General features: G+C 38.4%; 7 protein-coding genes across 15 annotated transcripts; 1 reads left to right on the top strand and 6 right to left on the bottom strand.

The window, feature by feature from the left end:
* Positions 1 to 9840: 9840 nt before the first annotated feature.
* On the top strand, positions 9841 to 42891 carry pcsk5a (proprotein convertase subtilisin/kexin type 5a). The gene is made up of 37 exons (XM_055052519.1): positions 9841 to 10053; positions 11076 to 11180; positions 12035 to 12115; positions 12304 to 12444; positions 12720 to 12796; positions 13038 to 13126; positions 13239 to 13411; positions 13503 to 13709; positions 15365 to 15465; positions 15580 to 15683; positions 16014 to 16134; positions 16409 to 16597; positions 18535 to 18671; positions 18804 to 18926; positions 19111 to 19213; positions 20776 to 20966; positions 21173 to 21257; positions 21668 to 21771; positions 21889 to 22027; positions 22212 to 22327; positions 22645 to 22747; positions 24443 to 24579; positions 25358 to 25558; positions 25719 to 25787; positions 25964 to 26006; positions 26177 to 26319; positions 28964 to 29164; positions 29769 to 29852; positions 29938 to 30136; positions 31756 to 31970; positions 32281 to 32523; positions 34084 to 34320; positions 34393 to 34564; positions 35047 to 35264; positions 39329 to 39429; positions 39852 to 40050; positions 40625 to 42891. Exons 1-37 carry the CDS (start codon positions 9904 to 9906, stop codon positions 41089 to 41091), a joined length of 5568 nt encoding a protein of 1855 aa, XP_054908494.1. The 5' UTR covers positions 9841 to 9903; the 3' UTR covers positions 41092 to 42891.
* prune2 (prune homolog 2 with BCH domain) lies at positions 42292 to 55626 on the bottom strand. 3 transcript variants are annotated; one of them, XM_055052520.1, is made up of 11 exons: positions 55571 to 55626; positions 51396 to 51465; positions 51110 to 51310; positions 50648 to 50824; positions 47751 to 47853; positions 45150 to 45281; positions 44909 to 44995; positions 44003 to 44101; positions 43858 to 43896; positions 43367 to 43417; positions 42292 to 43238 (listed from the first exon to the last, which is right to left on the bottom strand). In XM_055052520.1, the coding sequence occupies exons 1-11, from the start codon at positions 55583 to 55585 to the stop codon at positions 43205 to 43207; spliced, it is 1008 nt and encodes a 335-aa protein (XP_054908495.1). In that variant the 5' UTR covers positions 55586 to 55626; the 3' UTR covers positions 42292 to 43204. The 3 variants fall into 3 exon arrangements, with proteins under 3 accessions (XP_054908495.1, XP_054908496.1, XP_054908497.1); XM_055052521.1 differs by having other exon boundaries at positions 42292 to 43235; XM_055052522.1 differs by lacking the exon at positions 55571 to 55626 and adding an exon at positions 54996 to 55155.
* A 1819-nt stretch (positions 55627 to 57445) lies between these two features.
* Positions 57446 to 62552, bottom strand: LOC129374250 (guanine nucleotide-binding protein subunit alpha-11-like). The gene is made up of 7 exons (XM_055052566.1): positions 62367 to 62552; positions 61296 to 61480; positions 60804 to 60952; positions 60567 to 60695; positions 60242 to 60371; positions 59994 to 60147; positions 57446 to 59136 (listed from the first exon to the last, which is right to left on the bottom strand). The coding sequence occupies exons 1-7, from the start codon at positions 62485 to 62487 to the stop codon at positions 58946 to 58948; spliced, it is 1059 nt and encodes a 352-aa protein (XP_054908541.1). The 5' UTR covers positions 62488 to 62552; the 3' UTR covers positions 57446 to 58945.
* Positions 62553 to 62888: 336 nt separating this feature from the next.
* LOC129374287 (guanine nucleotide-binding protein subunit alpha-11-like) lies at positions 62889 to 70449 on the bottom strand. Of its 2 annotated transcripts, none has more exons than XM_055052630.1 (7): positions 70296 to 70449; positions 66967 to 67151; positions 65616 to 65770; positions 64619 to 64747; positions 64293 to 64422; positions 64044 to 64197; positions 62889 to 63670 (listed from the first exon to the last, which is right to left on the bottom strand). In XM_055052630.1, the coding sequence occupies exons 1-7, from the start codon at positions 70414 to 70416 to the stop codon at positions 63480 to 63482; spliced, it is 1065 nt and encodes a 354-aa protein (XP_054908605.1). In that variant the 5' UTR covers positions 70417 to 70449; the 3' UTR covers positions 62889 to 63479. The 2 variants fall into 2 exon arrangements, with proteins under 2 accessions (XP_054908605.1, XP_054908606.1); XM_055052631.1 differs by lacking the exon at positions 70296 to 70449 and adding an exon at positions 68860 to 69012.
* A 900-nt stretch (positions 70450 to 71349) lies between these two features.
* Positions 71350 to 77160, bottom strand: LOC129374345 (guanine nucleotide-binding protein subunit alpha-11-like). The gene is made up of 7 exons (XM_055052731.1): positions 77009 to 77160; positions 75867 to 76051; positions 74779 to 74933; positions 74088 to 74216; positions 73868 to 73997; positions 73612 to 73765; positions 71350 to 72403 (listed from the first exon to the last, which is right to left on the bottom strand). Exons 1-7 carry the CDS (start codon positions 77118 to 77120, stop codon positions 72213 to 72215), a joined length of 1056 nt encoding a protein of 351 aa, XP_054908706.1. The 5' UTR covers positions 77121 to 77160; the 3' UTR covers positions 71350 to 72212.
* Positions 77161 to 81068: 3908 nt separating this feature from the next.
* Positions 81069 to 93633, bottom strand: LOC129374344 (guanine nucleotide-binding protein subunit alpha-11-like). Of its 2 annotated transcripts, XM_055052730.1 has the most exons (9): positions 93579 to 93625; positions 93317 to 93384; positions 93052 to 93208; positions 90752 to 90936; positions 86664 to 86818; positions 86320 to 86448; positions 83682 to 83811; positions 83026 to 83179; positions 81069 to 82312 (listed from the first exon to the last, which is right to left on the bottom strand). In XM_055052730.1, the coding sequence occupies exons 3-9, from the start codon at positions 93185 to 93187 to the stop codon at positions 82122 to 82124; spliced, it is 1080 nt and encodes a 359-aa protein (XP_054908705.1). In that variant the 5' UTR covers positions 93188 to 93208; positions 93317 to 93384; positions 93579 to 93625; the 3' UTR covers positions 81069 to 82121. The 2 variants fall into 2 exon arrangements, with proteins under 2 accessions (XP_054908705.1, XP_054908704.1); XM_055052729.1 differs by having other exon boundaries at positions 93317 to 93633.
* Positions 93634 to 93875: 242 nt separating this feature from the next.
* Positions 93876 to 108449, bottom strand: hnrpkl (heterogeneous nuclear ribonucleoprotein K, like). Of its 5 annotated transcripts, none has more exons than XM_055052727.1 (15): positions 107091 to 108355; positions 106415 to 106512; positions 106246 to 106302; positions 103064 to 103107; positions 101746 to 101818; positions 101346 to 101459; positions 100959 to 101087; positions 100505 to 100812; positions 100208 to 100261; positions 99371 to 99404; positions 98385 to 98400; positions 97018 to 97050; positions 96816 to 96883; positions 96555 to 96724; positions 93876 to 95974 (listed from the first exon to the last, which is right to left on the bottom strand). In XM_055052727.1, exons 1-15 carry the CDS (start codon positions 107155 to 107157, stop codon positions 95944 to 95946), a joined length of 1296 nt encoding a protein of 431 aa, XP_054908702.1. In that variant the 5' UTR covers positions 107158 to 108355; the 3' UTR covers positions 93876 to 95943. The 5 variants fall into 5 exon arrangements, with proteins under 5 accessions (XP_054908702.1, XP_054908703.1, XP_054908699.1 ...); XM_055052724.1 differs by lacking the exon at positions 93876 to 95974 and adding an exon at positions 108363 to 108449 and having other exon boundaries at positions 96497 to 96724; positions 107091 to 107161; XM_055052725.1 differs by lacking the exon at positions 93876 to 95974 and having other exon boundaries at positions 96497 to 96724; positions 107091 to 107161; positions 107818 to 108355.
* Positions 108450 to 109729: the final 1280 nt, after the last annotated feature.

The following is a 109729-nucleotide window of genomic DNA, read 5'->3' as shown; positions in this document are numbered from 1 at the left end:
AAGATTCTGATAACAACACAAAGTCCCAAATGTCATGATAGGAACAGCGGCACGCTGTGTTGTTATCATGCTGTGTTGTTCTGATAAAAACAAGTAACATGTTATTTAAAGCCAAATATGACCTCTTGCTGCATTGCAGCTTACACTAGCAAAGGCTCAGATTATTGTTTTCTAAAACACTTGAATGGTTTGGGAGACAGTAGTCTCTCCTTTTTAGTCTTCATTTAAGTACAACCCATTGAAATATAAATGTATGATTGATCATAATTCACCATTTTAAGCTTAATTATGATTTCCAGGAAGATTTCTTGACAGAATTTAAGCGAAAGAGGCTTTTCATTCCTCAGATAGCAGCTCAGCCAGCCCACTTTCATGGACACTCCAGGGCAAATCTCAGGAAATTAAGCCTCAGCTGTTTGATGGCAGTGAGCAGCCCCAAATATTGCTACTTAGTAATTCATGACACCCATAAGCTGCTTCTCAAAGACTCTGAGGTGGTATGAAATCCTAATTCAATTCAAAACTTTGCAAAGCGCTCGCTTTTGGTTTGTTTGCCTGCTTGCACTGCTGTCACTTTTCCTCCCTGACTTAAACAAACAAATAAAAAGCAAACTGTTCTGTCTTGGCAGAAAAAAAATGTTATTGGACAAGAAAAAGGTTTCAGGCGTCCATTTAAGGCAGAAGTTTGTGATCCCGGGACTTATAAGTTTCTTGTTTGTCATTTTTCAGGGCTCACAAGGCTCGAGTACACATCCCTGTGTGATTACACGCACACACACACGCACGCATGCATGCATCAATCCAAGCTTGTCTCAACAGAGGCCTGGTTCACCGACTTAACTCTAACCTGCTGTGCTGCACTGAGGTGTGGAGGTTGGAAAGCTCTAGCTGCACGTACGGCGGCTTCCAAATAAGCAACACAAAAGTGCACACAGATGCACAAACCCACACAACACTGCGTAGAATCTCACTGCTAACATATTGTTCCTAGACCAACACAATGCATTATCTCCCCCGCAGTTGTTCCTCTCTCCATCGCAACCAGGCACAGGCTGCCGTCCTGGTAACTCCGTGTGTGCCTTGCAATGCTGAGAGGAGTGTAGAGATGTCAGTCATTAATCTGCTACAGCACAGCCTGTAATCCTGATGACAGAGCGGAGCAGGCTTACAGAGAGCAGAGAGGATGTGAGCCTAGCCTAGAGTCGGGAACAAAGGAGCTAGAGAAGACTGGCTTGGAATCCACAAAAAGAAAGGAAACGTGTGTGTGCGTGTGTCGAGGTGTACTGGGGTGAGACAGGTAACTATTTTGTCAGCAATGCTGCAATACTGCTCCAGAATGCTTGCACACACACAAAAGGTATAGAAAAGCTTGAAGTTTAACTGCCGAGGCACGACTCTGGTGGATCAGATCAAGCCGATTTGGTCCAGGCTGGTCATTACAACGCACTTGGAAAAAAAAATATACACACAGGAAAAAAGTACAGAAGACTGGAGAAAAAGCTTTTTATTCTTTTTTTTTTTGTGGGCTCTTTTTAAAAAAATATCAAGGGTCAACGTTGGCTCACGCAATTCCGTGCAACATGATGAGGCAAAGAGCGGCCGAAAAGAAAGGAGGAAAAAAAAACAACACGTCTCGCAGCATCAACACGCATGCATAATGGAAGCGTAAAAACAGCTGCAACTGGCCGTGCATGCTGAGAAGACGCTGCACAGCAAATACTGTGTGAGTCATTGATCTTAGGCTCCTTCAAAGGTATTATGTTTCACTTTACCACATTACGACCAAATAGGTTGTTACACAGTCAATCAGAAGGGGAATGCAGAGGCTCCTCAGCCTGTCCTCCAGCCAGGTGGCAAAACAGTGTTATTTGAATGCTAATTCAAAAATGGTTGAAACATAAGTCCTTTTCTGAGTGACTTAATAATGCCACTGTTGTATACTCAATAACATAATAAGACCTGCAAAGGAGCAGTGGTTCTTAAGCTGTGCTAAAGGTACCAGTGTTAACACCTGGGTTTCATTTAGTGGTATATCAAACAGATTTTGTCTGTAAACACTCACAAGACTTTTATAAAGTGAAATAATAGCCAAAACCATTAGATGAAGTTGTTCTTTGTTTCAAACAGAAACCCCTAAAAGTGAATTATTTGTCCTACAAACAAGAGCTAGTTTCTTCTTATTTACTCATAAATGAAAAAGAAAAAAAAGAAAAACTTGAACTTTTCCACCTTAGCTTTTTATTGAATGTTGCTGTCACTGGTTCGTTAATAAATAGGAGATTGATTTTGATCAAGAATAAAAACTACATTTAGGAAAATCCTAGCTTTGCCCTTTGCTTAAAACAAAGCAATTTCAAAATTACCTGCCAATTTTTTGAGTCAACTGCAAGTGCCACTTTAATAAACACTTAACTAGATCGGGCCTGTGCTCTCCCTTGTCACCGATGCAGGAAAGAGCAATCACTCATTTACTATTGTAAACTGTGGTACTTTTGAAGTATTGATCATACTTAGGATAGTTTGAAATTATTGCTCAGTGCTAGAGCTGGCGCACCATATGCGGTCTAAAGTTTTCCTGTCCCTGGGTCTGTTAATGCTTCCTGTCCAGCAACTAATAAATAAAAGCCGCTAGTGTCACAAAAATAAACAAAAGCTGCCAAAATACCAAATAAATCAATTATAATGTTACTATCACAGCATGAGGTGTCAGTGCACAGCAAAAAAATGCCATCTGATTTATATACTGTATATATACTGTATATATATATATATATATATATACATATATATATATATATATATATATATATATATATATATATATGTATGTATGTATTCTATGTATATTTTAGACCAAGTGTTAAAAATTGTTTAATACCTGGAAAGTCTCATGTATGTTTCTGTCGACAGTTGAAATCCAGAAATCCACATCATTTTTGTCCACTAAAAGATTGTTCCTGATTTATTCACTTGAACAAAATGACAAACCAACAAAAAATATTTGTTTCCTATCACAGATGAGAGCTTCTTTTTCTTTTTTTTTATTTTAAATATGAATTTCTCAACTCAACAAGCCTAAAAAAAACCTTGTAATTCCAAACAAGAGCCTAAAGGGGGGTAGAACATTTTGAACAAAGAATAACAACAGTTCAAATCTATCCTGCCTTCAGGGCAGTCAGGTTGCTCACGAACAATTTTGACAATTATTTCCAGGGGAATATGTCACTGTTCAAGAGGAGCTTTCTGAACATCAAAGTCGGTCTCTCTGAAGAAATGTTAGATAACTTCAAAGTCTTGTGGCTGCTTCGCCAAGAGGTGCTTTGCCTTTGTTTTGTTCTGCTGGCTTGTTTTGCTCTCCATTGTGGAGAAGATGATAGTGACTGCGACTGCATGTTGCATCATGAAACACTCCAACGTAATTTCCTATTCAAGGACACAATGGATGTTTGGCACATCTTTTAACAGCAGATATTGTGACAAGTTGCGGCGTGCACCGAGAGGCAGGATTATTGCTTTTTCTTTCTAAATCAGTCATTGAAATGCGCTGATGAAAAAGGTATATAATCGTAGAATTTTCATTTGCACGTCTTTCGATTGTCTGCTGATGAAAAGCTACATTACTTCCAACTCATTTTCTTTAAAGTCATTTTAAGTAAAAAAAATATATATATATAAATAAAAATAACAAAAAAGGGAGCATCTAAGAATTTCTCATAGCATATTTATACTTTGAAAACATTGAGAAAGCTCTCAAAAGATAATGTACATATATGCTATTTCATCCTGAACTCATCTCAAATCTGCATTTTTGCCTTATTATGGAATTATCTGATAAATATTCAAATTTGATCTTGAACTTGCTTAAGTTGTGGGCAGAATAGATATGACACACTGTTCTGATGTTTAATTAGAAATCCTTACCCCAAAGGATTTCAACCTTGCAGAACTTTTAGGTGTTCTGTCAGATAAAATGCCAGTGAAATACAATATATTGAAGTTTATGCTGGTGACGTGATAATACATGAAGAAACTCTGTATATCCAGTCATCAGCTGATGCCCACTGACTGCTAGTACATTTGAATATTTAATATTAATACCAACCTGAATATGTGGGAGGAAAACAAGGTTTGACAGAAAAGATAATCTGCTATCTTTTCAAAAATAAGTAGCCATAGTGCTGCCTGCATTTAGCAAAGCAAGCTGGAAAATTAAATGCTTCTGTATTGGTAAAGGAAAAATGGCTTTCATACACAATTTTGTGCAGCTGCTGCATTCACGCTGGTTCTCTGGTCACAATTATTTTTGAGATGCTGCAGCATTAGTTGGATTTTCTTTAACCCGGGATCAACGTTTGTGCAGAGAGCATTCTGTGACACGAACTCCCAAGTCTATTCAGACAAGAGTCACAGAGTGCAGTATGACCAACAAAAAGGAAGACCATTATTTGCAATAGTCAAATGTCTTCAATCAGATTCTTTCCAGATTTCTTTTACGTTTTAATGATTTTGCATTATTGTGGTTTCAAAAATAATAATATAAGGTGTAATAAAAACATAAGAATATGTAGGGAAAACCCACTTTTTCTTAAAACAAATGGATAACAAAACAGAGGAAATACAAGCCCAACAATCTACCATCTTCTAAGAATAATATTTTATGCAAGCAGATGAAGCCATACTTATCTGGGATTTTGGGGCGTGTTGCATCAAAGATTTTGGTAATCCTTCTCCAATTCCTATCAACTGTCACCATTTGCAGTTTTTCACATGTTACTGTGGAGCAAAATAAAACAAGCAATAACATGCTCCTTGGCTTGGGATGAGAAGGTTTGTTTTCTGCGTTTTATTAGCTGCGATATAAGAAGACAAAAGGAAGCCATTCTATGGTGACACATTCCTGCCAAAATCCCAGGATAATAGTAAGACATGACAACAATGCATACAAACTGAGAGATCACCTAGAAATGCAGCCATGTTTTGCAGGCCCTCGAATGCAACATGTTGACCAGTAAACACATCTGTACACTCTCACCAGAAAATTGCATTTGCTCTCTGGGTTTAGTGGGCGTATTGGTTAGTTGAGGGCGGTGACTCTTCTGATTAGTCTGATTGGCCAGATAATCAGGTAACAGCCACCATGAGACTTGGCATCAAAGCAGAAAAAGGACAATGAAGGATAAGAAGGGAGAACAAAAAAAAAGAAAAATTAACAAACATTCCTTTTCCTTACCGTCTTATACTTGTAATCTTCCTCCTCCTGCACTTCCTCTTTGTCTTCTTCTTCTATGCTTTGAATCCACATTACATTCTTCTCCTGAAGTCCTAATTAAAAATGACAAGCCAATATATGCTCTGCTTGTTTTGATGGATGACAAAAAAAAGTTGTTGTTTTTTTTGTTTCAAAATACATACGCAAAGAGAAAGTTGGAGTCAGAATGGTTCATTGGAGATGTGTCGCAGAACAACACCGATTCAGCTGGCAGCTGCTTCATTTGTGGATTGAAGTTGCCAGAGAGAGAGAGCTGAAATGCACTGTAATTACAAACGAGTCTCCATGGACCACTGAGCAAAGTTTCAGTATTTTCATATAAAAGCAATCAATTTTGTAAATTAGAGGAGCTGTTGTGTGAATTCAATCAATATAGAGTATAGTTTATATGGAAAACAAGACACTAGGAAAGAATAAAACAGATATCAGGCAACAGAACAATGTAAATTATGCTCAACAGCAAATAATGTACATTGTTAAACTACTTTTCAGACCAATTACGTTAAATGAACGAGACCTTGTTAACGAGGAACTAATATAAAACCACTTAAACATAGTGGCATGTTTTTTTTGTTTTTTTTAATTATCATGCAGTTTTACGCAAAGTGTACCACTTTTAGAAAAACTATAAATAGTCATAATGAACACCACAACTCCATATACAAGCCACTTGTAGTCTAACTAAATTGGAAATGTATTTGCTACTTTGTAAAGCATCATCCATCTCAAATGTATTTCATGATATTGGATCCACAATTATGTCTATAAACACTTTGTGTGGCTTCTCTCCTTTTTCTATGTAGGCTGGTTACTTTAGGGTTAAATACCATTAACACCAGAGTCTGATGATGGTTGCATTTAATTATAATGTAAACAGCCCAGCAAAAAAAAAAAAACACAACTCAGCAAAAAAACAGTTACAGGGTTCCACTTTATTACTCGACGCTACATACAGCCTGAGAAAAGCAAATTTACTTTGGCACTTTTTCAGATATCTCATTAAAAAGACTTTAACCCATTTTGTGTTTGTGAGAAAATAAAGCCTTGATATACTTTGATACTATTGATTAGTCCAAAACTTAATTGCATTTTATAATTAATAGATACAAAAATAGTTTAAGGCTGCATAAGACATTGTGTTGAACAGGTGGAGATAACTTTGGAAGCTACTTTAAAATAACCAATATTGCAATGTAAGGTCTTTATTTGATGAGCCAGGTGTTTTCTTCAGAATCTGTGCAGATTCTTTTAAATTATGTCAAAGAAAATAAATTAAAATAAAACATAAAACATTACTGGCTTCCTACACCTGAATAATGGTCTAATGGTGAAAATTAGGCAAAATTAATCACTCGCCATGGCCACCAAGAGCTAAACGCTCAAAGATTTGTTAATGTAAGCTTTACACAAATATAAACAATGATCCATGGTTTCATGGAGTATCACATTTATCAGCACACCATAGAGAAAAGGTCTTGAATATTAGCCACATTTTCCCCCTTCCACTGACAAATGAAAATAACATAACAGGGACAATATATGCCACGATGAAAATATCATCCCAGCAGGGAAAGTAACCTCATGTTAGAGGGGCTGCTTTGTGGCTTTAGGCCAGGACAGCTTGCTGTCAGTGATGGGGAAAATTAATTTCCACTTTAAACTCATCTAATGGTTGAGGAGTAATATTTGAACAGAAGATTTTAAAAAATGAGCTTTTATCTCGACCAAAAACAACAACAAAAATTTTATGTTGCAAGCAGAAAAATGTAAATGGTGAAAGTTACAGTGAGCAGCCAGTTAATTGAGTGCAAAGAGCAAATAAATAAAATCAAACAACATTATAATGAATGCTTTAAATCACATTTGTTGAATACATAAAAAGATTTCTTTAAAAAAAAAAAACACACACATTTTTGGTTTAATTAAATAATTAATCTTACATAAGTTTATGGCTTAATATGCAAACCATAACTTCATCCACTTAATCAATGTTCTGTATAATCTTTATCCTGTTAGCTGTTGAATATCCTGTTTCAAAAGTTGTATAAAAAAAGAGGCAAATACATCCCAGACAAGTCAAAGTACATTCATTAAGCAAACTCTACACAAACAGGTTCCAGTTTTGGCTATATCAGTCTAATGCTAACTAGACGCTGTTAAGAATTAAAAAGATGAAGAACTTGATTTAGCTCTTTAATTAATTATTTGTCCCGAATTCCTGTGTCTGTGTACGTGCAGAGAGAAAAGAGCAATCATACGACGTCAGACTCCAGATATTCAGAGTTTTATCCAGAGAAAATCAATGCAAGAAGAATGTTACAATAATCATCTCACCTAGAATATCAAAAGTCCAAGACATTACAAAACAGAGACAAAGAACTGAGTAAAAAAGACAGAAGATGCATCCTCCGGGAAACTCTCACTCAGCACAAAGAGATTCCAACTTCTGCTGTGAAACAAACCATTTTTTTTAGACTGCATATTCTCCTCATTTAAATATATGCATTAGGAGGTGTGTTCTTTTCCTTTGTGTGGGCTGTCTCAATGTTAATTTTATTACCTCCTGCTAAAGAGCCCCAAAGCAGATATACGGCAAACCCTTCTCGTATCAGCCGCTGTCCAGTTTGATATATGATTGCAGCTGCAGCGCTATCTGTGCCTCAAAATGTTTCCACAAGAAAGTAGTTTGTATTTTTAACCAAGCTTGCACAAAATGTAATGCTAAATAATGACTATAAGTTTGGATCTAATAAGTAACTAATTAAAAACATGCTTAAAGAAATATAGTTAATTCTAATATAGATAAAATTATTTATAAAAAGTTTTAAGATCCTAGTGAACTTTTGAACCATGCTCAGGAATTTGTTAATTGCCTGGCAGACAGACTCTGTCTAAAGAGATTCTAGGCCTGTCTTTTCTGTAGAATCCTCCCTAAGAATTTATATAAGTTCAGAGATTCAGCAGTTGTTTTAGTTTGGATCTTTATCTAAATTTATGTGAATGTAGAGTGTACTTTAACTTTCTATGGTATATTTCATATGTATCAAAACTATCCTGTGCAGTATTGTGCTAATTTAAAATATTATTTCAACAACGCCTAATGCTGTGCAGTTTTTGTCAGGTGGCTTAAGGCAAAGACTTCCTCAACACTTCGATTCTCGGTCACAGGACAGACAAAGTCAGCTGTCAGTATTTACTGTGTCTAAAAGTAATCATGACGTGGCCTGTTGGGCATCAACAGCAGTCCTGCCTCATTCAGACACAAACAGACAGCTTTAAGTACAGCAAAATGCAGCTTTCAAATTAAATACATGTTTTCTGCCTTTAGATGCAAATAAATTTGAACCTCCATGCTGCTTCCTGAAGTACAGAAGTCTTGTTTCTCTAATGTGCTGTGCATTCTCTTTGCCACATTCAGAAATGGTTTCCAGAACCTCAAACCATTGAGACTTTATATGTGAACTTGTGGATAAACAATGAAATGGTTTGCAATTTCACCAAGCTGCTTGTAAATGCAAAAATGCAGTTGGTTAAATTATAAAACAAACCAAAAAACACTTTTCTGTGAACAAAAGTGGTGCATATAAGCTGTTGCACACTGACTTTGAAGGAGGGAAACATAAACAAAAAGTAATCATAAACTGAGCTCTGGTAGCACAGTACCTTTTATTAATGGGACTCACTGAAGGCTGTATCTAAAATAAACTCTTATCTTCAGTGTAGTTTCACAGATCTCTCTCTAAACATTTCAGGTTATCTGAATGCAGTGTCTGATTATAACAGCACTTCCCCCCATTTTTAAAAATATACATATCTTTAAACAATGTATTAACTCTACTGTTTCTTCTTTTGCAGCACGGAGGGCTTTCCTGTGATTGCTTCAGACTGACCTAGTTTAAATGACAAATTTCCAAAAGCGGGGATATAAATTCACAGCCTACCACGCTGCAAAGACTAAATGTGTTGAGCCAAAAAAAGGAAGAAAATAATGACGACAATAAACATAGAAATGTGATGAAAATAAAAGGAAGTTTGAAAACCCTATGCACAGAGTTCAGGCTTTCCACGGTGAACATGGCAGATTATGAATTTGTTTCTTTAACTATGTGAACAAAAATCACTCAAATATAAAAATGCATCAACTACAGCTGGAATAATTTTAAAAGTAGAGCAAGTGAAATAAAGAAAAGAAGCAGATTATTTGAAGGTTTTATTTTTGAGTGGCCGATGCTGTCATTACTACAGTAATACTAAGTCTCTGTGGTTCATCAGAAATTTGGCTGAAAATGCAGAAAGTCTGTTAAAACTGAACCAGAACAGGAAAACAAAATTTCACACTGTGAAGAGCAACATACAGAAAGGGTCATTCAAAGGGGCTGACATGATTAGGTAATCCGAAGGCCCCATGTTCAAGTAATCTGATAGGTGATCTCTGCCAGTGAACCAGAGTCGAGATGTGACAGCTTCAGCCGGCCACCATCCCTGTATTCCTTCAGGGCTTTGAGAGAAGGCTTGTATTTGTGGGTTTTTTTTCTTTTTCTCAGCAATGAGAAGCAGATTTAGCCAAACCGGTCACAGGAACAACGCATGAATCTTCGACAGAAAGGCAACTGCAGCAATTGATCAGAGCAGTAATGGGACATTTGTTCGCCCTGTGGATGGGAACTCTCCTGCAGCTTTGTCACGCCACCATTTATACCAATGACTGGGCGATAAAAGTTAGAGGGGACCCTGAGTCTGTGAAGAGGATAGCAGAGAAATATGGCTTTACAAGCCTGGGTCAGGTGAGTGTGCTGAAATACCAAGCAAATTTTCTTGCTTAACTCAGTCACCGTGAAAGAAGCAGCTTTAACATCACCGACACATTTTTATTAAGACAGAACCTTCCAATAATACTCCAGCATTATGTAAAAGAATGTAAAATTTAAATGTTTTATCACATTTATCTAAAGAAGCAAAACATTTCTCTTTTTGTGAATGTTTGGATAGAAACTGAATGTGTTATTTAAGCTCTATGAAGTACTAAAATATTGAAGATTTTATCAATAATCCTAATAATGTCTTTGTTCAAACAATAGAGACGTTTGTGGAGCTGAAGGAAAAAGCAGTGCTACTATTAATAATCAAAATTTGTTCCCCATCTAGTGTTCACACCATCAAAGATTAATTGTTGCTTAGCATAAAAACCTCATGGGAATAAAATCCTGAACTTTATCACTGTTTTATTCAAGGTTCCGAGACCAACAGCACGACCATGTAAATAATGTATTAAAGCAAATAAATAAAGTATGTCTATAAAACTCAACTACTCCCTCGAGTTGGCTTCTGTAATGAAAGTTTCAGGTTTGGATCTGCTGAAAGTAAAATGCACCTCAACACTCAATTAAAGCTAAATACACTACTTTATAGAGCTAGGCAGGAAAAAAAAATCTGAGTAAATTTACCAACAGAGCCACAGGGGAATAAATTAAGGCAATTATGTCATTTCTCTTGTGAAAAATGGCAAGCCAATGATTTTTTTTTTTAATAAAGCATAAAAGAGTTTGAAAAAAACAAAATCTGCTGACATCATTTTGTCTGAGTGTGCATGTTTCAGGCAAACTCATACAGCAGTGTGGCTCGAGTCCCGTGGCTCATGTTGCAGTTACCTGAAAAACTATCACAGGTGTTAGGTAGCCACCGAATGAAAGACACCAACAACTGTTTTAATTATTCAGTGGCTGTTTAGAGCACAGCCTGGAGAAGAGCACGATGTTTATTTGGAAAAAGAGAGGTCTTATTAAGTGGATTTTGTTTGTTTCACCAGATTGGAGACTTGACGGGTTACTACAGCGTCCGTCACCAGCAGACAGCAAATCGTTCCACTGAATTCAACAAAGAAGTGACAAATCACCTTGCAAAGGAGCCAAAGGTAAAGTAAATTGATACAATGCAGATGGAAGACTCTTTTGAAATATTAATGCCAGCAATTTTTTTTTTTTTTTTTTTTTTTTTTGTGGGGATGCACAAAGGTGTACCTGAATTAGATCACATGATTGTGGGGGTGAAGCATGTTTATCTTCATTGTAAGCCCTTGTAATGTTGTTGACCTTCAGTGCTGCAATAAGTTGTACAACACTTTTAGTTAAAAAAAAAAAAGAAACATTGAAAGTGGACTTGACTGCAATAATGCCAAACGAAAGAAATAAAGAGTAACCCTGACAAATGGTACTTTTTTCTCTTTTCTTGTACAAAAAGTGGAACAGAAGGAAAACTTGCCTCAGGCCTTCAGCATCGGCCTTAATCCTTTGAAAAGCATTTTGAGGTTGTTGTCTGTCTGGGTCAGTGTGTGGGAGAATGGAAATAAAACAAAGAACGTTTTTGTTCCTCCTCAAAAGCATTTATTTATTCTGTATTTTTTTGTAGCTGCTAAGACAAGTGTTGAAAAGGTAAAGCATGGTCATGATGTCGCATAAAATGATTATAGTCATGCTGACTCAACTCTCCCACCCAACATTTAGCTGGCTGAGCCTCTTGTTGTTTACACCTTTCATTTCTGTTTGCCTTGTTCACAAGTTTAAATTTATAAAAACAAGGCAAGTAGACAAGGCAAGAGATGACGTCATTTAATATTCTTTTGAGAGAAAAGTTCACGCATCTTTTTATGACTGTGGGAGGGTTCAACAGGGAAGACAGCCGGAAGACAGAGAGGAAGGAGAGATATTCTCTGTAAAATAGATCGAACAATCGTCTGCATCTGTCCTAATTACCAGTGTTGCTTTTCAGGTGGAATGGCTCCAGCAGCAGGTGGTCTTGAAGAGAGTAAAGAGAACCTCCAGAAGAAGTCGCCTCTGTGGTCATGACCTGGTGAGAAGGCGTCTTCATCCACCAATTCATCAGTCTGCCTTCAAACACAACACGCATTTTAAATGGCCTTTGGGGAATGACTTGTGGTACACAGTATGTCGCTTTTTTCCCCCTCTTTGTTTTTGGAACAAAACCAACTAAAACCAGAAAAATAATCCAAGTCGAATATGCTAATGTGTGCCTGACAGAGCTGCAGTGAGGCCAGTGACTGCCAGACTGGTATGAACATCGTAGCGGCCTGGAGGAGAGGCTACACCGGGAAGGGTGTGGTGGTGTCTGTCCTAGATGATGGCATTGAGAAAGAGCATCCAGATCTGAAGCCAAATTATGTAAGTGCCCTGGGATGGGAGGCTCTTTTCAGGAAGGGGACATTAATCATAAGCAATTTGGCTGAGCTTTAAGTGAAAGAGCAAGGAGCCGAGACAGATATTGCAGTCAGGAGCTCGCGGGCCAAAGGTTTAGAAAGGCCGGTTAAGAGTATTGGAATGGACATTAAATGTCTGATCCACTTAGCTGTGCGGTGGACTGGTGAATAATGCTCTTTGTGATTTAGATAGCTGCTGGCCGCTGCTATGTGCTCTTTCTTACTATCCACTTGATTTAGGACCCACTTGCCAGCTGTGATGTAAACGAACAAGATCAAGACCCGACTCCGAAATATTCCAAGAATCCAGCCGACTTGTGAGTACACCTCACCTCTAACTTTCAGGTTTGCCTCTGCTTTGCAGCGTCTCCATCACAACCCCAGCTCTAATTAAAGCAAGTCTTTTTTTCTCTCTCTCTCTGTAATTACATGCATGTATAGATATGGAAATCGAAAGTTTTGCTTTGTCCCTGCACTAATGTCACAGAAATACTCTGTCTTCTTTTCATGCATATGCATCTAACTTCATGTTCTGATGTGCTCCTCCTTTCTTTGAAGCCATGGGACTCAGTGTGCGGGGACGGTGGCTGCATCTGCAAATAACTCTCTGTGCACAGTCGGAGTCTCATTCCACGCACGCATAGGAGGTAAGTCCACGTCGAGGCTTCAAAGAAGCATTTTGAAGGTCTTCTGGAGGAATTGCAGTAGATTCAAGCATTCTTTTTTTTTCTTTTTTCTTTGCCTCAAAATTACCTTTAGGCATTCGTATGCTGGGAGGCGATGTGACAGATATTGTGGAAGCTGTATCACTGAATTTCAGGCCACACTACATTGACATATATTTAGCCAGCTGGGGGCCAGATGATGACGGAGCCACTTTAGAGGGACCTGGACCCCTTGCTCGTCTTGCTTTACAGACTGCCGTTAAAACAGTACAAGAAAGAGCGTTTATTCCTCTTTAAATCATTTTACTCTGCTATAGATAGTTTACAACTGTTGGCTACTTTCTCAAATTTGCCACAGGGCCGGCAGGGAAGGGGCTCAATTTTCGTTTGGGCCTCTGGGAATGGAGGGAAAGCAGGTGATCACTGCTCCTGTGATGGCTACAGCAGCAGCATATACACCATTTCTGTGAGCAGCGTCAGTCGCCGTGGAGTCCAGCCAGAACACCTGGAACAATGCTCCGCCACACTGGCAGCGGCGTATAGTGGTGAAGAGACAAAGAGGATGGTGAGCTCAGAATTCATTAGGAATTAGGTTGTTAAATCTCAGGCACCAGCCTCTAGATAGTCACTGAATTTAATTTGCTGAATTTCTGACTGTTATATGAGGGGAAAAAATAAAGGAAACTGAGGTTATGGATGAGAGGAAATGGGACAAACTACTGCTCCATCAACAACAGGGAAACCAAATGCAGAATATAAAAAGGATTAAAACTTCTGCATAGCCTGAAAATGACCTAATAGGTAGAACAACACTCAAACTTACTGAGAGCAATGAGCTCGGTCACATTGACTATTAAAAAACAAAGAAATGTGTCAATTAGCAGTGTACATGAATGTTATTCATAATTTTAAATTATGCTTATTTAAATATCCCCTGTTTTCTTCAGGCATACGTAAAATGTATTTTATTCTTCATTTAGATCCTTTGTTAGCAAATATTGATAGAATCTTTGACTGGAAAGGAGTCCATTACTTTTCATTGTGGCAGTTTTAAAGCATTTCCTTTATGTATGCTGCAACCCCAAATGTATCTAATAACACAAGCTTTCAAAGCCTCCATTTAAATAAAGACATCTACAATAATAAACATCAGAAGTGAGAGAAAGTTTTTTTTTGTTTTGTTTTGTTTTTTTTTCAAAAGTTTGAGCTCAGCTTTACTGTCCCCAAAAGCAAACACCTGGACTCCCATCCTGCCTGGAGCGGTCTCCTATGGGGTGCCAAAAAAAGCCAAGTGTGCAGACACCATTCTGCATAATCTTAACGTTACGTTTAAAGCAGACAGCCAGGCTCTATCCTCGGTGGAAATAGATTTACATGATGTATCTAAACTTTAGATTCTAAAGTTTATTCTGGAAGACTCCCACTTTGCAGCAGCCGTTTACTCACTGTGAATTCACAGTGCTGTTTAACATCACCAGAATTAGCAGCTCTCAGTTAAAGACGTCCACATGCATACAGCCTCAGTAAGATTGTTGACACATATTCCCTTGACAACAGAAACCCTAAATATCAGCAAATGAAAGCCACAAATTTTGACCACAAGAGCTAAAGCCATTTGGTGGTGTAGCCAAATTAAACATATTTTGTAGCCAAATTAAACATATTTTTTGTTTTGTTAGAGGCACATTACCTGGGGAAAACAATATTTCCTGAATCTCTTTCTGGAGATCAAGTTTCTTTCAAGGAAACTAGAAATTAATTTGATCAACAACACCAATGCAATAAAAATGAAAAAAAGAGTTATTTATAAAGTCGCTCACCAATTTGAAAGTTCTGGGATGTTTAAAGTTATTTTAATATTGTTAAAAGATTGAGTTATCTTTGCATCAATACCTAAGAAAGTTTGTTGAAAATAATAATGATTTGAATAAGTACTTAACCTAAAATGTAACACATTTTAAACCATGATTTTGGGAAAATGATCATGTGAATTTAAGTATTAGAGAAGCCAAACAGTTGCTTCATGTTACAGAACTGTGAGTATTTTCAAACAGAAACACAAAATTGTGTCATAACCTTATAGTGGACAACAAAAGCCTATTAATTAAACAGGTGGTTTCATTTGTAGCACTATAGGTTCATTATCCAGAACGATGATGATGCAAAAGAAACAATCTTTTCAGCTGTTATCGTTTCACTTAGTGCTGTTGTTGTTGACAGATGACCCTCGGACCACAGCAGGGATGCAGCAGGACTCTGTCTGGAACGTCCCTCTCCTCCTCATTCGCTGCTGGGGTGATTGCTCTTACATTGGAGGCCAAGTGAGCAGCTCCACACCACACAACACATCCACATATCCAGGACCAAATGGTCTAAATCAATAGCTATAATAGCTACTGAGACAATTCTGTTTCTTTCTATCTGACCTTTCATAGCCCTCTCCTGACCTGGAGGGATGTGCAGCACATTATCATCCGTACATCAGAAGCTCATCATCTTGCTGCTCCTGACTGGCAGTATAATGGAGCTGGGTACAAAGGTAACATTATATCTCTGTTATGTATTTTTTCCCCCCGAGTTTTTGCCGATATTAGTGTAAAAACACACGATGCTTCTTCCACACGAAATCCCTCCAACACTCAGGGAAAAGATTAGCCGAGACTGATGTTTCAGTGAATGTTCTTTTAGCTTTTTTTAGGAGAGCCATAAAGCAGCGAGCGTTTTGAAAACTAACGAGGTACAGAGAGCAGAACAGCGATAAACGCCTACAGAGTCTCGGGGGGACGTGAAATCTTTTAGAAGCCTCTGTGCCCTCCCTACCCTTTGCTAATGTGTTGTGTATTTGTGTGTGTGCGTGTCTGTCTGTTAGTGAGCCACCTGTACGGCTTTGGCCTGCTGGATGCTGAGAGCATGGTGAAGGAGGCTGAGCGCTGGAAACAAGTCCCAGCACAGCATGAGTGTGTGGAGGAGGAGGCCATCCAGCTGAGCAGGTAACGCACCAACAACTCCGTGAGAGCTCTTTGTTCTGAGTCAGGGCTTCCCCTGATTTCTTCTCATCTATCACACTTCATCTATTTCTGTCTCAGTTCACATGCTGATTCTCACGCACTTTAATAAGCTTCATTTTCTCTTGTGCTGTGCTCTTCCAACTCGCTTCTTGTTTTCCGCCTCCTCTCTCATCTCTGGTGCTTAGTGTGTTGCTTCATCTTTTTTTGTTGTTGTTGTTTTTGTTTTTTTTCTTTCCCCCCTGTCTGTCTCGTACAGAATTATTCATCCTGGCTCAGTGTTGACGTCTACGCATGAGACCACCGGCTGCTCCGGCGCGGCCTCGCGGCACGTTGTTTATGTAGAGCACGTCGTCATCCGCGTAACCATCACTCACAGCCGTCGCGGCGACCTTTCCATCACGCTCACGTCACCTGCAGGCACCGTGTCGCGGCTGCTGGCTCGCAGGTAACAAGGGGGCTGCTCCATCCAAACCACCGTGGCACCGCCACAACCTTCTTTGCAGTGGATGGGGTAAGAGCAGGGAGGGAATTTCTGCCGGTGGAAGCGAATTAGTTTGGAGCTCAGCATTCGCTGCTTATGCCATTAGTCTTCAGATGGCACCCATGGGGAGAAGTCGATTTTGGCAAACACTCCTGGAAAAGCAAAGTAGTGATGTTATTCCAGAGGAACCGGGTTTTGGGAAATTAATTCCTGGCACGCTTCCTGTTTTCAGCTTGTTTTTTTCTGAACTGAACTGAACTGAATGCATCGTGAATACGAAACACAAACACTTAAAGGGGCAGTGTTATGTAAAAAAAAAAAAAAAAAAAAAAAAAAAAAAACTTTTCTTTGCTTTACATCATGTTTTAATAGTATTCCCTCATCACTAAAATACCTGGAGTGTTGCCCTGATTCTTTCATGAATGTTTGAGAAATCCTTTAATGACCCGTGGCAACCATTGAGCTGCATAAAACACCTCTGTGGACCGAGCTTCACCCTCTTCCACCTCACAGAGCAGCCCTCCCCCCGCGACCCAGCTCCTTCAGTCTAGCCAGCAGAAATTAGCAAACACCTGGCGGGGCTGTGCATCTGCTGAGATCATTATACAAGCTACTACTTATGGCTTATAGTTTTTCATTTTTTATTCATCTAAAACTTTATCTTTATCTTCTAAACCATCCTTACACACTCATGTAGATCAGAAATGAGCATTCCCATACTGCCTCAGATTATTAACAACGGCACGATTTCAGGATGAAATTGTTGGACTCATACTCCAATAGATTCATTCAGAGGCTCTTCAAACTTTTCATAAAGGAAAAACTATGCTTTGCAAGTGCCACAATACCAACAGTCATTTTAAAACAGCAACAATATTCTTTTCAGGTTGTTATGACTTAAAAACTAAGAAAAACAACTTTACAAAGCAGGATGTAATTGAACTGAGAGGTTTACATTTATTCTGAAGTCAAAATTTCTAAATTTGACTTTGGAAAAATAAAAGGAAGGCTCTGATAAAGTAGAATTTTAAAGCATCCTAAAACCGATTTGGTTATAAAACTTAAGAGGCAGCTATGATAAAACTAGCTTGTCAAAACATGTTTAGCGCATTGCAGTGGGTAGTCCAAATGTAAACAGAATAATGATGAAGTGAAACATTTTCATATAAACAGATTATAAAACTGAAGATTATAAACCTGCAAGAAGCAAATTGGCAAAATGTAGGGAGGAAAACATGGATCTGACGAGCAGTAGTTTAAATACACAGGAGGGTGACTACTGGAAGCACGGACAGGTGAGTTCGATCACATTGTGTGATAAAACAGAAGCTTGAGGCTGCTGAACAAAAAAAAAAAAAAAAAAAAAACGAGGAAAATGGAAATGGAGGAACACAGAGATACATTTAGCTGTGCAAGAAATGGTAAATTACAAAATACACACAGAAAGCTAAATAGCAAATCACAGGAGTAACTCAACCAGAACCTGAAACTCAAACAAAACAAAATAGTTGGGAGGTTTGAAATAGCCTGTGGAAATAGCCTGAAATGCTTGTTTTTTGTTGATTTTCACAAAAACAACAAACAACAACAAAAAAAAAACCCGGATTCTATACTTACTCCACGAATATGAAACTACTTTTCAATTGATGTGTAAAAAGTGTCCATTCAGCACAGGCTCTCAGATTTCCAGAAGCCTTCACATTTGTTTTACATTTGTCAAAAATAAAGAAGCAAAGCTTTTGAGATCACATGAAAAGCACTTTTTCTTTTACAATAATCCAACCAGGGGAACTAATTACAAATTAAATACCCTATTAATTAAACAATGTTGCTTTAAAGACATGTCTTAATTAGTGATGGTAGTAGTTGTTTGCTCATGATTGTGTAATGTTTTGCTCTAGGCCTCTTGACAACTCCACTGAGGGATTTCAGAACTGGGAATTCATGACAGCTCATTCCTGGGGGGAGCAGGCAGCGGGGGAATGGACTTTGAAAATCAAGGATACTCCCTCTCGGAAGCGAGACAGCGCTGAATTAGGTTTGTTCTTTCTCTTTGTAGCCTCTCTTCATTGTGAGACCTATTTACACTGAACATCAAGAGGAGGCAGCTGAAACACGACGCCAGCCTCGGGGGACAAACCTGTTTTTCTTTCTCGCCGTTGTTTCACAGGGATACTGAAGAAGTGGTCTCTGGTGATTTATGGCACCGCAGAGCAGCCGCATCACATGCGCTATCGGCGAGTCCGATCAGCAGAGCCCTCCATGGATAGTGATCTCACAGAAGGATACGACGGTGAGTCACTTCCTAATTCAGGGTTTTCAACATTTGCAATGTTGTGAGCTTTGTCATGTAGTTGCAGAATGTGATTCCAGGTTGTTGTTTTTTTTTTAAATTATCTTTATTTTTACCAGAACACATAATAAAACAGTCGAAAAGACTTTTGGTGCTTGCATTTTGAGAGTATTTACCACTTTAGGACCCTGTGACCCCGAATGCAGTGATGACGGCTGTGACGGGCCTGGCCCACAGCAGTGTGTCACATGTCTGCACTTTTTTCTCAAGTTCAAGAACAATTCAAGGTTAGCATGTTTGCGTAATGCTGGTACAGTGAGTGGATGCAGATGGTAAGTGACGATACTGTTTTATAATCTCACTTTCTTACGAAGTCCACTTTTACATGCATGCTGCAATGTTTTAAATCAACACTTATTTCCTCCTGTTTTTACTTTTCACATTTTAAAGTCAGTTTGAGTAGGTCTCTAGACAGTCCAGTATCTAAACAATATAATTTTTTTAGTTATTTTAAAACCACTTAGCTTTGACCTATGAATTGTTCACACACAAAAACACACGCAAGCTCACGCGTGCATCCTGGGCATAATGATATATCAGCCTCCTGCAGTTTCAGTCCTTCATGGCTGGAGATTCACCAATGGTAAAGTGTTATATTATGCTCACAGACACTGATATAAAGAAACAACATAAAAAATGTTTTATTTGTTTGAAAAGCAAGTTTCAGTCACATGCACTTGAGGCAAAAGTCTTTAAGACTTAGCTTGGACTCAGCACTGAAAACATTTGCAATTTGACTTGAACTTGTGGTTAATATCTTGAGACAGGATTTGTACTTGATTCTTGAATTTGACTTTTAACAACCTATTTGAAGATTGTTTTTTTTTGCAAAAGACTTGATACCCAACTTGCGCTTCATCATCAAAGCTTTTGACTTGAGCAGGCTGACTAGAGGACATCTGTCATGATGTGTGTAGGAGTGGACCCAATCGCAGTAGGCAGTAGATGTAGTTTATGTGGATGTTATTTCATTGAAGAAAATAAACTAACAAAATCCAAAATCCAGGAAAAACAAGGACATCCAAAACACAATGAAACAGGAGACATGAGGGATAACAAAGGTAATGAGTGCCAACATGGTGAACAGGGTAACAAGACAGACTGGTGAGTTGTGACTGAAAAAGAGGAGCTTAAATAGTGGGAGGTAGTAAATGAAACAGTGGTCTAGCTAGATGAGAAGAGTGATTGCAGGTGTGAATGGTTGGCACAGGATGGCTGAGGAGATCTGCTTGGGAACACAAAAGGAAGGAAACGGGAAGCTGAAAACTACGAATAATTCAGAAAACACTAAGAGTACAGAAAACCTGATGAACTAAGTGAGAAAGATATGAGGGAAAACATAGCCGAACCTAAATAGAAACAAGGCTGATCAAACAACAAGAACTAAGGAATATAGAGCTAGAGAATCTAGAAGATCTAAACAAAGAAGTAACCTAACTAGAAACATGATGTCAAAAGGACCATGAAGGGCTAAACCAAAGTGAACTAAAATATAAAGCTAAATAAAACGAAAAGCAAAACCAACCAAAAACTGCATGCTGACTGCATGCAACAAACAGGACTAATGTTTAACAAAAGCAATCTTCAATTCTACATTAATCAAACTTTTTTTTAGCTCTGATTTATTGCAAAAATAAATAAACATGTCCTAGTGTTACAGTTAAGCCATTACTGATTATCAACAAGCCAACATGGCTGACATTGAATTTTTTTTTTTTTTTTTTTTTTTTTTTTTTTTTGTAGTGCATTTCTCCTCGTGAGTCTTCTTATCTTCATGTTTGTCCACCAGGTTGTGTGTCTCAGAGTGTCCCCAGGGGTTCTGGGGTGACCGCCGGCGCTGCAAGAGGTGCTTCTCCTCATGTGCGAGCTGCAGGGGGAGTCGCAGCAACCAGTGCACCTCTTGTGCTCCTGGTCATCACCTGACAGAGGGAACCGATACCTGCACAGCCTCCTGTGGAGAGAACTATTACCTGGACCACGGTCGGACTTTTGACTTGTCCTTCAAAAGTCTCTTTTTTTTTGTTTGTTTTCCTTGCCGTTCGGAATATTTACAAAGGACGTCACTGGCTGAACTTTTCAGGCCTCGTTGTTCATGCTGTGGTTGAGAGGTGTGTGAGAAGTATGGGTTGATTTCTGGTTCTCATGTCTGTTGTTTGTTTTGTTTTTGTTTTTTTCCCCCCCCACAGACACAGATTTGTGCAAGAAATGCAGTGAAAACTGCTTGAAGTGCACCTCATACAGCATCTGCACGGAATGCAAACCAGGCACAAGGTGAAACAAATTCTCTGATGATGTTTGAATTAACTCCTCGGTAAACACGACTCCCGCCGACCAGAATACTGATGCTTCCTGCGTAAACGCTCCAGGATACAGTACTTTATAACTCTGTCGCTTGCCTGTAACCCAAATGAGAGAGAATAATTTTGGGATTTTTCACAATCAATACTGGAAAGCATAAAGCTGTCTGGAAAATAAATAAATAAATAAATAAATAAAAATAACATATTGCGTAGTTAGAAGTTTCCGGAATGCGGCGTTCACTGAGTTAGTTCGGTGCGGACTTGTGGCGGCGCGCTGTGGGCTGGAGGAGCGAACTTGCGAGTATGACTCACGTTTTTTTGTGGCGTCACATGACTGGCTGAGTGTGTCACGGTGCCACATGCTCTCTACACCCTCTCCAGTCTGCAGGGGAACCGGTGCCAGCGGAGCTGCGACGACGGCTTCTACCGCGACGCGCAGGAAGACGAATGCAGGCCCTGTCACCAGGCCTGCGCTACCTGCGCAGGTGAGAACGGGGTCAAGGCTTAGAGATTCGATCTGTGTCGAAAGTAACAGCATTTAAAAAAGAAATACTTGACATATTAGACATAAGAGTAATTGTTTTTCCCCTCTGCGGCATCAGCGGCAGGTGTTGAGTCGTGCAACCGTTGCGCAAAAGGTTTCTTGATGGAGGAGTGGAGGTGTGTGTCCTCCTGCAGCGCTGGCTTCTACGCCACAGAGCCAAGCCCAGAGATAGCGGATGGCCACGGGATATGTAGGAGGTGAGCTTACTGGTGTGTGTTCAGGTGTGGGTGGTTTGTTTATTGGCTGATGGCAGGCCTTAATCTGGTGGTTGGCTCGCTACCTTGGTGCTCCGAGTGTGTTGTTGTTGTTGCGCGCCTGTATGGAGTGTGGGAAGCTTATCTCCCTGCATTTTGTGTTGAATTTCTGTGCTGCTCTCCTCAGGTGCGACTCCAGCTGTCTCACCTGTGCTGGGCCGAGTTGGCAGAACTGCAGCAGCTGTTCCAGCGGTCACCGCCTCCAGGAGGGAGTGTGTGTTGTCAACACTGAGTGCACAGATGGTCAGTCAACCATCTCCCTCCTCTATTACATGTTGGCCTCAATGCTCCTGGAAAACATAGCTCCTCTTCGCCCCATCCTCTTGCTTTTCTGATGTTTTTAAGGCAAAATAATAATAACAAAGTCCAGTTAATTTGACACATTTGCAAACACCAGTGAGATTATGTAAAGTGTGGCGCCTTTTAAACATTTGTTTAAATGTGGAGCCATTTGGTCCGACATGCCTCCCTCTCTGTTCTGCATCTGACATCAAGCCTTCCTCTGTGCCTCAGACGTCTATTCATTTCTGAGTCAGCATGCTTCTGTTGCTGTCTGTCAGGAGAGTATCAGGACAGTGACGGGGCGTGTCGCGCATGTGATGCAACGTGTCTGAAGTGCACAGGGCCGCGAGGAGGGGACTGCATCAGCTGTGCCTCTTCAAGGTGAGTTACACTCGGCTGTTTTAGATTCAGGGTCAAAGGGCAAATGAATCCCTCCTGCTCTTTATCTTAGAAGAGGACACACATTTCAAATAAACCACAGGTATACTTCCAAATACTTAAAACTACATCAGATTTCAATAGTTAATGGCAGGAAAATCCAGATATGTTTTTTTTTTATTTATTTATTATTTTTATGGTTGAAATACAATAGATATTTTAACACACGGCAGCCCTCTACAATAATTTCCCCTGGTATCCCAATTGGAAACAAAATATAAAAATATTAAATTTCATTCTAGAAAATTTAGGCTAGCAAGAACTTCTAAGGTTTTTGCTAGGTGAGGATGTTCTCCCTATGCATATGTGGATTTTCTCCAGGTACTCCAGTTTCCTCCCACAGTCCAAAAAACCAGACAAAGATGAGTGACAGTTCATGTGTTTTTTTTTCCCACCTTACTTTCATATGCACATAATATGTTCAAATAAGAGCATTCATGAGTGCTTTAATTTTATGTTTTTTCTAAGAGCTTTGAAGTCAGGATAGGTTCAATTTATGGTAATATTTAAACAGCTGAAAGTTAACACAAGTAACAAACTGGGACCCACTTCTTGATAATGTATACCTCTCCCCTTTCTTTATGTATAATATGAAATTAAATAATAGTAATAGATTAATTGTAATAGATTGTTTGTTATTGTATCCCAGACCTATTGTAAAAGCAGAAATGAGCCCAGAAGTGGTTGCAGCTAATAAAGTGATCCCTTTCAAAAGATACTTCAAGTTGTGACTTTACTTAAGTTTTTGTCACCTTCTTGTGTTTTGTGAAAGGACTGAATCTGTGAGGGTGCAGCTTGTCTCTGCCTGTTTATAACAGAACTGTTCAGTAAACCAGGCTTTAAAAAAAAGCAGATGAATGAAACATCAGCCTACTGCATTCTGGATAGCAATGGCAAAGACGACAATTTTCAGTTTATGTATTTAAACGGAATCAGGATTTTTTTTGAAAGAGTAACATCATCCTTGCAGTGGCCACAATTAAAATCCTGCTCAAATTGTGCTGCTTGTCTCTGACTTTCCCTTGTTTTGCTTCCTGACAATTAAATGAGTAAATATGTAAATTAGAGCAGCTTTAATGGGACTCGTATTAAAATGAAGTTTAGTAGATCAAATATAACAAGGCAGAATCAAACAGATAGAAATAAGCCAGCAGTGGACTCGTTACAAATGCTACATGATGACATAATTGGCACAATTACTGCTATTTTTAAAAACCTTCTTTCATACAGAGATGATTAAGTAAACAAGAACCGAATTTAGTTTAGATTGTTAAAGAGATGGAAAAATAAACATGAAATAACTCAGCTTTAAAGACAGTAACATAAAATCACAGCTAATTATTATGAAAACATGTATCGGTGGTCATATTATTCATATAATCAGAATATGAACCTATTGGATATCAACAGGTTACTTAAACATCTAATAATTACCTTCATGTTACCTTTTCATTTCAGCTGCCATGTCAATGTCTTTTTCTCCCTCATCTTTCTTAACGCACTCAGTTACATCTGTGTAAATGTTCCATATGGTGCATGCTGGGATGTAAATGAGCTCAGCTCATTAACAAAGACATAATTTGTATGTGTTGATTTTGTCTTTGTTTTCTATTTTGTCTTGCCCTTCGCTGGCTGCAGAGTTTTGGAAGAGGGGATCTGCGTGGTGGAATGTGCAAAGAGCAAGTACCGCTCAGGTGGACAGTGTCACCTGTGTGACCACACATGTGCCACATGTATGGATGCAGGGCCTGCCAACTGCACCAGCTGTGACACAGGTAGGAGACAAGACAAGAAAACCATTCTGTGTCAGCCTGTGTGCTGAACAGATGGCTGACAAATTGAAAAAAAAAAAAAAATCCCTGGCCTCTGTGTAGTATTTGTTTTAGCCTTGGCTGGCACAGTTAGAAGGTAATTGCCTCCTTAGAGCAGGGGTGTCAAACTCACTTTCATTTTGGGCCATATCAAAAATCGGAACGTTCTTAAAGGGGCGGTTGTGCCAGAATATATTGATAAAACCAATTAAACTGTGAAATATTAATAAATAGTTGTTCTTCTGGGGTTTTGTGATTGTTTTAGTTTTCTTTTTTGCAATCAAAACTCAAAATTTTGTGGTGAGTATTTAGAAATGTTTGTAAGGAATTTTGACAATATTTGCAGTAATGCATGGTGATAAATGTGACTCTTGATCACTTGCTGAATCAGGGATTCCATGTTTTTGACCAATTTTGAGAAAATCTGCAGTAAATCAGAGAAAAAAAATTGAAATTTGTTGATTGTGTGTGAATTTTGCAGATTTGCGAAAAACTGGAATGACTTATCGATGTAATTTGGAGTCTAGAGAGCCACCTAAAAAAACTACAGCAGGCAATATTTGGCCAGTGGGCCTTGAGTTTGACACCTGAGCGTTACAGGAAGGATACACTCCAAATTAATATGTAGCTGTTCTGATTGATCAAACACATGAGACACCAAATATGATTGGGGGGAATTTAATCAAATCAACATTTCATTCACTAATGTATTTTTTAATATATTTTTTTTTTACTTTTATAGATAAATTTGGAGTGGAACGTTACCTGCATCAAGGTCAGTGTCTGGACGCCTGTCCTGAGACCTTTTACCACACAAGTAAGAGAACCTGCCAGCCCTGTTCGGAAAACTGTCGGCTCTGCTCCAGCCCAAACCACTGCTTGCAGTGCAACGCCTCCTTCTACTCGTCTGATGGGCGGTGTGTGAAGCTGGAGTGTGGAGAAGGTAGAGAAGGTCACTCCATTATTTATGAGGCAGATCTCTAGACGTCTAATCTGTGACCTTGGATCACGTAGTGTCCACCCCTCAGTTCTTTCTAAGCCTTCTGTTCTGATTGTTTTTTTTTTTTCCTTCCTGTCACTTTGTCTGCTGCCTGTGCTCTCAGGGGAGGTGGAGGATCCAGATTACGAAGAATGCATGCCCTGCGAGGAAGGCTGCAGGAAGTGTGTCCTGTGTAAGTCACAGTCCAGTAGCAATGGTCATGTTTTTTTTTTTTTTTTTTGTTTTCTAGAAATAAAAACCTACAGAAGATGAAGCTGAAAAACCTTTGCCTTCTATGTGCACAGGGTTTCATTTCATACGACTCCTATATAATAAAGAAGGCTGAGTTTTGTTCTGTGCTTTCAACAGATAACCCCAGGCACTGTCTGTCCTGCATTGAGGGCTTTTACAAGTAAGGCAGTGTGCCTCGCTGTTGCTGCGTGCGATCTCACCTCTGTTCTTTAGTCCACCTTTCATTTCGCCTCTTTACCTGACCGAAAAAGGCTTATTTTCGGCCATGAGAGCTGAGTGGGTTTCTATGTTCTCATGACTGCATGTATTGACTGTTGCTTTTAATATCAGCTTTCAGGATGGCTGCTATAAAAACTGCCCAGCAAAGACATACAGCGTGGAGGAGGAGATGACCTGCGCTCCATGTGAAGACAACTGCATGAGCTGCGATGAACATGAGTGCTACTGGTGTGAGACGGACCTTCTATTATCAGGTAAGGCTTATAATAGAAAAGATGTTGAATAATACCAGGCCTTGCCATGAGAAAAAGTATGTTGGAAAAAAAAAAAACATCTCATTCCCACTCCTAAGTATGAGAATTAACCTTTGCAGCTATGGGCTTACCTATTAGTTGTGAGTGTAGGATTGTAATCTTTATGCATTATGAGATTTAAAAAACCAAATAAAAAAAAATCTGGTGGCTTCAAGAAGAAGACTGAAACCAGTGGCCATCATTGGGTTTGTTTCATTAAATATTGACCTACGACTTTCACCCAAATCAACAAAAAACAGGTTCACCAGACAAAAATCCAATATTTGGCCATGGCAGCCCAGCACGATTGTTTATACCATATGCAGAGGTGCACAGAGGATTTATGTGTAGTTACAAATATTTAAATAAAGCACAGCAGACTGCAAGGAAGGGAGTAACAATGTTATCAAAAATAGATACACTCTTTCCCTACTTATAGATTTTCATCATGGTGGCAAAATGAATGTCAAAGAAAGACTGCTGGATATGTATCTTAAGTGTTTTATAAGGTATACTCTTTCTACAAATGCGCAATTATGCCCACAGTAAGACTATATGTAAAATAAAAAGTTCCTTTTCAAAGTGGTATCTTGAATTTCACAAAATTCACTTTGCTGGTTTTACTTTGCTACCAATGATAAATCATCCATTTCATTAAATCACACTGAACTACAGGCTAATATTATTGTGCACAATAAATTTTGTAATAAATTACTAAATTGAGCATCTTTGGCTACAGTTTCCCCAAATACTATTTAGGAACCACTTTGGCTTGTCTCTGGCTGAAAGATGTTACATAAATAAAGTTGCCTTTCATGAAGCTGTATCTCTGATCCTTATCATTTTCAAATTGGGTCAATCCTGTTTCCTATCCATTTTAACTTTCTCCTTATATTTTCTGTTTTCTATAATTGTGACACACATCCCAAAACATCTTGATCAGGCTGTCATCATTCCACTGTCGTTTCTGTGTCTTTCTGGGTGTGTGTTCAAAATTAGTTCATTGTTGCACTTTTTTCATAATCTTAATCTGAAGTTCTCATGGCTCAGGTTTACTTCACTCTTTACTGTTGGTATTTAATTTATTATTTACATTTTGTTGACGCGTCATGTCACGAATAACAGCAATAATTAGCATTCTATGAATTCTTGCCTGGAAGCTTTGTGTCTTCCTGGGCAAGGAAACTAAATGAGATGTTTTGTGAGTAGAATTTCACATCAAGGAAGAGCGCTTTGTCCTCTGTGGTATCTTTGCTATATGATGAGGGCGGAGTGGGACATTTCTGGAACACGGACAAAAAAAAAAGTTTGGAGATGTAATTAACATTTCAAATGCCCTCAGAGCTGCTGGAAGAATTTCACAAGGACTGCAGAGTGAAAATGAAATTGATATATATATATATCTTTAAAACCACTGGGTGACTTACAATTTCCTGTTTATTAAAAATATATATATATCATGCTGTTGAACCATGAGTCCTCGTCAGAATATGATGCATTTTAAAGCACTGAAGGTCATCACCATTCTAAATGAATGAGATGCTTCAATTCCATTGTGGAGAAAAGTTCCCTGGTTTTATTTATTTATCGATATATAAGTCTTTCCTCTCTTATTTGTATATATTTTCTTATCTAAACTTGATGTTGTGCTTTGGAAGATTAGCAGACACTTTCATCACACATATAAATGTATTTGACAATAATTAACAAAACAGAAAAAATAAATATTGTTGTTCAAACAAATGCATCTCTGCATTGCAGTGTTGAAAATGGAATTAGACTGTTAAATGCAATTTCAATGTCTTTTAAATTAGATATTAATATCATAGTTGTTCAGGTCTACCAATCATTGTGTTTAGTTTGGGGTTTTTTTGAAGAAGAATGTTTCTTCTTTGCAATTTTTTTTTTTACATTTCATTGAATACAAATCCAAACATTTTTTTGATTTGTTGTGAAAATTGTGTAGTTTTTTTTTTCTTCCAGTCCACAATTACTTTCTGTTTTCCATCCATCCAACAGTAGGGGTGCTGGTGCCTATCTCAGTCGAACGTTTCAGGCAAGAGGTGGGGTTCACCCTGGACAGGGCAACACAGAGACAGACAGGACAAACAACCTTGGACACACACTCATACCTATGGAGAATTTAGAGAGACCAATCAACCTGACAGTCACGAGGAAGCCAGAGAACCCGGAGAGAACCCACCAGGCACAGGGACAACATGCAAACTCTGTGCAGAAAGACCTCCGGCCAGGAATTGAGTCCAGGACCTTCTTGCTGCAAGGCAACAGTGCCACCAACTGCACCACTGTGCAGCCCATACTTTCTACTTTGCATTGCCAATTCCCAACTAAACTTTCTATTTTCCATTTTTATTGAAATTTATGAATAAAATATCATAAATTTCAATTATGTAAAGATTTAGTACTTGTGCTTAGCACCCTCAATTTTGTAAAATCCTTAATTCAGTGTTTTTGGTTTGTTTTGTTTTTTTGTTTTTGACTGGAAGCCTCCAACAAATCCAGCATTTGAATTTTTTTTTTTTGGGGATGAGTTACATCCATCTCTTGTCTCACAAAGTACAATCTTCTCATCCTCTCTTGCCAGAGGGGAAGTGTGTTTCAGTGTGCCCCGACGGTTCCTACGGCAATGAAGACCTTAACGAGTGTGAAGAGTGTCACCCGGACTGCGCCACGTGTAGCGGCCCGGAGAACGAAGACTGCCTCTCATGTGAAGAGGGGAGGACGCTTGCAAACGGGGAGTGCGTGCCGGAACGCGAGATCTGTCCCATTAAGACCTTTCTCAACGGTGAGACTAATAACTTACATTCCGCTAATCCGACTGTCTGCTCTTAATGAAGCAGGGATTTGGCCACTTTCAGAGGGGCAGGAATGAAATAGTGGAGGGTAATTGGTCTGTGTGCCACCGTCCCTGAATCCTGTACCACTGTACGGACTCGGAACAGAACAAATGTCAAACAGATAGACTTTATAATAATTGACTGTATATGCTGCACATTTTGTTCCCTCCATGGAGAACTTTGAAACAACAAGAAAATTAGTGTGAGGCGGGTACTTTTAATTATAAGAGCTTTAATAACTTTGACAAAACTGAACAGTTAACTTATAGGTTGAAAATGCAGTTCTGATACAAAAAGTTTACTTACACTGACCATGGCAATGAATAGCTTCTTATTTTATTTCATTTATTTTATATAAATGTGACAATCTGCTATTTCATGCCTAAATTGTCTTTGCTTTGCAGTTTTCTTTCTGTTGACTATCATTTTGCTAAAGCCACATTAAGTTACTATGCCGATGCTGGATCAGGACTCGGCTTCCTCTTGTTTTCTAACAAAAAGTCACTTCATCACGAGTGTACCGCCATAATCCCTGCTTTGTTTTCCCTTCAGATTATGGGGTTTGTGAAGACTGTCACACATCCTGTGAATTCTGTTCCGGACCAGAGAAAAACCAGTGCACAAAATGTGGGAAAGGTCTGTCAATCACCTCTTAAAGCCGCGTCCGCAGGTTTATATTTTAACTGTTGCGACAGGTTACATGAAGTCCGTTTTGCTGCAGGGAGATTTCTGACCATGCAGCAGACATGTGTGTCAAAGTGTTCTGCGGGTTTCTTCGCCAGCCAACTCAGCGGCGTGTGTGAGGCCTGCCCTCAGGGCTGCTCGCTGTGCGTCGACGCTCGGCGCTGCAGCCGCTGTCAGAGCTCACGCAGGGCTCCGTTGTTCCTGCAGAACGGACAGTGTGTTGCAGAGTGTGTCAGGTCAGGAATATGACCAATATTTAATTCACATATGTGCAGGCATATTTGTTGTCATTTTTTTCTCCTATTTTATTTTCATCGGTCATTAAACTGAGATATTCCCAGGCATGGACGTAGTTCCCAGCGATCCATTAACTCTGACAGGTCTATATTAGACATGTAGCTCTTGTCATATTCAAATTCTACCAAATTTTTAATACACAGTCAGGCTCGTATTTGTCTGGATAAATTATTAGTTGTCTTCTTCATTGGAGAGCTGTGGGAGTAAATGGTGCAGGTCCATTTGCGTGTTTAGCCCAGGAGCACTTAAGACAGATTCTTTGATCTTTTCAAATGCAATAGAAGTCAAATTGTATAATAAATGAAACCAAAACACAACAATTTATGGGTGTAGTTTCATTCTCCTCAACACATGTTATTTCCCAGGTGTTTTCATTGAGTTAAGGATGATGCTGAAAAGATATAATTTTGCTGATGCAGGAGAATAAACACAGTCAGAATATAAATTGTCTTTTAGAAGTACACAAATGCATTTCTGTCTCGTTATTGTGACAGACTTCATTGACTTTTATCGAGCTTTCACACCAATGCATAAACAAGGAAAACTGTGATGTGGAAGCAGAATGATAAACAGTTTGCAACATTTTTTATTTGTTTTTTTCAAGAAAAAAAAGTGTGTAACACATTTGTTTTCAATCCCCTTTATTCCAATACATCTAAAAAAGTCCAGTACATTCAATTACTTTCAGCAGTTACCTAATTTACTTAAAGATCCAGCTGTTGTGTGAATTAATCAGAGGCTTTTTTTAGAGAACATTAGTGAAGAAATGGTATTATAAAGACAAAAGAACAGAGAAGCAAATTTGCAGAGAAGTTAAAAGCAGAATTGTGTCATAATGCAACATCCAATTCTTTAAACGTCTCAAGGTGTCATGTGGCAAACGAACCAAGACACAAAAGGGGAGATCAGTAACTATAGAAATAGCCAAGAGTTTCATGGTTTTTCTGGAAAACATGTAAAGATCTAGACTGCAGATTTCTTTGATCAGATTTGTTTCTGACATACCAAATCTTTGTGGTCTGGTGCCCAGAGGAAAGTCGTGGTTGACCATGTTCATCAAGACAGAAACCCTAAATGTACAGCAAAGAACACAGCAGAATGATTTGAATCAACATATATACATTCATGTGCTAGAATAGTTCAGACTTGAATCCAGCTGAGAATCTGTCGCAGCTTAAATATTACCGTTCACAGACAGTCTGTTAAACTGATCTGACCAAGCTTTAGGTATTTCCCCAAAACAATCCAAAAAACATGAGCAAAATGTACATTTCTAGATCCGCAAAACTGGTAGAGACAAACGCCACAAGACTTGCAAAAAGAAAAAGATGGTCCTAAAAAGTACTGACTCAGGGAGGCTGCATTTTGAGAACATTTTGGAAAACAATGTATCATCCTTTTTATTTCAAAGAGATGCACTCTTTCGTGGGCCTGTTACATAAAATTTCAATATACTCTGTGTTCTTCTCCAAAGTACATAATAAAAATCAATGTGATCTTTATTGTTTATTTAGGTTTTTCACTGTCAGCCCACTGACGTCTGTCTAAATCTCTGCAGGGGTTATTCTGCAGGCCAGCTGTGTCTCAACTGTGTGCCTGGTTGTGCGTCCTGTGAGAAAAATGCCACTTACTGCCTGACCTGCGACGAGCCTCTCCTCCTGCATGATCACCAGTGTGTGGAAGAGTGTCCTCCATTACACATTGTCCAGGGCAAGGAGTGCCGTCGCTGCCCACCCGCCTGTCAGGACTGTGACCCCCTTGGACAATGCACAGGTTTGGAAACATGACATTAATTTGTAGGAACTCCTTTTTAACTGTAGCTTTTATGGGGCTAGACAGTAAAGTTTCAGATTTTGTTCATCATAAGTTTTATTATTGTTTTTGGACCATTTTTTATCTCATAAAATCCAAATGTACAGATGTCCTTTTTTCATCTTACTCCCCAAATATAAGGGATGTGACAGATGATGATGTTTCTTCTACTTGCTGTCCCTCTTTAAAAAATCTAAGACACTGTTCTTCGTTTCACAGACATGTAATTTTTGCTCCCGGATTTATTTGGAAAGTCGTTCTCTTTTTGCAGCCTGCGAGGAGTATCACTTTCTCCATGAAGGCCAATGTGTGCCGGAGTGTCCTGAGAGGTTTTTTGAGGACGACGAAACAGGGGAGTGTCTGCGTTGTCACGCCGACTGTGCTCTCTGTGACGGAGCCGACAGCAACGACTGCGATGCCTGCGTCGACCCGGCGGCCGTCCTGCACAACGGGGCCTGTCTGGCACCTTGCCCCTCAGACACGTACAGGAATGCAGCTACAGGAGAGTGCATAGGTAAGTCAATGCAAAACATTGTGACATACATTTGTGCAAAAGGCTTTTTAGAGGACTTCGAATGGATAAATTTGCAGGAAAATCTCCTCGTCTAATTAACATTTAGCTGCAACTCAAAGTATGCCAAAGCCATTTGTCATCTCTGAAACTGAGTTTTCTGTCCTGAAGAGCACCCTTCATGCATATCCTCAATTATATTCTCTACTTTGCCTGAGTGTGTTTCTCTACGATGGCTCAGACTAAAATAGCAGCCCTTTTCCGACGGTTAACAGGCAGCTGTCAAACGTTGGAACTGCATAGTGATACCATTGACAGTTCCCTGGAGGAAGACACACTGCTCTGGCTTTGTTTTTGGTTGTTTATTTTTTGTTTTGTTTTGGGGGGGGTTTTTCTCCAAAAAACACAGAGAATGATGTATGCCTGAAAGGAAAAAAATGTAGGCAATGCTTACTTCAGTTGCTACTGAAAGGAGCTGCCAGTAAGAAGACATTCTACTGGCATTCTGTTATTAAAGGGGAAAGCATGGCTGTGCTGTGAAACTGTTATGATACAGAATATGTTGCACGCAAATGGTATTTTTAAACCACGACCAGTAAAAATTGTCAGGTGAATTGTGTAGTAAATAAGTATGCACTTTCCTTGGAAAACTATTCGTTAAACCTTTTCAAATCACAAACTCCATTTTAATTTACAGAGAGTTTATGTGAATGAACTTGTTTTCTTTCAGGATTGATCTGTGTTTACCCTGAGCCTTCTACTTTTCCTGTCACTGGTAAAAAAAAACTACCTACATGATGCTGTAATCACCATGTTTTACTGTGGGATTGTGTGCTTAGAGTGACAGTTTGTTGCTAGTTTCTTCTTGTCTCTACTATCTTTAGGTTGTCAGCCAGTGTATTGGAAAAGTACCGCACTCTTTTTAAATTTGAACAAAATTTTGGAGATATTGTTTTAAAACCTGCATCTGTTTATAATGTCTCCACAACTTTATCCCTTAAATGTCTGGAGTGTTACTTAGACTTCATAATACTGTTCATTCATTAATATCCAGCAATGCATCTTTGAAGGCTTAACGCCATTGTATTCATCTTAAGATCAAATCACGCATTGACATCAGAAGGCTATTTGTTTCACAGGATTTTACTTAGACATATCATAGTAAAGCAGGTGTGAATCGTTCAGGTTATATTTTTTATATAATATATTTCTGAACTGCAAGTGATGTCTTTTGCTTCAAGTTCACAATTCTGCACTGCTTTTTGTTGGTTTGCAGCAAAGGTGGAGGTCGGCCCATATGTTATTGGTGCGCCATATATCCATCTGGGTTTTAATTCCACACCTGTTATTAAAAAAACTATAGTATCACAAAATCCTTTTAGAAAATCCCAGTGAAAAACATTGAACTTTGTATTTATAAGGTGACAGAATTCTGAAAACTTTTGAATATTTAATTCTGATTGTAAATTCCCTTTATATAGAAGGCTTTACATACCCTGTCGCAGTTACCATATGGACCGATAACTTCCTTTGATTGAGTAATTATTATTTTCATGTTCTCAGACTGTGACGCATCATGCCTCACATGTTTTGGGCCCCACATGGGTTCCTGCTCCAGCTGCAGGACGGGTCAAAGGCTGGAGAGCCACAACCGCTGTGTCCCATTGGCCAACAAGTGTTCGCCTCACCAGTACGCAGACGAGGACGGGAAATGCCATCTCTGCCACAAATACTGCTACAGATGCTCGGGTCCAGACAAAACCCACTGCTTGAGCTGTAATCAGGGACACCTCCTGCTCGGTGAGTCCGGTTTGATTTGATTTCATTCTGAGGTCTAGTGCTTCTGAAATATGTGTATGTCTGTTGGTGCAGATGGCGCCTGTGTGGACGAATGCCCAACAGGCTACTATGAGGAGGAGTCGAAATGCGAGCCATGCCATGCTTCCTGTCAGTCCTGTGTCGGAAAGCAGAGCCACCAGTGCCTCACCTGCAAAGCCCACCTGTTCCGAGAGGCCAAAGAGTGTGTGGAGACGTGTCAGCACGGGTAGCTGAACCTGCTCACTGTCATGCTCATTCATTAGCGTCGTCCTTAATAAATGATCAGCCCGGACGCAAAATGTCATTGTGGACTCCAAAAGATCACCAGATAGGTTTCTAAAATGCATTCTAATTTAGTTTGGGATTAAAATTCTCCTTTATGAGGCTCAGTGCAGTAACTGAGAGGGACAAATTAATGTGGCGGAAAATTGATGTGCAGTTAAATACCCAAGTGAAAGCAAACAAGATACAGAGGCTACATGCCATCAGAGATGCGCGCGGACGATGCTACGCCCCTCATCAATGACTTGAGGATTTTCATTATGACTGCATACCCTCTGTTATTTGTTTTTCTTGTCATATCTTGGTTGTGCTGGATGAGTCTAACTATATGTGAGGCTGTGAAAGGGAATTTCCCGTGGGAAAGCTCTAACCTCATCTCACTTAATTGAATCTAATCTATCATAACTTTCGCCATCTGTCCTCCAGTCACTATGGAAACCCTGTCTCAAGGATTTGTGAGAAGTGCGACCCGAGTTGCAGCGAGTGCATCGAGGGCGGCGATGACGGCTGCCAGAGCTGTGCTCCGGGCCTCGTCTACCTGCAAAAAGAAGGCCGCTGCCTGCCGTCATGTCCTCTGGGTCACCATCACGACCCTGCACACAAGACCTGCGAACCCTGCCACGCTGGCTGCAGAACATGCTCAGGTACATGCATCTACTTTAAAGTTTATTTAATAATAACACAAAAATGATGATATTATATAACCTTATGTAATTATATAACCTTATGTTATATAATATCATTCTCACTGGCCTCCAAATGGGAAATTGGTAATTTAGTTAAGTCCCACATGTTAAGGGCGTCTTATTAGGTCATACTAATGTAAACCAAAACCTAATCTGTTTGATTGGTATGCAGCACTTTTTAATTTTCCTACTCTATGTCATAGTAAATAATGATATAGTGGAACAATACATTCATTAATGATAACACATCTGGCCAAATCTATTATCTTTTACACTTCTGCCACCGACTTTAACTTCTGAAATCAGGACGCTCTTGTTATTATAACAACTATTTCATTACATTTATAGTAAAAAACGGATATAAATATGCCATATACAGATGAACCTCAAATGTTCTGAGTTGTGCATGCTAATTTGTTGAAGTATTTTCATTTTTACAGCGTTCCCACGGTCAAGAATTCATGTACAAAATAGATCTTGTCTAAACAATCCATTCATTCATTCATTCATTCATTCATTCATTCATCCATCCACCCACCTACAATTTGAATTTGGGAAAGTGTGTTGTCCTTAAGCAAAAGTTAGAAAAAAAAAATCTCTTCTGAAAAACACCATTTACACATTCTCGTGACCAATTTTTAAGAGAGGCTTTTCTGTAGTAATTAAAATACCTTTTTGGGCCTAGGAGTTAATGGACATTGGCATTCAGAACTCCGGCTGAATCAAACAGATAAAAAAACTCAGTAAAGAAGAAAAAACACGACATGTTTTTTTTTCCTAAGCATTAAAACTAAACTTTGTACATAAGCTGACAGAAGAATTGCTGTCAGACTAAAGCCAATTATAACTAGTGGAGGCATAAATTAACCTCCCCGACTTTTAGTTTAGGGAGACCAAAAAAAGGGAGTCAATTTTTACTTCCTCGAACCTCAAAACTATTCAGTTTTTATAAAACAGATTGGTCAGCAAATGGTTTTATCCATAGAGCTAATATAATTCAACCATGGGCAAAAATGGCTCTTAAAGTTTCAGATTAAGCAAAAAGAGCTGAACTGAAAGCACAAAAGAACAAAAATTGGCATTAGAGCATAAAGATATGGGGAAAAAAATTAGGTCAAAGTCTCTCCTCTTGTGTTTCTCACTCTAGTTACTCTGCTTCGCTGTCTGCACTCACACTTCATCTGACTTCCTCTGTTTTAAATGGTCATCCCTCCTGGTGATCAAAAAGGAGACGAAATCATACTCGGTATATTCTTTGACAATTTGTAGACAGCTCATCTACCAACTTTCAGAGATGCACATGTGCTTCACAGCTGGAGGTTTTGAGCTGAAGATGCTGCACAGCAGGAAGCAGGAAGGATGAAAAAAAAAAGAGAAAAAAATTTGTTGTGGAAACATTCTTTCAACTCCATTTAAAAGAAAAAGAGAATTGGCCATATATTATCATCTGATAATCAGCTTTGCTTAGTCAGGAAAAAGAGGCTACCAGGTTTTAATTTTTAATTTAACTTCGAGTCACTGTAAATTGTCTGCAGATTCGTTTTTACATTCACATATTGATAGACTCGGCAGTCTTCTAAAGACATTTGATTAAGTCCTGAAAGATGTGCCGGAAAAAGTATTTCTGCAAAAGTTTCTAAGTAAGGATCTAAACTTGACCAAATTCTTCCTTTTGTGGTTACCTCGAAGGTAATCTGCAAGAAGAAGCACAACAAACTCAAAATCTACAACAAGATCTAAGATCCTCTGTTACAATCTGAGCAGTTGTACCTTTTGACTTGTACTTAGGGTTTCTGACTTTTAATATAATTGTATCTATCTGAGAAAAATACAAGCCCTAAAAGCCTACTATTAAAACATATGTTTCTTTCTGTCTTTATCTTATGTGTGGTCACATTTACAGCGTTTACCCATTTTCAGCCCTTGACTGTCATCTCACACTGCGACTTGTCCATCTGCACCGGTTCCCCATCAACTTCTGAGTACAATTTAAGATCGTAGTTGTCATTGAAAAGGGCTTCCAGTGCTCATGTCCCTAAGGCAATGTGACCAAGGCCTGCTGGTTGTGCCGAGACTGAAAATTAAAGGCGACGCAACCTTCTCAGCAGTCGCCCCAGGACTCTGGAAATGTCTCCCCCTTTAGCTTGAGGCAACTGGATTCTATCGAGCATTTAAAAAGCGACTAAAATGCATATTTTTATGATTTCTTTACATTAAATACTATGTGTACATAGTTTGTTTTTTTAAAGGGTTTTTAGTGTTTAGTTTGTTGTGATCTACATTGTCAAAGAAGCAATAAAAATAACATTTTACTTACTCTTTGCTTACTTTTTCCCTCAGCTCCTCTTCCTGTCACAGTTCCCTTAATTAGATCCACTAATCACTCCCACTGGCATTAAGGCCTCCTGATCTGTCCGTTCCTCACCTGATTTAAAATGGAATATATAAGATTTATTACATCTAGTACATCATTTTTTAAATCTTTCCTTTTTGTTAAAACATTATGTACGCATATTTACATAAATCCTTTGAAAGCCTTTCAAGGCTCGGGTTAAAAGGCCAGAGATGGCTGGAAAATTCCCACAGAAAATGTGTAGCTCTTCCCTCACCAAGTTTTCCAAGGGGATGATATCCACTTCAACATTGGTCTGGGTGTACTTAGAAGAGGTGAACATCAAACTAGATAATGTAAGCTTACAGCAAGAAAATGTATAAAATAAACTTTTTTACTATGAATGGGTCATAGATTGCACACACCCACAGAAAATACAATGATTTACAAAAATGAAAGAAGTTGGTTTTTGCACATTTTCCTGTGAAACTGAGCTTGCACCACTTTGGAATATTACAAATGATCCAGAAAATAGGCAGCGAATTACTTAAACAATTATACCCCTGACAGTTGAAGTGAATCATAATGATTGCACAAAGGCATCTGTCAAAAAGTGAGCAACATTAGGAGCAGTTCAGTTCCTAATCATAATGCGATAGCATCAGCAAAATAGTCTGCATAACTGGCATGCTAATTGCTAACTGTCAGCAAATCCTCGGAGCGCTAAGGCTTGTGGTATGACTCAAACTAAAAGAGATCCAAGGTGAAACAAACTCAGTGTATAATAGTAAATTTCTTCCTGGCCTTTCTAGTCTGATAAGATTTGCTCCTATACAAACTGTGCATCTAATATGAGGAAGGCAGGATTGACAAGCCGACTGGCCTAAAGGATACTCTGTAGTAAAAGGAAAGATTTACTGTGATCTCACCCTTTGAAAAGTGCTCAAACACTAACTGTAGAGTTTTGGGATTTCATGAAACCATCATATAGTAGTACATTTGTGAAACAAGAAAAATTACATTTATTCTTTTCCTAAATAAATTTAGCTTCTACTACTTGTAAAAAGTCTTTGTGGAGAACAAATTTCCAGCCATTCTTATTTCCTATGTAATGTGACCTCTGTGATTGCCCTGTGTGTAACTCAGGCCAACTTCCATGTGTTTTTACTTTCCCTATAATAAAAAACATTTCGATAGTGTGATATTTTCACTTCCATACTCAAATACTTTGCACTAAACAAAATGTTAAGTGAACAGATGTACGGAGTTGATTGGGAATTAGCCGGAAAGACTTGTCGCTATAGTAGCAAAAAAGTGTTTCTGCGAAGTTTGGTCTCACTGCAGGCTGAAAGTGTAGAGCTGCATTCCACACTTTTTAGATATAAGCGTAGAAAAAAATGCTGGAAACAAGGCAGTAATTTTCTGCTAGAAGTTTGTGTTTGCAAAGTACCAAAAAGTGGACATTCAGGGTCTGTGAATACTTTTGCAGTGCATCGCACTCGTTTCAACTTATATTTGGACCATTCTGAACAGCCGCAGTATAAAACTGAAGACATGGAAGTGTTGTTACTGAACTGATAAGGCTATCGACAAAATTACTCATTGCAAGGCTGGAATTCTGCGATTTTTCTTAAGATCTAGAACATAGTAGATCACCTTATTTACCCTTTAAGTGAATGTGTATGTGCAGGAAAAGCTTCCCAGTCCTGTGACTCATGCTACCCAGGATACCTGCTGTCAGATGGAAGGTGTGAGTCCATGTGCGATAATGGCCAGTACCCTGTTGTAAAGGTAAACTCACTTTTTCAGGTCTTAATTTTATTAAAATTAACTTTTTTTTTAAATTAAAAATAGAGTCCCCTAGTACTTCACCAAAATAATCACTAATGTTTGGGCCTCAGGTACCATATAATGTGATTCAAACAGACTTCTCGCTCCACCCGAAGCAAACTCAAACAGCAGAGTGAAATTTATTGCAGTGACTCATTTTCTAAATAAATTGCCCTGCTCCTGCTGTGAGGTTGCTGATTGAGACTGTTTGATAGGCACTGATGCATGTTAATTGACTCATGGAGAGAAGCTGTTACTCAGATCTTTAAAGAACGTTTTGGAAGCTTGACAAAACGAGCTAAAAGTTAAATAAAATAAAATTTTGATAAATGAAGAAAAAGGAAAAAGTATACCTTGCTTCAACCACCTCTGTCTCTCAGCAGGAATCGGACGCCTCGTGTGAAGACTGCGACGACTCTTGCCACGAGTGTCGGGGGCCAGGTCCGTTCAACTGCACTTCCTGTTCTGCTCAGGCCATCTTGGAAGCAGGCGGACGTTGTCTGCTGTGTTGCCCCCTTGATGAGGAATGGAAGGACACAGAAACACCAAAGCAGGACTGTTGCAACTGCACCGAGACTCGAGGTTAGCTGCAGGAAACCTGTGCTTGCTGGAAAAAGTGCAAAACAGGGAGTCATGATTTCATAACAGACGTGAATGATCGACAAATGAAGCTTAGCTGTAGGTCTCATCTATCTATGTATCTGTGACTAATTATCCTTTTGCTTCATTTGGAGAATGCAGCTTTAATTTACATGCAGAGCAGTTTGCTTTGCTTCAATCAGTAGGAAAATTAATTATAGTCCTTAAACCTTTTTGTCACATTGCAATGACAAACCTCTATTGTGTGGGTTGTATGTGGCTGGGGATGAGGGATATTATGCGATTTCTTTCTGTATGCATTGTGTTATGCATAAGAATGGGTATTACAATTGCAACACTGCATTTTGTGTTGACTTGTATTATTTTTTTGACTGATTGTACAATTGGTTTGATGTTCTAAGACGCTTAAAGGTGACAAACATTCAAAAAAACATTAGAAATCAGGAAGGTGGTGAACACTTTTTCACACCACAGTAAACACATCATCATAGCTCTATTTACAAGGCAGGAGTACATCTATAGATGATTTATTGCTTTTATTTTTATTTTTTTCCAGGCCAGTGCATCCTCAGCACAAACTTGGCATTCAGGAATAAAGAGGAAGAGGAGTCTAGAGGGAACCTGACTATCTTCATCATCGCCTCCATCCTACTGGTCCTGGGACTCATTGGTGTCGTTTTCCTTGTCCGGCACTCCCGTTCCAAGAGCGGTCCCTCGGACCTCCCGCCCCGCGGGTACAAAAAGCTCGGTTCCAGCGGGGGGTTCGGAGGCGGCAATATATACAGCGGCGGCTACTCGGCCTCTTCCACATCTGGAGGCCGCTTCCAGGAGGCTGAGCTCGTCGACATCGGGAAGCGGCGCTCTGGCAAAAGGGACGATGACGACGACGATGACGACGATGATGAGGACATTGTTTACATGGGCCAGGATGGCACAGTGTACAGAAAGTTTCGGTACGGACAGCTGGGGGATGACAACGAGGACGACCTAGAGTACGACGATGAGAGCTACACGTTCAGATAAGGCACGAGAAGCGATAAGAGAACACTCTTCTGTTGTTTTCTTCTAGACATTTCTGCCTCTCCTATTTTTCTCCTCTCCACTGTTAATCTCGCTGTGCCCTGAGGGACAGATCTATTTATCCTTCACTCAATGAGCTCAGAGAAATGAGACGTGAGAAGCTATTTATAATGGGTAGCATTTTATGACTGCCATCCATTCACACAATGAAATGTGCTTCAGAAATAAATCCATATTTACCATGCTTAAAGCGGACATGTTATGCTGGTTTCCTCATTTCTGTGATGTGGCGTGTGGCTGTCATCAGTCTACATTTATGTCCTGTAGTGCACAAAGCAGTCATTTGGTAACAGCTTCTAGCTTTCTTTTAGTATTGAGCATCTTTAGAGATAATAAAGGCTGTTGACGAAAAAACGCTTCAAATAACTTTTCCACTTTTCTTTGTGTTTTAACCTCCCAATTCTTATTTTAACTAGTGTAGTTTTTATTTGTTTTTTTTCTGATTTTGTGGCACTAGTGGCCTTCAGCTGCAGTAACCAAACAGGAAACGGGAAAACAGATTAGGGGTGGACGACATGCAGGAAAGGTTTGGAATCGAACCTTGGACCATATTTAGGCATGAGAAAAACCAAATGTAAATTGTATGCATTTCTCAGAGTAGAGCTGCAAATCTGGAAATAAACATCATGTTCTGTGTAGTGATTTACAGTCACCGTAAAAACAAAGCACACATTTTATTTTGTACAAATGTTTTTCCTTTTTGTTTTGAAAATTGTGACTTTTTAAAATCTGTGGTGTGTCTGGTGTTGGATGTTTGAGATGAGAGCTACATGAGTTTAGAAGCTGGCTATAAGCACATCCTTTATACATTAAAACCATGGGGATGATCAAGAGTGTTCTTTAATTTCATGTCTTGTATGCAATCAGTATGGAAATCATTTTCTGAAAGAGTAAGACCTCAGGAATCATGGATGCTTGCCAGTTTTTTTTCTGTCATCTCTACCTGTCATTTGGTTGTGGTGTTGCTTAAGTTGATTTATTTGCTTGTTTTCTTTCTAGTCCTGTTATTTGTTTACCATTAAAATTTGAATTTGGAAATACATCACTCAAGTAAATAAATAAAGGTTTTTTGAGATGATCTAATGAGGCGGTAATATAGCCCTTAAGATTTGACTCACAAACGAGACAAGGCTCAAAACGGCCTGCAGGCTATAAATCACTTTTATTGACTCAATAGACAGTTTCCTCATTTTTTGCACAATCATTAAGACACATGAGTTCGGATCATCAGCTTTGAGATGTGGGGACCATGCACTGATGTACAAATAAACACATGCATATATGAACACACTGATGAGACGTTGTGCTTCACTGACATCCCATTGTTAAGGTCATTTGAGGTTTTGTCTGAGGATCCAGCAAGTGCTGACAGGAGGACTTGTTTCACCCAAAGCACACACACATACACACACGCACATTTGTGTCCACAGTACAATGTGACTGATTGATTTTATATTGAACTTACCCCTGCTTGGTTCTTAGATTGACACTAGAAAGTTTAAATATCTATATATGTTTATTCTGCACTTTCAGGACAAGATACAAGATTAAGTGACTCGACTGCAAGTCGGTCATAAACTATGGCACAAGGTTTTTCTTTTTTCTGGTTTTTCCCTTTTTGTGTAAAACAGCTGACACAAAAAGTCGCCTCTCATTTCCAAAGTACCGGGTAACCACAAAAGGCATGGCATTATTGCTTTGCTGCTTTTCTTGCACATGAATAAAACAGTCTCTAAAATTGAATTCTTGAGGTGTGCCGTCTGTTGTGTGTAATCGCATTCCCATTTTGACCACAAAGTTAACATCGATGCTACTCTGCTGACGCTTGCGAGCATCGCACACTTGACTACAGGTTTATCTAAGCTGCAAGGTGTACAGTGCAGCGGATGCTACAGTTAAAATTGATTTTACCAGGAACTACAGTAGGCTGTGTTTAAGTTGAACTCCAGTGTCTGAAAGAAAAACACTCACACACGCACACAAGCAGCACTTTTCAAGCTTGACCCGTTCGTTGCAGTTACTTTTGAGGCGTCCCATCAATTCAGGATGCTCTGCTTTACGAGCTGCTGGCACCGGCCTGGTCTTGTCTGCTGCGAAGATGAAAAAAAACAACAAAGTAGACCATTTAGGACGGGTGTGTTTATGTGTGTGTGACAGACAGCAAACGTGTGGCCATTTGTCTTCTACATGTGAACTTTTAACATCTTTGAGGACTTACTCTGGTCTGCCGGCTGCTGTCAGCTCGGTTCCCTGCAGGAAGCTGTTTATTCTTGGCAGAAGAAACAAATGGAGACGTCGTTAGAGGACGATTTACTGTTGTAATATGCTTCCATGCAGGGAATATGAAGGCCTGTGCAATTTATGACTCGTTACACAATTAGGCAGCAAGTGATTAGTTTGTGATGTCTGCATCTTTTGGTTATACAGTTATTATTAGAGTTATAGGTCTATGCGCAATAAAAGCGGGCTCATTTATTTTACTGTAATGATAAATTAGATAAAAGCAAAGCGTTTAGCGTCTTTAGCAACTATTTCTTTCTGTCTTTCCGGTGTAATTGGAAAGGCAGCCAAATAAAAACTGGTCCTCGTCCAGCAGAAGCCTCCAATCTGATAAATGAACACTCATATCAGATTGGAGGTGAAAACCGAGACTGGGGGCCACCGCCTCCACCAGGGAGGGTTATGAGATGCAATACATCCAACGCTTACTTGGAGTTTTCCGCCGCTTCCTTCAGGTCCTTGTCGAGTCTAGAGGTGGAAGTTCAAATAACAAGATGAATACGAAGCCATTAGCACAAATCAGGTTTGCAGTGGATAAGACTGGTGTTACACTCAGGGGCTAAGAGGGACTCACTTAATGATGCACTCTGGGATCTGGATGCTTTCCATTGGGATTAGTTCCCGCAGTTCATCCAAACTGCTCACATACTTGATCTTGCTGCTGAACTTGGCGCTGAAGCAGGAGAAATTATGTGCACATTTACTGAAGTGCATAAGAAATGACGCATTAAAAATGTATGTTTCATTTTCTAAATAATTTAAGTTATATAATTCATACCAAAAATATAACTAAAAAGACATGTCTATATCAATCATTAATCTTTTTAAACTATCTTTTACATTGTTGTCGTAATAACAACTCATTGTTTATTGTTAAAAATTTGAACATTTATTCTATCATAATCTCACAATATTGGACATTTTTTTTGTCTCGCCATAAGGCATAATTCAGATTTTTGAGGAGAGGATCTGTCCCTGACCAGATATTGATTGGCTTGAATTAAAGAAGTTCATCACTGCTTTCGGCTTGATGTATCAGAATTTGTTTTAGAGCAAACTAGCTCATGCAACTGGTATTTCATAAAACCTTTAATATTAATATCAGTGTTAAAGGATAAAAATCACATGAAGTATTTATGACGTTATTTTCCACTCTGGGGAAAACAAAATCATGAAAAGTATAAAACATAAATAAATCACATCTAGTCTTTCCATTGTTCTTCAGAGTGAGAAGTAAACAAACATTTCTGAAATAAAATACCTTTTTAAAGAAGAAAGCACCGTCATATACGAGCTGTGACGTAACACAGGAGTTTTTTTTTGTTTATTTAAAATAAAAGAAAACCTGCAACTCTTCAAAGATATAAATCTTATAACTTCAAATAATATCAAAAAAGCTCGCATTTATTTTCGCAAATAATTCTATAGACAAAACGTTGCTAAAACAATGAACCAGACTCCAAGTGTGTCAAACATGTACCTGATAAAGGGTTTGGTGACGGCCAGAACGGTCCTGATGAACCATGACGGATGAACGATAATGAAGGATTTCAAATTCTTCCTGAGCCTAAACACACATCAGTATATCACTTGTTAGGCCTGCCCCTCCAACTGAGCACATAACCACCTTAATTTATTCAAAATGTGTAGAACAAGCATTATTTTTAAATAATGCTAACGCTGTGACCTTCAGATTTCAGAAGGACTACAGCTGGACGCACCTTCTGTCAATCATCTGATAGCACTTTTTTAGCCAACCCAGACCAGGCATTCTTCTGTGGGGCGTGGCGCCGTTCAGATAAACAATCATATAGTCCTCTGCCACCATCAGCTCCAGTGTGCTGATCACATAGCTGAAACACACAGATTTTGTTGCTGTAAATTCAAACAAATATGTTGTGATCGTGAGACAAGTTCTCGTAAGATTCATTTACTTAGGATCAAAGTGAGGCATGCGATCATAAATCGACGTCAAACTCAAGGACGCCAGCACTAAATTAGAAATGCTAAATACCCAATGACTTCATAGAGAAACAGAAGGCTAATTGCAGTGTGTGTGTATATTGCTAAAATTTGTAGCTAATCTATGAAGTAAGTGTGATCAAGTAGGTAGTTTGTTCTCTTTAATTTTATTTTTTGACAGAAAGACGTGCCGTCATTTATGTGCATTACTTTTGGGCAGATTTTAAAGCCAGAAAACAACTGTTGTCTTGAACCTGAATGCAGATACATGAGGAAATAGTAGAGAAGTGTTACAGTAAATCTGAAAACCCCAACCAGCAGGATGCTGAAATCTCTGTCCTCTGATGTGAGAAGAGAGGAGAAATTGGTACAAGAGTTGCTTCATGAGCTGTTTCCCATTTCTTCATCTTTTTGTTTCAACATCAATCTCAGAGGCTCAAACGTAAAAGTTCCTTCTCTGAAAGCAAATTCCACACTCAAATTGTAATGAAGCGCCATCACTTTCTGTCCTCGTTTCTGCGTCCACCTCCTCTGTTCTCTCAGTCAGCGGGGAACCTTTCGCCTCCCTTTGAAAATAAAGTTGAAAATGTCGTCAGCGAGTTTTCTCTGTAACTCCTTTAACTTCTCGGACTTTGGTCTCAGATCTGTTTGACACCCTCACGGTCCAACCCTGCCGATTGACTTGGTTGTGTGACTCTACTGAGATCATCTCCCACCGACACAGTCCTCCACAAAGCCACAGTAACTCCTCCTCGCAAGGAATCAGACTCTGAGCCATCTGGCATGGAAAACTGTAGACACCACTTTTTACCTTCTCTCATTTCTGTCCAAAACTCTTGAAACATGCCAGCTCTCTGAATATCTGTCACAGAACAGCCTGTGGGATCTAAACTTCACTGTGGAAGCATGAAACATAATTCAGTGGAATTGTCACTTCATTCAGAGCGATTTTTTCCACGTTCTCTGTGATTCAGCGATGTTACTTTGCAAACAATAAAGCCGTTGACACAGCCTTGTGTGGTGTGGAAACAACAGCGTTTAGCATTTGCTTTGCACTGTTCATCTTGCAAGACAGTCAACTCTCTATATTATCATTTATGTGTGTATCACTGTACAGTTTTTTATGTTTTTACCTACGCTGCAATTTTGCCAGGATTAGCCACACAATTATGATAATAGGGGATCTGAAAATGTCCCACTGTGACTTAAAAGCTCTTATAGTAACTCTGCTCACACTGGAAGATGGAAGCTGCAGTTTGGGGACTTACAGAGCAAGGAGGTTCATCCGGCTGAGACAAAACCAGATTACCCTGCAAGATTCAGTTGTGATGAATGTTTTTCTTAGCATTAACATGATTTGCTATGTTTATTTGATTTTAGAGTGACGTTTCTGCAAAAGTTCCCCTCAGGTTCCCGAAGACATGTCGCAAAAACTGACATGTCTTGGGATTTTGTGGTCCAAAGTGAGAAACCACAAAGACATTGAACAAGCTGAATCAGAGCCTACAGCCTTTCAGTCTGCTTGGATGGAAAACAGCTCTTGGTGTTGTAGTAAAGTCTGCATCTTTGTTTTATCTTGTGGGTTTATGTGTTTCCATTCACTTACCTGAGGAACACAAATTAAATTTCTGTGAATAATAATAAAATTTGATCGACTTTAGAGATCAAATTTATACTAGATCACAAATTCAATTTTGGGGTAACACTTTATTCGAAGGGTTGTGCATAAAACTGACATGACACCATCATAAACACACCTGTCATTGAACATAAAGGAGTCTGCATGAATGGTTACGACTGTTGTCATGAAGTGTAAATAATGACACTTTCAATGTAATACTGAAGTAAAAGTTGCACTAAAAGTCACGTAAAAGTGTCAATTGTGCACAATTCAGTAATTTTAGATCTTGTTTAAAGCAAAATTTCATTAAAAGTTGCATTAAAAGCCCATTAAAAGAGTCAACTTTGCATTAAAAGTGTCATTATTTAACAAATGACCTTTCATGACAACAGTCATAAATAAACATTCATGAAGACTCCTTCATGTTCCTCACAGGTGTCATGTCAGTCTTATGAACACCCCGTCAAATAAAGTGTCACCAATTGGGAATAACAATCATGAAATATGACGCGGCATAGCGTACTGCAATTATTTCAGTAATGGTAAATAAATCTCAATCTGAGAATAAAGCAAGTTTAGAAAGTTATTGTGTCACTGAGATCATTTCTCCATCTTCTGTAAACTGTTTGCACTTTTCAGGGATGAGTCAGTGTTTTGTTAATAGTACAGAAAACAATTATTGTAGGAGGTCAGTGTGAAACGAGAGACATGTCTTTGTTAGTCATCACTGCATACTTACAGGAAGAGGTTCTCCATTATGTCATGGTAGTCTTCTCGGGCACTGTCTGGCAGAAAGCATGCAGCAAAGACTATGATGGCATTCACCCCGCTGCCATAGTAACCTGATCAAAAGATGAAATAAAAAATTGCAAAAACACAAAAAAGGAAAGCAATAAGAGTCAACTTGAGAGTTCGCTTTTGTTGGTGAAAACTTGATTGCTCTCTTATTTTCCGCTTTCTGTTCTATTTATCTGCCAGTCTCTGATTCCTTTGTCTGGCTCTTTGTCCCATTTCCTCTCACTATGCTTCCCCAATTATTGTAATTTCCTTTTTATTCACCAGCCCATTTATCAGCAGATTTGGTGACATGCAGACAGAAGGGTTTTTCTTCAGATGACAGAGCTTCTGATATTGACTTTCCAGTGACAGACATCTCTGTTTACATGGAACAGCCGTGTTTCACTTAAGCCTCCAGCAACGAGCGGAGCGGGAGAAAGCTCGATCTGCTTTGGGTAAAGGTCACATTTGCATTTATAATGGTGGGCTGCTCTCAAAAACTCATGAGTCACAAGACAACATATAAGTAGGTTGATCTATGTCTACTTGTAGAAAGATAACCAAATTGCAAAATGAGTCATTTTGAAAAATGTACGAATGAAAATCTAAAAAAAAACCTCTGTGTTCATGTGCATTCTGGCAATTATCAGTCTAATCAACCCAAAAAAGAAAAAAAGACAAAACATCTGGAAGGAAATTACTTCATAATTAATCTAATTAGTCACCTAAATAGTAAATAAATAGTATAGTTTTCCTTCTACTTCACTATTTTGTTGTGGTGTGAATATTTCTGCAAAGAGGTCGAGTACTTTACAAAAATCTTGATCAGCTCTGTAGTTTATATTTTGCTTTAAATAAGCCGGTTTATTTTAGGTGATTTTGTCACCTTTTGAATGTAGTACTTTCTTTTCTTTGCTTTTAAAATCTTCAATGCATTCTTGCATCTGACTCTTTGTAAAGGGGTAGGAATTTTGTTTGTGTTGCCTCTTAAAAATGATCTATAAATCACTTTGTTGCCAACAAAAAAAAGTTCCCGCAGATGGATAAGGCAACAGATAATGCCTCTCTCAGGTCCTGTTTGAAGCTTTTTAAGTATTTTTCCTCCAATCTCTTTAGGACATGACTCTCAGATGCACTATATCTGCTGCAAATAATTTCTTGCGCCTAATATTCAGTTTTTCTCTGCAGTTATCAAGATTTTTCAAAACTCACACCAGACCAAGGTCTGTTCTGTTTTTCACTTTAAGTTCTGAATCACCTTGAAACTCATAAATCAAATATTTAATCTTTTCCAAGATGTTTCTTATACACTTGTTCATCCATTTGAAAAGCAGCTTTCAGGATTAAATAGCATATCTTAAAAAGATAAGAAAGTCTGGCTTCTTTGAATTAAACGTTATGCAAGATATGCTTAGAAAGGACAATATTTATAAAATAGCTGATAATTAAAAGATAATACTGGCTCTAGTCACTAAGACGATCAATTATCATTCCTTATTAATCTCTTTGATGTATTTTAGAATTAATTATGAAAATAACTGGTTGGATGTTTTTGTTTAAGCAAAACAACCATGAATTCTTTTCGATGCCTTATAGAGACGTTTAGAGAGGAGATGAGGAGACATTGTAAGTGTTGTTAGTGACCTTGAGTTGAACGTCTGCCTCCAGCTTGTGCCTCCATTTTAAATCACAAGAAATGCCTTAGAATGATGATGTGTCACAAATAAAAATACTCTTGAGACGCCGATCCGGCAGCAAGAGAGAGCTCTGTTGAATTCATCGAACCTGGATCAACTTGGTTCAACTTTGATTGCTTTGTTAATTCACAGTAAGTTTGTTGTAAAGCGATCGTTCCATCCGCCAGACTAGGGAACTGGATGACGACCGGAGTTCCCCTTTCTTGTCCGTTACAAATTTTCCATCAAACTTAAATGAGGTATTTAGAGTTAAAATAGTGCGTGAAACCTTAAGCTTACATTTTAGAGAAAGAACAACAATGATAGTTAAATATTTAATCCGCTGACATACACTAAGAGACAAACAGATTATTCATGAGCCTTCGAATGTATTCATATCTGCCTCAATAAACAGTTCATCATAACAGCTTTATGGATGTAGATGTTGCATTTTTTTCACGTTTTTTTTTTTTTTTTTTTACGTTTAAATGCAGGATCAACATCTGCAGGACAAAAAATTATTTCACCTGGATTTGGTCATAGTGCGATTGTTGGATCACATTTAGGAGAATTTCCAAATGCTACATAAAACAATAAGCAAAGCGTGTTTCCTGGCAACGTTTGCACATAACAACATGACCAAAGATAATACCTTTAGGAAACTACATTTTGTAATCCGAAATACCAGCCAACTGGAAAATGTCTGCAATTAGCTACAGATGTAAGTAACAGATGCAAGTGCAAATCATATAGAAAATTACCTTGCTTCATTCTGTTTTACTAATCAGTCAAGGCTTCTAATATACTTTCTTTTAGTAGGTGCGCCCTAAAGTCATAGTAAAACGAAAGTACATCAAATTGGCACGGGAGAAATTTGTGTATTTAGTACACTTCTGGGTTTTTTGGATGGTGCTTAACTTCTCAACACTTCTCCCATTTGGATTCATCTTTGTTTATTGAATCAATGAAATGGAAGAATCTCCTATGTGTGTATTTCTACGCCTAAGGCAAAATTGAAACTAATTTTACAAACCAGTAAAGACTGGGTCATTTATAAAATACAACCCCAGAACTAACAGAAGAAGCTCTTTGTTTGCAATGTGTGCTGACTGAGTAACATAGCATTTTTTTTCTATTCTTGATTGTTTGTGGTGTTAGAAATTGATTTAGTAAACAGTCTCACCTCCATGAGAGATGACTTTCATGTAAGGCTCGATAACCTTCATGTTGATGCGATGCTCCTGCTCCCCGATGACAACGGTCCTCCACAGCTTGACGTCACGTCGCTCTTCCTCAGCGCTGTACGTTGGGATGGTGTTGTAGGAGTCACTTGTCCCACTCTTAGTGGCTGCACCGGGATCTGGTTTGAGAAAAGAGCACCGAGTCAAGTTCGTGGGATTTATGTGGCCCACGTAACAAAAGCGGATCGATCAGCAGCACCCTGAGAAATAAAGCAGGCAATTACAACACGACACAAAAAACACTTGGCAATCATAATTTGTTTTCCATATTAATAAATCAACTTCAAAAAAACATTTCAAATGAAAGAAATACAGATAAAGTACAAAATAAACTGCATGACTAAATTTTGGGTAATGAAATGAATCAACCGTTTTTGTTGTTTCTTATTTTTTATCTAACCCACCTTCCCAGTCCATTTCATGGTCTGTGTACTCAAGGTAATCTTCCTCATCTGGAGTGTCGAGGTCGTCCACGTTAATGTCCAGATCATCTGGAGTCTCCCCCAAGTCATCTTCGCTGTGGTCCAGAGATAAGCTGATTTGAGGGGCAGAAAGTTTTTTCTTCTGGCTGGGACCTCCTTGCAGGGGTAAAGATGTAGGGGGGACTAGGATGAAAAAAGCAGAGTGTTATTTATTCTTGAACAACCGAGTCCTTTTTTTCTATGTGCAAAATGTTTGGTTCACTCTCACCTGGTCTGCCGTCATCACCCTCTGAAGTCATTGTACTGTGTGAGGTCAGGTCCATCATCCCCAGAGGGACCTGAAAGAAAAGAAAGTTACACTGTAAACAGAAATTTGTGGTACTGACCACAATTCCTCTGCCTGTGAAGACTTGGCAAGGTGTGAGTGACATTATATATACTTAAATTATATTGGATTATAAAAGTTTATAATTTATGTAATGGATGTAGATTTGCATGTTTTTCTATATACTTTGACTTCCTCTTTTTTTCTAGTTTGTTTTTTATTTTTTTAGATCTAGCTCACTGTAACTGCTTCCACTAATAGTTACCATGTTTTAAAGCTTTGGCTCCCATCTCTTCAACCAGAGCTAAAGGCCTACAATCATCAAACCTATTGACTCATATTTTTCAGAAAATTTTGACAAGAGCTAGAAAAGCAGCACTGGCAGGTAAGGCCTGAGAAAAACAGAATTTGGCATCGTGTGTTAAAACACTTGATCGATGCATCTTCAAAACGTTTCCTTAAATCCAAAGTATGACAATGCTTTACCAGTGGAGTTGCATTCTCAATTAGTTACCTAATTATTTGAATTAATTAACCTTAAACAAGTCAAGGTTGCTGACCAGAGATCTGATCAGCATTGGTTTGTGTTTGACCTACCAGTTTTCTTCCTGGCACTGTATTAGACATAAAACCCATGTAATGAAATTTAGGTCTCAATTCCCCAATTAAATAGAACTGGGAAAATAAATGTACTGCAGGATTCTTGACAAACTTCGAATCAAGTCAATCTCTACCTGGTTCGAACTAATAGAAAGTGTGTTAATCTGCTGAAAAAAGAAATATAGGTTTTCAGTTTTCATGCATTTAGCAAACAGGATAAAAAAAAATCTAATTATTTAGATACTGGACCTGATGATAACTGGTTAGAGCAACCCGAGGGGTAAATTATCTAATTTCATCACTGGTAAACTGATTGCCGTCCCACTAATTATTATAGTCTTCTTAATGGCAATATTCAAATTAGATTCACTTTAGTTTCCAGGAGCAACTTAAATGCATCTGTAATTACCACTCAGGCTTAGAGTGCACTTTATAAAAGGACAAGACCTTTTAAAAGGATAAGGAAAGTGATTCGCATCTGTACCATATAAAAGGTCACCAACAAAAAACATGAAACAAACAGCATCATGTAATTTTACATAACGTAGGTGACATTAGTCATTATATCGACTCTAAACAAAGACTAATTATTGTAAACTAGTTTGACACCTAACTTTTAATAGTTTCATATGATCTATTATGGAACTTTATCAGATTTTAGGCCAGCACATTTTTTTTTTGTTTGGAACAAGATGCATGAGCCTTACTGTAACACTGAAACTACAGATGACACTAGATTTTTTTTATGACTTTTTAGGCTTCTGATACATAAATGTATTTTAGTCCAACACTTAAAACATGCCGTTGCATGAAATGTTACAGAAAAATAAACAGGTAACAGAAACAAAAGTGTGGTTCATCCTTGGGTCAAATTTCTAGATGTTTAAATGTAACATCTTCATTTCAATCAATCGATCGATCAATCAGATTGCACTTGTATAGCATCTTTCAGCAACAAGCGCTTTTCACAATAAAAACACAAAAACACAAAGTCATAGCAACACAGTCAACAAGCGAAACATGAATAATCAGAATGCGTAATAAACATTCTGATCATTACTCCTCAGAATGTTTATCAATGCTTCATTGATAATGTTTCAAAAGCAACTCTAAACAGATGTCTTAAGTCTGGATTTAAAGGAAATTAGTGTTTCAGCTCTTTTGGAGTTTTCAATTTGTTCCATATTTGTGGTGCATAGAAGCTGAATGCTGCTTCTTCTTGCTTGGTTCTGATTCTGAGGATGCAGAGTAGATCAGAATCAGAAGACCTGAAGGGTCTAGAAGGTTTGGTAAAACAACAGCAGATATTTAATGTACGGTGGAGGTGAGCTGTCCAGTGATTTAAACTAGCAACAGTATTTGAAAGTCTTTTCTCTGAGCTACAGGGAGCCAGTGCAGGAAGATAGTTTAGTGAGAACGCGAGTAGCAGCGTTCTGGATCAGCTGCAGCTCTCTAATATTTTTAAGCAGACCTGTAAAGATACTGTTGCAGTAATCAATGTGACTGCAGATCAACACATGTCTACATATACCTGGGAATGTCCAGCCATCATACTATTCCTCAAAGATGAATGTGTTTTAATATAAAATGTATATCAACTACAAAACAAAAAGGCTTCAGTGGAGATGCTGACTGAACAGTTAAACTCAGTCCTGTACTGACATGGACTGAAAGGTCACTCAGAGATGAAGAAGGCATTATTCTGAAAAGCAACAGAAAATGTTTGCAGGGGCACTTAGGGAGAAAAACATATCTGAAGATGTTTCCTGTTTATTAAAACTAATAAAGGAGTGTTGGTCGTTGCAGAAATGTCAAAGACATCAAGTTTCAGCGTGATTTCCAATATTGTTAACTTCATTTTTTAGGCGAAATTAAAACCGTTATGACATTTGAACATGACACACTGAGTCTTTCTGTGGTGAGTACAATTGCTATATATTCTAGCAGTCAAAATGCTAGAAGATATGTGGCAAATTATGTAGACAGCAGCCTTCGTGCAGAAACACCTAAGATTCCAGAATGTTTCTGTTCAAGATTAGTAGCTGGCTGTTTTATTTTATTCAGCTTCTCCACTGAGATCGCCAGATCACAAAGATCTAAAGAGGTGCAAAACCTCAGTTTGTGCATCACTGAAGAAATCAAAAGAAATATTCTTCCACCCTGAACAGAAAACAGGTGGAATAAGTTTAGGACTCGCAACAGGCAAATATGGTGGAAACACATGAAACTGAGCTGAAAAGGTCATCTTTGAACTATGAATAATCCTTGTATTGAGAGTGGAGGAGGCGGGGATGGTGCTTTGAGTAAGGGGCGGGAGTTGGGGAGATAGGGGCAGGTTCACTGCCCTCTGTGTTGCCTATAGTGCTGATTCAAATCGAAAGACGACACGCTTGCCTGAGCACAGATTGGGCAGGGATGCAAATTTGCAGCGAGTCACATGACGTGTGTTTATTGGCATGAAAAAGAGCCATCCTTGTTCCTCTTCGACAGGCTTTCAGGGCAACGGTGGAAATGTGATTGCATCAGCAGCTGAAACAGAAAAACGCTGAACGCTCTTGTGAAAGCCGCACTGTCGAAATAACTGCCTCAATGAAGATTGCATGTGTGTGTCTTCTTCCCCGGGATGTCTACACACACACACACACAAACGCACACACCTAAATGTACACACTTTAACACAGATCTACATTCAGATCTATGCTGGTACCCAGGTCTATTTTGCTGAATCATACAAAATGACATCCTCCTTGGAAGATGCTGCCTCAGATTTACTTCCACATCACAGCACAGGATCATGGTGCTGATGACAGCAGCCCCTCCCTCTCTCTTGCTTCCTGTCTCTGCTGGCTGAGGAGAGGGGGGTTGGGGGGAACCAACAAACAAAAAAACCCCCCAAAGCATACACCTCTTTTCATCTCCACTGAATAAAAGCCGTCTACTCACCGCTGCTGGGGCTTGGGAATCTCTGTCCCACTGTGTCTCAGAGCATGGATGCACAGCCCTTTTTTTTCCTGCTCCAAGCCTCTCGATGGAGATGCTCAGCTTATGAACAGCTCACAGCTTCCGCCATTTTGTGATCACGTGATCTGGGTCACTTCCAAATAAGGGCATCACCTGCCACGGCAGCTCTCTTCTGCTTCCTCAGGCGGTGCTACAGAACGGGTATAGCAAGAAGTGCGCGTCTGCTTGTAATTTCCTCTAAATATCATCTCTGTGTTTGTTTGCACGGTGGCGTTATTGGCCGCGTGTAACAGTCTGCAGCCTGGACTGTTTGTGCTAAGAGATACTGCCACAATGTCTTGTGTATTTGCAATTAAAAAAAAAAGATAACTAAAGCACCTGGAGTCTCTCTTCCTATTCTGGTTGTTCTAATGTTGTTTCTCTGGGCCACGTTGAACTATTCAGCCATAAAGAAAACAAAGTGCAATCATAAAACTGCTGGATTAAATATAATTTGATTGTCAGCTTATATATACATACAATTGCTCAGCTAAACAGAAACCATTTTAGTCACTTACGCTGCTCAGCAACATGTAGACACGTGGAGGAAAGCCTTGCAGCTTGTTAAACTGACTTGTCAAGTTCAAAGTTCACCATGCCAGGAAGCCTTTTGTTAATCAGTACCTTTACAGACCTGATTGACTTTCAGGCATTAAGTCAGACACCTTTCTTAAAAGAGGTGCACAGATATTACGTAAAAAAAATATATATCACACACAAATGTCTTTGTGAAGAGGCAAAAAGTAAAGAAACACCGTCTTTTAATCAAAAAGTACAAACTTAAGCAATGTTCAAAGCTGCAGGATATTCTTGTTCCTTCCCACTGTGAGGCAGGATGAATTGCACACTTCCTGGCTGAAGTTCAGCAGACTGACTGATGTTGCATTGAGATGATGGAAGCAGTTTGGTTCAGTTCACACAGTAAAGTCTAAATATTAAAGAAACAGGATTCGGAGTCATTGGTGTTTGTGATTATTCCTGTGGCATTAAGACGATTTGGGGGAAAAATAACTTCGACTGGAAGTTACTTGAGTGGCAGGAGTGTGTTGAGGGGTTCATGACAATCTTTGTTGAGCTTCCAAGACAGTTTTCCCAGGAAACATTTTTGCAGATTCAGCATAAAAGCTAGCCTGGCTTTAACCTTATAGTCCTAAATAGGTTCAAACTGTACCAAAACCACGCATGGTGTTTGAGATATTTTTAGGTGCCTGATGATGGAGATTTTCACAACTCCACTTCATTTAAAGTAAAAGACAGGAGAAAATGTGTGATTCCTGGCTTCATGGTCAGAATGTGATGAAAGATTCAGCAGTCAGGAGAGAATTTGACAGAGAACTGTGATTCCTATTGCAACCTAATAAATGGGACAGAATGGCTACCATAGAGTGAAGTGTGTGGCTGTGATCAGGGAACCAGTTAAGAAAACAAGTTCCCTAAAAAACAATGACTGCATAAATGTATATAAAGCTGTTAAATTGTAATTCTGCTCACATCTGCTTGAAGGTAAAAGAGTCCATTTTAACTCTTTTACCTTCCAGCCAGGACAGAGGAGATTCTGCTTAAGTTTGTTGTTACTGTACAGTCAAAAAATACACAGTAATGGCAAATATCTCCTGGATACTGAGAGCTAAGTTGTCCCAGAAAAAGGAGGCAAAGCATTCACTCATTGGGAATTTTGAAATCATCGAAAATAACTTCCACTCCCCTGGCTATTAGTGTTGTGTCTGTTTTGAGGTCACATTTTATAATGTAAATAAATCATCATCAAATTTTTAGTAGCATTTTATTTTTTTAAGATCTCTCCACTCAAACTCCAACTTCATGTGGGCTCCAGTTTTACCTCACAGTTTTTAAAATAGATATTTGGAAGCATTTCTTTTAATTAAGTCTTAAAAATATCAGTGCTATCAGTAAAACAGCGCACCTAAAACCAGTAGCTTTACCTCCGTTTACTTTCTTTTGATTCTTCAAATGTTTTTTCTGCTTCTCTGGAAATCCTCAAGGGTTCTTTTTCTTCAGGAGAAAATTAGAAATGCGTTATGGTTGTCGAAGTTTTTGCACCTGTCAGTAATTGGTGATATTGCTGTCTATTGATTTTTTTATTTTTTTTTGTCAGACTCTCATTCCAGAAATAGCGAACCAGTGAGCTGGTGACTGGTTCAGGGACATTCCTGTTGTGCAGCATGCTCTGACTCAAACGCTTGGTTGTGACAATCTGCTTTCAGATTCATTTTAATTTAATTTTTAGCTTTATTTCCCCCTTTGATTGACCACGAAAGTACAATAAATGACAGTCTGCAAAATAAACTGTGTTTCATAGCATGAGTGCAAGGAAAGCAGCGCAAGCTTAAACGTAAAACTTAGATTTAAAAATAATTGAAACCAGACCAGAGTTGATTTTGTCTTAGACATGCTGTATTTCATCACAAATCCTTCAAAAAACGTAAATTATAATAAAGTGTATTTTTATGTACATACAATGGAAAACAGTCAGACACAGATGCACTTTAATTCAAGCCTTATCACACACGCATACACAATCTGAAGCTTTATTGTTTGTATTTTAAAAAGATAGTAGTGACTAACACATATTAAAGGATTTTATTAAATAAAACTCCCATCATCACTGTTGATTAAAGAAAAAAAAAGACAAGTGCTTTAGCTGTCTGCTGGGGAGACTTTTACTTCCTCCTTTAAAAGCTGTCACGCAGGAAGTGTTGGATTATACTGAGTTAAACTTGGTCAAGCCTGTCCAATAACATCGTTGCTGAAGAAGTTGTATCAAGAAAAATGATCAGTTCTTATTGATTTGCATTTTGAAAACATAGGTGACATAGGTGACCAAATGTGTTGTGTTCAGTGCTCCAGCACAAATAGGTTTTATAATTTCTTAGGAAGAAAAACATTACACCAAATGTGCCCTTTTGCCAAAGTAATAATGCATTTTTCATGGATTACTTTCTGTAATGTCCCATCCAAGACACTAGCATAAATTTACTCGGTCATTCCAAAATAAGAGACCTCAATAAGCATACTGATAAGGTTTGCTATAAATGCTCTGTGGCAACTGCAAGTCATACAAAGAATAGAAAGAGGATGTCGTGGCCCGACTCCAACAGACGCGCCACACATCAAAGGTCACCCAGAACATGTCAGAGGAATTTGGATGGGACAGAAGTTTTGTAAATGGATAAAAACCAAACCAGAGTTTGTCACCTTGCAAAAGTTTGGACATTTGGACCCGCGGTTTGAGAAAAGCCAGAATAAAGACTGGAAGAATAATAACCGCAGAGTCAAGCGTGAATTTAGGTTGTTAATCAGATTTAAATCTGATTAATGCCTGAAAATGTGTGTTTTTTCATTTTCTTGTACAGCCGTGTGTAGCGTCAACATCTGATGAAAAATGATCTCCAGGTGGCCGAACCAATAAGTGGAAACTCACCAAATTTGCACTTTCTTTTTTACATTTTAAAATTTTGCTCACAATTTGCACAGCAGGTGGGTGGAAACATGAATGTTAAACCTTTCAGTTGAACTTAGGTCACCTTCTGAGGTATTATCGGTAAGTATTTTTGATTGCTTAGCTCATTTTTGTATTTGTCTTTTTGGTGCCATCTATGAGGATAATCTTTTAAACACATCAGGATGATGTATTGAGGTAACAAGTTTGAAGATTTTTTGAATTATCATTGCATAACTTCAATAGAATTTGTTTCATAATTTACTACTTTGACACATTGGTATAATAAAATTATTTTAACACCATCACCTTGATACTTTTTTATGGTTGAAAAACCTGAGTCTGGCAGTATGCCAATATCGACACATTGCAACATGTATTTGTGACTGTTCTTTTGGGCTACAGAAGATAAAAGTCAACACTTGGTTTTCTCTCATACAATGCCGAATTTTTCAAGGTTATCTTGGAAGAGTGTGTCTTTGACAGCTTTGAAGACAACCCGGATGTTCTCCGTGTCTGTGGCGCAGGTGAAGTGTGTATAGAGGGGTTTTGAATCCTTCTTGTGCAACTCGACGTACATCTTCTCGATGAACTTTTGTGCTGAATTGGCATCGCCACTCGGTCCTGTTGGAGGGAGAGTGGACAGGATTAGTGCAAATGAAGAAGCTGTATTCATAATTTGCCTTTTTATATAAATATATAGTTCATGATGCATCAAACTGTTTTGCACATGGTGCCATGAACTATTTGAAATTAAAAATCTTTGGTGAAGGCTTTTGGATGGCCTTCACCAAAAGCCATCAAAAGGGAGTCTCCTGAGGCTCAAGGACAGATAATGATCCAACCACCAGAAATGGATAATCAGTGGTTCTGTGTTCATTTTTGGGGAAGCTGAGTTTTACAGTTTAGTTCATGTTTCTCTTTATAGAGAAGTTACATAGTTCCTGTTGGACATTTTACCTTCATTAGAGGTGCTACTAATTCTTTCTACCACAAAGTAAAACATGCCTTTTGAGGCTGTTTTAGGCTCTGAAATTACTTATTTATTTTGTAGTGATTGTTGGCATTGTTTCCTCAAAGCAAGAGGCTCTAAGACGAAACTCCTGCTTTCGTTTGTTTGAGCCTCTCTATATGGATTTTGCAGGTTTTGAACGAACAATCTGTTCCTGACACTTGGTATGAACAAATTCTCTCCTGCAAACTATAAAAAGCATTTGAGAGCTAAAGCATTTCATCTGTGAGGTCAAAAAGCAGAACCAGAAAAAATAGCTAACAATTGTTTGTGAACTGGTGGTAGTAAATTCTCACTACCAAAAATTACGAAAATGTAAACTGGAAAGCAAATGATCTTTAAAGCGAAATACTTTTTTCTTAAAACGTGATTGTGAAAAGTGATACATTTTAGAACTGTAAATAATGATTGGGACACATTTTTTTCATTAAAATAAATAAATAAACAAGTGTAGCAGAATGACATTTACCTGTATATTGTGGAAAGTAGTCTTTCAAATGTGACTTGGTGATTTTCTCTTCCAGAAGATCTTTTTTGTTCAGGAAAAGGATGGTGGAAGCGTTCTGAAACCAATTAGAACTGCAGATTGTCTGAAACAGGGCGAGGCTCTCACGTAGTCGGTTCTAAAACAGCAAATTGAAATAAACTTTACAAACACCAAGCTCAGACTCTTCTGAAGCTGGAGAACAGAGTATCTGTGACGGCATCAGAACATACCTCATCCTGCTTTTCATAAAGGACTTGATCGTATTCGCTTAGAGCCGCCAGGAATATGACAGAAGTGACGTCTTCAAAACTGTGGATCCACTTCTTCCTCTCTGAACGCTGGCCCCCTACATCCACCATCCTAGAGGCAGATGACATGCTGATATGAAACTCTGCTTGCAATAGGTCTGACCAAAACTCTCACCTTTGTTTCTTAAAAAGAACACAAAAATTCAATGTGCATGCAAAAATGAAGTCCTAGAAATTAGGGTGAAAGTGATAAAGTCAACCTTTTTCAATGAATTTGTGATAGATATATAACAAAGTAGCAGCATACCTGAACATGACCTTTGACATATCAAACATGTACTCTATGATGCCTGTCGTTGCTACTCGGACCCTCAAAATGTCCTGTAAAGTGGGGACATATCCTGGGACTGCGATTCTGTCCACGTCACTCAGATAACTAAAAGATTGGCAACAAAACATGTAGTTTTAAAACTGTGACATGCATTTAGCTGTCAGAAACCGTTGTCATTTATACCCATGTTAAAATTTTTTAAATAGATCTTACTATTTGGCAGAGTCTGATAGCTGGTACTCCCTTCTACGTTCATAGCACTCTTGTACACCCCGGTCATTCCACACTCGCTTAACGGCGTCCACCTGCCAGCCCGTGAAAACGTTCAAATCTTCCACTTTGCTCAGTTTCTCTGCATCTCCCTGATGTGAAAAACATTCGGACAGCGTTTGCAACACATTTCGACCATCAATGTATATTCAATTTTATTTGTAGGGAGTTGGCGGATGGATTCAATGGTAGGATTGCAAGTGGAGCAATTTGTAACAATCAGTTTCCAGAGCATTTGACTGGCAGAAAACTTAGCAAAAGTCACCGCGCACAAAAGATAACCCATTCATTCAAAATACAGATTTGCTATGATGAGAAGTTGGAGAGGGGTTACATTTGGCAGTGAATCAATAAAGAGACCATGGACAGCACTACAAGTCCTTTGTAAAGAGATGTCAGAGTGGACTTATAAACAATTGCTTTTGAGCTTCTTACAGCATTTTGGGCATCAGCATAGGCAATGTTTAGATTCTTCATGGCACCAATCAGTGTCTGGATGGCTGTGAAGATATTCTGGAAGATGAGACGAGTGAATTGTTTTCTGTCACTGTCACTGTACCCCTGGCCATGAATGATCCTCATTTGTTTGATAAAGGTGCTCTTCCCACTTTCACCAGTTCCTGCAAAAAAAAAAAAAAAAAAAAAGAAAAGAGAGACAATAAAATCATGAACATGTTCGAAAGGTTTGTCGACAGATCTTACAAGGCATTCATTAACTATTTAAATATAACATAAGATTTCCTTGTAATCTTGTGTTTGATTCAGGTTTTTTTATGCAGAGAAGGAGGAATGTGGAAAAAGAAATGCTTTTAATGTGTTTTAATATAAAGATCCTTTAATGTTCTTTATGGTGTATTATTTAGTTGGGTAATATTGTTCTGATTTGTGTAGCTTGTCTTGAGATTTCCTGTTTCAGTGAAACTTCCTGGTATAAAGAAAAAAACCTGACTCAAACACAAAATTACAAGGAAGCCCCATGTCGCAAAAGTAAAATCTGTTGTATAAAACATTGTTAACCATTGTTGTTTAATGTATTATTTTCTAATTTATGATCAGACACTACGATATATTGAATATGCATTCTGAAAACATACAATATATTACACAAGAAAATTAGCACAGGTGATTTTTGTACACCTACCACAAACCAAATGACCAGAGATACAATAGACCAGAAGACAAATATACAACTTGCATAAAACGTATTTGTGGTGCATTAATAAATCTTTTATTGTAAAAGAAACCACAAACTGAACACGCAAGCGTTCTTACTTTACACAAGGTTTAAAGAACCAAATCTGTTTTTTTTTATTCAAAATATTTTCTACTAATATGTAAAAGGCAGTTTGTTTGAAACTAAAGTTCAAACTCTAAGATTTCCTAATTGCTTAAAAGCTACATAAAATATATGTATTTATATTTCTCTACTGTGAGAATAGCAGTCAGGAAGACAACGACTTCTTTAGCATAATCAGTTGGAGAATCTATCATTTTCTCAGCTCTCACCTAAAAGCAGCAGCTTCAGTTCCCGTTTAAGGTTTAGTTTATCCCGTTTAAGTTGTTTCTCTATTTCTCTGGATATCCTCTGGCCCTCTTGTTCTTCAGGAGACAAGCAGCACTCGTCCATTGTTCCCCAAGCTTAGCAGCTTCTGTTTGTCAAAGTGTGCCTCAGCTGACTGAGATAAATGTCCTCTGAAGTTGTCAGACGTGTCAGGGAAATCTTTTCCCTGAAACCAGTACATTGTTGGGGAGTTTCTGCTGCCATTCTTCCTCATACAGGATCCAGTTCAGGTACATTTCACATTCCTGCTTTGCAAGAGGCGGGTTCCAGCTGAAAAGGTTTTGTCATGTGGATCTGCTTTCACATTCATACTTTAATCTACAGCTTTTTTTTTTTCAATACAAAAGGACAAGGTGGAGAAACAAATAAAGCCTAGGTGATTATTCTAAATGAAGTAGGTTCACACTGTTTTTACAAAAAAAACGAATGAAAATGAAGTAGAAACAAATCAAGGCTTTTAATTATGTACAATTGAAAGTGAGAACACACATTTTAATTCAAATTGTGCAACAAAGGACACGTTAAGTTTTGCCACAAAAACGATTTGGCGACAGTGGGAACAAAAAGCAATTTTTATTTTACCGTAAAACATTGTGTCATTATTGCTGTGAATTTAAAACGAAAATAAATTCATGTCTCTTTGCTTATGGTGTCTGCAGTCATTCTTATAAAGCTGCAGAGCAGGATTTGTGGCATTCTTCATTCAAAGAACATTCCAAGAGATACATCATCTGATTCAAGTGAAAACTATAAAACGCACATAATTCCCAAGTAGGCACATTAAATATATGTCAATGCTGTACATGTATTACCTCTTGCTATAGTATATTTGAAACTGGACAACCTTAAATGCGCAGCTATTACAATAAAACATCATTTAAAGTCAGCGTAGATTGCCTTGCTGGCTCAGCCGTTTCTGAATTTCTGTTATTTGTCGCGTTTTAAACAAATTAAAATGAAAGCCAAAAAACCAACCAGATATTCAGAACTGTTGTTGGAACCTGTCGTTACCACCACATAAAAGAACAACAACAACAAAAAAAAACCTCTCTGCTTCATTATTGAAGGTTTAACGATTCCATGTTCTCTATAAAGATTGTGTCTCTGACTGATCTGAAGATAACCCTCATGTTTTCTGTGTCTGTGGCACAGGTGAAGTGAGTGTAGAGGGGCTTTTCACGATCTCTGTGGTGCTTTTTGTACATCCTCTCAATAAACTTTTTTGCAGATTCAGCATCTTGGGAAGGCCCTGTGAAAGAGGAAGAGCATGACTTAAAAGCACCATCTGTTGAATTGATTTCCATCAAATCTACAGCAAATGTTCTGGAGAAAATTCAGAAAATCTAAACACAGGTGCATTCACTGCTTCGATGGTATGAATCCGATGTCTCCGTGTGTAACACTTTTTTTAGACAGAGCCAGTGAAATTCTGTTGCATGTCACAAAATAAAAATGCACAGCATGCAAAAATGTAAACGTAAATACAGAACCACAAATGAGGCTCAGAAAGATGCAAACTCAAAATCAATAAGTCATTATAGGCAGATGGAATTTGACCTTTTGTATAACATATGACTGAAGAGTCAAGTTTTACAGTCAGAATAGAAATAAGTATAATTTACCTTCGTATTCTGGGAAGTATGTTGCCAAATTAGATGTTCTAATTTTGTCTTCCAGCAAATCTGTTTTATTCAAAAAGAGGATGGTGGACGACTCCTGAAACCACTTGGAGGAGAGGATCGTCTGGAACAGGGCGAGGCTCTCCTTCATCCGGTTCTAGAGAGGAAACAGGAAGAGTCGTGCCTAATCTTAATATTTAAGCTGCGGAAAAAAATACACTGTATTCAGGACTCTACGGGATTAAAACATACATCTGTCTGACTCTCGAAAAGGACTTGATCGTATTCGTTGAGGGCTGCCAGGAATATGATGGAGGTGACATTTTCAAAGCAGTGGATCCATTTCTTCCTTTGGGAGCGCTGGCCACCCACATCCACCATCCTATATGAACAGCAACAACTTTTTTAGTCACTCATTTTACTGATTTCCTTCAAAAAGTTAAATAAATAAAAAAAAGAAAAGATTAAAATCACTACAGAAAACATTTTGTTTTCCCATATTTAAGGAAATGTGTTAACAGATGCTTTTTCTATTAACAGTTTGGCTTCCAGCTCATCAAAACAATGTAAAATCATACCTGATCATGGCTCGTTTCATGTCAAATAGGTACTCTATGATCCCTGAGGTGGGAACCCTGACCCGCAAGATGTCCTGCAGACTGGGAATGTAATCTGGGGCCGTGATTCTGTCCATATCACTCAGATAACTAAAAGGAAAAAATATATATATATATATATTCTATTGACACCAGCTAAATCATTGTTTGTAACAGACTTTTTGCACAGAATATTATAACATAATTATTGAGTCTGTAGGTAATATATTTAATTACATTTAATTAATTACATTACAATTAATATATTTAATTACACGTAAGTGATGTGATTGAATTAGGGTTCGCAGTAACTCTTTATTTGATGGGATGTGCATAATACTGACGTAACATATAACATGTCATGAACATGAAGAAGTCTTCATGAATGTCTATGATTGTTGTCATGAAGTGTCAGTCCGTAAGGTTTGTGCATGTAAAGTTTCAAACAGTTCACTTCTCCTTACTCCTTTTCAAACAGAAAAGTAGTGGTAAGCAAATAATTGTGTTCTTGTTTATGTAAGCTCGTGTTATTTCTCTGTCCCAATGATTGCTTGTTCTCTTGTCTTTTACAACTTGTTTGACATAAATAAATAAAAATATAATACAGTATTAATTATGATCAACTGTAGCCAGAAAATTCACACTAATGGAGTCTTTGATTTCACAGGAGCAACAGGCCCTACCATTCATCCTGTCATTTGTTTTTTTACTATTTTATTTCATCACTAGTGAAGTTCTTCCCATTTCATATAATTGTATCTTATTTGTGTTTCTGTTTGGTTATTTGTACCAGCCTGAGGTTAAAAAATATAATTTTTGATAAACAGTTGTGCACAAGAGATGACAAAAAGTCTGTCTTGAATTTTAAGTCTAAACACCTTCTAGGAAACAGAAGGTCAGATTATTTTGTGATATTAAAAAAGAGGCGCATCTTTTTAACACTGAAATCTGACATGTAAAGGGGGAAAAAAAGCCTTACTATTTGGCAGAGTCTGACAGCTGGAACTCTCGCCTCCTGTCGTAACACTGCTGTACTCCCTGGTCACTCCACACTTGCTTAATGGCGTCCGCCTGCCAGGGCTCCAGTGTTTTCACCTGAATTTCCTCCACTTCTTTCAGTCTTTCAGCATTGCGCTAAAGCAAAAGACAGCAAAAACATCCACAAGCGAGTCAGCTAAAACAGAACTCTTTAACAATGTTAAATGTAAAGTTTTTGCTGGCTGGTAGATCTAAGGTGTATCATTAGAGGAATCCTGTCAGTTCTGGAAATAAACAAACCCATTTCCTCAGGTTACGTAGAGGGTCAGTTCACAACCTTCAAAGGGAAATTCTGTGAAGTTATACTTGGTATAAAATTTTCAATGCAGGCCACAGAAAAAAAAAATCCTGCAACCGTAAGCTTGTCATAGAAACAAATAGATCTTTGGAGTGGAGGACACGAGTGAGTCAATTGGATTTTCATCAGCTACTTTACCTGACTTTAAAACAACAGCACCTAAAAATAACCATGTTAGTGGGAATTAACCATTTACATTTCATGTAACATTGATGAGCATGGGGGTATTTTGTTCTGCCACACAACAATTTCGAATGATGATGTCACTGATCAGGAAAGAAGTATACAAAAAAAAAAAGATAATTCATTTCAACTGCAATTACAGCCCTCAACAGCAGAGGGATTTATCTTAGGTGTGAAGATACTGTATATGTCTGTCTGTCTGTCTGTCTGTCTCTATCTATCTATCTATCTATCTATCTATCTATCTATCTATCTATCTATCTATCTATCTATCTATCTATCTATCTATCTATCTATCTATCTATCTATCTATCTATCTATCTATCTATCTATCTATCTATCTATCTACCTACCTACCTACCTACCTACCTACCTACCTACCTACCTACCTACCTACCTACCTACCTACCTACCTACCTACCTACCTACCTATCTATCTATCTATCTTATCTATCTATCTATCTATCTATCTATCTATCTATCTATCTATCTATCTATCTATCTATCTATCTATCTATCTATCTATCTATCTATCTATCTATCTATCTATCTATCTATCTATCTATCTATCTATCTATCTATCTATCTATCTATCTATCTATCTATCTATCTATCTATCTATCTATCTACCTACCTACCTACCTACCTACCTATCTATCTATCTATCTATCTATCTATCTATCTATCTATCTATCTATCTATCTATCTATCTATCTATCTATCTATCTATCTATCTATCTACTCTACTACTACCAAGATATTGTTCTTGTTTGTTTTTCTAACGGCACACAAAAAGTAGACACGTTCTTACGATATTTTGTTCGTCATGATAGTCGATCTTCAGAGTCTCCATGGCCTCAATCAGTGCCTGGATGGCTGTGATGATGTTCTGACACACCAGCTTGATGAAATCTTTTTTCTCTGATTCATTGTATCCTTTTCCATGGATGATCCTCATCTGCTTGATGAAGGTGCTCTTCCCGCTTTCACCAGTTCCTAATTAATTATAATAAATGAGTTAAAGCTTGAAAAGGAGAGTAAAGACAATGAAAAATCAGATTGAAAGATATAAACATGCAACAAATGTGCTTACAATTGTACCACGTAATGTGAAGAGGAGTTTCCATTTTAAATATTAAATAGGAATTTACTTCTTTTTTTTTCAGTAGTACATGGAAAAATCTTTTCTACTATTATAGTAGTCAGCCTCTTGTCACAGTTGCTGACCAGTTTTCTGCATGTTTGGTATTTTAACCTTGGTGATGAGCTTCAGATGCTTAAGGTTGGAAGGCCTCCTTGCCATCACACTAATCTCTAACTTCCTGCACACATTTTATTTCAGATTTAGGCCAGGATTCTGGTTGGGATGCTCCAAAATGTTAATAATTATGTTATACTCTATATTGCAAACACAAAGTTTTGATTTTAAAATTTACAAAATCCAACAAGTGTTGAAATACAAGTGGAAGTTTTGGAAAACTATTTGACCTGTTTTATAAATCACACACAATTTGCTCTTTTCTGTCGCCAACATTATTATCTGTTGTCTACATTCCAGATTTAGGAATGTTAAGTCGTTTGTACACGTCATTTCGAGAGCACAAATGACTTAACAAGATGCCGGCACCGTCATGTATCGGTTGGGGAGGAAGCATTCTGCGGGACATCCTGTGTTATTTTCTCACTACATTTCTGGCTCTGCATGTAGTTCTAAGAGATTAGCTTTGGTTTTTTTCAACACTAGATCTCCAACATGGCTTTTGACAAAGTGCAAATTAATTGCCATGCCAACAGATCCTGCCATCTGCGTTGCGGATCTCTACATCTCCCCCAAAATTATTGTTGATCTCTTGGCATTTTGTCTCTCTTTTCCAGGCCTATCAGTTTAACCCTCCTCTTGTCTTCGGGTCATTTTGACCCGAAGACAACAGGAGGTTATTCTTATTTTTTTCGTCAAGTTCACATTTGAATTGCTCCAGCAGAAAATTCCATCTGAGTTGTGAACACTGTAGGTCTGATTCAGGACTGTTAGATTTCAAGTTTCTGTATGCAGTTGCAATTAAAAAAATGTTTTATAAGGGCTTGTCCTCGGGTCATGTCAACCCGAGGGCAACAGGAGGGGGGGAAATTTGAAAAGATATCAGTTTTACGGAGATCAGTGATGCCATTCCATACTGTTTGCCTGTCCAGCTGTGATTTCCTTAGTCTTCCGGTCAGTCTGACCTGAGGCCTGGGTTTGGTTATCTTTATTTCTTTTGTAAAGTTCACATTTGGATTGCTTGAGCCTAAACTTCCCCCTGAGTTGTGCACACCGTAGTTCTGATGCAGGACTGTTAGATTAACGTTTCTGTATGCAGCTGCAATTGAAAAACATATTTTTAAGGGCTTGTCCTCGGTCGACATGAGCCGAGGACAACAGGAGGGTTAAGCAGGCAGCAATGTCAAGTTTACACAACAGCTTCATGTTACTCTTTTCTGTTTGTGAATGATGGAATTAAATGTGGTCCGAGAAACATGGGGATATTGTTTTGAAAGCTAACCCTGTCTTAATTTTTTTCTACAACTATATTCCTTGTTCAGCATGACGGGTTTTATCTTACTAATATAAAATAAAAGCCTTCAAGTAATATATATATATATATATATATATATATATATATATATATATATAAAATAAAAATAAAAAAATTCCCTTCTCACCCACCTCGGGTGGTTCTTATCCTCTGAGCTCGGGTCCTCTACCAAAGGCCTGGGAGCTTGAGGGTTCTGCGCAGTATCTTGGCTGTGCCAAGGACTGCTGCACATTTCTGGACTGAGATGTCTGATGTTGTTCCTGGGATCTGTTGTAGCCACTGCTCCAGTTTGGGGGTTACTGCCCCGAGGGCCCCGATGACCACAGGCACCACTGTGGTCTTTACCTTCCAGGCCCTCTCCAGTTCTTCCTGAGGCCCTGGTATTTCTCTAGTTTCTCGTGCTCCTTTTTCCTGATGTTGCAATCGCTTGGTATTGCTACATCTACCACAACGGCTTTCCTCTGATGTTTATCCACTACGACAATGTCTGGTTGGTTCGCCATTACCATTCTGTCTGTCTGGATCTGGAAGTCCCACAGGATCTTAGCTCTGGCGTTCTCCACCACCTTTGGGGGTGTTTCCCACTTTGATCTCGGGGTTTCCAGTCCATATTCTGCACAGATGTTTCTGTACACTATGCCTGCCACTTGGTTATGTCGCTCCATGTACGCTTTCCCTGCCAGTATCTTGCACCCTGCTGTGATGTGCTGGACTGTCTCAGGGGCCTCCTTGCACAACCTACACCTTGGGTCTTGTCTGGTGTGGTAGATCTGGGCCTCTATTGCTCTGGTGTTTAGGGCCTGTTCCTGGGCGGCCAGGATGAGGGCCTCTGTGCTGTCCTTGAGTCCAGCTTTTTCCAGCCATTGGTAGGATTTACTGATATCAGCCACTTGGGTTATTTGCTGGTGGTACATCCCATGTAGGGGCTTGTCCTCCCATGATGGTATCTCTGGCACCTCAACCTCCATTCCCTGTTGTCTGAGACATTCACTGAGCACATTGTCTGTTGAGGCTTTGTCCCTGATGTATTTATGGATCTTAGTTGTTTCGTCCTGGACAGTGGTTCTCACACTCACTAGTCCTCTGCCTCCTTCCTTGCGGCTCGTGTACAGTCTCAGGGTGCTGGATTTGGGATGGAACCCTCCATGCATGGTATATATATATATATATATATATATATATATATATATATATATATATATATATATATATATATATATATATATATATATATATATATATATATATATATATATATATATATATATATATATATATATATATATATATATATATATATATATTTCAAAATATTTCGATTGGGTTATAACATGAAATACAATAAAATGTGCTCACATTTATATTTGTCACAAAATGTGGAAAAGTGTGAGACTTGTTTGACTACAATCAGGTAGAAGAAACGTGGAAGGATGGATCATGAGAAAAGAGGAAAAGAAACTAAAACAGCTGAATAACCAGTTCCGCAAATAAAAACCCAGAGAGACTCATCTTCAACACCTGGAGTTGCCAAAGAGGGAGCATACAAAAGGTATTTCAGAAATCTTACCTAAAAGCAGCACCTTCACCTCCTTTTTATTATTTTGTCTTTCTTTTCTCAGTTGCCTTTCTATTTCTCTGGATATTCTATAGCTTTCCTTTGCCTCTGGAGACTCATAGCAGCAGTCCATTGTTGTCCAAATTCACGGGCTGCTTTTCAGATACACTGCCACCACTGACTGGAACGGGTAAAATCTGTTTGCCATTGAGTTTTTCATACCTGCCAGATAAACCTGTATGTCTCAGGACAGGCAGATTGTTGACGTGTTAGTCATTATTCCTCTGCCGGTAAACTTTACATACCTGCTGTGCAGGAGGCAGGACCTGAATGAAGAGCTTTGACATCATATAAAACTGTCCAGTGCTCTTAGGTGGAGTTGTTCTCTAAACAATATCTTGGCATAGAATGTGTATTTTTTTTTATCTATTTATTCATTTTTCAAATAAACAATAGTTTTCAGATGGTCTTCTTTGTGTGAGACGTCGTCATAGCTTGTCTTTGGCCAAAAGTGAACATGGCTGGAAAGATAGTTTTTTAAAGGTTTGGGCACACCCTGGAGTGATTCAGACTCTGCTTAATGCCAACGAAGACATGTTGTTCAAGTTCTTTTCTTTTGTCAAAGCGGCTTTGTTGGACTTTCTTGGAAGGGTTTTCCCAAACTGCAAAACCACAAGTTATCCAGATTAAAGAAGTGTCGTGACTTGAGTTTTTCTGTGTATTTATTTTAAGTTTCTGTGTCTTCTGAGTCTCCGTGTCGTCCTGTCTTCCCCTTGATTGTTCCCAGATGTGTCTCCTTCTGAGATTAGTATTTAATGCCACCTGTGTTTCTGTGTGTTTGTCGGGTCTATGTGTCATAGCAGTCTGCCGTCAGCTGACCATTTGCCTTACCAGCCGCTGCCAGTGTTGAGTCTTCGCCTTCCACTCAGCTGTACTGCCTGGGATTTTGGACTTTGGATTGTTTTGTGCTTATTTCCATGATTAAAACCACCTTCATTCATTTCTACCTGGGTCTGCTGCGTTCTGCTTCACCACCTCACACCACAACACACGACAAGAAGAGAGATATCGTGAAAACCTTTACTACAAAAGAGTTAATTCCTTCCTTCTGAAACAACATCAAATCCATTTTAGACTAAAAGAAGAAGTCCTGACTTGAATCTGTAAAGGGAGTTAACAGTAATAAGAATGATGGCCTGGAGGCCTTCCAACTTCAAAGACTTGGAGGCTGCCATGACAAATAAATATAATATAACTCACTGGTGGGAATGTTCAAAAGCTGGTCAGAAATTATTTCAATAATTAGATTGCTGTAATGCCAGTTAAGATTTTCCCATTGATGACTGAGAAGGGAATATACTTTTTATTGTGCTAATGAACACGCTCTATTTTTTATTAGATTGTAAATAAATAAAAAAACATTTCATATGTTTTATTAATCTCATTTCACATCAGATGCAAACTAATAATTTAAATCTAAATCTGCCAATGATATAAAGAAAAACAAAAACAAAGTTATGATAAACTGAATGCAGTCTGCTTTCATTTTTACACTCTAATGAGCAGAAAAAAATAACACAGGCAAACATAAGACAAAATCTATATTTTGTCCAAATGTAGCAGCTTCTGAACAGTCTTTCACTAGAATTATCTGAAAATTTTACTGAGCACATCAATATTAGCATTAGTATGATCTAATGCTTGCAGAGCTATTTTTAATTTCCGCCTCTCAGCCAGTACATGTGGCATTCTTCCTCAATAAAATATTCATTGAAATTTCTGGAATATGTAATCATCCCCAGGATGTTATGAACCAAATAACCAACAACCTCTTTCATTCTGGGGCTTCATGAAGGCAGCAGTTCAAGGAAAATTGGTTTTGAAGACAGCAGGGCTGTTCTCTGTGAAGCATTACCGCTTGGATCTGGGTTATAAAACTCCCAGATGTTTTAAATGGTCTCCTAAGATCGCGTCTTGCACTGATTCGAAGACAAACTGGATATTTTCAGTGTCTGTGGCACAGGTGAAGTGTGTGTAGATGGGTTTATCCTGCTCTTGGTGACGCTTGATGTACATCTGATTGATGAAGCATTTTGCTGATTCAGCATCATATCGAGGCCCTGTGAGAATGAAGAGGTCAGAATCAGCACCAATAACGTATCACTTACAAATCATGACGCCAACACAGAATGCCAAATTATATTTTGTATTCAACATGTGACTGTCAGTGTTTCCCTCACAGGTGTTTAATTATTTTTTGTTAAATGAACTATGAAGATACTTTGATCTATTATCATTGCAGAAGTAGTGTTTTCTTTCCCTTTAAATCATTGATACAGCACACATATGTCTTCTGTATTACATTATGCATTTAATTTTGTTTTTACTTTATCAATTTTTTTAACATAAGTTGGCAATAAGACTTTGTGCCTTAAAGGATGTTCTTTACAAAGCGTTGTTCTTTTTACTTGATTTAACAAAAACAGAATGAATGAAAAAATTGCAAAAGTCAAATAAATCAAGTGAACAAGGATTCTGATTTCTGTCTGAAGTGCATCAATTTCATTCATTTTAGCTCAGTTCAACATATTATTTTAGAAATACACTAAATCCCAATTACACAGGTTCGAATCCAATTTTAGTTATAAAGAACTGCAGTGAAGTATAGTTTATTACACCCAATCGTAAAATGCTTTCAATCCCTGGAAACCAAGTCGATTGCAACAGGTCAATGAAGATGTGCAAGGAATATCATCAGGACCTTAATGCTGCAAGGCAACATGGACACCAAATGAGCCACCAAGTAGTGGTTATAATCTCCCTGCTTCCTGTGTCGACTTGGATCTTGGAGAATTAACATCGTACTGAGAGGGTGAACAGATGCATCAGTAATGACACTAATATTTTATACATTTTCATAATGTTGAGACTGATTTTCATAATGTTGAGACTTACTGCAAAGTAAGACATATGTTTGCTCCGTGGCAGTTTGATTTATTTATATGTCACAAGAAAAAGACACTAGTAAAAAAACTGAAATCTATTAATTTATCTAGCAAAAATATCATAAAATAATAATATAATATTAATGTTATTTCCAATCTCATATTGATTCATTTGTAATCAACCAGAACAGTTATTAGTTACTTATTAATTCATGCTTCATCCCCTGCTGTTTTTGTAAGAAAAATAATAATAACATTACATGTACATTTATTTGTGTTGTATTATTTGTTGGACTTGTAGTTTTAAATTTGCATGAAATTCAAAGGAACAGATAACAGCACAGATCTGCACTGTAGAAATGTAGAGAGATTCCATAATTTACCATTGTACTTTGGGAAGTAAGATGCCAAATGTGATGTTTTGATTTTCTCCTGCAGCAGGTCCGTTTTGTTCAAAAAGAGGATAGTGGAGGACTTCTTAAACCAATGAGATGAAATGAGAGTCTTGAACAGGTCGAGGCTCTCCCGTAGTCGGTTCTAAAAAGCCAGACAGGTAAAATAACTAAATTTAAAAAGAAACCCATGTCAAGCTACAAAACCATAGAAAAAGCGTAGAGACAATGTTGGATTAGAACATACATCTGTCTGACTCTCGTAAAGGACTTGATCGTATTCGTTGAGGGCTGCCAGGAATATGATGGAGGTGACATTTTCAAAAGAGTGGATCCATTTCTTCCTTTGTGAACGCTGGCCACCCACATCCACTATCCTGAAAACAAAGAATGTTGCTTTTAAATGTATTCACTTCAGGTCTTGCATAGTTTTATTTTTTCAGAAGATAAAACTGTTCTTTCAGTACCTGAATATGACTGATTTCATGGGAAACGGATATTCTATAATGCCCGTGGTGGGAACTCTGACCCTCAAGATGTCCTCCAGAGTGGGAACGTAACCGGGGGCTGTGATTCTGTCTATGTCACTCAGATAACTAGAAAGTAAGAAAAAAAAAACATCTGGTAAAATGTGCAATCTAAAGCAGAATTTTGTTCAAGCTCATTTATAAAGGACATTTAATGAAACCATTCATGTACTCTAGTCTCACTTTCTTCAGTATGTCTTTTCATTAGCTTTCTACCACTTCAGATGTTGCATCAATTCAATTCAGATCAATTTGTTCACACAGTGCCAATTCACAACAAATATAATCTCAAGGCACTTTACAAAAAGAAAAAAGTCAATCAAACAGGCAGAATCAAAGACAATTGGATACATTTCAGTGTGATAATAATCAATCAACACAGTCAAGATCAGCATTTTATTCACTCTGGGATGAGTATATATCAACAGGGGACTGCTTCCTAAACTGAGTCACTCATATTGAGAACGCATGTGGCGATGGTGGAAATGAAAAACTCCCCTTTCAGAGGAAGAAACAACCCTACTGTCAAATTCAATATATATATAGATATATATATATACACATAACAAAAATTACACAATCAATCCTATCTCATAAATGCTAAAGAGTACTGTAAAAATTAAAAGCTCACTATTTAGCAGAGTCTGACAGCTGGAACTCCCTCCTCCGGTCATAACACTTTTGCACCCCAAGGTCACTCCACACTCGCTTAATTGCATCCACCTGCCAGAAATCTAACCTGTACACCTCGGTTGAATCCACTGGGCTCAGTTTGTCTGCATAGCTCTGAAACAAACAAACAAACAAAGAGACATTTAGAATGGAGTCAATTGAAACCAATTTTTTAGATTAAACCTTCAAAATCCACTGAAAAATTCTGTTAACATGTTCAACTGAGCCTCACTCTGAAAGCAGAGTGATGAGTATGTAAACAGATTAATTGTAAAATGGTAATAGTATATTTTGCACAAGCCGGTTCATCAGCTGACGATGATGCTTCTTTTTAATTTCTCAACTTCAGGATTTTCCTTGCAAATTTGTAAGATACAAAAAAGTTTAACTATTGAGTCCAAAACTTTAAATGGTAATTTGCAGAATCCTTAAAAAATATCTCCGCCCAGATACATCACCATCTGGGAAGAGAAAGAGGTTATTGAGAATTAAAGTGTGGATCAGAGTAACTTTTAATTGACTTGTACAAAAAAAAGAACATTTTTTTAAGAAGGGGGATTCTTACAATCTATGTTTAAAGTCAACAGTTGAACTAATTTACTTTTCCATCTGGGCATATTTAACAATAATTTTGAATTTGTTCGGGCATCAGCAATGCATAGTTTGAATTAATGTAAATTACCTAACAAAGCTTTTACAATAACAGGTAATGTACATTTTTTCATAAAGATCCTACCAGGTTTGGAAAGGGGATGATTAAACAAGTTGAAAAAAGGATAATCATTGTCTGTCTATTTTGTTATGATGCTGACAGAGGCTAATGTTGACTTTTTGATTAGAAGAAAGGTCATTTTTGTTTCAGTCAAACCGTTTCGCCTCTGCCAATTCTTTGGAAATAATAAAAGGAAGATGCGAAATGGATTTTCTCAGGAAGGATCAATATGGATGTAGCGATAGCGTAAATAACTTTTTCTGTTATTTTCTCTTGTACTTTGTCTGACAAAAGATCTTAAAACACCAGAAGGCACATGAAGAAAAGTTTCTTACGATATTTTCGTCATCAACAAAGTCAATGTTCAGAGTCTCCATGGCCTCAATTAGAGCCTGCATGGCTGTGATGATGTTCTGACACACCAGCTTGATGAAATCTTTTTTCTCTGATTCATTGTATCCTTTTCCATGGATGATCCTCATCTGTTTGACAAAGGTGCTCTTCCCGCTTTCACCTGTGCCTAGAAAAATGTCCAAAGTGTTAAAAGCAAAGCAAAGAATGAAACGTAGGACAAAATAAACGACTGGACTTAATTTAGGAAAAATATTTTATCATATTTTCGATTTATCTAAAGTAAAGGTGGATGGTTTTGTCTCAAGCAAAAACTAGAATCTACAAAGAGACTGAAATCCTGCCTGTTTTTTTTTTCTTTGCAAAATGGCTCAACTCTGTCAGATTAAGTGGAAACAACAATTTTCAACCCTCACCAAATATTGCCAATTTGATTTAGAAGTAGGCTTTCATTGAGTCATTTTAAAGGTCGTTACGTCAGAGACTTTCGCAGTCCATCTTACCATCTAAAAGGAAGTGAGAAATGAAGTTGCAGGCAAAGTAGAGCAGAGTTGCTTTGGAAGGGAAGGGGAGGGCACTATCAGACAGGTGGTCATATTGTTTTAACTAATCTGTACATGTTTTGTTGTCACAATCCAAATGCGAACAGCAAATTTTTGTGAACTTCAGGCAACCCACATCCTTATCTCTGGAAAATATGCAAACGATGTCTGTTCAGTAATATCAGCAGACTTTGACACTGAAACTAGTCCAAATTCAGGCATCAGGAGGCAGATAAATTTTTCAAAGACAAAAACTTTTGACAAAATGCACCACAGGAAACCCCCAAACCACAAACCATTGTTGAGTCTAAACTTGATGCTCTGACAGCTGACTAAAACACACACAAACGTGTGCGTGTGTGTGAAGAGATTTTTAACAGATAAACAAGGTTCTAGGTAAATACAGCAATCGAGAGTTGAAAAGTTGGCAACTTATGTTAAAATCAAATGGAAAAAACACAAACATTAATAGAATGTATCCGATTAACAATAAAAACAGCATTGGACTCATTAATGTGAGCTTAAAGCCAGGCCACGGCAAAATGTCTGAAAACTGATGGAACAGATTATTTCTAAAATCTTACCTAAAAGCAGCAGCTTCACCTCCTTTTTCAGTTTTTCTTTGTCCTTTCTAATCTGTTTTTCTATTTCTCTGCTGATGTGTTCCTCCGGAGACAAGTTGCAGCACTTCAACATTGTTGACCAAGTCAATCAGCTGCGGTTTGTCAAACTGTGAAGGAGAATAGTGAACTGAATGCATATTAATGTTTTTCATACCTGTCAGGCAGGGGACATCTCAGAACAGACTGGTTGTCACGACTCACTTTTCCAGTTTTGCTACATTTAGCAATCCTGCCATGCAGGAGGCTGTAACTGCTAACTGTCTCCTTTTTCAACCAGCGTCTAGAAAAATCTGTTGGCAAGCACAACTACTGGGATAGACAGTGCTTCTTTAACTATGGGGTGTTGAAGAAGGTAGAGAAAACACAGCCAAACATATTAATAATTATTCATTTTCATTAGCTCCCAGAAGGGAGCATAACAGAAAAGGCAGTCAGATTACAGGCACACCTAGAATAACTTGTTCTGCGTATGCGAGCAAGTTAAGTGTAACCTGATACATTTTTTAAAAAGTAAAAAAAAAATGGTCCAGAGTTCAAGGAAGTATAATGACAATAATATTTTGCCAATAAAAGTAGTCGAAATGAACCAAATACTAAACTCTGATTGAGTTGGTATAGTTTTCAGAACTCTCCAGATGCCGTTCTTCTGAATGATGAGTGACTTAATTTGTAACATAATTTCAAGGAAGCTATTTTCAAATCCCTGCTCTGCAATTTATTTATTTTTTTTAAGTGAACAGTTTTTGCTGTTTAACATCAGAGTTGGAAAACCTCACTGATATTCACTAATAGACGTGAACTCTTAAATTCTTGATTGTTAAATACCATTCATTTGCAAAATTAAATAATAGAAACTTGTTGAAATGAAATAATGTAAAGCTGCTATTATATTATCACCATGGAGTCACTAAAATGTTGGTAGAGTTTGTTTAGGTATGGATAATGTGCAAAAGTATAACCTTCATCTTTTTTCTTTTGTTTGTACAATTTAATGAGTTACGACAGCAAACGTAGTCATTTTTATTTATCATAAATAAAAATTCCTCATTAACAAAATAAATGTGTCCTCATCCCACAACTCATTGTGAAGGAAAATGGTAGAATTCACACTTACAGCTCAACATAGTGAAGATAAATTAGAACAAAGAGTGTTGAGGACAATTTGCAGCAACACTAGAATAGAAAGAGTGCCGCTGATGAGGATGAGAGAATCGGGACAAGAGCTGATAAGCAATAAACAGACACAGGTATTTCTAGTACAACATAATGTTGATTAAAACAGATGTAATTCATTCTGTAGAAACTATGAGCAAATAAAACAGCCACATTTCACTGGCTTGCTATTGAGGATGGATGAGTCTTTGACATTCATTTTAATTGCTTCATGTTGTTACAGTATTTCGCACATTACAAACAACATGCGTCATTAGTAAATTTACCTTCTGCAAAAAGATTCCTTTGGTCAGTCAAAGAACACGATGCCCATAGTGACCCAAGTTTATTTATCACCAAGCCTTGGTTGTCAATGATTGTGGTTTTACTTATTTAACAAACATTTTCCAAACCCTACTGACGTTGACAGAGTGTCTTCGAAACTGCAACAAATAATAAAAAATTAAAAAACGTAATTCCTAGCTTATCAAATTTTGGTTCAGGATTTGAGCCAAAGGCTTTTATAATATTTTTTTTTCTTTGAATTTTTTTTATAGGCATTAAATTGCTTTCGCACTTGTACTTTGTTTTGGTTACACTTGCATCAGACTAATTTTGCTTGGACAAAAATAAAATTAGTACCTAAAAATCAAGTTTTTTAAATGATTATTTTATTTAGCGAGATTATTTAGCGAGATGCCACCGTATGTTTTGATGTATAATAAACATCAGTTGCAACCTCCATCCCTGAAGAATAATTAGATATGCTACAGATTCACCTGCATATGCTGGAGCTTTATCTAATTAAAGCATTTTAATTTGCAAATGAAACACAAGACAGATATGCAATGGTGTACTGTGGCTGTCAGTCGAGGTTTTTGATGAGCTTATAAGTTTGACAAAAACCTTACAATGAACACAACAAACATTTGGAAAAGGATGGTCTGATTAGATAAAATAAGTTAAAAAAAGATTCTTCATCAAAAATGCTTTATGCAGAGGAAAACTAACATTGCACATCTCCCTGAAATCACCATCCCCGCAGGGATAGTTTAGTGCCAGCATCCTGCTGCGAAGCTGCTTTTCTTCAGCAAGTACAGTAAAGCTGTTAGCTTAAACCCAAGGAGATAAAATCTGCTTTCACAAAATGTTTACAATAGCTTTATCATCATATTCACAACAAATATTTTTAGGTACTGGATTTCTATTATTTAAAAATCCTCTAATTCTCTATATGGTTTATGACTCCCACTTTGGGAAGCACCGCTTTTAAATGTCCTTACAAGAGGAGTATAACTGCTACAGCATTTTAAGTGTTGGTCCCCTAAAAATAATGGTTCTTTGGCACAGTGCAGGTCTCTGTTTACAGGCCTAAAAATACAGTCCTCCTCCTGAGAGCTCCAGCCAGATGGATGCATCACGGCGGAGGATTTCAGGAAGAGCACGACTCCAGATGAGCAGAGGATGCAGCCAGGAAAACAAACCGGCAGAGCACACAAAAAAAGACAAAAGACCATTTTTTTCTTACTCTATAATATTAAGACGACTTAACTTTTTCTGTTTTAGGTCAGTTACAATTACTAAATTGTTTGCTATCCTTTTAAGCAACTTGGGAAAGCCCTGTGGTCAGAGGCTGTATTTCAATTCCCGGTCCTTGAGTCAACAAGAGCCAAATCTGTGGAACTGTAGATCTCATCAAAATTGGTGAATTCACGGGTACTATTTCCAGATATGTTCAAAAAATAAAACAAACAACAACAATGCGCAGCCCTGTCAGGTGCCTTTTTCCTCTTGCTGTTGAAATTAAAAATTCAGAAACTATACAACAATCGGTCGTTCCTCAACCTGACAGATCCTCAGTCAATCAAATCCGCCGACAAGGAAAACTGACTCTATCAACTGATGCTCCACAGAAGCAGGTCTGGCAATTTTTTACAAACATTTTGTAAATGAATTTGCAGTACCTGACCGTAATTGCTCAACCTGTTCTTTCAGTAACAGCGTGAGTTGTGACCGATATCGGTCACGATAGTTGTGACCGAAAAGTCAAATAGTTGTGACTTATCAGTCACAACTATTGGTGAGAAACCCGAAGGGTTATGCCATGTGGGCAGAGACGGAGCAGCAGCCACATCTCAGCCAATCAGGTTGATCAGACGGAGAGGTTTGCCTGTCAGGGGTCACAAATGAACAACTGCCCTCCAATTACAGGATTACAAAGCTGACCAGCCTCTCCATCTTCTCAGGAAGCAGAGATATTTTAAAGCTCTCAAAAAGATTTTTCTGTCATGGTTTATAGAATCCATCCTCACTTATTCTCGCTTTCAGTATCACATCTTGATACAATTATTTTCACTAGAAACAGAAATCAAAAAATCTTGCAACACAAATGACGTTCCAAACAAAATTCACTCACCCATCTGCATGAGTGCTTCATGCCCTCCATCACTCAGGAGACACAAAATCTCACTGATCAGGAAAAACACACAAAAAACATTTCAACTGCAATTGCAGCCCTCAACATCAGAGGGATTTATCTCAGGTGTGGACATATATGTTTCTGTCAGTTATTTTCTTCATTTGGTTCCTTTTACATATATTTATATTTGTATATATTTTTTTTATTTTTCTTCATGATTTTGTCAAAAGGACTACATTTTATAACAGTATGTACACTTTTTAAAACTACTCTACCACCTTCTATACTAAAAAAGTGTAATATTTTACACAGGGAACACAACCATAAATATTGATCTATGTTATCTGCACAATATTTAAAGTTTTTTTTATCTGAACATGTCTAATTTGGTCTTATTAAATATCAGACGACAAAAAGAAAAGTACAGAGAAGGAAACTAGCTGATTCCACCTCACACTTTTATTGTTAAGAAGAACACAGTTGTGTAAACATAAGTACTTTCTCTTTGATATATTTGATCAAAAATTATTTTCACTTCAGGATTTCACCTTTTAACACTGACCTTAATGCTCATCAATATATAACAAAGTCAAAATAAAGCTTCACCATATCGTACAGTATGTGCAAAGTCTAATCAAATTAAAGAAATGATACAACTTTAAACTTCAGAGTAAATCATTTTAAGAAAACTACTTAAAAAACACACACACACACACAACAGTCCATGAGAGAATGTGACTTTTTTACTGCCCAGTAAATTGACTCCAAAATGCTGGATATCCCTTTTAATCCCCACACCAAACATAAAACATGGATGCCCCCCTAAAAAAGTTTTCTTTAGCAAAGTCATCACAGGCAGATCCAAAGTGCTGATCAAGACCTCACTAACTCAAGCCCATGCAGCAATGCAGCAACATGCACTGTGCTCATTTACATGAATGGGGTTATTAGTGTTCTCCCTGACCTGTTCCCTTTTAGTCAAGCCCTAATCTAAGCTTCAAACTCAAATCTAAAGACACACACCACTTTAGAGATGCTGGTCTTTACAGAGCATCCAGTCCCGCAGCTTCCCAGAAGGAAGATCTACTACATCACAACTCCTCCGAGGCATCCGAAGCCAGTAAAAATATATTTCCCCCTATTAATCTGCCAGTGTGCATTTCCACCGCTCCAAAATGTCCACATAGCGCTCGATAAATTTCAGAGTGCACGCTATATTAGACTCCGCTGAAAGCCAGCACTTTAATTGGCAGGTCACACTTTGTAATAGCCGAAGACATCCACTTACAGAGTCTAACAAGAAAATTTGAAATGCATCGGCTGTACAGTCATTCGATGACAAGCTCTGTAGCGCTTCAATTTCCTGTTTTGGATTAAAGTGTGGAACAGCAGGAACAGCAGTAGCGGCAGCGGCGGCGGCGGACGGAGATGCTGCAGAGCCCTCCCGGTCCGGGGGGTGCTGCTGCGCTGAGACGAGTAAATTACAGCAGCAGCGTCAGGCGCTCACATCAGGTTGTGTTCTATCAGGTTTAAGTGCATGATGAAGTGCTTCACGTCTTTGAAGACCACTTGGATGTTCTCTGTGTCCGTGGCGCACGTGAAGTGGGGGTAGATCGTTTTCTCATCATCCACATTGAGACTGAGGAACATGTCCAGGATGAACTTTTGTCCTGCCTCAGCATTCTGCTGGGGACCTGAGAGAGAGGTCCAGCAGGACAATTGTTTAGTATACATTTGTAGAGCAAAACTGTTGATTTCACTTGAGTTATTCTATCATGAAATAAGATGTAAAGTGACAATTGCAGGTACATAAGAAAAATTTCAGGGTGTTCCATGGTAAAGATGTTTCAAAACAGCCTTAAACTAATCCTACTGAATAATAGAGAAATCTAATCTTTAACTTTTCAAAAAATCATTTGGATCTTTGTCCATCCCTCCTTGCACAATCTCTCTTGCTTGTACCTGGGATGAGTGTTTACTGAAAAGTCTTTTTATATAAAAACTCCCACCATTTCAAAGAGTTTATGATGCCACATGCACCACATGGGCATAAGATTTTTTTTTTTTTTCATTATCGCTCCTGGAACAATGCTGCCAATGTTATATGACTTGTATGCACTGTACTAGTCCTCTCATATTAAGCATGATATCAACTTTGTTTAGTAAATGTGTATAAAACAGATCAGAATATATCTTAAAATTAGATTTATTTTATAGCTATTTCCAGCACCAGCGATTGCAATAAAAAAATAATGTTCCTTCATTTGAAATATTTCCCCCACCCACATAAATGTACTTAAATTAAAGTAATAAAGTGAAACATTGTGGTATTGCGAGGCTTTTACACATGTGAAGGGGGCCAATAGGTGTCTAGGATGCCATACTTTTAACATGTTATAGCCCTTACCCTTAAACTCTGGGAAGTAGTCCACCAAATGTGAATACATGATTTTTTCCTTCAACAGATCCATCTTGTTGAGAAACAGAATGATCGAGGAATCGCTGAACCATTCATATTTTATGATTGTCTCGAACAAGGCCATGCTCTCCTCCATCCGATTCTGTGGGAAGCACATGAGCAAGAGTGAAAATATTAGGATAATATCCTGAGAGTCGTAATTCAGTGGCGATGGGTGTGAGCCGATTCATCACAGAAAACAGTTTTCCACAGAGCAGAGTGACTAAAGGGCTCCCCCTGCAGGTCAACCTTATGCACAGCCAAAAAGGAACATTGAGAGGAGGCTTTCCAAGCGTGACCAAAGAAAAATAGAAAGAGAGGAAGAGAGAGAGAGAGAGAACAGAAAGAGAGAGAGACTGGAGAAGGGAGAGAGGCATCAAGCTGGTGTCGGACTTGAGAAATCTGGGTCATCATTTCCACCTAACACGTTTGGCCTCAAACAAAGGGAACAATCTCCCTTTGTGTCCCTTAAAAGGATTTTTTTTTATCATCCCAAAGTGAGCCTCTTTCACATTCCCCATGCACACAAATAATAAGACGCTGTGTGAAAGAAAAAAGTTTTATTCTGTCGGCAGCGGCAGCAGCAGCAGCAGCCTGCCTCTCACCTCGTGGCTGGACTCGGCGAGGACCTGATCGTACTCGCTGAGTGCCACCAGGAACATGATGGACGTGACTTTCTCAAAACAGTGGATCCACTTCCTCCTTTCAGAACGCTGGCCACCCACATCCACCATCCTGAGGGGAAAGGTTAAAGCCATAAGAAAAAAAAACAGATTAACAATTAAAAAGATGATAGTTTCACACAGATTGCATGTTAGGTGTGGTAAAAAAAAAGCGCTGAGCAGGAATGAGCGTCTTGCTGCAAAGTCAACTCCCTTGAGTGCCAATTAGATCTGCAGCAGAGCTTAAGGACAAGAACAATGAAGCCATTTGGCCAAAACTACGTATGAAGAACTACGTAACTACGTATGAAGAACTACGTATTAGCAAAAACTACGTATGAAGAAGTTGAGGTGAGGTTTTCAAACAATAAACCAGCTGCCGAGCATGCTGGTAGTAGCGTCAGGTTTTGGCACTCACACCGCTCGTGGCGTTGTTGTGTTGCAAAAATAAATGAAGTGTATAATGAACATAAATTTGCAGAACTACATGTACATTCAACTTCGCCTATTCTCAGCAATGAGATTGGTGAAATAGGAACACAATAGGTTTTTACGAACACGCGACTTTTCTATAATTCCTCTATATTTGTCCAACATAATATAACATAATGTAATGTTCATCTGTTTATTGTTTTTATCACGTCAAGAACAATCATTAAAACTGTCCCCAGAATGAATAAAACAGATCAGCCTTATTCATCTAAGGCATTCTTCCAGACTTCACATCTAGACCTCAGCTCTATTAAAAATGTTTAAACTACGGTGAAAAGCCAGGTGCATGCTGGGAAAACTATTTATATGAGGTCTACTATTTCTGATGAGTTGTCCAAATATCTACACAAAAAGTGGATGCTTGCTATAAGACGTTTATCCAAATGTTACCAGGAGCGCATCTGCACATTTAGCTTGTTTGCTGATTGCAAACACGCCTCAACCTAAAGAGTTTAAGAGTCTGGACTGAGTAACAAATCAATTGCAAATTGAGCTTCTATGTTGCCTAAAATGTTTCCTACCGCTAATAATAACCCACAACTATCCCAGTGATGGAGTGCGTGTGAACTGTAGTATTTTCCATGCAAATACAGAGACGTCAAAGTTTCATTTAATATGTAACTAATACACGAGGGCCTTAAAATATCTTCACTGCTACTGTGCAGTGAGATCCGTGTTCTGTTTGGTCGTCGTAGTCAAAGGAGGAATCAGGTATTTCCTGCAGTCTGACTAATTGAAAATCATGCAAATATGACAACAGGAAAAGCGTAAGCAATCACTCCTAATGCGTCGACAATGTGCCTCGCATTTTAAGGATTTATTTTTGTAATGCATGGCATTCCCAGACACAGAGTAGTAATTCGCCAAGGACTCACTGTGCTTTTTACGGTGTGTGGTAGCAACCTCTTCTCCTCCCTGGCATAATAAGATATGACTAAGCTACCTGTTTTAGGTCAGTTAAGGCTACCAAAATTGTTTTAATGCCGAAATAATGAGAGATACAATTTTGTATTACTTTCGTTAAAGGCAGACATTTCCCCAAACAAAGATGAGAATGCCTCTAAAGAATTTCGGAAAAGCCTCGATAATGAAGTCGTGCCTGAAACAATGCAGAGAAAAATGTACCCAGTCAAAGACAGAGCTGCAATGATTTGTGGATCACAGCCATAAAAATTTTTTTTGTCAACCCGCTGTGTAGAAGGATGATTATATAGAATGCTGGTTTACAGGTAGTGGTGGAGTCAGTGCTGTCTTCATTGTGTGCCAATTGGCTGTTATTTGAAGCCAAAGTGAATGCAGGCTGCACAAACAGAGCTGCAGGGAATGAGCTTCAATTCAAGCACCAGAGCCATGTGTCAACTCTGGACAGGTAAGTGTCATTGAGTAAAAACATGAGGTCCTTCGCTGTGTTGTGTGTAAGTTTGAATGTCAAATCCCCCCATTAACCCACACTAAAGTACACCAATACAGAACAGATCAATCATCTGCATCCAGGAATACTTTCTTTAGAGTAGTTTTTTAGAGGGAGTGCTTAGATGAAGAAAAAAGAGAGAAAAATAAAATGACTGAGCAAAGAGCCAGGGAGTACGGATCTGTAGAAGGACACTTTCAGTGTGGCCTGTGTAAAATATTCATTCATTCAGTAGACTTGCATTTTTGAGTGAGAGTAAAAGAGCTGTTGCCCCAACAACTTTCCCCGAATTTTTAGTATGTTAAGTTTAGTTGCCAAGTTACTAAGCAATAAAGTACACAATGTTGTTCATCAGTCCAGATCGTCGATCTCTGTTGGTCTGTTCCCAAAATGTGATTCTTCTTCTTTATGCAGCCTCTATAGTGTTAACAAGCTTCATCCACAAACTATTTTCATTTATTTGAAATGATATAACTAGTGAAACCTAAAATATGTGACAAAAATAACAAAATAAATGAACTATGTGCTTTTTTTGACTCCCAACAAATATTCCAATAAAACGTTTTTTTTGTTGGGTTTTTTTTTATCAATAATTGCCTCAGCAAACCAGATGTTGTACCTGTGATATTGCAGCAGCAAGAGACCCAGTGAAGCATAAACAAAAACAATAAAACTCACCTGAACACCACATTCTCCAGGTCAAAGGGATACTCTATTATTCCTGTTGTAGGCACTCTGACCCTTAGGATATCTTGGTGGGTTGGCAGATAAGCAGAATCAGCAATTCGAGCCAAGTCACTGAGATAGCTGAAGGCAATAGGAGATATTGCAGAGTTAAAAAAAAAATTAGAATTGAATTATTTATTGAAAACTGAATTCTCAGTGTTTGCTTCTAAGACATGTGGTAAAAACTAAAAAAGGAATTATTATCAGACTCTGTTTTATTTCTGAGAATACTGAAGAATTAAGCACAGTAAACTATTTGACAAGGTTTAAGGAGTTATTAGTCTGTTTACACTCACTACTTAGCCGAGTCTGAGAGCTGGTATTCCCTCCGCCGAGTGTAGCATTCCTGAATTCCCGGATCATTCCACAGGCTCTCCAAGGCCTCCACGTATGGGTTTGTTAATGTTTTCACACTTTCCACATCCACGCCACTGATCAAGTTGGCATTATCCTGAACCACAGAATGTTAAGTCAGTTTGACGCACAAAGATCATATTGTAAAATACAACTTTGCAACAAGAACACCATCATTACACAAATTCTTCTTCCTGAGCTGCATATGTCTTTTTTAGATTAAATTTTCGCTTTAATAACATAAAGATACATAATTTTTAAAGTTTAATCAGTAATACTTTTATAACAAATTTATGTGAGATCATGATTTCTTGATTAATGTCAAGTTCTCATAACAAAGATATTTTGAATAATGACACTTTTAACTTTGTATTAAAAGTGTCAGAGTGATACTTTATGACAACAGTCATAAAGTGACTTAATATATAATATTCTCATCTTATATTCATGAAGATTTACTCATGTCATGTTTATGACGGTGTCATGACAGTCTCATTCACAAACCCTCAAATAAAGTGTTACCAAATTGGATTAATAATGAGAGTGAATTTCACACAATCAAAAAGTATTTAATTATATTAATTTACTGATTCGGTAAATTTATATAATTTAATTGGTTGGACCACATTTTATCTGTGGATGTCTGAGTTAACAGAATGAAAACAAAACCGAGTCTCATTTTTCAGATTTCAACTGTAAATAAAATAATTTATCATTTTGCTTCTGCTTCAAAATTATCTAGACCACTGTACTGTCCCTATCACATTAAATCTGATTAAAAACACTTAAGCTTTTGGCTGAATCTATAACTTTACTTGTACTTTGAAAATGACATATTTACTAAGCTGCTTTACAAGACAGAAATATATTGAAACAACAACAGCTATAAATCTAGAGAAAAAATAGTCACCTAAATGTACTTGAAACCGAGTGCCAAGTAACCGAAAGAGTTAAAACTAAATGTTATTTTTAAACAATGTGATTTTAGAGCCTAAAATTGAGACAAGCAGCAACGCAGCAACAACTTTTAGCTTGTTAGAACATTTATGAACTTTTAACCATAATGTAAAGTCAATGCAGCACCATTAGCTTTCACTTTAAGCCTGGAAATTGGTTCTTTTTCTTCCTGTTTGAAGTTCTTCAGCTGCAGACTTTCAGAGTAAGCTTTCACCAATAATCTACTTCATGTTGGAGAGGCTTGGTGATCATTTATGGCGAACTACTACAGTCCGTTTACATTCAGGCACGCTTGTTTACGACTCCATCTCTATCAGGAAACCCAGCTGCCTCGATGTGTAATGTGTCACAGCAAACATTTTATCCATGATTCATAAAGCGGCGGATTTGAACTGGTCCTTGTGGCAGGAACAAGCCGCAAATATGAGCAAAATGCCATTGTTAGGTAAAGCATCTTAGTCCACTGTAAATAAACTGAACAAGCTGATTAAACCATCATTAACTTCCATCAAACAAAACAGAGCTGTTTATCGGATCCTTTATCTGCCCACACTGCAGTTAATTAAGTTATCTGTAAGAATTTGCAGGAGAATATCGCTGCTTTGCCGTTTATTTAAATATTTATGTGTTAAGCTTGAATTATCGTGCAGTTTACGTTATTAACACTGGCATTTGGTGTTTTACATCCTCCAATATTCCAAAACGTTCAGCCTCAAATTTAAACAAAAGCAAGCTGGCAAGTATGAAGAATTTCCAGCCAAAGTGACAGCTGCTGCGTGCAGATTTAATCAGCACTCATTAAATGTAGCTCCAGGAGCCGTTTTAAAAACACTGTCTCAATGATTTTTATCATGCTGGTTTGTAATGAAGCAGTCCAAATGAAGGGCTTGTTTCCTGCTATAAGCTTGATGAGAAAACATGGTGAAGAAATGGCTGAAGGTGAAGCTCCCAGCAAAGAGCCGGGTATTCCCACCATAATGATTCGGATCCTGTGCAGCATTTTCCTGCTGGAATCATATTTCCCAAAATGATGCAACTGGAAAACTTTTTTAGTTTTGTTCAAAAAAACCTCTTTTACTGCATATTGTAATTATTGTGTGTCATATTTTCACCATTATTGTCTGGAGAACTACTTTTTTTTTACTGCTGACAGATTCAAAACAATTCTGGAAGCCAGTCATGTTTTGGGTTTTTTTGCCTTGCAAAAAGTATTCACACACCTTGAAACATTATGCATTTTTCCATGCTACAACCATCAACTTCTGTGGTATCCGCCTGGGTTTTATGAGACAGACAAAAACAAAGTAGTGCATATGTGTGAAGAGGGAAAAAAAGATATATCTTTAACTTTTTAAGCAATAAAAATCTGACAAAACTGTAACCTGTGTTTTTATCAGCCAATCTGAGCCAAAACTTTGTAAAACACCTGCTAATACAATTACAGAAGTGAATATGGTTGGTGTTTGTTTATAACAACATTGCACATCCAGAAACATTTTGTGTGTTTGTCTTTGCTAAATACCTCAAGCACTGTCAGACTGAAAGACAAGTGTCTCTGGCCACAGATTTTCAACTGGAGCTACATCTGGACTTTGACTGCACCATTGTAAGGCACAAATATGCTTTGATTAATAGTCCAAGAAATCACTGCGATAATACTGTGGACATTTTAAAAAGCCAAAATACATAAACATACCATAAATAAATAAAAAGTAAAAGTAAGTGAGTGCAATCCGCATCGTATTTCTAGTATTTTATTCATTTAAAATTTTTTATTTACTTCACAATTTGTATTGCTCTATCGCATGGAATCACAAGCAAATACCTGAAAGATTGTGGTTGTGCTGTAGCAAAATGCAAAAGCCACAAAGAGTGTAAATACCTCTGCAAGGCGCTGAGGTATTACATGATAAATGGATCATGTAATTAATGCAACAGCCCTATTAGTCTCCCTTTGACAGCTTCCTGTATGATGGGCACACATTCTGTACACAGAGTCCTGTTGTCCACAGATAAACCCAGAACATTGCAGAGTGTGTCCATTGCAAGGTACAGTTAAACCGCTTTGAGGCATGAAGTGGTAGCAGCTATCTAATCTTCAGCTTTATCGGAAAAAAAAGAATAAATTAAGGCAACGACAACAGAACCAGAGACTCAAATAATCAAATGTAGATCATAAAAGAGTGTCTCTGTCGCTCTCTCTCCCTCTCTACTAGAAACAATGTTTGAGTCTCTATAGCTAATAGAAGAAAAATAAATGTTGAGCAGGCTGCTAAAGTGGAGTGGAAACTGCCGCACATCTTCTGCACTGCACAGATAAAAGAGAAGTTGGACAGAAGCATGCGTTCAGTCAGACATTTATTCGACAGCACAAAAACAAAGAGCAGCACAGGAGGTCATCCCTCCGGCAACAGTTTGAATACCCAATTAATGTCTCTACAAGCAATTCTGTTTTTATGTTGAATTCACTCCAATTTGACTGTGGTTGTGATTGAGCTTACTTACTTTTCACCATCATCACATTTAGAATAATATGTTATACCTGGGCTGAAAATTCATCCTCAGTCCTCTGAGCCGCCACAGATCTCCATCCCCTTATAAGTCAAAAGCTGACTCAGACTCAACGCCTTGTGTCTGCCTCTCGTCCCAACCTGAAACTCTCGCTGTTTTTAACTGTTGTATACTTCTGTGAGCCAGCAAATTTAAGAGACTAATGTGCTCCTGTCATCGGCGTGACAGGTGCAAATTCCTGTGGGATTAATAGGGAATTGTCTGCCTTTAGCGGGCCTGCCGTGTTCCACCATGCGTTCATCTGAGAGACAGCCTGCTCTGCAGTCAGACAAAATCCGCTGGCAGTAACATTGCAAGCCTAAACACTGTTGAAAATTACCAGAAGTGCTTTTCCGGGGTGTGTTGCAGACTGCAATACGCCTCTTGCATGCTCTGTAAGTAAACCTTGCGAATACCTCTCTGAAGTGGTGTGGAGTAAACCCTCTTTTCTCACTTTGTCTGACTCAAGCGACAATGAAACAAAGAAGGAAAAAAGAAAGGAAGAAAAAGCTGTCAGGCCTACCTGGTTGTGCTTATACTTGTAAGAGATCTGTAATGTGCTCATGGCTTGGATCATGGCCTGCATTGCTGTGAAGATGTTCTCATAAATCAGTCCGGTGAAGCCTCTCCTGTCCTCCTCAGAGTATCCACGGCCGTGGATGATCCTCATCTGTTTGATGAAAGTACTCTTCCCACTTTCACCAGTTCCTGGCCACCAACAGAAGCAATGGAAACAAGATCATCTCATTTTAAAACTTGGTAAATTTTCACACACTCGTAAGAAGGAAGCAGAAAAGAGACATCTTAAAACCATAATGCCGCCTGTGGTCTTTACTTTACAAAAACAAGAAGTTTTGCTTCTAAACGGTATTATGAAACTCTTTACCTTAAACACATTCATTTTGGTTGTATTTGTTTCCCAAGCATTACTTCCTTTGTTTGTTCACACTATGAAGGCATTGCCGAGATCATTGTGAAATCTTGAAGAAGCAGCTCTTTGCATTTGGAGCTGACCGGTCTAAATTTACAGATCAAACTTTTGACCAGCACATAAATGGTCAGTCAAAGTGTAACAGTAATGTCGATGACATCTAATCAAGGCAAGACTTCCTCAAAATCATGCTCTCTCCTGAATTTGAAGTAACGGGAACAGATCCTGCATGAGTCAGTCTTTGCGAAATGCCTTTCGGCATGTTCACAGCATTACTGATTTGGTTCTTTGGAAAGATTACAGCCGCCAAAGACTGAGTAAAGTGTCTGAAACATTCCTCAGAGAATATTATGTTGACATGATAGCGTCACACAGCTGGTCCAGATTTGTCAGCTGCACAACCGTAATGCGAATGTCCTGTTCCGACACTATCACAGCAATGTTTTTATTGGATTTAGATTTAGTGACTGCGATGGCCTTTTTGTAACAGTCTGAAGTGCTCTGAGCTTTGTAACACGGCGTGTTATACTGCTACACGTATCCTCCAGCAAACAGGTACACTCTAAGTAAGCAAGTGAATGTTATTTATATGGCAGTTCCTAAATATAACAACCACTAAGTGCTTCACAAAGAGCGCATAAATACTGTTGTGATGTTTAAACGATACTCAGATGGTACCGAGGCGCCTAAAATGTTCCAAGAAAACATCCTCCACACCATAACACCAGTCTAACCCCTGGATGCAGGATCCACTGCTCTCGTGTTTACCCCATATTCTGACGCTAAACCCGAAATTGAGATAAAATCAAACGTTCTTCCAATCTGGTATTGTCCAGGGTGTGTTGCAGACTGCAATACCAACAATTTACACAGACAGCCTGTGTAAATTGTTGCTTCAGCTTCCTGTTGTTAACTGACAGTGATGGCGTACCGGTACCGCCTCCTTAGCCCAGCTGTTACAAGGTTAAGAGATGGTATGTGTTCCCTGGATCTAATGTGACTTCTGTGCCTCTAGAACTGCTCTGACATGTCATATCAAGACATCTTAGTCCACACAACTGCTGTTTTGATGATTTTTTTTTTTTTATGGACCACATAAAGACGAGAGATATTTTGCACGTGAGAAGGAAGGAGAAAAGATACATCTTAAAACCATAATGCTGCCTGTGGTCTTTACTTTAGTTGACTTTGAAACACGTTCAAAGTCAACTAAATCCCCTTTCTTCCGGATTCTTATGCACAATCCGTCAAGTCTTCTTCACCTCATCTCGATTCATCAGAGTACTGAGCTGTTGATTGGCTGATTATTGCTTAATTTTTCATTAACAAGCAATCATGAAAGTGGTTGGTTTATGATTTTTTTTATTTGTTTTGTTTTCCACCTTGGATCAGCCTCAGACTTTGATGTAACTGAACCTACAAACAGCACAGTAAAACTTTAAAGCAGTTTTCCCTCAGCAGTCAGTGTTTACCATCTGCATTTGATTGAATGTTGTGAAACGTGGAGCAGTTTATTTGCTCATTTTAAAGTGAATGTGTAAGACTCAAGTGATCATTTCTGGACTTTTACTGCACTCCCTTTTATACAAATTAATAGCGAACGGGCACTTGGGAGTTTTGGTGCAATTTACATGCCAAATCACACAATGGCGCGGTTGTGGTTGCATGAGGAATACCTATGAAATACAAATGTGAAAACCCTGAGTTATCTCGTACAAATACTAAATAAAAAGCAGTGTTTTCACAATAAACCAGTAAGCCTAATGAAACTTTGAGGGGACGGGGAGGGGAACTGGTGAATGTGTCTCCTTCCTCCTAATCACATGTTAATAGCCAGAGGTTATTAGACAGACAGACAGACAGACAGACAGACCGCGATTTTCGTCCCTCACCCAGCAGCAGCAGCTTATACTCGCGTTGGGAATCCTTCTTGTCCTTGCGGAGCTGCTTCTCAATCTCAGCGTTGATCCTCCGAGCTTCTTTGGCCTCTGGACTGAGGCAGCAGGTCCCCATGGAGCTCAGCGTCATTGCTCCGGGAGAACGCGTCACCTTTACATGGCAGAGACACGCGCAGCAAGAAGTGAGGAGCGGAGCGCGCCTTTAAATCTGCACTATTTTAGACTCATTTAAGTCACTTCAAAATGCTCATATTCTGACCTGGAAGCAAGAGCACGGCTATTTGAGGAAGTGGCGAGAACAACTGTTAAGTTCCTCTCTCTCTCTCTCTAGCGAAGAGGAAACATAAGTTTGTGTAACAAGTTTTGCGTCGCGAGTCTTTACGAACCCCACAGCAGAGCTCCGGGCGTGGCGGGCTTATTATGCTGGATTTCTCTCCCCCTCCTCTTCAAAGCGTTTTGAAAGAGAAAGAAAAACAGATTGTGGAATAGCCTACATATATATATATAAAAACAATATCCACCTTTCTCGGTTTCTGAATTTTCAGTAGCTGCCGTTCAGGTCCCGACTTGCTGATATCTTGGATGAAACCCAACTAACTGTGAACCATGTGACAGAGGGCTGTGCTGTGATGGGAAACCGTGTGGGCTCTCAATATTACATTATAGGAGAACACATTTCCGGTGCGTGCCAGATAGCAACGGATGCACTTATGGAGAAAGAGGCAGACGCCTCACCTTTTATCATAATGCATCTCCTTCCGTACACCGTGCTCCCCCCAAAGAAACAAACAAACAAACACACACACACACACACGAGCTCAGAGCTGTGACACAGACTTTATTTACTAAACACTTGGAGTTACTACAAATATCTTGAGAGCACATACAGAATTGATCACTTGTGGACTCGCAAATCTGCATCCGCCTCACACAGAGACCTGCATCTTCAGGGATACTTAAAAAAAAATTTCCAAAAATAAAACAAAAAAGTTCAGGAGTGAACAGATCAGAGACTGTGGCTACACAACAGCAAATCCATACTTTATAGTAACAGAAAGCCCGATATTGATGAAAAAGTTGATTGTGTACATTTTTCTTACAGTAAAAGATTCAAAATATAATTCCGTAATCAGGAAACGCGTAGGAAAGATTTAATAAGAAATACATTTACAAGTAACTGGATTTATTTGTCCCTTCACCAATTGTGTAACTTTACATCCCTTCTAACCCGTTTCATCCCCACGCACATAAGCATCATTTAGTTTTGTTTGTGTTTTTTTGGATATTGCAGAAAGTCATGAAACAATACGACCAAAAGTGCAGGAACAAAATGGCCAAACAGGCACACTTTGTATTTATAATTCTTTTTTTCAGTCTTCTTCTGACATTTTTATTATATCATCTCATATTTTTAAAATGCAGTGTTTTCAATAGCTTTAATATTGAAAAGCTAGTGATTTTAGAGAATGTTTATTTTTGTTATGTTTGGCACAAAAGGGCCACCGTAGCAAAGAGGAAAACTTGTAAGTCTGTTTTTGGCACTTTTTTTCTTCCAAGAAAACATCACACAGTTTGGGCCGAACCAAAAGTCCATAAAATCACAGGTTTTAAGCAGATATATATATATACAAATTGTACAATCATCTTTCAAATAAAAGTAGATTTTCTTACATTTTTTCTTTTGCCTTAACAGTCTTTCACATTTATTACACCTTCAGACAGAAGACATATTTGACAAAGGTGTCATTACCAAAAAGCATTGGACTAGACTGATCTGCTAAAAAAAAAATTAAATTAAGGCGTCCACAGTGTAAACCCTTCCAGCAAGACTAATCAGATAGTCTTCTTTACATTTTTTGTGATAGACATGGACCTACATGGATAACTGTTCCTGTGGTTGAATGTTTGAATTTTTTTTCTGCCTCTTCTCTATTTGTTGCACACTGCCGGAGAGCTGGCTGAAAAAAAGGCTTATTTTGTAAGGCATGTTGCCCTTACAAAATATGGAAGAATTTAAAAAAATACTTAGCCAATGTTTATAAAAATGTGATGGTATCCTGCATACTATTTTAGCAAAAGCTAAGAAAAAAAAGGGTTTTTTTTGTCTTTGTTTTTAATAAAGGCAGATCAAATCACATATTTTTTCATTGTGACATTTTCACACAAGGTAATCTTAGTGTGTGTAGTGGGGTGTATAAATGAGCTTTCTGGGGTTTAAAATTTTTAAGCCCACATTGCTTATTAATTCAAAGACTGACGCCGAACAGCACATCCATGCTTATACAGAACAAAGGGCCCACACACTCCTAACCGAAGTTTTGCTCTCTGTGAATTTGAGAAGACTATTGATTTCCGCTGTTCCAAAATAAATACTCTCCCAAACCCCTCAACCATCATCTAAAAAAACCCCAAAAAAACCCAAACACTTTTTACATATGGAGACAAGCGATGGAAAATTGAAATTAAACAGTTATTTAACTTTACTCCAATAGTTTCTCAACCATTCAAAAACTAGTCATCTTTGTTAGGAAAGTGGTCTTAAAATTTGAAGGAAATCATAAAAATATCTTTCAAACAAGAACAGAAAAGAAAGTACATTCTGCTTGCTGTACTGAAATGCGGAAGATAAGGCCTAGGGCCGGTTCACAACACCAAACCTAATCACACAGATGGGTTACACACCAGTGGATAAAAAGAAAAGAAGATACCAGCACTGAATTATGGATTTTTCAGGCCTCCAAATAAAACCTGGTGTACACAACGGTGGTGTAGCTGGAGACAGTTAAAGGGAAGGGACACATCTACCCAAAGCAGAGGAATGTTGGCTCTGAATAGAATGAGCAAAACAGTATGGCAGCATGGCTTCACCCTCTCATCCGCTTCCCTCTAGAAGAACCGACCGGAGTACTGCCTCACACTGAAACGAAGAAAATAAAAAAATAATGAAAAAATTAAAAACACCGGAACATATTTATAAGAGCAGCGGCACGACCCAAGTCGGGTTGGGCAGCTGTAAAATAGTGGATGCTGAAAACAGCGAGACATTCTTCACATGGAGCTCAAGTTGTAATAAGAATACCAAGGTCAAGGCTGGAAATAAATCCTGTCTGCTGGAACTGACACGCCAACTCAGACCTGCTCAATCGTGGAGCGATGAGGAGGAAAGGAAGTAAACACACACACACACGTACTACCAAGTAATCAAATTACTGACTGAAATGATAAGATTTTGTATATTTCATGCCCCAAATTAGCTCAGAGACCAGAATACTGTATATTCAGTAAATGTCTTCCTTAAGGTTAACTAGTTTGAACCAATAAGTAATTTTCAGAATTTAAAAGAGATACCAATTATCCAAACAAAGAATACAATCTTCATTTTACTGTAAATCACAAACTACTGTATTAAACCAATAACTTTTTATTGTACTGGTTCTACATGAAAAGAAGCGTCTCAGCTGCAGTGGGAGGACGTTGTTTTGCTTGAAGTCACATGCCTGTTCTGCAGTAAGTACTGGGCGTTCTGGATCTGGTCCTGTGTCCCTGTGATGGTGATGATGCGGTCCTCAGAGCCCTCTAGTGGTTCATCAATCTTGATGGATGCCCCAGACTCGTGGCGGATCTGCTTGATTCTCTGGCCGCCCTTCCCGATGATGGAGCCCGCCAGCTGCACGTCGGCAAAAAGGAAAACAGATTTAGGAGCGCCAAAGGCATTTAATTTGTCTCGTCGGGTACTGCACTAATCATGTTCTACTTACATCTTTTGGGATGGTGACTTGCGTCGTGATGACCGGGCCTCCGATGTCACTGTATGATCCTCTGCCACCTACGGAGAGAGGAAAAGACCTTTGGAGGAAATCTTTCTTTAAATGGGGCTTGGGATCCAGAACAAGCAGAACAAGCAAACCCTTTAGGTTAGGAAACAAGGCTCAGGGACAGTAACGATCTATCCCAACTCACCAGATGGAAAGCGCTCCCAGGAAGAATGGCTGTCTTTGAAAAAGAACATTAAAAAAGGAAAAACAGAAAATGGAAAATGAAAATACACCACAGGAAGAGGAAAGGAAATGCATCATGCCACAGCAACTGAGCAGTACTGCCCAAATGGCCAAAACGCCAGCGATGGTGATGTATAGAAAAAGAAATACTAAGCTTTGTTGGTCCAAGTTTGTCCTTTCATAGTAAGTAGTAAAATTACAGTTGAAATTGTGCCGTGTAAATTAATACCAATTGTCTTTTTTTTTTTTATCTACTGAGTTTAACTAATTCACACTTTCACAATATTAAAGGTAAATAAATATTTAAAGAAATTGCTCAGTGGTGCAACTAAAATTTCTACTAATACTACAACAAGTGACTAATGAGGCAGCCGGAAGGGTTTTCAGCAATACAGAATTAGCCCTTGTTTTTTTTAATTCAGCTGTTTTTTCCTCTCCATTTAAACTACTTCCCAAACCAGTTGCTGGGAATCAATTAGCTGTACTGGGTTTAAAAATCTAAATGCCACTCAAGAGGAAATAATGAAAGTGTAAAAACATCAACAGGTAGAACCCGTTTCTTAAGCTTAATTTATTTAAAAAAAAAAAATGTGGATATGGACAACAGATACAAATTTCAGGCATCAGCACTAAGCACTGGGTGCTGTTTCCAAAGTCTAAATTTTTCAGGAGCTGAACTTAAACCTACAAAAATGTAACATAAAAGAAAAAAAAGGATTCCCACACTCTGCTGCATGATCCTTGAGAAAATTTCCTTGTTTTTCATCTTGACATTTAAACTAAATATTTGAAACAGACGTATACAACATTCATCAGAAAATACAACATTCAACCCTTCAGCCTAGTAACTCCCACTCTTTTCTGTTGTTTCTTCTTTAGCTTGATTTTGGTGCCTTTGTATTTGTGTTTTGTTTGAAGACGGCAATAATCTGCAAGTTGATAAAGTTGAAGAAGTTTGGAAGTTGTCATTTCCTGTTAGAAACAAACTTATTTGCTTAATGACAAATATTTTTAATCTTCTAGAGGTATGAATGTTTGAGCTTAATATATGTGTGATAAAATAAAATCATGATAATAATAATAAAAAGAGTCAAACTGAACATGAAACTCAACTTCAAGTCCAGAAGATCTTAAGATTGTCACTGAAATGTTTGCTCTTGCTTTGTTGAACAAAAAAAAACATCTTGGTACTTCAAAGTGTGTAAACTTGTGGAGCCAAAAAACTAACTTTCTCTAGCCATTTCAAGGCCAAAGTGTGTGTAAAAAGGTAATAATTACCGCTGTTTAGACAAATAAAACTGCAGGATTATCATGAATATCAAAACTTACCATAACCACCTCCACTCTAAATTTCAGGATCACATGAAAGGAGAGAAAGAGATGAAATTTACAAACATTAATAAGGAATAAGAATACATTTTAAGCCTTCAGAAATAACAGATTATAAACTAAATACACATATGCATTATATAACCAATCAATATAGGTGTAGACAAACTTTTTGATGTCTCACTAGGGTTATACCATTTTTTTTTTACCTCTCTTTATTGTCCAAAGTCATTGTTATACATCTGAAGACAATAGACAATACTTCGCAAATGCACAGCTGGAATCAAGCATGTTTAATAAAAGCTAATCTGAGTTCAAGACGGTCATGAAACAAAAAAAACAGGTATAAGATAACTTTTAAAAGTTGTCTTATCCAACCAGTGTATGTCTGGGAGGCTGATAAATGCATAGACAGTAATGCACACAAATTTTACTCATATTAGGACGTAAACTTGACAAATTCAACACCGATTTGTGTTTCAAAGACAAAGACAGATTAACAAGCGACCAGCACTAACCTAACTTGTATTGCACGATAATCCAAATCCTCGAATCTGTATTAATGCTGAGACAACTAGAAGCAAGTCTGCAGTTTTTAATAATATTTAAATCTCAAGAGTCGTCCCTTTTTATTCATCTGCCCTCTTTTGCTTGCAGTTAAAACCTGCGGGGAACCACTTCAAGATCTGCTCTGGTTCAATCGCTCGGCTCGCCTGGTGGATCTCTGGACTGCGTACTCAGTTACTCAGTGGTAACCACGGAGACAACTGTTGCCAGGCAACAACAGGTCTACATGAGTGTGCATCCGATGTGGGGGGGGGGGGGGGGGGGGGGGCAGCCATATCAGAGCCAGTGTGCTGTACTACACTCAGAAAAGGAAATGCAATCATCATCTGAAAACACAACTCACAGGCAGAGACCACAAAGTCTTGTGAGGAAACAAAAAAAAGCAAGCGAGTCTAGACGCTGCAGCTGATTACACTCACCATGCTGTCATAGCGGTCTCTGCCTCTTCTTTCGCTGCAAAACAGGGGGAAACAAAGTTGTTAATACAGTTTGACCCATCAGGGGTTTTTCCACCAAAGTGCTCCAGTGTCTGACCAAGACCGTGTGTGTTTCTCCTTTATATTTAACAAAGATGAAGTGTTAACTGGTTGGTTTTTGCACATTATATTTCTGTTTTATTCTGAATAAAAGCATTGCAGTGCATGGGGACATTGCACCCACTATAAATGGCCAGGTTTACAATTTTTGGGGAAATTATTAAATCACAAAGTTCACATTGATTTTTTTTATATTTACACAGCAGTCAGACCTCTCTACAGAATGGATGTATGGACTAATGGTGCCTGGATGGATGGATGAACTCACAATTAATGAATGAACACAAACCTCTAAGGGAATTGTTATTCGAAATTTCATAAGAAGTGTAACAAATGCTCGCTAAAACGAGTCAGCATTTCCAAACATTGAAAATTTAGCAAAAATATCTGATTTCCGAATGACATTTCTAAATATACACAACGTTTCAAGAATGATTTCCAAGCAGCAGCAGTGAATACTCAAACATCTGATACTGCCACAAACGGCATTCATAAATACAGTCGAAAACAGCAATTAAAACTAAATTTCCATAAGAAGCAGGAGACGTTGAAACAGTCACTGGAAGTGAAAAGATCTGGTTCCAAGCAAGCAGTGACATTGAGTGACATTGGTTGATTTATTGGAGAAAAAATGGGCATTTTTAAATCACAGATGTGCTCTTTTCTAAATTCTGTTAAGCTTTAAAAATAAATTTAAATCTTAACCTTGGTCTTTCTCACCTTGGTCTGTCATCCATGCTGCCATGATAGCTGCCATGTGAAAACCTGTCTCCTCTGCAAACAATAAAAGAAAAAAAAAACTGATGGATGTGAGGTAGAGATGTAAAATAATTAAGACTGAACAGATGTTACTGGTTACTAAATAGTAGTCTTTCAATTTCCAAAACAAACCTTTGACATATAAATTAATTATCTACAGTAAAAACTGCCAAAATCAGTCAAGTAAGCAAATTCATCCAAAACAATTTAAAACCTAACAAATTAGGGTTGAAAACATAAAATCCGCCCAATTCTCACCCTCCTCTTGGCGGCGGGGGTGGTGGGAGAGGCAGGTTGCGCGCTCGGCTGCCCCCTCGTATGCCCCTGCTAAGCGGTGGTGGAGGACCCCGGCGAGGGCTCATGTCATCATAGTCTCTTCTGGAGGGAGGCAGAGGTCTGCTGCCACGTAAAGGAGGCAAGCGTTCAAAACCGCCGCGCACGCGGATGGGAAATCCACCCATAGGTCGTCGGCCCCTATCCTCAAACAACATGGTGAAGCCACCGTAGTCATACGTCTCATCGTAGAAGTTAGGGTCGTAAGGCTGAGTACGGCCTTTAATCGGTGCCTGCAAATTGAAGAAAAGTTACAGGGAAATTATTAATCAACTTTGGAGTACACTGCATTTAAAATAAATGCAATGTTCTTTAAGTCAAGATGTGTTGGTATTAATTATTTTTACTGTATTTATAGCAATTGAGAGGGTAGATTTACCTCTGATACTAGCTCCAGGATCACTTTTATGCATTCAACCACACGTTCTGGTTTTCCTCCCACTAAGACAACCCTGTCAGTAGAGTGGGGACAGCACTCTTGGAACAACTTGATGGTGGTCTGGGTATTCTAGTACACACAAAGTTTTTTTTTTCCTTAGTTTCTCACATTCGTATTCTGAGTCCACACAGTCCAAAAAAACTTTCCTAACGAAATGGAAAAATGCACCAAAACGTGTCTGAGCAGTAGCAAACAAAATGTCTTTTCAGATTAGTTTGTAGGAGGACCGATGTGAACACATTTCCAAAGTTAAAGAGTTGTCTTTTTTTGTTTTTACTGTTCAGCTGTTAGTGCAGAGGATTAAATGGTTAATCTGGGCTATCCTACCTCTCTGAGCTCCTTTATCTTGGCACCTTTCACTCCAATTATCCCACCAGCCAAACTCTGATGGATCAGCAGGCGAAGCTCACAGTCAAAATCAATCCCACTGTAATGTTGGTACTAGAAAAACATTAGAACAAAAGCAAAGTTCTGGGTGATTAGATATTAATGTAGCAGTTGTGGAAAAATATGTCTTTGAAATACATAGAAAAGTTATTTGATGCAAATTACTGCCTTACTACATTACAATTTTTCCAAATTTATATTCACTTATTTGAATAAACATTTAGCTTGAAAATAATTAATATCAAATTACTATTTATTTTAATAAAGACAATGGGTTAATCTCTGGAAGCTAAAACAATACCACCATTTATTTACACACAAAACTGACATAACATCTTACCTCCTCTAGTGTTGGGATGATTTTCAGTAGAATCTCTCCAATGGTGTCGATACTGGCACTTACACTCAGGATCCTGTCAGAAACCAATTCGGCAAACAGGAATAAATGAATTACAAAAACAAACGCCGAAAAACGGAGGGATAAACCTGACATAAAATACAGCCCGACAGACAGTCCTGAACAAACTAATAAGACGCTTTAAACGAGTGCTTAATTTCCCCCAACTCTACACTGACAGCAGAAGACATGCACTGACTCCCTTACTAATTTCAAAAGTAAGAGAAAGCTTTATGAGGACAAGGGGATCCAGAGCGTCTCAAAAAAATAAATAAATAAATAAGAACAACGTGAAAGTGGCCACACAGATTTTGGGTAAGTGGTGTAAGAGCGAGAAACTTCTTCTATAACCATCCCACCACCAGGAAGTTGGGGAAAGAGAAAGTCATTTAAAAACAGCTTGCCATTACAGCTGCACCACCAGCTCACCGTCTCATTGTGACCACGAGGTTGGGAAAGGGGGGGGAGAGGGAAGGAGAGAGGAAGAGAACTAAGGCGCCGAGGTGAGAGCAGACGAGGTGGGCAGTAGAAAACATTAAAACAGCAGTGGGGTTGGGGAGGGGTTACCAAGTTCTTTGTGGCACAGAGGAAGAGCAGGTTGGAGAAGGGAAGGGTGATGTGACAGGTGACAGGTTTGATAGGCAGATCTGATCTGATGTAACCTAAGAAATTATACAGAGGGGGTGGATGCAGCACAATGGAATCAAGAGACATTAATGAAGTGACAAAGTGAAAGGGCGGCGCCTCCACAGGAAAGCAAGCTCTCTTTCTCTTCTCTCTCAGAGATCATGGGACGGTAATGGTGGAAACAGTGTGGGAGAGTGAGGGCAGAGGAGAGTGGGAGGTTGGAGGTAAGGGGAAGGGACCAGGGGTGGGTCACAGAAGACAGAGCGAAGGGGAAAAAAATATTAAAAAGATGCCTGCATTTCACAAATTTTCTCAGAGCAACAAATAAACCATCCAACTTTAATGTCGCTGAGTATAAAACACCAACTACTTTGTAGTGGGCTGTCAGACAATTTCCGCATGATTGATTAACTGTAATAACAGAGTTCAACTTAATAGGAGATGCTTAAAAATGGACAGAAAAAATCAAGGAACAATACATGTCTTATAAAGAAAGGAGGGGGTGTCTGGTGAAGGGGAGGTTGTAAAGTGTCATGTATATAAAAATGTTCAAATGGAAACAGAAGGCAGGCTATCAAAGACAAGTGTTTCACTGTTCTAATCAGGCAGTGAGGCAATAACTGGTGGGACATACCGCTCTGGGCCACTGCTGTCTGGGACTGATACACTGGCATTGTACTGCATGGACCGAGGAGGTGGTGGTGGTGGTGGTGATGGTGGTTGTGGTGGAGGAGGTTGGCATTGGGCAGGGGCATTCAATCACATCATGTCAAGTTAGGTGTCCGAATAAGGAGGGGCACAGTTTATGGGCAGGGCCGACCGGGAGTGTCAGATGGCCGAGCGGTCGGGTTTCATTCGGGGGCGGGCGGAGGTTGGGCCAACATCAAGGTGGGCAACGCAGGAGGGGCATGTCGATCCGGTACATGGGCAACGGAGGAAGGTGGCCAAAAGTAAGAACAAAAACAAGTAAAAGGAGAAGGGAAGAGGGGGAGAAGGAATACAGTTTTAATTGAATACACGCCACACTTTGTCCCAAAACGTGATATGAGAGAAACTGTGAGAGTGAAGGAGAACAGGAAGTGTGACCAGGACAAAGATAAGTTTTAACAGGCAGTATGAAGGAGCACATTGGTCAAGTTAACAACGCAGAGAAAAAAAATAAAAAAAGATGTTCCAATAGGGCTGTTAGGAATTCCCAGTTTAAAAAAACCCAGCAATGTAAACGATATCAAGAATTAGCTTTAATTATTTGGGGAAAATAACTCAAGCAGAGCAGTTTAACAGTGACTCTCTGGTAGAGGTTGATCGATATTATCTGCCTACCGATCAATTGGCTGAAACTTTCCAGTTTTAAAAGTATCTTCATCATTCTTGATGGCGCAAACTTTGTTGTTTTTTTTTATTTTGTTTTGCCTGGTTGTCACAGAGTTGATAAGGTGATGTAAGTCAATAAGCTGCAGTTACACAGGACAATGATTATTAATCTGTGTATATTTATATATATGTATTTAGTTAAATAGGATGTGTTTTTAGAGGAAGCTGTCTGTATAACCTTTGGATTCATGGCAAAGCATTCAGATTGTAAATTGTAGTAGCTACTCACCAGCATTTGGTCTCAAAGTTAAATCCCTATAAACCTTCATACTGAAAGGTTATGTGCTACCAAACCATTTTTTAGGCTAAAGAAACGAGTGTCACTAAATCAAAACTTTGCTTTTACGAGTTGTGAACGGCCCATACAAAATCTTACTGGTTTAATGTCAGGTGGCGCAGCTGCCACCCAATTTGCATGTTTCTGTGCAAATTAGCGAGTTGACAGAGTTCACGGCCTCTGTTTGCATACTGTTGAAACTGGAAGTCTACATACACAGAATGAAAAAAAAAGTTATACAAGTTTTTTTTCCCCCTCACTGTTTGAACTTAAATCATAACCAAGACCGGACTTCTCTTAACATCTAAAACAACTGGGCAGGAAGTTAAACTCCAGCCACAAATGGGTCTTGTAAATGGAAAATGACCCTGAGCATACAATATGGTTACAATGTTGCTTTGAGACAAAGTCAATGTTTTGCCCTGATCTCAATCCTATGGAGAAGTTGTGGGCAGATCTGGAAAGGTGTGTATGTGAGAGGCACATTCCTTCTCTTATTATTGGGGCATTTAGCAAATCTAAAGTTTTAGTAATAATGAACTAAAAACAGAGAAGTTTTGACTGATTTAACTTCAGACAGTGAGAAAAACAAAGTGTGTCTTTATTAGGTGGATGTAAACTTCCTCTTTCAACTGTAAACCGATGTGTTGGTTCTGTATGCGTAATTGCTACCTACATATGCACATCACTGACGGCATGACAGCAGAACTTGTTCACAGCTTTGGATATGGACCAATTAAACAAAGTAGAACGTGTTTTCCTGTATTGTTACACTGTTAGCTTGGTACCACACATGCTACTGTTGTGTATAATGCGTTTGTACAAACTCTTGTGCTCTGTCCACTGCACCACTGTTATTTATGAAGGTAGAAAACCTTTTATTAAAAAGCTTATTAGTATGGACTGAAGATGTTGCTGACAACAGATGCCATAAATGCAGATTGTAGTTTGGATCAGAGCAGGGGAGACCATGTTTCAGCTCCTGACAAATTTTACTAAATACAGGAATTGTGCTTGGTGCATTGAGTTTCATTCAATCACATTATGCAAGTCCTAATCAATGCTATTTCCTCTGATATGGTTTATGTAGAGGAAATTTGAGCTAAAAATGCCTGAAGAGTTGTTTTAAAAGGGGGAAGATGTATAGTTTTGTTTTGCTTTTTCCTTTTTTAACTAAACTTGAAAAATTCAGCACATTTATTTTGGGTCCTCAACTTGACTCATACAAGTTATGTTTTAAGCAAATTAATAAAACAGTAATCAGTGGGCACCTTTAAACGTCTCCTTTCCTATATGAATTGCATTACAGTTGAGAAAAAGAAGCTACCAACTTAAGGCGCCAACATCAGCCTACCACTAAACCGATTACATGTGAAAGAAAACGGCAAATTTTTGATCAAATGTTTAAAAAAAAAACAAAGGGGAGAATTATAAATAATCAACGTCACACAACAAAATAAACTGTCTCAAAAATCTCCAATCGGCATTTTAAAATTGCTATCAGTAATAGAAAATCCTGTATCGGTCGACCTCTACCCTCTGGTCTTAGTAATGCTTTTTTGTAGCACTGTGCAGTGATTCTTGATGACAGATGATTAAACACAACAAACACATTTTAGCTGCTTTTATAATAGCCCAGATGCTAGAATGTACAAACTACTAACTTTCAATCGTTCTTCAACATATAAAACTCAAGAATAAATAAAATACCCAAGTCACACCTGGGAATTGCTCATATTTTCACATTCACAATTTTTTATGCATTCATCAGGAACTAGAATTTCTATGGAGGTTAAAATGTTATTTGTGGTTCCATCTGACCAGAGCATCTCTCTCTTTTCAACTAAACTGGATTTTCTTTATGAACAAAGTGAAGGAGACTAAACACAAATGCACTCCTGACTTTTCTGATGAATATTTATCCTTCCACTTATGATTTTTATTTTAATTCAGGATTTCTTTCCACTTCATATTTGTACAGGTCAATTACAAAAAATCCAGGTAAATACATCTAATTTTGTGACAAAAAAAATGCAACTAAATGTGACAATATTTTTCTATGGGCTGAATAAGACTTGTGTAGAATCAGCACTAAAGGAAGAATAAGAAAGCTAAAGTTTGCTGAGTGCAAATATATATGAAGACATTTTTATCTATTTACTCACGTCTGTGCGAAGAGCTTTTATGTTCTTGCCACCCTTTCCAATGACGGCTCCCGCATTCTGTGAAGCAGAGCAAAACACTTTGATCACAGAGAGAGAGAGAAAAATAAATAAATAAAATCACTATGTGGCCCAGCAAATAGCAGGGGCTCATGATATGATCTCTGATTACTTTGCTCTGAAGCAGAACACGCAGCTCCACCATCTCATCAATGTTGCGTGAACGTTTGAAGGCCTGCTCCTCGTCCATGTCCTCAGCAGGACGTTTACCTGAGACAGAAGGCAAGGTCAAACCCAAAGCAATGCAGCCACCTCCGAAATTATGCACTTACAGAAATACAAGAGGAGCTTTTTTTAGTTCACTTTTTAATATTTTTATTTAGAAGAATCATAAGTTAGAATGTTCTCCTGATTCACTGTGGAAGTGCTATAATAAACCAAATTAATATTAGCAAACAAAAACCTCGAATGAGCAAAGTCTACAGCATATTCCACAAACACCAAGTACACTTCAGTCACCAAATGCAACTTGGTCAACGTCCAGAACCAACATGTACCCTTTCTGAATTAAAACATGGGCAGATCTGCTCTGGGCCCACAGAACAGCAGTTTCCTGGACAAGAGGATCTCTCAACCATCTGACATGACCACATGGTAAGTTATTCAGGCCAGAAATGTTCTTTTCTCATGAATATAATTTTAGTCTTCAGCAAATCAACTGGCCAATGGAAATCTAAAAATCTGATGCTGGCTTTAAGACCGGGTGGGGTCTGGATACTTCTCAATGATGATGTTATTTTGGGCAGTTCTAATGCGCAATAATAAAATGAAGATATGCAAGACCTCACCATTAGTGTCAGTGTTGCTGAATGAAATATCTTCGTCCTGCTGTTCGCCCTTCATTTCCATTGTCATGAATCTGCAGTGAAAAGCAAACTGGTTCTTCTAGGATCTGCTAAACAGTGAGAATAAGCTTAGGACAGTGAAATAATATGTGCTTGTTAACCAAACCGTGTACATGATTGAAGCAAAAAAAAGAAAATCTAGTGGTCAGATTGTTGCTAAAACATTACATCATGTATTTTCTTCAGTTTAGAGTGCTGGAGTTTCACGTTTCTTTTTCAGATTATTAAAACAGAAATTTCCCTTCATCACTTTTGGTGATCAGCAAGTGAAGTCCTGAAAAATGTGCTTCCTTTTTTATAGTATTCAAAAGACACTACTTTTGTCAACCAACAGAACATTTATTGATGCTTTTTTTTTTCATAAAAATATTTTTAATATTTCATTCAAATATTTTTTTTAAAAATCTATAGGACTAACACGTGTCACGTTTGTCCTAAGAAAAAAGTTAGAATGAGCCAAAATTGAATTCGCAGCTGATACTTTAAAGAAAATTGGAAGAAATCTGTCCAGGAAGGACATCATTATATCTTTATCTGCGAGCTTAATTAAACCTTTCCTGTTTTTTCTACTATTACATGTTAAAAATGCCTGCTTGTTTATAATAAAACAACAATCCAGGAGGGAGAACATGGACTTTAGACTTAAAGGGACTGAGTGTATCCAGCTTACACATACTACACATAATACCAGGCTCTTCCCACCACTGAGGACTTTGCAGTTTTTGCAGAAGCGTCCCTCTTATACAGAGGCCTGGATAAACACAGCTAGGACGTGATGCTACCCTTGGCTTTACAGAGCAGCTCCGGTCATGCTTGCATGGGTCCTGTCCAGAGAAAGAAAAACGTCTGCAACAATTTAGCAGTTTGCGTGAATAACTCTCCACGAATAGCATTTTAATGTTGATATAAACTATGACCGTAGATTGGGAGGGTGTAATTTGAACGAGAAACGTATATTTCCCCCCAGATTTCATACAGCCCGTGGCAGTGTTGACTTTACTTCCCGTGCTAGCAGCTAGTTAGCCGGCTAGCGGTTTACGAGGCGCCAGCTAGTGTCCACGTTCAGACCGGCCAACATGCACGACAAGAAAAATATCGACAGCGGAGCGAGCACGTTGAATTACCGTCCTCCAAAAATGTCCAACATTCACACCGAAAGCATAGGAGGTAAAGTCACGAGCTACTATCAAAATGCAACCTTTATAAAAAACAGACCTGCAGCCAAACCGCGTTCACCGCGCTCCGCTACGGTCGCCTCGCCCTGAAAAATCCGTGGATAGGCTCGATTTGTCGACCTTCTCCCGCTCGTCTCTTTGCACACTCTTGTCAAGACAGCAGGGATGGGCGGGGTTAAGGCAAAATTCATCAAAAGGAACTGATAAGCCTGTTATCCCCGTGCAGGAGCGATTTGGTCAATTTGACCGATTATGAGAATCTTAATTTGACATGCAACATTTAATGCGCCTTTTGTGCAAAATAAAGATTTTAAAAAATATAAACAATTTTGAAAAAAAAAAATCCCCTAAAAATTGATAAAACTCTGGGGGTAGGGGGAGTTATGTTTGGCAGCAACGCTAAAATATACAAATCAATTTGTATGTAAAGCACAACTTGATGGCGTGAAACAGGCTTGGAGAATCAAGGTTTACCCAGGTAAACAGTTTCCGCTTGAACAATACAAACTGAAGTCCAGTTAATGGGAGGTGAAGGAGAGTACTGAATTGGCAGGAGATGACATCAGCTGTAAGAAGTGAAGAATTTGGAGAAAGGCAGCGTCAAATAAATGTTGCTTTTCTGATTCAAAACACATTATGCATCCTTACTTTACATTTTATGTATTTACCATGGTAATGGGATATTTTGACTTAAGGTGACGAGACAGTGAGAATTTTATTCCTATCTGCCTAATGTACACACAAAGGTTTGACTGCTAGTACATGAACCAACATCAGCTTTGTGGCATAAAACAAATACAATGATTTGATCTAAAAGATGACAAATGTAACATACTTGGTAGTTTATTTTGGGTATTAGTGAAATCACAGCTCTATGTGAGATTTAGGACAAGTGTGCCACCACCTGGCTTAGACAGAAGAGCTCAGAGATGGTCACAGGAGGCGTAGCAGGAGTGGCAATAAGCAAAGGTTTCTTTAGCTTAGATAGGGCAATGCATGAAAGAAATCAATACTATGGTCTGATGTATTTTGTACAAAGTATGCTTTTATGTTTTCTTACATTTACTGAACTATTATGGAATGCTCGGTAGATTTAAGAGAAACAGGCCAATCGAGGAGGACTGCATTGTTTTTATATTAAATATTCGTATCTATTTCATTACATGCTAAACTTTTAGTACTACGGTAGGGTTTAATTTGTTTAATTTTTTGGTTTCTAGCAATATAAGTTTGATAATATGATGAGATCTGAGGACTCTTCCTTTCTACTTACTGGAAATCCTGAGTTCCAGTGAGGTCAGATTTGGACCTCATTCTTGCAGTGTTGTATTCTCCACATTCCTCTCAGATATTGCAAAATACATCTCTCTCTCTCTCTCTCTCTCTCTCTCTCTCTCTCTCTCTCTC

This window comes from Poeciliopsis prolifica, unplaced genomic scaffold, assembly GCF_027474105.1.
Source record: "Poeciliopsis prolifica strain line A6 unplaced genomic scaffold, Auburn_PproV2 SCAFFOLD035, whole genome shotgun sequence".
NCBI lineage: Eukaryota > Metazoa > Chordata > Actinopteri > Cyprinodontiformes > Poeciliidae > Poeciliopsis > Poeciliopsis prolifica.
The sequence above is the reverse complement of the archived record's forward strand: the minus strand, read 5'-3'. Positions and strand labels throughout refer to the sequence as shown.

Coding starts and splice junctions, on each gene's coding strand:
- pcsk5a (XM_055052519.1), top strand. CDS start 9,904: ATGGGACATTTGTTCGCCCTGTGGATGGGAACTCTCCTGCAGCTTTGT. Junction 13,127..13,238: donor ATTCCACGCACGCATAGGAG/GTAAGTCCACGT, acceptor AATTACCTTTAG/GCATTCGTATGCTGGGAGGC. Junction 22,028..22,211: donor GGCCACGGGATATGTAGGAG/GTGAGCTTACTG, acceptor TGCTCTCCTCAG/GTGCGACTCCAGCTGTCTCA.
- prune2 (XM_055052520.1), bottom strand. Junction 43,897..44,002: donor ATCCCAGAGTGCATCATTAA/GTGAGTCCCTCT, acceptor TTCCACCTCTAG/ACTCGACAAGGACCTGAAGG. Junction 43,418..43,857: donor GAAGCGGCGGAAAACTCCAA/GTAAGCGTTGGA, acceptor TCTTCTGCCAAG/AATAAACAGCTTCCTGCAGG.
- LOC129374344 (XM_055052729.1), bottom strand. CDS start 93,187: ATGACGCTGAGCTCCATGGGGACCTGCTGCCTCAGTCCAGAGGCCAAA. Junction 86,819..90,751: donor ACAAGTATAAGCACAACCAG/GTAGGCCTGACA, acceptor TCTGTGGTTCAG/GATAATGCCAACTTGATCAG. Junction 83,812..86,319: donor CTGGAGAATGTGGTGTTCAG/GTGAGTTTTATT, acceptor CTTTCCCCTCAG/GATGGTGGATGTGGGTGGCC.
- LOC129374345 (XM_055052731.1), bottom strand. CDS start 77,120: ATGTTGAAGTGCTGCAACTTGTCTCCGGAGGAACACATCAGCAGAGAA. Junction 74,217..74,778: donor CTGTCAGACTCTGCTAAATA/GTGAGCTTTTAA, acceptor CTTACTTTCTAG/TTATCTGAGTGACATAGACA. Junction 72,404..73,611: donor TTACTTCCCAAAGTACAATG/GTAAATTATGGA, acceptor TCATTCTCACAG/GGCCTCGATATGATGCTGAA.
- LOC129374250 (XM_055052566.1), bottom strand. CDS start 62,487: ATGGACGAGTGCTGCTTGTCTCCTGAAGAACAAGAGGGCCAGAGGATA. Junction 60,696..60,803: donor CTATCAGACTCTGCCAAATA/GTAAGATCTATT, acceptor CCAATCTTTTAG/TTATCTGAGTGACGTGGACA. Junction 60,372..60,566: donor ATGTCAAAGGTCATGTTCAG/GTATGCTGCTAC, acceptor ATCTGCCTCTAG/GATGGTGGATGTAGGGGGCC.
- hnrpkl (XM_055052724.1), bottom strand. CDS start 107,157: ATGACAATGGAAATGAAGGGCGAACAGCAGGACGAAGATATTTCATTC. Junction 101,088..101,345: donor AGATAAAGGAGCTCAGAGAG/GTAGGATAGCCC, acceptor TGTGTGTACTAG/AATACCCAGACCACCATCAA. Junction 99,405..100,207: donor AGCATGGATGACAGACCAAG/GTGAGAAAGACC, acceptor CCTGTTTTGCAG/CGAAAGAAGAGGCAGAGACC.
- LOC129374287 (XM_055052630.1), bottom strand. CDS start 70,416: ATGGACTGCTGCTATGAGTCTCCAGAGGCAAAGGAAAGCTATAGAATA. Junction 64,748..65,615: donor CTGTCAGACTCTGCCAAATA/GTAAGGCTTTTT, acceptor TTTTCCTTTTAG/TTATCTGAGTGATATGGACA. Junction 64,423..64,618: donor ATGAAACGAGCCATGATCAG/GTATGATTTTAC, acceptor CTGTTCATATAG/GATGGTGGATGTGGGTGGCC.